We start from the raw sequence: 135510 nt of genomic DNA on the forward strand, positions 1-135510 counted from the left end.
AAAATTCAAACTCAATGTATATGTATTTGTGCACCACGTTTGTGTTGTGTGTTTACTTGTATGCTTGTGGCTTGTGCGTGTGTGTGTGTGTGTGTGTGTGCGTGTTTGTGAAGGCAGGAGGCGGACGGCAAGTTGTACGTGCACTACCAGGTGATTGGCCGTAACCACGTGGCCGTCCCCACCCACTTCTTCAAGGTGCTGATCCTGGAGAAGCCTCGCGGCGAGGTGGAGCTCCGACCCTACGTGATGCCCAACGTTCCCGTGGACGAGAACGTCCAGCTGGAACGCTTCCTGGTCCCCATCGAGAGCATCGAGAGGGCCTCCGGACTTCTGTTTGTCCCCAACATCATGAAGAGGACCAGCAGCCTCCTGGCCGTCACTGCAGGCCCGGGGAAGTGACCTTGTAGACTCGTCCAGTTGTTGTCCAGTTGGCGTGTCGTAACCAGAAAACGTAGTTCTGTTTCCTGGTCAGAGGTCGGACTAGTGAGACAATAACAGGGAAGGGAGGAAGGATTAGAGGGGGGTGTTCTGGAACAGCCTGGGCAACAGGAAGTCGTGTGGTTGGCTGTTGTGTGGAGGTCAGAGGTCACCTGGCCAGACAGAGACCTGAAGACAATCAGGGGCTAAACGCTGACTATGAAAAAACACTGTGACTTCACTTGTCAAAAACACTGAAAACAACAAGCACTGTTATCATTGTTTACTGTGTTGCTGCCCATCCAGATGGGTACCACAATGTTATCATGGATGTTGTCATGGAAATGATAAATACATTGAATGTGTGTCGTCGTGTCACTTTATCTGACTGTGGGTAACATTCCTCAGTACTTTGCCACGTCAGGGTATTCCTGTAGTCAGTGGATTTGTCCAGGCGTGTGTGAATATATGTATATATGTGTGTGAGTGTGTGTGTGTGTTTCTGTATCCATCCGTGAGGAAGAGACTGAAGTGTCTTTGTCAGTTGAGTTGGAATGTAGCAGAGAATCACGAGGACGAAGTTAGAGGTAATCAGTGGGGATGTTGTTCAGGATTTGTGTTTGTGGGAAGCAAAGCTGGCACTTCGGTAGAGGGGACAGCAGGCACGACAACACAACAGCTTGGTGGAATTACACGTCGACGTATGTTTGGTTTTATCTTTTTAGTTTAACTGTATTGTTGAGGCGTTCCCACAGAAGACACTAGACACAACTTGACGATAAGACGTCTTGGTCAAAGCTGTGGTGCATCGTCTCAAAGTCACAGCAGAAAAACCTCTGGAGACATGGTATGTTTGGTCATTCTCTTAATCTAGCTGGATTTAGCTTGATGACTTTCAGTGGAAGTTTATTTATTCAATTAAATGTATTTACGAGATTAGTTTGTAGCTAAGTAAGGAGAAAGACAGGATCCATACCACTGAACACATTAAAATTAAGACTACATTTGTACTATCTTGTCAGAACAACAAAGTAATAGAAATATAGAAGAGGAACTATTCAGAGTTGAATATACATGACTGTTCTACTGTGTTCATCAGTCCCTCTGTTGTCGTCTGACCTGCAGGTGATGGGTGATGCTCATGCAGAGGGTCTGGGCTCACGGTTCTGGTTCTAGACGGCACAGAACAGGCCTGGGCTCTCTAGGACTCCAGAACCAGTGTCTCCAGGATCTGGACTGGTGCTGACCTTCCAGAAAACTGAGAAAAGGGAGATTTCTCACACTTCCACCTGTTCAGATAAAAGTGGCGTGTCGAGACAAGAAACTAAACAAGTAGACTAGAATTGTTCAATTGTTTCCCCCCCCCGGATTAACCCCTAGTGTTTTAGTTTAATCTTTGGGCTTCCCTACTATGACCCAGCATCCAGACATGGATTATAGATCTGATCTTCAACAGTTTTAGATATACTAAGGTCCTCCTGCATTGTTTGCTCTTAGTCTGAAGGTGTGTGTGTGTGACAACGATGGGGTGTGTGATGTGTACACCTCTGGACGACCTGTGTAACATATCGCTACGGCGACGAAGGAGGCGTCCGGTGGAGCTGAGCGAGTTTCCTCAGGCAGCGTACGAGGGTTACCAGCGCTGCAGCAAGCTGGCCCATCTGACCCTCAGCAGAGACCACCTGCGGGGCCATTACTGGTACAGCGCCAGGTAATAATAACCTCCCCTGGTCCAGCTGCACTGACCTCCCCTGGTCCAGCTGCACTGACCTCACCTGGTCCAGCTGCACTGACCTCACCTGGTCCAGCTGCACTGACCTCACCTGGTCCAGCTGCACTGACCTCACCTGGTCCAGCTGCACTGACCTCCCCTGGTCCAGCTGTACTGACCTCACCTGGTCCAGCTGCACTGACCTCACCTGGTCCAGCTGCACTGACCTCACCTGGTCCAGCTGCACTGACCTCCCCTGGTCCAGCTGCACTGACCTCACCTGGTCCAGCTGTACTGACCTCACCTGGTCCAGCTGTACTGACCTCACCTGGTCCAGCTGTACTGACCTCACCTGGTCCAGCTGCACTGACCTCACCTGGTCCAGCTGCACTGACCTCACCTGGTCCAGCTGCACTTGCTCTACAGCAACACAAGGGGAAGAAGTTGTTTTTCTTCACAATCCACTAAAATCCCTTGTGTTTCCTTTCATATTTACTGATGAACTGTGAGAAGAAAATATGTCAGCATGGTGAAATAAAGCTTGCGTGTCTAAGTTATGTGTGTGTGTGTTTACAAAAGTGGTGTGCTGTTTTGGTGAGTCTTCACGACCCCTTTCCTCAGAGAACATGGTTTCAGGAGATCCGTTGCAAACGGATTGTTGTCTCAGGGCATCGTGTCTGGTAACCGTTGAGACGCTGGGTTGTCCAGAACGTTTGTCTTCCTTCAGCTCTCAAAGACGCCTCAACACACCCATAACACGCTCTTAAACATAAGGGCTGTTTATTAAAACAAAGCAAAATTGAAATCATTAAATATTGACCTATTTGAACATAATGTAAAACATATGTTCAATACAAGTTTACAGGTAACTTTAAACATTTAAAAACATAACATAACTTTATTACCATCACAGACCAGCTCCATATCTGACAGGGAAGAGGAGAGGAGAAAGGGAGGGTTGATGACTGAAGAGAAGAGGTTAAGGAATGATATACTGCTATTACACCAGTAGATAACCATCAGAACAGTTGTCTTGTAATTTTTAACAACATAACACATACGGAACTGTACAAATACTATCCCCCTCCCCACAAAACAATCCATAAAAATACTGTAAATGTTTTGTGTACATCTTTGTGGAGCCTCTATAAACTAATAAATGATGCACCAGGTAATGGGAATTAAAATCTTTACCATTCGGTTCAAACTAAGCCGACCGGAAGTCCAGTTGTAAATATGGTACATGCAAAATCCACTGTCTGCAGTAAGCTAACACGTAAAGTTACGGTAAACATGTTATACAGGTAAGGTCAACATATACAGGTAAAATACAGAAAGGTTGTATGATTATGCGTTCTGAAACCAAACAGATATAATACAGTTTAGTGTGTAGGTGATATACGGATGCTACTATATTCGTTCGAGTCAAACAGAGAGTGAAGAAAGTGGAAGTTGTTGTCACCAACAGCAAGTCAGAGGGTATAGCAGTTTCCTGTTTCCTGTCAGAGCAGCCCCTTCTGTATAGTAAGACAGGAAGTGACATCAACAGCCCCTCTCGGAGGTCAAGGCTGTGGGGTGAATTCTGAGGTCAGGGTATGGGGCTGGAGTCTCACGGAGTTTAGGATTGGGGGAAGGGGGGGGGGGGGGTGTGAGGTGAGGTAACTCCAGGTGGGTTGAGGGGGGGGTCAGAGCCTCCAGCCAGGGCTCGTTCACAGTTCTGCAAGTGAAGCACGTCCCCAGTGCTCCAGCGAGGTCCTGCCCGCCCCGTTTGTCCAGGGCCTGGGGTCAGACTGCAGACAGGGTCCAGAAGGCCACACAACACTGTTACTGGTCCTCACCTGATCACCATGGAGATCTGTCTCTCAGGTGAGCAGTACCGGCTCCTCCCTTCCTCCTTCCACAATCGTGTCCAATCAGGCTTCGCAGGGCCGACCTTTGCCCCCCTGTTGATCCTTCCCACCGTAGGCCACGCCCCTCCGACCTCGGAAGGCCCCGCCCGTCCCTTGACTCCCCTCCCCCCCCCACCCACGCCCCGCCCCTCCTCCAGCCTAGCAGTTGCTGCTGTTCCTGAACTCTCCATTCTCGGTGATCTGCAGCTTGCTGGGGTTGGTGGGGGAGAGGCCGTTCCTGCTCTGTGCGCTGTAGCGCTCCTTCAACTGGCTCAGGGCGCCCATCAGACGAGAGTTGGCGGCGTCCAGCGACGCAATCCGCTTCTCCTACACAGACAGGCAGACAAGCAGGTGGAGAGACAGACAGGCAGAGACAGGTAGAGAGACAGGTAGAGAGATAGGTAGAGAGACAGGTAGAGAGACAGTTAGAGGAACAGGTACGCTGAACCTTTTGTAGATGTTGTTCCTTCTTCCAAGCACAAGAGGGGGCTGTTTCCTTAGCTCTCACATAATGACGTCTGATCATTATCAAGCACTCGAAACCACATCAAACACATTCGCAGAGAGCCGAGTGGTACCTGAGCCTCGATGATCTTCTGTTTGGAGTCGACCACAGACTGCATGTCTGAGTGATCCTTCTTCAGCTCCTCCTCCACTGACATCAACCTGACAACACAAAAAAAAAAACATCAAAGAAGAAAACAAGCCAAGAGGCAGCGGGCCGCTCACGCAAACCGCGGGCGCGCTCGTTTCGTGTCGAGGCTCGGCCCAGCCACCTGCTGATGATGCTCTTCATCTGCAGGTCCTTGTCGTCCTGCGTGCGGCGTAGGCGTTCCTCCGTGTCCTCCAGCCGCGCCTGGTACTCCTGCAGCATGCGCTGGTTCTGCTCGTCCTGCACCGCCAGGCGGGTCTCATACTCCTCCAGGCGCTGGGACGTTCCCCGGAGACGCTCCTGGAGAACCAGGATCTCCTGCTGGTACTGAGGGACACACAGGAGGCGCAGGGGGGCCGCGGAGGAGCCAATGTTAGAAGCGGACACAGAGATCCACACAGGCAGCTAGTTTTCTCCTACTGGTTAGGGACAGACTGGGAGAGGAGATGGGAGGATATCTTATTGGCGCAAAATAAATTCCTGCTTGTGCAGAAGAGGAGAGAGGATAATAGAAGAGGGGAAAGGGGGATGGAGGAGAGGAGGGTGATAGAAGAGGGGAAAGGGGGATGGAGGAGAGGAGGGTGATAGAAGAGGGGAAAGGGGGATGGAGGAGAGGAGGATAATAGAAGAGGGGAAAGGGGGATGGAGGAGAGGAGGATAATAGAAGAGGGGAAAGGGGGATGGAGGAGAAGAGAGGAGGGTGATAGAAGAGGGGAAAGGGGGATGGAGGAGAAGAGAGGAGGGTGATAGAAGAGGGGAAAGGGGGATGGAGGAGAGGAGGATAATAGAAGAGGGGAAAGGGGGATGGAGGAGAGGAGGATAATAGAAGAGGGGAAAGGGGGATGGAGGAGAAGAGAGGAGGGTGATAGAAGAGGGGAAAGGGGGATGGAGGAGAAGAGAGGAGGGTGATAGAAGAGGGGAAAGGGGGATGGAGGAGAGGAAGGTTACCTTCTCGGTCTGCGTGATATCGTCTCTGTGCCTGCCGTCGCTCTCGGCCCCCTCCCTCCCCCCGCCCTCCTGCTCTGCGTACTGGACGTTCATGTTGAGCAGCCAGGCAGCCGTGCGGTCCAGAGCATTGGGGTTGACTGGGGAAGGTGCCTGCACACACACACAGTTCAGAAAGGGAGAGATGGGAGATGAGCGTTTTAATGAAGTCTGTGTTGTCTTCAAACAGGCAGTCTAGGGGTCAGAGGTCAGAGGAAGGTCACCTTGATGAGGGTGCGCTGCTTGCTCTCAGGACTGTCTCCTTTCGAGGAGGACGATTGCTGTCGGAGCCGCGTTCCCCCGCTAGGCCAATCAGGAGACGATGACATCATGCTGCCGGAGGCGGGCCTCTGCCCAGGATAGGCTCCGCCCAGCATGCTGGGAGGGGTGCGGCCTCTGCTGATGGTGGGTGGGGCCGGGGGCGTGGCCGGGGGAGGGGGCTGGTCGATTCTCCGCTGAGGCCCGGCGCTGTTCTGGCGAGGGACAATGACGCTTGGGGGCGGAGTCTCTGTTAGCGAGAGCTGCCGGCGAGAGAACTCTCCGGAACGTCGGGCGAACTCCTCGCTGCCTCCCCCTACGCCGAGAGGCATCTGAGTCAGGAAGGCGTGTTTTCCTCCCCCGCTGACCTCATCCGCGTTGCCGTGGGAACTGGCGGAGCTGTGTCCGTCGGAGCCAGAGTCGCGAGGGGGCGTGGTCAGGACGGGGGAGTCCTGCTGCCGCGGCGACACGGTCGTCATGGAGACCATCTGGTAGACGGGATTCTGAAAGGAGAGAGGGAGGAGGTGGGAACGGCCGGAGGCGGAGTCGGTGCTGGGGGTGTGGCCTGTCCTCCTGAGGGTAGGAGCCACCTGGGGGGTGCGGGTGGTCCAGCCAACAGGTGATTGGCTGTCGTTGCCGTCAGTCGGCGAGAGGGCGGGGCCTGCCGGGCTGTCTAGGCTGCGGTCCTGTAGATCCACAAGGGACAGGCTCTTACTGCCATTGGCTAGCGTCATGGAAACACCTCTACTCCCATTGGCCAGGGCGTCGGCCTCGGTGGCCTCGGAGTAGCTGGAGCTGCGGGCGGGAGACTGCTGGAGGCCGGATGGCAGCAGACCAGAGCTCTTAGTCACAAAGAACAGGTCCTTGTTCTCTGGGGTCGGAGACGGAAGCCTGGTGAAGTCCACCATCCTGGAAGACAGGAGAGACGAGGGGGGAGAGGAGGAGGGGGAGGAAGGGAGAGGAGGGGGAGAATGGGGAGGAAGGGGGAGAGAAGGTTGAAGAAGGACACAGCAACTGAGTCAGAAGAAGAATATAAATAGTTATAATAGTTATAAGAATATAAATAGAATATAAATAGTTATAATAGTTATAAGAATATAAATAGAATATAAATAGAATATAAATAGTTATAATAGTTATAAGAATATAAATAGAATATAAATAGTCTGCACGCTGTTCATCCGAGCCTGACCTACCCTGTGATTGGTCCGTCCAGACCCATGCTGTGGAGGCCAGTGGAGATGGAGGCAGCGGAGAGAGGTGGGGACAGAGGGGGCGTGGCCAAGCTTGACCTGGGGGAGGAGACCTGACCCCCTCCAGCCCCTGGATTGGTCAGTGCGGATGTAACCTCCCGTAGGATCCGGGTCAGGGGAGCCATCTTTGACACAGTTGACTGCATGACACAAACATTTCAAATTACCATGTGGTTTAGTTGACTAGCTAATGGAATGTCTAGCTAGCTAACGGAATGTCTAGCTAGCTAACGGAATGTTGAGCTAGCTAACATATGACAAGCCAGCTAACGGTATGACTTGCTAGCTAACACGTATAACCAGCAAGCTAGCGGTATGACGGGCTGGTGTACCTGGTCCAGCTGGCTGAGGGCCTCTGAGAGCAGGGCGTGGAGGGTGGAGAGCTCCCTGCCCAGGTCGATGTAGCCCTCGAAGCCCGCTGTGTTGGAGATGGTCTCCGGGTTGGAGATCTCTAGCAGGAAGCGTTGCATGTTGGTCCACTCGTGCTCCAGGAACTGGTTCATGAAGGACATGTACTCCTCCTTGTTGCCAAACTTGGTGAAGTTGGCCAGGTTCTGGGTGACCTTGGCGATGAGGGTGAGGGTGCGCGCCGTTCGGTCGTCGGGGTACTCCTGTGTGAGGTTGAAGAGGGACGGGGACATGACGGCGGGGCAGAGGAACCTCAGGAAGAGAGAGGCGCTGATCAGACGCTCGCTGATGTCGGGCCGACCCCGACTGCTGCACTCCTGACGCCACGACGCAAACACCTCCTTCAGCTCCCTGGGGAAGACCCTGGGGGGAGGGATGGTTCCCTGGTCAGCTTGTGGTCTGTGTTTGTGTGTGCGGCCTGTGAATGTGTGTGTGTGAGGCCTGTGTGTGTTTGTGTGTGTGTGTGTGTGAGGCCTGTAAGTGTGTGCGGCCTGTGAATGTGTGTGTGTGAGGCCTGTGTGTGTTTGTGTGTGTGTGTGTGTGAGGCCTGTAAGTGTGTGCGGCCTGTGAATGTGTGTGTGTGAGGCCTGTGTGTGTTTGTGTGTGTGTGTGTGTGTGTGTGAGGCCTGTAAGTGTGTGCGGACTATGAATGTGTGTGTGTGAGGCCTGTGTGTGTTTGTGTGTGAGGCCTGTGTGTGTTTGTGTGTGAGGCCTGTGAGTGTGTGTGTGTGCGGCCTGTGAATGTGTGTGTGTGTGCGGCCTGTGAATGTGTGTGTGTGTGCGGCCTGTGAGTGTGTGTATGTGAGGCCTGTGTGTGTTTGTGTGTGTGTGTGCGGCCTGTGGGTGTGTTTGTGTGTTTGTTACCGGTAGGAGTCGATGATCTTGCAGAAGGCCAGCTCACAGCACATCTTCAGGTTGCTCTGGTGTTCTGGCAGGTCATTGGACGAACACTTCCCAGGATCCACCTCGCAGTTCTCATCTGACTCGTACAGAGCCTTGATGAACTCACCTAGAGGGGGAGGGGGAAGCGGGGTGAAGGGTCAGAGAGCCCTCATTGGTTGGGCTCCCATAGCCTAGTCAACCAAACAATACTGCACTGAGTCTATTTCTGCACTCTACTGTACTCTATTTCAGGCTCTGTAAACCTTGGTCCTGACCTGGGGAATGCCTGCCCTGCACGTTTCCTTCTCCCAACACACCTGGTTCAAATGAACCAGCGTTATCGGGCTTCTGCTGGGCTTGAAAACGACCTGTTAATTTGAACCAGGTGTGTTGGAGCACGGAAACCTCTAGAATATGCAGGGCAGGTAGTTCCGAGGACCAGGGTTTCAGAAAAGGCTGCTGTGCTGTACTCTACTATACTTAAGACCCACCGGTTAAGTGTCCCTCTTTCCACACACTCCACTGTGCCGTAGTGTGTTGTCGGGTACCTACCCAGAGCGTCTTGCAGGTACTTCTGGCCCACCAGTTTGAGATACTCCTCTATGGCCTTGGTGGCCAGGGTGTTTTCTCTGAAGATCAGGTGGTCGTTGTCGCCGCAGCGATCCACCTCTGACATCATCAGATCCGTCAGGAAGTCCTGAGGAGCAGAGGGAACACTGGAGGTCAGAGGTCAGCTCTCCACTGTCATACAAACACACACATACAAGCGTGCACACGCACACACACACATACACATACGAGAGCTGAAGTACAAAGAGTCCCTGAAATAGAAAGGCTGACAGAGATGGAGGGAGAAAAATTTATGAGACATGAGAGGAGAAAGAGGGGGAGACGAGGAAGAAAGAGACCAACAGAGAGAGAGAGAGAGAGAGAGAGAGAGAGAGAGAGAGAGAGAGAGAGAGAGAGAGAGAGAGAGAGAGAGAGAGAGAGAGAGAGAGAGAGAGAGAGAGAGAGAGAGAGAGAGAGAGAGAGAGAGAGAGAGAGAGAGAGAGAGAGAGAGAGAGAGAGAGATGAGGCGGAGACAGAGACAGAGATGAGGCAGAGTCTAGACAGTAGTGATGATGAGTCATTCTTCCTTTATTGATCCCGGGCTAATGGATCTAGCATCTTCTCCCTCCTTTACTCGCCTCCCCCGCCCTCCCTCCCTCCTTCCACACTTCTTCCATGGGAGAGACCAGGGGGACAGGACAGGCCATGGGAGAGACCAGGGGAACAGGACAGGCCATGGGAGAGACCAGGGGGACAGGACATGGGAGAGACCAGGGGGACAGGACATGGGAGAGACCAGGGGGACAGGACAGGCCATGGGAGAAAACTCTGTCTGCTGCAAAATCTTAAACAGCTGTAGAGGACGTCCTTGTGCACACAGACATTTGCATACATGTACACGCACACACACAACCAGTCGTTGGTCTCGGTGCATTGTTTTATAGCAGGGGGACGGTAGGGAGAAGGTTTGATGAGATAATTAGCAAAAAGGTCTGACACGGCGATCTACACTAGACTGGTGCTGCATGGATAAGCTGGAAGCACTGTGCACTCTGCTGTATCCATGGTGATGGAGTAAGGACATGGTCACACTGGAACGCGTCTCTGAACAGTACTCTGTAGTAGGTAGTGTGTGTGTAGTGTGTAGTGGGTAGAGTGTAGTAGATAGTGTGTCGTGAGCAGCGGGTCTCACCTTGGCCTTGCCCGTGCTCTGCAGGATGTGCACCAGGGCACTGGCCACCTCCTCCTTGTTGCGGACGCTGATGCTGGGCTCCAGCAGGGAGCAGAGCAGCAGGTAGTGGTTGGAGATGAACTCTGCAAACTCCTTGTACTGTTCCATGGGCAGGATGTTGAGGCTCTGGTAGCGCGCCTTGATCCTCACCATGGGAACCGGGCTCTTGCCCTTGTTGGGGTTGGGCGTGGAGACCGAGTACCACTTCTCCACCACTTGCCGGCCGGTCACCGCGGCGACGGGGATGTTGACCAGTCCCACGTAGCTGTTTTTGTCCTTCTTCTTCTTGCGGTCGGTCTCCTTGTACACGTGCACGGTCAGGCTGTGCACGTCGGGCAGGCTGCTGAAGTGGAAGTGCTCGCCCCAGAAGATGTTGTCGGCGCGGAGCTTGCAGGTGGTGCGGGCGAACAGCGTGTCGTCCAGACAAAGCTCGCAGAAGTAGCGCTTCTTGGCAGGGAGGTCTTTGGCTTCCACAACCCACACGGTCAGCAGGTTCTCCACACGCCTGCTGTTGTCCTGGAGACACACACACGCACACACACACACACCGCAGACAAGACTGCTTAATCAAGAGGACATTACTCTTTTAATATTTGACTTTTGTCCTGAGGACAGAACCATCATCTGGAAATAATGACTGCATTCTATATTACCATACTTTGAAATACTTTTCTGTAATTCTATTCTGCTCTGCTCTATTTCACTCTACTATGTTCTAAAACGAATCTACTGTGCTCGGTTAAATGGTATTATATTGCATTGGATCATGGTACAGGAAGGTATTCACCTTGTTGGGGTGGACCGCCCTCCTCAGATTCTCCATCCATTTGTCTCTCTCTGCAGCCGAGCGACATGAGAAGCACTTGGTACCTGTGGACGTGGTCACCTACACACACACACACACACAGAGCGCACACACCCACACACACACACACCCACACACACACACACACAGAGCGCACACACCCACACACACGCACACACCCACACACACACACACACACACACCCACACACACACACACACGCCTTAGTCTGGAGCAGAGTGTGTGCACGGGTGTTAGTGGCGTGTATACGTGTGTGTGTGTGTGCGTGTGCTCTGTGTGTGTGTGGGGGTGAGGTCACCTCGAAGCAGTAGTCCTGGCCCAGGATGCTGGAGTGGACAGGCTTGATGAGGACCTGCTGGTCCATGCTGAGGTCCAGGGCCCTGACAGCAGCACCAGGGCTCAGCAACGACTCGTGGGAGCGAGACTCTCTCAGCCTCGGCATCAGATGAGACCTGGGAACACACACACACAGGCACACACACACACACACACACACAAATCAGCCTAATCCCTTTGCAGGTCCAAAGATCACATCATTGTGACGCTGAATACATTCATTACGACACAGGAGGCATGTGACACACACACACCACAGGTAATTCTTGTTGTTGAGTCCCTGAAGCTTGACATTGTGTAATCCCTCCCATCGCCATGGCGATCCCAATTAGTGACCCTTTTTATCCAATCAGCTTAGTCGTGTAATATGGTTGGTGGAATAGGCAAGGGGCAAAGGTGAAAGACCTACACTAAATCCCGGTATTACCTCTGAATGTGTCAGTGTGTTTGGGTGTGTGTCTGTGTTCCTGTGTGTTTAAGCGTGTATAAAGTAGGTGTTTGCGTAACATTTAATGACTGTATTCAGCTGGGGTGATGTCATGTGTGTGTTGTTAAGAGAGCAGCTGAGAGGAAGACTCAGCTCTGAGCTGTGACTGCAACACTGAGTGATGTCATGTTCTGGCCTACCCTGGCAACGGTTCCATCGCTAACGACAACGTGACAGACGTTCTTGGGAGCCGCCACCAGACGCCAGCTAAACACACACACACACACAAACACACACACACAAACACACACACTCGATCTTTCACTGCGCCAATGCACCGTTTCGTTAGCTGCACACTGCCACTGTGGACACACACACACACAAGTATACACACACACAAGCCTAAATACGAACACAGTGTAGACACACACACTAACCAAATCCACACATACTCTGGCCACACACGCACGCACACGCCAGAGTGGGGTTCGTATGTAGTGAATATTTCAGAGGCCTTGAGAACAGATATCTGACTGACTGCATCTTAGAAGTGAAAGATGATTCTGCATGCAGACTGTCTGCATGTCTGCCAGAGACCTCCTCATATCTCCCCACAGTCGACATCTAGCCTTCATCATCATCATCATCATCATCATCATGCTCATTACAGTAAAAACCATGACATTAGTCAAGCAGCACCTAGGCCCTAGGTGGGTCCTAGGGGCATACATATTCCATCTCTACAACCAACCACTAACCATCACACAACTTCAGGATGCCTTCTCAAACATGTATTATCTGGGTGGACGAATGGGAATCCACCCCCCCCCCCACACACACACACACCCACAGCCAAAAACCCAAGACACAACCAGCACACAACCACGGCCTGGTTCTAAACACCTCATCTCCCATGGGACACAGGCTCAGCGTCCTCATGTGCATACAGCCAGCCAATCAGACGCGCTGTGGAAATGTCTCAGCATACCAGAGGTGGCAGGCAAGTCCCCACGGAACGCCTCGCTCCGTCTTACACTGGAACACGCCTGAAGACTCCCAGCACACGCCATGAACACGGCCTACACACGCTTGACAAAAGAGGACAAGCGGAGCTGACGCTGTGTTCAGCGAATGCAGGAGCCTTCCCTTACACACACACACACACACACACACACACACGCTGCACGGCCAGTGATGGATGGCATGAGAGGCGGAATAGAATACTCACCAGACATTCCGTCAGAATGGAGGAGGGGAAGGAGGATCAAAGTTCCATGCACTAGGATGGAAGATGAAAGGCCCTATACAGCCTGGCTATTATAACACCTTCTGTTGCTAATGCTGCTAATGCTAATAATACTATTTGTCTTCCTCGATGATCTCTCTGTCTCTATCTCAGTCTCTCTCTCTATCTCAGTCTCTCTCTCTCTCCCTTTCTCTGTCTCTCTCTCTCCTTCTCTCTGTGTCTGTCTCTCTCCCTCTCTCTGTTTCTCTCTCTCTCTCCTTCTCTCTGTGTCTGTGTCTCTCTCCCTCTCTGTCTCTCTCTCTCTCTCCTTCTCTCTGTGTCTGTGTCTCTCTCCCTATCCCTCTCTCTCTCTCTTTCTCCGTCTCCAGCTCCTCCTCTGGCCTGCTTCTCCTCCCCTACAGTGAGACCCGGCCTGCCCTACTTCCTCCCCCTCTCTCCTCAGCTCATCCCCCTCTCCTCTCCTCTAACTGGGTTACACATCCCTTGCTCCCTCGATCTGACAGTGCTTCGGAGTGCGATCCCTCTCTGTTCCTCTCCTCTCTACCTCTCCCCTCTGCCCCTCCACCCCCTCCCTCCCTCCCTCTAGTGTGAGCACACAGAGCCCTGCCCCCTTTTGCCTAGTGCATATACAGTGTGTGTGCGTTTCTGCATGCATGCATGCTTGCGTTTGTGTGTCTGTGCGTGTGTGTCTGTGTGTGAGTGTACAGTATCTGTGTGTGTGAGGGTGCTTGTGTGTGTGTGTGGTCTTTGTCCTGGTGTCTTTGTGGTGATGTGCCTCAAGGGATAGAGCAGTCACTCACAGCAAATCACACTCTGCTAGAACCCCCTCCCTGCTAATCTCTCGCTATCCCTCTCACCCACCCACCCTCCCGACCTCCCCCCTCTCCCCCCCCCCACCTCCCCCCCCTCCCCCCTCTCCTCCCCCCTGCCCTCCCTCCCTCCTTCCCTTCCCCCCTACCTCCCTCCCTCCCCCTCCAGAGGTTTTTGGTAGTGTTCCATGATCCCAGGGGCTTGATGCTACAGCCCAAAGGGAGCCCATATGCCATGCTGGCTAACTGACTGACTGATTTGTTACTGACTGATTTGTTACTGTTGATGGATGGCTGGCTGACTGGCTGACTCACTGGCTGACTGGTTAACTGACTGGTTAACTGACTGGCTTACTGACTGACTAACTGACTGGCTGGCTTGGCCTCTATTTGGCTACAGCTGTGCTGTATATATTTCACCTTCCGTCTGTGTTTGCACACGCAGCATGTACAGACACTACAGACACATCTACAGTCGCTAGGACGACGGCAGGGAGAGGAAACAGTGCGGAGCTCCCGCACTCCGGGCCAAGACAGGAGGACTCCAACACAGGTTCTGTTGTTTCTATGACAACCATACGTTAGCGGAGTGATGTTTTCGCTGCCGGGGTAACGGATCAGCACTCGTCGCGGTAAGTGAGTGGTTAACGTCGTCGGCCCGTGAGCGAGCGCCTCGCGTCACCGCTCTGTTCAGAGAACCGGCGCCGGCGGCGCTGAGCGGCCGCGCGCCTCTTCCTGCCTGCGTGAATTGCTCAAGTGCTGCAAATGGTCAAGGATTGGGTTAAGCTCTCATTTAAACCCCAATAAATCCTTGATAACAAGATATGCTGGAGGCTTTGCGGCGATCAGCAGGATTCACCGGCGACAGCATCAGATTACCACTTTACAACATTACCAAGCCAGCATATAGACCTAGCCTTCCAGATCATTCTTCCATACTGTCCAGCTGGCCCACATCCTGGTTAGACAGTACATCATTCTGATACCAGAGAGTCACCAGGATATAGGCCCAGCCCTAGTAGTCATATTGTCATACACCAGCACACTACACATAAACAGTAGTCCATCACATCCACCAGCAGACTGTACATCTACAGCCTGACCTAAGCACAACTGACCCCGGCAGAGAAATCTGGCATACGGAACCTTCACCCTTCTCCATCCCAACCCAGGGAGGACAGATGGAAGGAGAGAGGGGAGGAGATTAAGAGGAGGGGAGGGGGCAGTCTACCCAGGAGACATGGACAGGCTGAGGAAGGGAGAGAGCGGAAGAGAGAAAGGAGGGAGAGAGAGAGAGAGAGGCCAGAGAACAGGCCCAGACTAGGGAGGTCCTAAAGGGGTTTAAAGACGACCAGGCTACAGGGGATTTAATGAGGCTAGTCCCTATTGGGCACCATGCCAGGAGCTGCACACACACACACACACACACACACACACTCACACACACACAGCAGTGGTTATTTATGTGTAGCTAGCTGGCTAGCAGAGCTGTGCGTGGCTAGCAGGTAGCATCTGGCTAGCTTCAGCTTCACCGGGCTGGCTGACTAAAAGACTGGTTGACCAGTTGACTGACTGGCTGGCTGACTAATGGACTGACTGACTGGCTGGCCGGCTGTTCGGCTGGCTGGTCGACTGGCTGGCTGACAGGTGCAGCAGAGAACATGGAGGATACCTCCTCTGGAGAGGTGGAGGTGATCACCAGGAAGTAACTATTAATCACACTGCTCAAGGGGGAAAACACAATCCTTCATTCACATTCAGAGATACACACACACACTCCTTCTTTCACATTCAGAAACACACACACACACACTCCTTCTTTCACATTCAGAAACACACACACACACACTCTTTCATTGACATTCAGAAACACACACACACTCCTTCATTGACATTCAGAAACACAGACACACACTCCTTCATTCATATTCCATCTGACGCGTCAACCTCATCATCCAGGAGAGGCTGTGTAATAGAGGCTGTGGTAGAGGCTGTGTAATAGAGGCTGTGGTATAGAGGCTGTGTAATAGAGGCTGTGTAATAGAGGCTGTGTTATAGAGGCTGTATCACCCTCACTGTGTTAGAGGCTGTGTAATAGAGGCTGTGTAATAGAGGCTGTGTTATAGAGGCTGTGTTATAGAGGCTGTGTTATAAAGGCTGTATCACCCTCACTGTGTTCGAGGCTGTGTCACCCTCACGCTGGTAGAGGCTGTGTGATGGCTGACACATCAGACAGCAGATCAGCTCGACAGAGTGTGTGTGTGTGTGTGTGTGTCTGGGCACATGCAGTGTGTGTGTGTGTGTATCATCCATGCACTGCCTGTGTCTCCAGAGAGTGTGATGGTAAATGTCTACATATAGCTTGTTGTACCTGTGTCTTCTGCATATCCTGTGTGTGTGTGTGTGTACACTCAATAACATCCTGTGTTTGTACATGTGCACCTGCATCTATTGTGTGTGTGCACAATTATTTATGTATGTACGTTGTGTAACATCCTGTGATTGTACACGTGTATCTGCGTCTATTGTGTGTGTACGCACAGTGGTGTATGTGAGTGTATGTACGTGTGTGCATGCATGGGTGTGTGTGCGTGTGTGTGTGTTCCTACCTGTCATGGTCGGCGGTGGTTCTGAAGGCAGGCAGGATGCTCCGCAGGCTGCTGTGTCGGTCCAGCTTGGGCTGGCTCTTAGTCTGCTTGATCGAGGACTTCAGCCGCCGCGTCAGGAAAGCCTGCAGGGGGAGGGGCCAGGAGGGGCCGTGGCCAATGAGAGATAGGGTGGGGGGAGGGGCCGGGGGAGGGGAGGAGCAGAGAGGAGAGGGAGAGGAATTCAGTCACTCTCCTCTCCTTTCATTTAAAAACCCCAACAACATGGATGTCAACACCAGAGCTGCTCTCTGTGTTTCTCCTTTTGTCCTCCCCCCTCCCTCTCTCTCTCTCCCTTCCCCCTCTCTCATCACCCCCCCTCTCTCTCTCTCCCTTCCCCCTCTCTCATCACCCCCCCCTCTCTCTCTCTCTCCCTCCCTCCCTCCCTCTCTCAGCACCCCCCCTCTCTCTCTCTCTCTCTCTCTCTCCCTCCCTCTCTCAGCACCCCCCCCCTCTCTCTCTCCCTCCCTCCCTCCCTCCCCCCACACTCTCATGGCCCCCCTCTTGTCTGATTGCTCCTCCCCTCTCTCATTCTCTCCCTTTCTGTCTGAAACCATCCGTGACTTGGAGTGGAGCATTGTTATGTGGATCTTTCGGACACATCTGCTCTTTATGCAAACACACACACACAAGCATGTGACCAAACACACTCTCTCAGGCTCGCACGCACGCACGCGCGCACACACACTAACAGGCAGCAGTGCTGTTGCGCGACTCCTCTAAGACCCCGTTGCCATGGAAACTGCAGGCTGGTATGAGCCGGTGTGTGTGTGTGACAGAGAGAGAGAGAGAGAGAGAGAGAGAGAGAGAGAGAGAGAGAGAGAGAGGGGTAGGGGGTGAGTGGACGCGGAGTGGGTGGAGCATGAATGGCTGGAATGTTGCTCAGATTAGAACCAGATTAACAAAGTATGGATTACCTCCTCGATGGACCCCAATCTGTGTGTGTGTGATGGGACGATGGCATGGTTTAAACACAAAAATATTCAGCATTATTTATTAAAAAAGAGACACATCAGGCCTGTCTGGCTCTGTGTGTGTGTGTGTGTGTGTGTGTGGCTCACCGTGATTTTACAGGGTGTGGAGGGCGTGTCCAGGGAGGGGCTGCTGGGCATGCTCTGTCTGCGTCTCTGTCTCTCAGCAGGAACATCTGGACGGACACACACACATCAAACTGAGAGCATTGTCCTTTCTCACAACCACAGCAATCCCTTCTTCACCCACCCGTCACCCCCCCCCAACAGAGCAACACAAGGACCAGCAACACCAGACCAACAGGCAATCAGAAAGCAGGTGAAGTATTCACCCTTGCTGGTTCTGGGTTTGCGACTGGTGCGACTGGCTCGTCTGCGCAGGCTCCGACTCGGCAGTCTGTAGTGGTACCACTTCCTGTCCTGGCCCCGCCCCTTCCTGTCCTGGCCCCGCCCCTTCCCAGCCTCTGACATCGCACCTCTCTTCAACGAGCACGACGGATAAGACCTTCCCAAACAGACCCCAACACCGCCGTCTGGCCGCCGTAAACACGCTCAGACTAGCTAGCTGACGTCTGGACTGGATAGCGGACACTCAGATCCCAACGGTGACCAACAGCAGCACACCGAGACACCGCCGTCCCTCCTGAACACTTCTCCTTTGAGACACAGCCAGTCAGGGGATCCACTCTCAGCCTTGGAGGGGGAGGACGGAGGGGGGGAGTCTCTGTAGCTGGGTCTGGGACAGGCCCAGTCTTGTCTGAGGCTGGCTGAAGTGAGGGAATGTTGTAGAGGTGATCACAACACCATCGCAGGAATGCTACTGTACCTGCCTTCACTTACAGTCAGACCAGAGGTGTGTGTCAACAGCTGACAGCAGCTGAGACAGAGGGACAGGGTCAAGAAGACACACACACTCACACACACACACACACACACTCAAACACACACCAACACTGGATGTAAACAAGACCATCATTATCTAAGGCCATGAGGGTAACGCATGTGGTGATGTCAATTGTGTGTGTGTCATAGCCCCTTCATACTGCTTTGCAGCATGTGGGGTGTGTGCACGAGTGATGGTGCTGTGTCAGAAGAACTTCTCGCAATCAAACTGTGAGTGTATAGCGCCCTCCTCTGGAGACACTGTGGAACTGCAGAGAGGGGACTCAGTGCACAGTGATCCTGTATGTGGGTCCAGACAGAAACATTGGCTTTTTTCTCTCTCTTGCTCTCTTAACTCTTTATAGACTCTCTACCCATCACCCGCTCTCTCAACCCTCTCAATATTTTTTTCGATGTTGAAGGATTGATTGGCTTTTCCAGTTATTCATCTGATTACAAGTATCACAATGCCCGGCAGGATTCCAATCTTTATCTGTCACGTTTTATTTTTGTAAACCTCATTTAAAAAAGAAATCCCAAACACCAAAAGTAATCTCTCGTTCTATGTTTGTATCTCTCTCCCTTTATCTCCCCCTGACTCCAAAGTTTGGGGTATTTTTTGGTAGAAACAGATAAAGGAAGAAAAATAAATGAATATAGAAAGAAAGAAAATACAGAAGAAAGAGATAAAAGAATAAACAAAGTGTATCCTTCTGACTAAGAGTGATCTGACCTCTGACCTAACCTCTGACCTGACCTATGACCTAACCTCGAACCTGACCTCTATTACTGCCGGTTCTGAGCCGAGTCATACACGGTTCTCCGTGTCCGGGGGGATGAGAACATGATTCCCTGGCACGGATTCTCCATAACACACAGCCTGGCCAGGTTTTCTCAATACAAACATAATCGTTTGTGAAATATAACTCACATTGTTTTTATCATAATAATAGTATCTTTGTGAAGTGTGGCTTGGTCATCATTTTGATGACTAATTAACCACTTAAACAATTTGCTCGTTTATAATACATAGATCTGATGTTGACAGGACAAACCTGTTTTTGTGGAGAGACACAGCAGTAAGGATCCAGCATATTTGTGCTAAGAGCCAACCGGGTGAGGGACTGTATACTGACCCCTACCTAAGGCTTCTCTTTGTCTCATTGAGGAAGAAGTTAAGCTGCTGTGAGGACCCAAGGATTCAGAACAGTGTTCATGTATGACACCCCCAGCACACACAAGCACACAAAGTGCACACGAAAATAACACACACCAACTCCAAAACAAATTGTCGATTCTGTACGAGATTAGAGCAGATTACTAGTATTCTGACATGTCATCACGATTACTTCATCCCAGCCTGCTTCTGAGCAGGCCTCGTCTGAACCAGCAGCTAATCTCTACTCAAAAGACTCAGGAAGACTCCTCTCTTCTTCTATGGTGTGAACTACGCACAAGTCACCCGACAATAATGGTCAGTAATAACTAGACTAGAGTCCACTGAGAGTGTCTGAGGTTCAGACTCTTACCACGGTGTTAACTAGGGTCTAGACTAAAGCCTGGTGTTTCAAGCATCTTGGTGCCTTTTCTTCTTGTTTATTCCCACTTTGTTGTACTAATCTGTCTAATGACACAGACAGCACTGTCAGCAGCACTAGATAGGAGTCCCACTGACAACAATATCTCTGATAGTCGAGTGCGAGGCCTCCAGTCTGAGTCACAGAATCAAAATACAGACGTTCATAAATTCACATTCACAGACATTCAGTCACCACTGGGAGTGGAGGAACAAAATAAATACAAAAACAATAAAATCACAGAAGTACAAATCAAAACTAAAATAATGTCCTTTTGCTAATCCGCCCCCTCTGCTCCCCTGCTCCCGTTGGCATGGAAACACGTACGTTTGCAGGTCTCTTACCATGGATGTTCTCCGCTTTGAAAAAGTCCACTGCAAACTCCATAACTCCACGGCTGCTCTGAGCCCAGCCAGCTGTGTGTGTGTGTGTGTGTTTGTGTGTGTATGGATTCCTGCTAGGGTTAGCAGAGTTAGCTGTTCCCGCAGGTTCCTGGGAACATCGACTGACAGACTGAAAGACTGAGAACACAGCTGACTGACTCACCGCTGTCTGTGGGCGGGGCCAAGGATTCCTTGGGGGCGTGGCTCTCGGGAGGAACTCTGAGGGTGTGTCTTAGCAACCAGAATGTGCATGTCTCCACCCTCTTCTCTTGGAGAAACAACGGATGAATCTGAGAGGAGGGGCAGAATTGTCAAGAATCCCAGATAAAGAAACACCTATATTATTGTTTCTTACTCTCACCCACATCATCATTCTCAGTCTGAGTCTCTCTCTCTTTATCTATCTCTCTCTCTCTCTCTCTCTGTTTACCACACACATTCCTCCAACCTCATGTTTGTCCAGCAGCAGCATCTGGTAGTCAGACAGAATGCAGAACTTTTGTCTCCAGACCAGGTTCTGGCTGAAAGACTGGCCACATGACATCCACTGGGACGAGTTCTTCATTTCTGGGTCAGATAAATCTCATATTAGAATTTACACACACACACACACACACACACACACACACACACACACACACACACACACACACACACACACACACACTGTCCTTCAGCACACCTTAAACATGCAGTAACAAGCATCAGACTTGAAACAAACAAGTTCATACAAGGAACTCACGCGTTTGATAATAATCTCTGTGTTATGACAATGATCTCTGTGTTAAAAGAACACAAACCTGTTACACGAGAATTCCCTCTTGAACTGTTAGGAAAAATACTGACACAAATACTGAGTAAATCCTCCTGTCACCCGCCCAAATCTGTGTCTGAGGTGACTTTGGATGCTAGGGGTGTTTACCGTAAATCAACCTACCTGTGGTGAACGTACTATGCAAACCTGTGTTGCATGGTCGGGTTATCTTTAAAAAGTCTGACAGACAAAAAGTAAAGTAGCTATCCTAAACTAAAGCTGACTAGAGTCATCTTACGGGCCTTAATTAAGTGAACGCACCTGTGACTCTCATCCATCCTTGATACTGACATCTTGTCCGATGGGTGACCAAATTCTCCATCATGGTTCAGTGTTCTCGCTAGCTTGCAGAAGGTGAGGGTGCTAGCTAGCGACACACCTGCTAGCAGGTTAAGTTGTTGGGACTTTAGTTGATGAATGTTGACAGCCTGGTAAATTCACCCCATGATGAACTCAGTACACAAGTCGTGGACGGTGATTGAACAGAAACCATGGAAACTACGTGAAGCCCCTGTTCTGTTGCACTCGACCTCGCCTCAACCGCTCGCGCTCCACAATGTCCCTCAAACTCTGTACCTGCAGGAGCGTGAGAGGTGCATGCCTGTAGTTTGGTCTCTTGAAATAGAGAGCGATGCATGACTCTGGTGCACGTCATGTAACACCTTAATTGCATTAAAAGCTTAACTGCCTTGTCTTGTAGGACAAATAAGAGTCTCACTTGTTTGACTGCCGTCATACTTTTGTTGATAATTTGCTAACGTCACTTGTTGCAATTGCAACAGTAGCAATTTGAATAAACGTAAATTATAACTGTCGCTGGTATACAAATAAATGACACAATACAATGTAAGACCTTTACAAAAGTGTACAATTTAATTTAATCTCGGTTACTGCTCTCTAGCAATCGTTCGTAACAATGAAACAAAGTTCTATATGCAAGCCCAGACGGTCCATTACGTAAATCGTTAGGTACGTAATCCCATATCGAACAATCTGAAGTGGATGAACCAACAAACGCACTGTACGTCAGATATGTTTTATTGCAGCTCAACGTAACGTACACAGAATCACATTATCATCCATCATTCAGTCAGGGCACAGCGTAAGGAGCCTCTGAGAGATGCACAGTAACAGTTCCAACAAGCGGAAATTGAAGGAGAGGGGAGAGAAAAGTTTGAAGAGAGATGGCAAGTAGATCGAGAGAGGTAAGAGAGGAGGGATATAGAAAAGAGAGGATTGGTACGTAAGGCTCTTTAGAGGGGTCTGAACAAGCTAACGTGATGAAACAGAACTATGTCACAGTCATTCGTCTTCAACCGCATGTATTTATAAATACAAGTAGAAGTCAACATTTTTAGGCTCCTCTCAGGCAATTGTGGTTACAACACTAGAATAAATTCACTGGAAACACAAACAAACATAGGTCATATAAGACACTATGACAGGCCTCAACTCCATGTCATTATGAAAGGTTATGAACTGTTTTTGAGACTATATACAGTCATACTGTAATAATTAACAAACAATATACTTCAAACACTACCGTTGTTAAGTGCTTACAGCCTGTGAGTTACAGGGAAGAAAACTGGGAAATATCCAACGTAGCCGAGAACTTTGTTTAACAAAAGGATATAAATCATAGCATGTGGCTACCAATTAATCAAAGGTCTAGTGTGGTTATCAAGATTTGTTTTACTCATTTCGATAATATTTGGTTATCAAGGTAACATCCGTACTTGCATAGTTATACAATATGTGTCGATAGTGCAACGGAGAGAGGGAGGAAAACTGTGCACAGAACAGGAGAGCAGAGAGTACTGTTGTAACATACCAGTTTACACACATCCCAAACTCAGGTTTGGAATCAAACGTCATCGAAAACTGCGACGAGGAACACAACGGCAACGATGTCTCCGACAGTTCCAGAACACTTCCTAACGGAACGTCCAAGAGGCTAGCGTTGCCTGGCAACAAAACAGTTAGGCGTATATTGCTTTGTTTGGGATTAGGTATAGAGGAAGGGTGATGGTGGAGGGGAGGACACAGATATGAAGGCTGATACTGAAAAGACACTACGTCACTAGTACTACTGCTGGGAGCGGAGCTGAATCTCAGATTGTGAGGTGGTTGGTGTACAGGTTTCAGTTAGAAACCGGGGTTTAAATCCAGGTGTTGTCATCTGATACGCTGGTCTCCCTTTTTTTTGTTGGTTAGTCTAACTGCGTGCCTAAAGTGAAAAATTGCAACAACAAAAAAATAAAACACATAAAACAAGAGGTGAACTTGCACTCTCCTGTCAAACACAACAACTACAGGAGAATCTAGCAGGGCTCTGATATGCTGCCACGAAACCCTGGGACTCCTCCCCCTCCAGCTCTCGTCTGCAGCCAAGAGCTAATCTCAAAGGTAGGGGTCAGCACGGGGCGTGGTGATTGGTCGACGGTGGGGTCAGTTGCCAGTTGGGATTTGGTCAGTGTGGTGAGCGGCGAGCTGTCAGTATGGTGTGGTCCCCTCCCACTCCACCAGGTACTGAACCGTTCCCTGGGGCGTGACCCGGCGGGCCAGAACCTGGTAGCGCTCCCCACATGTCAGCCTCCCGGCCGCGCCCCAGTAACTGCTGATGGACGACTTGAGGTTGGACAGGGAGGAGTCGTCCTCGCTGATGCTGTCGAAGGTGTGGCTGTCGATGGTCTGGTCCTCCAGCATCCCAGAAGCCTCCTCTCCAGGAAGCTCGCTTTCCACAACCTCTCTCCTGTTGGCCAGTTGGCTATAGCTGCAACTGGGCAACTTCCTCTTGCGGCTTCCCACCTTCTTCCTGTTGGCACAGATGTGGATTTTCACACACAAATAACAACGTTGTGTTGTAACATATGTGCAGTACAGAAACATGAGATAACGTTTGAGTGGGTGTGTGTGTGTGTGTGTGTGTATGTGTAAGTGTGTGTGTTACCTCAAGTCATAGGAGACACTGGTTGTGGCAGACCCAGAAGTGCTAGCAGCATCTGTAGAGTCCAGATCCAGGCTGAGAGTCCGTCCAGAGCTGGTGCTAGGGGTTAGATGGCATGGTTAGGGGTCAAAGGTCAACAGCAACACTGGGGGGTATTAGAACACAGCCAACCAATCAAACATGGAGATACTTTGAATCAGTCAAATGCTATGTTCATACCTATGTCAGAGCTATGTTGTCGTGTGCGGTTACATGTATGTTGTATGTTTTAGGCGTGTTGTACCTTTTCAGACTCTGCAGCTCATCCAAAGTGAAGTCAAAAATGTTGGCCATGTGATGGTTGGAACTCCATGAACTCAAATCATTCTGAAACAAACACACACACCATCATCCAGTGTACCAGTGGTTCTGTTAACACCTTGTAAGTGGAATGAGATATATTTGAATCAGAGAGGATTCTGGGTATTGAGACTCACGTTGGGAATAGCGTCTTCTAGCAGCCACTTAGACCTCTTCTTCTTCCTCTTCTCAGCAGGGGCGGAGCTACACAGAGCGATGTAGAGAGAGAGAGATAGACAAACAGAGAGAGCGAGAGAGATAGAGGGACAGAGAGAGAGTTATAAAAAGTCCAGTTATAAATAAAGGCAACAATGACTAATCACATTCTGCTGGCTCCACCCAGACACACACCTGTCCCTGGCTCCGCCCTTCTTCCTTCCTCTCCTGCCCTCGCTCTGAGCGCGCTCAGGGAAGAGCTTGGAGGGAGGGTTGGGGGGCACGCGGGTCCGCAGGCGGAAGATGCACTTCCTCTTCTTGATCTCTTTTCCACACAGGAACCTGGAGCACAGGACGCCCATATAAGGTCATAAAGGCTAGACGAGGAACACTTCCTTAAAGCATAACGTGGTCCACCTGTCATGCAGCCCTGTGCTGAGGGCAGGTGAGGGTGGCAGGGAGGGCTTTAGGGGCGGGGCCAGGTGAGGATCTTACTTGCTCTTGTAGTTGTTGAGGGCATCCAGGAGGTGCTGTCCTCGATCAGGGGACGGAGTGTTGGACAGCTGGAGAGAGAGAGAGAGAGAGAGAGAGAGAAGGGGAAGGAGATATAGATGGAATGGGCGAGAGAGAGGGCAGAGAGAGACAGAGAACAATGGAGAGAGATTGTGAGAGAAAGTGCGGAAGAGAGAGTGGGTGAGAGAAGAGAGAGAGAGTGTGAAACCTTCAGAACCCTGAACACCACAAACTGATCGGTGTGTTTTTTACGTAATCATATCCCGTGTTTGTGTTTGTAACCTGATCATAAGTGTGTGTATCTACAAGAACATGTGTGTGTGTTCTCACCTTGCCCAGTTGGAAGTGCTCCCAGTTGCTGCTGACGAAGGCCAGGATCTCCTCCAGTTCAAAGTACTTCTTCTTGCTCTGGACTCCAAGGTTATACAGGGCCAGGTGGACCACATCAACCCAGCGCAGCGCCACACGCTTTATATACTCCAACCCTCGGTTACACACCGCACAGATGAACAGGTAGAACCTGGGGGAGAGATGAACAGGAGAGAGGAGGAGAAGAGAGAAGGAAAGAGGAGAAGAGATGAGAAGAAGGAAGGAAAGAGGAGAGGGTGAAGGTTAGAGAGGAGGGGAGAGCGCAGAGAGTATCACAGGGGAGAGAGGAGAAGAGAGTTGGTGATACGGACAGAGAGGAACAGGACAGTATGACATGATGGAACCATCCACCCACACACCTGTCTCCAAACATCATGGACTCCTGCAGACACTGGACGCACGCCTCGTGGAACCACTGCTGGCACCTGAAGCACTGGATCATCTTTAGGTACCACCTTCAGGAGAGGCAGAGGGAACAAATAAACATGATAGCAATCTTTTGGGCTGACTCTCTTGCTGTCAATGACCGTAACTACGGTGACAGTAGCACAGTGACACTATTGCTGGTTAGTCATACTCTTTCCCTGCCACAGAAGCAATGACACAATTGCTGATTGGTCTAACTCACTCTCCCGGCCCGCCACAATAGCAGTAACACTGTTGCTGGTTGGTCCGATGTAGGGAGTCCCACTCCAGCTCATCAGGGCTGTAGGCCAGCACCTGTTTCATGGCCTGTAGGGCCTTGGCTATGGGACCCTTCTTCAGAGCGCCCCCTTTCTGTGGGAGGACAGAAACACAGGTTGGTGTGATTAGACAACCAGCTGGATCAGTCAGGAGCAGAACAGTGGAAGCTCTTGCCTTATAGTTGTATGTAATCAGGACTAACATGAGACAGGGCTCCTAACGTCTTGTTTAGGTCCTCATGACTGAACAGACTGAGTGAGTGTTATATCGCCGTGTAATGGGTGGACGATGACCAGTGCATGTGGTCCAGGTTCAGATGCTCACCCGCACGGCCAGAGCAAAGATACAGCGCCGGCAGAACCAGGGAGACTGCTCCACGCTGCCCTCTACTGGTGGGATATGGCACTGCTGGTGGTACCCTGGAGACATCGTGACAACCACATTACAACACACACAAACATAACAAATACCACATCCTATGACTGTCTGTCATCAGTACACAGCAGCCACACATATATGAATGGATTAAAGGACAGAATATATGAACAGATGATAAGGTAATAGCTGATTTGGATTAAAATAAGTACGTTGGACATCAAATTTTTCCCCAAACCACAACGCAAACACAGTGCTGCCTTAATGGCGCCGTCAAACTTTGACCCCTAGAGGGCGCCCTACTCCAGTCCTTCCACCAAGCTTCCAACAGCTCGACTCCATTGTTTAGTATAGGGGATATTAGCGGGAGCAGTTGCGTAAGTAACAGCTGGCTGAAAGTGACCCAGACTGATCTCAGATAGTAATCAGATCCATTATGACAGGACACCTCTCCCGATTGGTAGGATTTGTTTCCTGACTCATCCCACCGGGGGACGCCAGAGCATCCACGCCCTCCGTCTCCATGGAGACTCACCTATCCCGCACTTGCCGCAGATCAGGATCTCGTTGTCCGAGCCCAGCTCCGCCTCCGAGCACACGGAACACTTAGGTTCCTCCCCCGGGACACCAGCTGGACACGTGATTGGACAGAGAGGACAGGGTTACAGGAAATGCAGCGGGACGAAATCGTCATCCGTTCCTGTGATACGCTACGTGGGGCTACGTGGGGCAAACGCTTGACAACGCCTTCAGCCCTCTAGGGTCGCCAGAGCGTAGAAATGTCACCCTAGTCAAGTGGTCTTCAACCCTGGTCCTCAGGACCAACTGTCCTGCATGTTTTAGATGTTTCCCTGCTCAAACACATCTGATTCAAATAAATGGCTCGTTAATTAGTTCTGTAGAAGCCTGGTAATGAGCATGATTTGAATCAGGTGTGCTGGATCAGGGAAACAGGTGGTACTTGAGGACAGGGACTTGATACTTGAGGACAGGTTTGAGAACCACTGTTTTAGATGCTTCCCCGCTCCAACACACCTGATTCAAATGAACGAGTCGTTATCAAGCCCTGTAGAATACTTCCTAACGACCCGCTCATTTGAAGCAGGTGTGCTGGAGCAGGGAAACGTCTAAAACATGTGGGGCAGGGGGTCCCTGAGGACCACTGCCCTAGGCTGCTGGGGATGGTTGTGGTTAACAAACATGTCCGGCTCTGCCAAGGCCTTCATAGCTCCAGGGTTGTCAGGGCGACCGGCAGACTCACCATGCTGGATGTCCTTCCACAGGACCCAGAACTTAGAGTTGTCCTCAAACGTGACAAAACAGCTCTGCTTAGAGGTGCTCACCTGTCACACGGAGAAACACTTCGTCAGGCTACATAGGTACTACCTACAGTAAAAATGATGACAATACTAATGTGTTCATTCAGCAGACGATCCATAGCGAAGGTCAGAAGGGATTAGAACCTGCCAACTCGAAATGCTCTAACCACAGAGCTATACCTGTCCCTAAGCATCGACACTGGCCGAACCTAGGGTTAGGGAAGACCTCCAGGAATGGCGGACAGCCCTGCTATCGATACTACAGGAGGGACTGTGTACGTGCTATTCTGCACATGCGCTTTCAGACAGTGACAAACAGGAGGAGTGAGACCTGCGGTCAAAACCTCCAACCAGTGTCAGGGGAGTCAGGTGGCTGAGCGGTTAGGGAATCGGGCTAGTAATCTGAAGGTTGCCAGTTCGATTCCCGGCCGTGCAAAAATTATGTTGTGTCCTTGGGCAAGGCACTTCACCCTACTTGCCTCGGGGGAATGTCCCTGTACTTACTGTAAGTCGCTCTGGATAAGAGCGTCTGCTAAATGTAAATGTAAATAACCGAGCTCCATCCATCACACTTACTCTCTGTATCTTCCCTAGGTAGTAGAGCCCATCAGACCAGCGACAGAGGACGTACTGGCCCAGTGACAGGCTACTCTCCAGCTCCACACTGCCACGCCCCCTTTTCTGCGGCTGCAGCGCTGCAGGCTCCTCCGGGCTGCAGTACACGTCTCTGTAGGCTGGCTCCAACATGATGCTACTGACGATGGCTCACACCTGGAGAACAGCAGGACACACACACACACACAGACACACACACAGACACACACAGCCATTCCCACAGCTGATTATAAACATAATTAGACCTCCTAATTCAGATCTGTGTTACACTTTATGTGTGATTTGATTCAGTTTATTATTGCTTCTTTAACTTGATTCAACACAATTTGTGGCTACTATACTTAACACCTCCTGTGCATTATATCTGAAGACAGACACAACTGATTAAAAAGATTTAGCAGGCAGATGATGAGTCAATCTGAATCTTGAAACTACAGATGTGGAGACCCCTCGAGCTGATGTGAGCTGGCCCGCTTCCGCTCCATTTGACTCATCTGTCAATTTCGACAGGGAGTTTGACAGGTCAACGCATGCGCATAGACGCTCCCTCGGCATGAGGAGCCAGATATGACGAATCAATTTGCATCACTGGTCATGCAAACTTGATGAATTTTTCTATTTTCTGAAAAAAGTCTGTTTCGCATCCACAGAAATGTTATTAACTAGCTACGTCGCTCTTATAAAGTGTGATTACAGTGGCGATCTAGCGAGCTAGCTCGTACGTAAAAGCAAGTACAGGTTTTCCATGTGTTTTAGTAAAATAAAAGTTGTCGACGTAGCTAATCTATTGCTGTATTATACACATCTATATTACAAGTTTTATAACAAGTTATACGTGCACCGTTATGATGTCGACACATCCCTACTTTGCTAACGTAAACTAACTTTCACTATGACAATTCAATGAAAAACCTGTTGCGTCTGAACTTGTCTAGTAGCGGTTTGCAATCCATCCCATAACTTTAATCACATAACGTTGAAATCACAAAAAGGAGGACACTCTTCTTATTACCTTACTTCACAAACGTGATGATACAGCAAAGCAAACGTCAGCGAAAACAAGACAAATCCAACTAGACAAGAAGATGAAAAAAGGGACGCGTGCAGTAAAAAAGTTATAAGGGCAAATGTGCCTGATCAGAGCATAACTGTTCTTACCCCTTGAAAATCTTCCGCTACGGGCGAGAGGAAACTTGATATATTTTTCGCTACAGCAGAAAATTGTTCCATTCGCACTGAGCTGCACCTTTACTGCAAACGCTGTGGCTACAGTCAACTGTTTCAGAAGGCTACAGGCGCTAAAGTTCAAACTATGCAAGTCGCCATTTTTTACTGTTTCCCGCGAATCATGTACGTTTTTCCTTATGTAAATAACACAACCACCTCATCATATCCAGGAAGCCCAGCCCAATGAGACGAGGTACACTGTCTCCCGACTTTATTATTCAACATACACGTTTAAATACGTTTGGCACTTAGCCTACTTTATAACTTCATACAATGGACGAACAAAAAAAAGTCAATTTTTGTAGGAGTTGCATTTAATAAATATAATTACATTAATTTTAATAATTTTAAGATCAGTCAAAAGTGGTTATTGTCCTTGAGTTATTACTTAATATGAACTTCTCCTCTATGCATCATACTTCTACAGAATTCTAGTTATTAGATTATAGATTCTTAGAATTGTGTTTTGTTTCATCTGTGGATGCTATAGTGTCGGTTACTTGAGCTTGCGGTCTTCATAAATAACCATCATAAAACACATCTGTCGACATCTACTTTGAAGTACTTTCGAGACAAGAGTGGGGTAAAGTGTGTTAACAAATTAGTTTTTCTCTTATGTTTTTCTAGAAACATGTCTAAACGTTGCAAAATATCTGTTATCATTGCAACCATGAAGCCTGTTGAATTCATAACGTTAAAAAAATACAGTTGTTTTGAAATGAATCATTTCCCAAACGCCTCCCCACCCAAGGCTGCACGACAACACAGAGAAAAGAATGCCGGGTGAAGCTCAACCGTTGAGTGGCCCACAACCAAAACCACAACAGCGATTTTTTTTCATCCAGTCATCCAGAAGACTAATGCAGAGTCTGTCCTATCAGAACAACTCAGTCCACAGCTGTTAGAAAGCCTTCGGAGTTGTCTCTGTTGTCTTTGTGGATTAGGAACAAACACCAACAGCGCAAAGGATCATTTTGTCATGGAAAGATTACTAATAAATAGCGTTTGTGAAGCTCAGTAACTCTATCCGTTGCTGTCTGCTCCCAGAGAAGGTGGGGGCCATGGGGGCTGGAGGAAGTTGGATATAAATGGATGCATTTCAGGAAAGCAAAATTCCTGTCAACAGTCCATTTTTCCGACCAAATGTGACATTCGATGCGTTCTCTCTCCCTCTCTGCTCCCCCTCCATCTCTCAGACTGTCATGCTTCATCACAGTCCAAGCTTGATGCTCTCTCTCCCACTGTCTGTCTGTCTCTCTCTCCCTGTGAAGAAGACGGAAGCAGAGTCGTACTGCGTGGTCGTGGAGGAGTTGGACCTCTGTCATGTGATGCTGTCTGGTGTGTGTGCGTGGGAAGACACAAACACACACTCAACACACTCCTCAAAACACACACACACACATTCAAAACACCTGACACACACATACACACTTGACAAGCATTTACTACACATCAGGGACCACACTATATCAGTAAAAAAACGAAACAAAGGTGCATATTTATTGAGATTACATTAAAATTCACAAAAGGGATCGGGGAAGTTAGGGTTCAGCTCGGTTACAGATACATAATCATCAACATTTATGGATCTGGATGCATCAGGCATTCAGATCTGGGAGTTTGAATGTAATTGGTGACAAGGAAAGTCACCCATAAGCTTAACACACTCTGAAGTTGTACATAGTACGTATTCTCATTCAACTGCAAGGTTAGAGCAGGATATATTTCACGGCCCAGTCAAGGTGTGTGGTACACTGTAGGAGGGCTGGTGAAGCTTCACAGACACATGGTCTCTCTGCTCTGGTCATGAACCGAGATACATGGGGAGAGATGATGCACTCAGGAGATACAACAGCGAAGAGAGATGCTTGGTTGGCCTCGCTTCCTAGGGGGAGTGTGTCTTTCTATGTGTGTGTGTTTGTGTTTAGAGAAAGCGAGAGAAAGAATGTGTGTGTGTGTAAGTGTGTCTGTGTGTGTGTTTAGAGAAAGCAAGAGAAAGAATGTGTATGTGTAAGTGTGTCTGTGTGTGTGTGTTGAACATTCAGCTGGTGCTGCTGAAGGACAAGTCCTATGAAACGCCTCAGAGAGTCAGAGGACACAGGGTAACAAATGAGCCTGCAGGTGCTCAAGGCTCCGTTAGATGGTGCTGCGACCAAGGCGGTGTCTCAGTCGTCCAGTCATCTCTCCCCGTCTCTCCCCCTCTCTGAGAGCCCCCTCTTTCCCTCTCTCTCCCCCTCTCTCTTTCTCTCAACCGTAGACTCTGTCTTTAAACTAACTGATGTCGTCCGGATGAAGAGATCAGATACTTTGCATAACATTAAGAGATTAAAATCTAATGATTACTTAAGCTTTGTGTAATTTAGTTTTTTTAGGTTTTGCCATTGTGTCTTCGATTTAGTGTTTTAATACGCCTAATCAACCCTTCAACTCATTAATCGTTAACAACACAATACATGCTCAACACATTACACATCTGATATATAAAACATGTTTAAGTTCCTTTCAGAAACCATTCAGAGTAAGTTGTTTTGATGCCAACATTTCCGCTACTAAAGTGCTCATATCTTCAAACATCCGACTGGACATTTCTGCTTCCCTCCAGCAACATAACTCTTTCAGATTATCATCAGCAGACTAAACGGAACATAAATATTTCTAGTCAACATTAGAACCTCCCCTTTCGTGTGTGTGCGTGTGTGTGTGTGTGTGTGTGTGTGTGTGTGTGTGTGCGTGTGTGTGTGTGTGTGTGTGTGTGTGTGTGTGTGTGTGTGTGTGTGTGTGTGTGTGTGTGTGTGTGTGTGTGTGTGTGTGTGCAGAACTCTTCCAGCTGAAGGGGTTGAGGAGGAACAGAGATAAAGACTAATAACAACACTTAGATAATAATGCGTCACAACATATCAAATAATAAATATAGATTTGATATAACAAGTAGGGAAATAAACTGGAAATCCTTGTAAGTATTTTTGTATCTGTTTTTGATAGATCGTGCCTGGCACAATGAAACCGGTGCAATAGCCCCAAAACATGCAAAACCCAGACAACCTGACACTCCAAGGCAGACCAAAGCAAACAAGCTCCGAGAGATAAACTGATTTCATGAAAGTTCTAGAAGTAGATCTTGAGTTATATCTGCCACTTTGGACGGATGCCGAGGGGAGAATTCAGATTCTGCTTCTTTAAATAGAGAACATCCTTCACGCTTCCTCGGTTTCAGCTCTCCGCAGCCTGACTGAAGACTAGGAGGGGGAAAGAAAGAGAGGGAGAAAGTGGGAGAAAAAGAGGGAAAGAGATAAAGAGGTAGAAACAGAGAGAGGGAGAGAGAAAGAGGAAGAAAAAGATGGAGAAAGAGAGAGAGGAGGGAGAGCGATAGGGGCTTGAGGGGGGCAGAGTGCAGAGCAGGGTAGAGCAGTACAGGATATTTACTCTGACCTTCAGCTTTTACTAAGTAAAATGTTCAGGATTTCTATTTAGAAAAGTAATTTACCAGAACCACAAAATCTTGCTCAGTCCATACCGATACATTAGGTAACTTCCACATAGACATGAGAGGACGAGAACAAGTTTACATTAGCTAAAACTAACTTGAGTTTAAGAGAAAGGTTATTTACAACATACTGACTGTCTGACTTGTGCTTGTGTGGGGTAAAGGGGATGTTGTGTGGAGCTGTCTAAGGCTCTATCATCACAGATGATTCAAATATCAACAGCCGGGGGTGCCGATTGGTCACATTTATTTAGAGTCCTGAATCTCAGCAGTGATGCCCATGTGGGGTGTCCTACTCTCTCATGGGTCGGGAGATGGTCATGTGAAGAGTCACTCTGTCGTCTTATTGGTCAAGAGGTGGTGTCAAATTTCCAACTGCCATCTCATTGGTGTATGAGGCGGTCATGTTAGGAATCCTTCTGCCTTTTCATTGGTCTACAGCGTGGTCATGTGACTGCATCCCTGCCGTCTCATTGGCTTTCGTCACGGGTGGTGGACCGGATCTTCATTTCGGTGAACTTGAGGGAGTACTGCCAGCCGGTCCAGGATGACCACTCAATGCCGTCGGCGTAGGACGTGTGCTGCCCGCGCAGGTACTGCCCGTTCAGGTTGGAGGTGTGGCAGTTACGGTACCACCAGGCGCCGTGGTAGAACGAGGCACAGTTGTTCTCTGAGTGGTCGTTGTCCTGGTCCTTGGTGGTGAACTTCATACCATTGTGTTTCAGCAGGGAGTCTCCTGGAGAGAGGGGAGGGGAGGGGAGGGGAGGGGAGGGGAGGGGAGGGGAGGGGAGGGGAGGGGAGGGGAGGGGAGGGGAGGGGAGGGGAGGGGAGGGGAGGGGAGGGGAGGGGAGGGGAGGGGAGGGGAGGGGAGGGGGAACAATGATCAATAGTCACCAATCAAAACCCACACAACTTCTGTAGCCTTCTGTATAGACCAGATAGAACATAGACTACAATGGGGACTGAATTCAAATACAAGTGTTTGTGTGTGTGTGAGTGAGTGAGAGTACATGTGTGTTTGTGTGTGGGTCTGGCCTGTATAATATGTCTGCCAGCCTGGTTAGAGATGGCCTTGTTACGTAATTAGAGCACAGATGCAGAGACAGCAAGATGGAGCGAGATAAAAAGACATGGAGAAAGAAAAAGGGAGAGAGAGGGAAAAAGAGAGAGAGATAGACAGAGCGACAGTTAGAGAAAGAGAGAGAGCAGAGAGAAATAGAAACAAAAAGAGACAGAGAGAAAGGAAAAAGAGTGAGTGAAAAAGAGATACAGAGATAGACAGAGCGACAGAGAGAGAGTGAAAAAGAGATACAGAGATAGAGTGACAGAGTGACAGATTGAGAGAGAGAGAGAGAGAGAGAGAGAGAGAGAGAGGGAGAGAGAGAGAGAGAGAGAGAGAGAGAGAGAGAGAGAGAGAGAGAGAGAGAGAGAGAGAGAGGGGACCCGAGAGAGGACCCCGCTGCTGCTACATGCTCTTCAGACAGAGTGTTTACATCTCAGTAATGATAAGGCCATATTAACATAACAGGCCAGTTGACGTCCTGCTGGAGACGTCCTCCTGACTCATTACCCACAACCTTCCCAGCGTCTAACCTCAAGGTCACCGCTCTGGACAGGCCAGCAGCAAGAGAGTGTGGGCTTTAGTTTTCAGTCTTTGTGTCAGAGTGTGTGTCAGAGAGTGTGTGCGTGTGTGTGTGGAGGGAGCATAAATAGCCCGCATGGTGAGCTTAGACTGGTAATAAACAAGTGGTACAGCATTGGGAGTATCCTAAATTGACTGGGATGATGTCATAGTACATCAGGAGTCTAGTTCTACTACAGTGAGTAAACTACAAGTATTGTTCTAGTACAGTTAGTCTACCAGGAGTATTGTTCTAGTACAGTTAGTCCACCAGGAGCATAGTTCTAGTACAGTGAGTCCACTAGGAGTATGGTTCTAGTGTACTAAGAGCACAGTGTGCATGTGAGACCTGCGGTTCCGGAGTATTCCGAGATGGTGAGGGGGTAGCCGTCCTCGTCCGGGTCCACGGAGAACAGGCCGACTCCGAAGGTGGCGTACTGAGCGAACGCAGTCCCGTTCTCAAAGTCCTCCAGGTCGATACGCAGCTCGTAGTTTGACTGGCTGGTCAGGGCATGCATCCTTCTTAGGCCTGAGCAAACACACACAGATGCTCTGATCAGACCCAGCCAATCACACACATCTGGGGTCATCGTGTGAGTCTGGCAGTTAGTCAGTTGGTGCAGCGTGTGTGGTACTTCATTCATCCCGAGGGGAAATGATCAGTTTGTCAGTTAGTTAGTTAGTTATTCAGTCAATCAGTAATTCAGTCAGTCAGAAAGTAACTCAATTACTTAGTCAGTCATCTAGTTAGTCAGTCATTCAGTTAGTTAATTAGTAAGTTACTTGGTTTGTCAGTCAGTTATTGAGTTAGCTAATTAGTTACTTAGATTGTTAATTTTTCTCCTCCTTCTCATCCCTCCTAGTTGAATGTTCCTCGCCTCTGCTGCTAAGAGTTTGTTCACAGCGAGCTTTCTACGAATATCTCAAAGCTAAGACATTAGCATTAGAAAGCATCAAGCCGTAACCATGGAGACAGAGCAAGACTAGAAAACCTGGTAAAACCTGCATCTCCCTGTGAATTCACTTAACTGTTTAACTTTAATTGGTTCCCTTGAGAGTCTCCTGGTAAATTGCAACAGCAGGTTTTAAGAATCAGCTGCTAAACTGAAATACCCAGGCTGTTTTACTGTAAATAGGTTTAACTAAACACCTTTGTGAGTGCACATGCACACACACGAACACACATCCCTCTCCTCACCTTACCTTCTCTGTCGTTTTTTCTTCTCTCATGCGCTTTACTTTCTCCTCCTCTCTTCTTTTAATGACAGTTGCCTTTCTTTGTCTTTTTGGCTTGTGACATTTTATTACTTTCGCTATTCTGACAGTACAGCACTTTGGTGGCAGTTGTTGTTTTTAAATGTGCTTCATGAATAAACTTGACTTGACTCCTCACCTCTCCACTCCTCACAGCCCAACTGGCAGACGGTTAACAGAAGGTTATACAACGAAATACACCTGGCAGAACAATCAACCCTTTGAAAATATAAAATCCTTGAATTCCTAACAAATTCTTTCAATTAGTGTACAGAGGGTGAATCATTGTGGTACCACATGGGCTGAAACGAACCAACAGTCAGAACAGGCACCTAGTCAATGATGGACTCATAAAAAGGTGCAAAGGGTTTGGATATTTTTTGGATATAGATGTGTGCAGATGTGCTTGGTGGTAACTAAATGATTAAGAGGGTCTGATGGAGTTAGTTCACTTTGATGGAATCTTTGTTTTAATTGGTGTTTCCAATTCCAAGGAGGTAAGGAGAGGATGGATGAAGAGATAGGGGGGCACAGGGAGGGAGGGAAGGAAGAAAAGGAAGGAGAGAGAGGGGTGGAGGAGAGGAGGGGCGGAGGAGAGGAAGTGGAGCGAAGCCTGTAGATCCAATATAGATCAAGACCAACACACACACAAACACACACCTCCACAAGCATGTACTCACACACACACACACACACACCTCCACAAGCATGTACTCACACACACTCTCACAAACGCCCTGGATGTGCTTGGCTGTAGATTGTCTTCTAATGTTTAAACCACATCGGCATGCTGAGGGCAGATCACATTCTTTCCAAGAGAGCACAGCACAACTTCTTTTCCAAATTCAAATGACTGATTAGAAAATAACAGATAATAGAATGTACTTCGCAGTCGTCTTCTGGTAGGTCAGAATGAAAATGAATATGCTGATTAACTACAAAAGGAAAATATGGGGCTGCAAATGCAACCTCGCTCTTTGATGACTTAAAATACTCATATTAATATTCATATCTCCCCTCATATCGAAATAACACTGATATCCACAGATTCTCAGCTAATTCTAATGCAAACCTAGAAGATGAGAATTTCTTATTAATTTTGAATGTGAAATGAACAATTGTGTGCATGTATGTGTGGAGGCAATGCTTTTGGTATTTACGGTGATGATGTTCAAATTTCTAAATTGTGTGTGTGTGTGTGTGTGTGCAGTGTGTGTGTGCCTGCATATAGTGTGTGTAGTAGAAGTTGGTTTATTCATCCTCGAGGGGAAAATGTGTGTGTGTGATGTGTTTGCGCTTGCACTACATGTGTGTGTCTAAGTGTGTATATGTGTGTGTATATATATATATGTATGTGTGTGTGTGTGTGCTTACCTAGCCAGTGCTCCCCGGTGATCTTACCAAAGCCCTCCCGGTAAGCTGCCCAGTCCCGGAAGAAGTTCACGGCCCCGTCCTCGCGCCGCTGGATCACCTAGGAGACGACGACACGCGGTCAGCAACACGAGACGACACAGCACTCTGACCTGGACAGCCCGTCAGCTGACCCTGGACACACACCGCCACGCGGGTCCTGACCCTGGACACACACCGCCACCCCTGCGCTTCACACAGCGGCTGAGAGAGGCTCAGCATCGGGGCTGTATTAGTGGAGTGTCCTGCTCTCTGGTGACCATTACTGCCTGAAAGCCATCTGTCACACACTCAACTCCATTACCGCTTCTGTCCATCAGGCTTCATGGTCGCGTCTCTCTGTTTGTACGTAGGATTGCTTCTAAAACTACACACGCCCTGCGGCCAGGGATGAAGAGATGGAAGAGTCAGGATTTGTCCTTGGTGTTCAAACACCCACTGACCAAATGTGAACATGAAAGCCTCAGCCTTAGGACTCAGGCTGTGTGGTGCTTGACCAGAAGATACAGAAGCTCAATCGAAAGATCGTCTTTTAGAACATGCTCCAACAGAACACACCTCCACTAGAACGTAATGTGCTTCGATTAGAGCACACCTCCGCTAGAACATGTACTGTGCCTCTATTAGAAGTGACCTCCACCTTCAAACAAGGCAGGTGGAGGTTTGGAGATGTTTTTTCGAGGAACATTTACCCAGGTACGGGAGGTGCACAGTATAATTAATGTGGTTGCTTGTTTGTGTGTGTTTATGTGTTTGCGTATGTGAGTGTGTGTGGGTGTTTGTGTTCGTGTGTGTTTGGGGTGTGTGTTTATATGTGAGTGTTTGTGTGTGTGTGTGTGTTAGGGGAGTTTTGGTTGAGCTGCCCACCTCAGTCTGACCTTGGAGTGAACAGATCAGAAAGAAAAAAGATTCTGTCAATAAAACATAGCAGGTTTTTGAACAGAAACACCTGAATACACTATTCATGGAGAGGAGGCTTAAGACCAAGCAAAGAAATCTCTTACAGCCTGATAGGAGAGAGAGAGAGAGAGAGAGAGGGAGAGAGAGAGGGAGGGAGAGAGAGAGAGAGAGAGAGGAGAGAGAGAGAGAGAGAGAGAGAGAGAGAGAAAGAGAGAGAGAGAGATTGTGTAAGAGAGAAAGTAAGGGAGAGAGAATTGGGGGAGAAAATAGGAAGCCAAGAAGGTGAATTGTAGCTTGTCCCCTTGAGAGAGAGAGAGATAGAGCATAGCATAGAGATCCAAACAGAGAGAGAGAAAGAGAGAAGCATAGAGATCCAGACAGAGAGAGCGATGGTTGAGGGGGTGAGATTGATGTTGGAGGCCACGGGACACCTGTGATAACGCAGAAGCAGAAAGTGCTGACTCGGAGCTCTCGTGTGCAGGATACACATCCTTGAGATATATGTTACCGTGGGAGCCAAGCTAGGGACACACACACGGACACACCCACCACACACTCAAAACTGTTCACCTATTCAATAGGACACAAACACAACCCCCCCGCCCCCCCCCCCACCACCACCAAAGGACCCTGACATCCATCAGTGACCCAGACAGACAATAATACCAGTTATTTATGTGTCAGTGACACAGCAACTCAGAGATGGAGAGACATCCTGTTTTCCGGCTGCTGGTGCCCACTAATGGGGCACTAATGGCTCCTCGTTTATCCCATCCTGCTCTGCTCTTCACCATCGGAGGGTATCGTCTGGGGCTACGGAGGGGTGTTCCCTAAACTGGCCCCTGACCTGCCCTGGCGCCAGCTGACCTCTGACCCCAACTCTCCAGGTTAGGCTTCACAACATTAACTACAACATCAGTGTCAGAGAGAACCAACACCCCACGTCGCCAAACCTGGCGCCCCCGGCCGGTCCTGCCCTGCTCCACTGACCTGCCGTGATCTCCCATAAACTCGCATAATCTCCTAATCTAATCTGTCAGATCCCTGTCTCTCTGGAACCAGGAGGTGTCACCCCAAAGCGGCTTGCGGTGCCAGATCCCAGATTTGATTGGCTGATAGAGAGGAACTGTAATTACCAGGAGAGCCAGACACACCTGGGGACATCCTGCAGCCAAGACTAGTTAGGAGACTGGCTCTGAGGGGTAAAGCTGCAGGTCAATCTGTCATTAGATTGACAGGAGGTCGACTGTGTGTGTATGTGTGTGTAAGTGAGTTTATGAGAGTGTGTGTATGTGTGAGTATGAGTATGTGTTTGTATGTGTGTATATGAGTGTGTGTGTGTGTGTGTGTGCGTGTGTGTGTGTGTGTGTGTGAGGAGTGTTACGGTGGGCAGGTTTGGCTTCTTTACTCCTAACAGGAGCAGCCTCAGGAAGGTCTGGGCTCAGGAGGGATGTAGGGACCAGGGAGTTCAAGGCTCCTGGTAGAAGCAGATATGTACACACATGAAAAATACATCTATCCTCAGAAAAATACAACAAAATGGCTTGAATCGTACATCCGACTGACAACTCTACAATTCCATTGTCGGGTGGGGATAAATATTTCAGCTCCAGTTCTTTCTGGAGTCGTATTGAATAATGAATACCAGCTGTTTAGATCCCCTCTCTCCCATCTTATGCTCTTCAGTCTGATTGCCCGGGTAGTTGTCCTGGAGACGAGGGAGGTTTGAAATCTTGAGGATTAGATGTCTGGTCTTTCAGAGAAGTGAAGCACTGCTCGCCTCATAACGTATGTACGAGAGAGAGTAAGTGTGTGTGTGTGTGTGTGTTTACTTGTTGTGTATGTTTCGGTGCCTGTTTTAATGTGTGTGTGTATCAGTGTGTTTGATTAATACATATACATTTATAAGTTCATTCATATATATTGTATATTTCAAAATTGTTTAATTTTTAGATTGTTTAGTTCTTAGAATTAGACTATTATACTTTTATAATTTAAGATCCGTTTATGTTTATTGTTTGCACCTTCCTTGTCATGTCCCCGGTCAAGGCCAGACTCGGTTTTAGTCTGTTTCTTCCAGGTCCAGTCATCCATTCCACTTCTTCACTCCCTCCCGGTACTCACCTCACCTGTGGCTCATTCCCTCATCAACACCACAGCTCTTAAACCCCGGATTGTCATCCACTACTTACCAGTTTGTTGAATCACCGACCCCCACGTCTGTATTCCTGGCTTTCCGTGTTTTTGACTAGTCTACGCCTGTGTTTGTGCTGACCTTTGTTTCTGTTCTACCACCAGATCACCGCTTCCGGTCCTCCAGTCCTACCAGTACCCCGCTCCACCATCCACTAGCTACCCTCAACCATCCTCCCCATCTCTCTCAAATAAAGTCTGCGCACATCCAGAACCTTGTGCGCTTGGGTCCTCAGTACAGCCTTGACATTCCTGCCACAGTCAATTCTGTATTTGTGTAAACCTACATGGCGCAACCCAATTCTGATTCTGATTGGATGTGTGTGTGTGTGTGTGTGTGTGTGGGAGGAGCCTGTGTCCCTGTCTGAGGCTCACCGTCCAGCCCCCCCCTTCAGTGGTCATGTCACAGTACACCTGGAAGCCGGCAGGGTCGTGTGTGGGGAACACGGAATAGATGCCGTCTTCTCTCAGTCCGCTGGAGAACAGGTCACTGCAGTCACGAGGCCTGGAACCTGGAGGAGACACACACACACACACACACACAAACACACACACACACACACACACAAACATGTAGAAACATACTTGTTCAACACGTCTGTGTATGTTTGCATGTGTCTAGACGGGTTTCTATTGTGTGTGTGTGTACCGTTGGCGCAGCCCTTGGGTCTGGCACTGCGTACAGGAGCTCTCTGCAGGTCGGCCTTCAGACGGCTCCTCAGGTTCCCCGTCTCCTTCTGCATGGAGGTGAGGGCCTCGTTCACCGAGTTCACCATCTTCACCATGTTCACCTGGCTCTCTGACAGCAGCTGCATTAACACACACATTCACACACACACACACATTAAAACGTACACGTATCAACACACACATCAATACACACAAACAATTATATATACATATACTGCAACACATATATATACGAATACAAAGATAAAGCGCTATGCAAAACCTCTACTGTAGCACTCCCACACGCTCTGTTTCTCTCACTGGATGGCAGTGTGTGTGTGTGTGTGTGTGTGTGTGTGTGTGTGTGTGTGTGTGTGTGTGTGTGTGTGTGTGTGTGTGTGTGTGTGTGAGAGTCTCAGTTGGACACTGACAGTAGGCAGACAGAACACATCAGTTCATCCTGAGAGTGTGTCGGTGTGTGTGTGTGTGTCCTTAAGGACGTGTATCAGATCATGGATAATGAAAGGAGGGCTATAGGGTGTCTCCTGGTCTCATTAGCTTCCATGCTCCTCTGCACACACAGCTTCCTGGGGTCCAAAGGCACTCAAAGGACACACACACACACACACACACACACATATATAACACCCACACAACCACACACACACACATACACAACCACGCACACACATAGGGTGTATCGCTATTTCTATTCAGCGGGACATGAGAATCTGTATTATTGATTCAGGAGAGAGACATCCAGAGTTTGATGGATGCAAACTATGCAATCTCACACTGCTTCTACAGATTCAACCCCCCCCCCCCCCCATGCCCAAGTGTGTGCGTGTAGTGTTTGTATGTGTGTGTGAAAGTAAGCATGTGTATCCTTGTGTGTGAGCGAGTGCATCCTTATGTGTGTGTGTACGTGTGTGTGTGTGCGTGTGTGTGTGTGCGCGTGTGTGTGTGAGTGAGTGCGTGTGTGTACGTGCGCGCGCGCGCGTGTGTGTGTGTGTGTGAGTGAGTGCGTGTGTGTGCGTGTGTGTGCGTGTGTACGTGTGAGTGAGTGAGTGCGTGTGTGTACGTGCGCGTGTGTGTGTGTGTGTGTGAGTGAGTAAGTGTGTGTGTGCTCCACCTGTATGAGCCTCCCCTGCTCTCCCTGCAGGGTTCCCAGCTCCTGGCCCAGGCTGCCCTGCCCTCTCCTCAGCTCTTCGTTGTCCTGCCTCAGGGTGCTGGCGTGGGCCGCCAGCTTGGCCACCTCCTCCGCCAGCTTGACCAGCAGCGCGCGCTCCTGCCCCTTCCCCGAGCGCAGGTCCGAGTCGTGGTCGCTGAGCGAGCGCAGCAGCGACGTCTGCACGCCCTCCAGACGCAGGAAGTTGCCGTTGTAGTCGGGGCAGTTGGGGTCGATGAACACGTTGATGCGCGAGCCGTCGCCCCTGTCGACCGTCACCAGGGCGCTGCCCTCATCCTGATTGGTGGAGACGACGGGCGCGCCCCCGAGACTGAGGTTGGGGATCTGGTAGTGGTTCATGAGCAGGATGGCGCCGGTTACTGTGACAGCCAGTAGGACGACTACGAAGAGGAGAACCGTGCAGAGGAGGTAGCTACATCTCTGGAGGAGAGGGGGGGAACATTATTAGCTATGATGATGTGTGTGAAAGCGACTCTAAAGGTCTCTTTCTCTGTAAATAACAAGCCCATTACAGACTGTCTCAAGTGCATGGCTCTCTCTGCAAGTGGGTGGAATATGAACAGTCATATTCACACACACACAGGAGCACACGGACAAACACACACACAAACACACAGACACTAGCTTTCACCATTAAACGCAAGAGATGATTTTCTGTTTTCTTCTGACCCCTTCCATTTCCTCTGAGGCTCTCTGCTCTCCTTCCACCCCGTCCTCTTCCCTCATCTCGTCTCGTCTCCTCCCCTCCCTTTCCTTTCCCTACCAGTCGTCCCCTCTCCATTCCATTCCACTCCCCCCTCTCCTCTTTTCTCTTCTCCTCTCTGTACGTTTCTCCTCCCCCCAGTTCCCCATCTCCTCGTATCTAGTTTCCTGTAACCCAGACAGACAGACAGACAGACAGAGCGTCCGGAGACCAGGGGATGAGTAAGGGCAGGGTGGCTGACGAGATGCCTGGCCTCAGCCTGCCTGCCTCACTGTTCATCCGTCTGCATATCCATAACTCCTGCAGGAGAACACAACCCGGGGGAAATGCTTGGACACCAGAGCTCCTGCCTGTGAGGAGACACCTCCGGTGTCAGCGGCCCCGAGCTGCTCTCGGAGCCTCACGCCACGGCTCAGTCTGGCAGGAGAGCAGGTGCTGCAGATTACACTCCCCGCAATCTGGCTAACAGCCTGATTCAGACACCTTTCCTCCTGGCTAGCGACTGTCGCACGGACAGGTACACGCACAACTACAGATAGACAGACAGGAGAGATGTGTAGTTTGGTATGGATATGTAATTTTACAGAAACTGTGTGTGTGTGTGTGTGTGGTTGGGTAGTGAGACCAGCCTTTAAATGAGGACTAAAGATGTGATTAGTACCCAGAGGGAATTTTGGTGCCCGAGGATCACTAATCCTCCTAGAAGGCAGATTACAACACCCTCAACTGTGTGTGTGTGTGTGTGATCCTATTCCAATAGGCTAGTCCTCATGTCAGTGTCAACCCTGTTAGATCAGGCATCAGGCACCTTCTCAACAGGTCTCCTACCCACAGAAACACCACAGCAATGCAACAGAAACACCAAAGAAACAACAATACCAACACCAATACTGTAGAAACATCACAGAAACACCACAGAAGGTGTAAGCAGATAGGAGGAGACCGCTTAGGACGGGAGAGAGGCAAAAGAAAGGAAGGATATTGAACAGGGAGAGAAGAGAGGGGACAAATCATCAACACACACACACTGTACACACACACTGTACACACAAACACACACACACTGTACACACAACCACATACACAGACTCCTATTAAAAAGCACATTAAACCAGCCATTTGTAGTAGAATTAAAATCTTCCGGGCGCAGGTTCTGTTGTGGTTGGTGAACCTTGAAATGGACATCATTAGGCTGTATTTTAGGTTTGTCCACTGACAACAGTCTGCCAGTAAGAGAAATATACAAACGGCCATTAACTGCTATAGTCAACAGCTCTGAAGCAAGTCAACAGACACTAAACAGTCAGCTAACCCCAAAACCAGTCAGCAGTCAAGATACAATCAGCAGTACAACAACTCAAAGACTCAAACCAGTCAACTGACAGTCAGTTGGTCATCAGTTAATGTTGGGGCATGTTGCTTCTCTTTTCAGCTGCTGTAAATAGGCCAGACCAAGAACTGTTTTCCTCCGTGCAGTGGATTAACAGTAAAGCTTGGTCTCATTAAGCTGCTGTGTTATTCTTGTAGCAGCTAAATAATCTACCCTCACCTCTGCATGCTGCGACTGTTATCTCAGTATTGATCTAAAGTGTGTGTGTGTGTGTGTGCATGTGTGTGTGTGCGTGTGTGAGTGTGTGTGTGCAAGTGTGTGTGTCGCCTTGGTACACTGAACTGAATAACTCAATAGTGTTGCGCTTCCTTGGATGCATGCTGCTGTGGGCCCCATACTTAGCTGCATGTCCCTGTCACACACAGTAAACCAAACCAGCAAGAACAAGGGAAGGAATTACACAATCCATCCATCATATTGGGAACATGCAGCTGTGTGTGTGTGTGTGTGTGTGTGTGTGTGTGTGTGTGTGTGTGTGTGTGTGTGTGTGTGTGTGTGTGTGTGTGTGTGTGTGTGTGTGTGTGCGTGCGTGTGCCACAGCCTCCCAGCAGGACCTTTTTTTGTTATAAACAGAAAGAGCTGCAGACTGTAAATTTGACGACAGCAACTGACTGACTGGTCCTTTACAGAACAGATGAGTGACTGACAGGTCACTGAAGGACAAATTATTGACTGACTGGTACAACTGGACAGGATAATTAATTTTAATTAATGTTGAAATGTCACTGAAAATGTCAGTATTTACAGTGCTACTGATACTGATACTACAACAACAAGAACGAATGGTTGCTGAGAGGCTGGTTTTACTAACACTAAATTTATCATTTCGACTACAGATAACATTCGGGAAAGGGAGAAAAGAGAGGAGAGAGGAGAACTCTGCAGGAGATACCTACCGATTTATGCCGCGGTCCATCCTCGAGCTCCGAAGCGCTGTTCATGATTTTCCAACGTTCGTTTACCATTCTCTGAAAATCTTCAATCCGAGATTTGACATCATTGTTGACGTGAGGTGTAGTTTACGTGTCAATACAGACTGTGCAGGTTTAATTTAGTCCCACAAGAGAATATGTCAACACACAACGGGGAACTAAAATATTCCTCACCTGGCAGGTTGTTCTAGCCTAATACAGGCAGTCCACAAGGGTTAGTCTAGGCTACAACAGACATGTTGAAAGTATACATACATGTGGGACCTCCTGCAACGAATTAAAAAAAAACTCCTTTTCAATCCGCAACTGGGAGATGATATGTGTAGAGTAATCTCCTGTCTTGTTTCACTGTCCGACAGTCAGTCTGATGTCACAACTTCACACCGTCGTTTAATACTATTAAACCTAAATCCTAAACCTACCAACCGAACGAAGATATGAAAGATGAATGATTTTTACGAAAACGTAAAAATGTTCTTGAAGGAAAAGGAACTAGACCCGTGGCATCCAATCGAGGTTGGAAATGTACTCCCGAATTGAAAGTGCGATAGCTCTGTCTTTACTGTGCTCCCGCCCCCGGTTTATCTGATGTGAGAGAGTGAAACGGTCAGCGTGCGTCTTGAAGATTTTAGCTTGAGCTGTCTTGTAATGAATAGCACTGGTGTGTGTGTGTGTGGGTGTGGGTGTGTGTATGTGTGTGTGTGTGTGTGTGTGTGCGCGCGTGTGTCTGTGTGTTTGCATTTGTATGTTTAATGTGTGTTTACATCGAGGACAAGTGAAGTAAGTAAGAAGCCGTTACTCATGGATTGAGACCACCTGCCACGAGTTTCTATAGCAAGAACAAAACCTTGAAGGCAGCAGGTAGTCTGGTTTGTGTTCATGAATGGACGGTGTAGTGTTGCTGTTCCACACCATTACACCAACATGCCACAAAGTAACAAAGTTATTTTGAGACATCATTGCTGCAGTTTCTGCTTGACAAAAGAAAAAAAATCAATGCAATAGTTAATAAAAACGTTTAAAAAATCAATATAGAATCTAAATGTATTTTATGTTCCATATTTGCGAAAACAAGAAAATATCCAATGCAAACCATCCCCAACCTTTTTTAATTTATTCTTGGTCTAGTGTGTGGAGTGGAGTGGTCATCGCTGCTGGTTGAGGTGATCGTAGCCAGGTAAATACTCAGGTCTGGTGGGTCTGGTGTCAGACAGTGCTAGCTAGCCGCCAGGGACCATGGATAGACAGATGGAGCCCCAGATGGACTCCCTGGGTCAGCTGGACGTAACCGACCCATTGGCTGGACATTGAGTGGACACCGGCGGGTGGTGTGGCACAAGATGATTGGGGCGTTCTATTGGGAGTCATATGTGGTTTGGGTCTGGGTAAAGGGACAGGGACTTGGAGAGACAGTCAGTGGAGGCGAATCTGAGAATAACTCAGACTGTACCTGGCAGGATTACAGCTGACTTGCTGCGGGGGTCCAGCACCAAATTAGTCTGCTACACAAACATGCTCTGCATCTCATGCCTGCCTGCCTGCCTGCCTGCCTGCCTGCCTGCCTGCCTGCCTGCCTGCCTGCCTGCCTGCCTGCCTGCCTGCCTGCCTGCCTGCCTGCCTGCCTGCCTGCCTGCCTGCCTGCCTGCCTGCCTGCCTGCCTGCCTGCCTGCCTGCCTGCCTGCCTGCTTGCCTGCCTGCTTGCCTGCCTGCTTGCCTGCCTGCTTGCCTGCTTGCCTCAGTCTGTCTGTCTGTGATAGTATATGTATGCGAAGAGACAGACAGGCAGACTGACTTTTTTATCAACCCCACACACACACCCACACACACTAGCACACACACTAGCACGACTTTTACTGGGACTGCAGAGGTGCTTCACTAATATGAGATGACAGTCACACGGTGAATATAAAACTCTAGTGTCTGTCTGCGCTGACTGGGAAGTCACAGAAATCCTTATGGGATGAAAGGCATGAAGGCAGCAAACTTAAAATAGGAGGTGTAGAGGGGAGGAGGAGATAAGAGAGAAGGGGAGAGGAGAAGAGGAGATAAGAGGGGAGAGGAGAGGAGAGGAGGAGATGAGAGAGGAGTGGAGAGGAGAGGAGGAGATAAGAGAGGAGGGGAGAGGAGAAGAGGAGATAAGAGAGGAGGGGAGAGGAGAGGAGAGGAGGAGATGAGAGAGGAGGGGAGAGGGGAGGAGGAGATAAGAGAGGAGGGGAGAGGGGAGGAGGAGATAAGAGAGGAGGGGAGAGGAGAGGAGAGGAGAGGAGGAGATGAGAGAGGAGGGGAGAGGAGAAGAGGAGATAAGAGGGGAGAGGAGAGGAGGAGATAAGACAAGAGGGGAGGAGAGAGGAAGGGAAAAGGAGACAAGAGGAAAGGAAAGGAGAGGTGGAAGAGAGGAAAGGAGGAGAAAAAGGCCAAAGGATAGAAGAGAAAGATGGCAGAAACGTATGGTTTTCATCTAAACTTGTCAACATGTCAGAACTTAATTATATAACATGCGGTCCTGTGTACCACAGTTGGCAGGAAGCATTTCTGTGTCCATGACTCTGTGACCAAAACAACACCATATATTGCTCTATTATTGAAGCACTTAACTAGTCCATACTGTGATTGGACTTTATAATGTATTCATTTTGCAAACGCTTTCAGCCAAAGTGATGTGTAGGGGGGGATTTGAAGCTGCAACCACTTGATCTGTTATCAAATGCTCTACCAACGAACTATACCCGTCCTGAATTCAAGCCCAAGAATGTTGTGATAGTATCCACCATGCTGGGTCAAATCTCACACTGTCCTGGTCTAGGCTCTCTCTCCTCGTCCTTCTGCAGATGGATTCGACCTTCCGTACAGATGCAATCTGCTCCTCAATCACAACATGGTGTTGAGCAGATAATCTGGGAGTGATTAGAGACAGCCTGACCTGATATGGACCATCATATGTCACACCAAGACACAGACGGAGTGCCGTGTTTTAGAAGCATTCCGAACCATTCCATATAGAACCCTCTCCTGTTGGAACCCACGGCTGCAAAGTGCTCTCCGCTAGAAATCCCTTCACATTTACATTTAGTCATTTAGCAGACGCTCTTATCCAGAGCGACTTACAGTAAGTACAGGGACATTCCCCCCAAGGGAAGTAGGGTGAAGTGCCTTGCCCAAGGACATAACGTCATTTTTGCACGGCTGGGAATCGAACCGGCAACCTTCTGACTAATAGCTCGATTTGTCCGTCACGTCAGGTTAGTCCTTTCAACCCTTGTGCCGCCTTCGGATCACATGACCCAAAGGTTCACAACGAACCATCGTTGTGTTGACCCAATTTTACCAAATACAAAAACAAATAAAAAGCATTTTCTTTTGCGATGTGGGGGGGGGGGGGGGGGGTGGTCTGAGACAGCCCAACGGTTAAAAGAAAATGCTTCACTTTTGTATTCGGTAAAGTTGCTGCAATACGACGGTGGGTCACAATGACTGATGGGTCAGAATGACCCGAAGATAACACAGAGAAAGAGAGTCTCCATCTAGCCTGGCTTCCAGCCCAACTTAGCCCCGCCCACAACAAAAATGTATATATATTCTGACTAGAATTATGAGTATGACAATGTCAGGCTAGTCTCCATCCACACAGCTACTGAATGGGAGACGAAGAAGGCGGATGGTGACTCTGCAGAGTGGCCGTCAAACTCAGAGAGGCTGCGTCCTCTGTCAGATGATGTGACCTTTGACCCCTGAATGATCTGATCTCCAAGATGGCATGAAGCATTTCAAAAACACACAGAGGAACAGACTGGCTACTTGTGAGTGATTAGACAGGACCGTTCCCTGTGAATGGAGATTCGTTTTAGATTGGACAGTTGGATTGTGCGCCAGTAAAGTTGTCATCTCGTATTTTATCTCTAGATGTTTTGTAACTGTCAATCAGTTAAATTACATGACATGATTACCAGATTTTATCAGTTGAGAGTTCCAATTTATTTTTGATTGTGTGACTCCCAAGACAAGACAGATAAAATGTGGAGTCCCTTCTGACAGTGGTGGGAGTTGACCTGTGTGACCATGGTGATGGCAGAGGAGTGATTAACAGTGAGGGCTGACAGCTTGAGTTGGAAATCCTGGCTAAACCTTCAACTTTAATCACACTTGTCTTCTTCTCCTGACCCTATGCTTCTTCTTGCCACTGCTACTACCCCTCTCTCACTACTCCCCTCTCCGCTACTCTCTCTCTCCAAGTTCTTTCTCACACAGCCCCCCCCCCCCCCCCCATCCTCAGATCTTCAAGTATCTTTACAACCTGGCCTCTCCTCGCACATCTTTCCTACTTCCAGTCAATCGCTTCTGCTCATTTCTTCTTTCTCCTCCTCTTCTCTTCTCGTTCCATCTCAGAGTTTCTAACAACACGCCTCCTAGTTGCTGCTCTACTCCTCCCATTTCCTCTCCTCCTCAACAGTCTGTGTGGTGTTCCAGTGTGAGATGGTGTGTGTTTGAGTGTGTGTGTGTGTTCCTCCTATAAGCTATGGCGGTAGTGGTGTTTGGAAGCCAAGTGGATTAAGCAGGCAGCTCTGTGAGATCAGAGAGAGCATTAACACCCCAACAGACGCTACCCGCTAACATCTCTCTACTGTAAGGATTTAAGCCACGGATGGACACACACACACAAAACAACACACACACAAGCTGAAGAGATAAGCTTGAGAGTGCGTGTTCCATGTCAGTCTGTTGGTCAACTGCTTCTGGAACATGGAGACCAGGTCTGCATCACTGACCTTGCTGCTCTTGTCTCTCAAATTGGAGCTTGGTGGGGGGGCTGTGGGGGGCTTGGAACCCCCCCCCCCACCACCACCACCGTGAAACTTATAGGACCCCCCGTAGAAGAGAAAGTTTTAAACTTAGCAGTTACTGTTACCCACTAGGACCTCAACCTCCTCACTCACTGTCCAGACAGACTTCTGACCTTGAGCAGCTTGTGAGGTTATATTTCTTGTCTTCTTTGAGGGTTAAGGTTGGTTCAGGTGAAGCTCTCACACCTGAAGCCCTCTGTGACATCATGTCATTTTGCGCATACGATCCAAACACAGAAAAAGTATGCTTTCTGTATGCACGCAAAGATGTAATCAATACAGGGCTTATTCCAATTGTGTTTATATGTTTATATTTAGTGTAGTCAGCAATCACTCGATTGACTACACAATGTTTTCAGCTATCAGGAGCTTCAGGCTTACAATCAGATAATGGGGCCATCTGAATAATAAAAACATCTATTCAATGCACCGCTTGAATTTCTACCACATCTACAGCACCATCTAGTGGGTACACAAAGAACTGACAGGTGTTCCAATGGCACTAGCTCCAGTCATGTCTACAAACGTAACATATTAAACTGATTAATACTCAATACACTTTCATCTTTGAAAGAGATTATTTTTTTTCAAAAACTCAAACTCAAATACAGCAGCAAGCATTGGCTTATGTTTCAATCTTTTAATAAACAGAGAAAACATATTCAGTTTAATAACATTGCAAAATGAATCAATTGCAAGGCAAACGTTACAAAATGAAGGTTTTAAAAATTGTACCAACTGTACCATTATTACTGTATATCGCCTTGGTCGAGAGCCAAAGAAAAAGCAGGAAAGAAAAAGAGTTGTGAAAAAAAAAAGAGGATGATGGTCCCACCTCACACAATGTAGTATGCCTTTTTACAAGGCTAAACAGAACCCAATCAGACCACATCTTGACCGTTACTGATCAACATATGACTACAAATGCAACAATGAAGTGTGAGACCCATCAAGCCAGCAACTCCTCTCTTTAGCATATGAAAGGTGGGGGAAGTGGTCTCCTAGCCTAGAGACATAACCTATCGTCCATATCAAAGTGACCAGAGCCCTTTAAAATCACCCCAACACCCAATAAATATCAGTTATACCTCTTAGAATCAGAATTAGTTTTTACTGCCATGTAAATTTACACAAACGCAGAGTTTAATGTGGCAGGAAGAAGCGTACAATAAACATCCTGATCTTAATTTAAAAAAAAAGTAGAAAAAGTAGAAAGTATAAATAAGAATAAGTCCATGGGCTCATCACCGTGAATTTGTATTTATAAATATGAAATATTAAAGCTACTGAAGACTTTGATCAAGACTAGAGATTGTGCGTTCCCATATGCATGTGAAGACTGTATGCGTAAGGGAAGTTCTTTCCACAGTAAGAACAGAAATAGGGTCTCTCTCCTGTGTGGATTCTCATGTGTTTCGTCAGTACGTAGCGACGGTGGAAGCTAGCATCACACTCAGTACAGGAGAAGGGCTTCACTCCGGTGTGAATTTTCTTGTGAGACACTAGATCCTTTTTCCATTTAAACGTTGCCTCACACTCATCACAGCGATGAGGTCGCTGGTCTGAATGGCACATTTGGTGCTGTGAAACTCCCTGAAGTTTTGAAGGTTTGCCCACACGTGTCACACGCGTATGGCCTGACGCCACTGTGAATTCTCAGGTGTGTTTTTAGTCCGCATTTGGTGTAGAAAGCTGAGCCACATTCTGGACAGACGTAGGGCCTTTCTCCTCTGTGAGTTCTCAGGTGCTCATTGAGGCGAAACTTACGGATATAGCCTCTACCACAGATATGGCAAAGGTGCTCCTTTTCTCTATCTCCATCTTGGATTTTTGTGTGGTTCTTTTGAGATTTTTGGGGAACAATGTCACACCCTTCCTTTTCACAACAGTCTCTTGGCTCAGATGTTTCAGGGAGATTGTTAGCAGTGTCTGTATTTTCTTTATTTGAAACCTTACTGAGTTTGTACATTAAAGTCTGACAAAACTGGGCTCCCTTTCCTTCTGCACAGTTTGTTAAGCTTAAGACCTCAGCCACTGTCGTATTCAGCTGTTGTGGTTCCTCAGTCGTCCTTTGATTTATAAAGTTCTCCAAAAAGTCATCAAAGCATACAGTTGTATCAGTTTTAAATGTAGTTTGGTTGCTTTCTATTGCTTGCTTACCAAGGGGAAGCCTTTGAAGTTTTATACAACACCAGTTTTTTACACAGTCGGAAACTAATTTAGCCTCTAGATTAAGAGTCAAATCACTTGAATCAAGAGCTTTTTCAAAGTTTGAATCTAAATTGCTGCTTTTTATGCGATAATCCACTGTCAGGGCAATTTCTGCCTGCCCTGCCGCGGTCTTGATTTCTTTGAAACTGGACATTGTTTTATTTTAATTGACCTTCATTCAATGTCGCATTAATTTGTCATATCCATTTGTGCTTCCTACCATGCGTCCTCTTCATCAGAAAACTTGTTTCACATGATCCACACTGTCGCTGCAGACAGGCTTGGGTATAACCATTTGAAATCCAAAATTCTCCGGTGGGTTCGGTGCTCGCTGTTTCATCAACCGGCTTTGTCAACACGGAAATCCAAATACAGATCTAACATTGCCTACTTCTATAATATTTAAACATTGGTGATGCTAGAACACTAAGAAAGTCAAACCTGAAGGCATTCACAAATCAGTGAACGTTATTTTGCTGCTGCTCAAAAACAAAAACGGAGATTGCCAAAGAAGCTGAAAGTCGCCAGACTTGTTGCAGGTTACTAGATTATATTTTTAGTTGCTAGTGACTAAATCTAACAACATTGGAAACACTGGACTCGACCCTCGCCATGCTATTTACTCCGAGGCTAATAGAAAAGTGCATCCTCTTTGTCTGAGGCTCGTAAACGCTAGCAACCACCTTTACACGTCATACGTTGCGACACCAAGAACCACGTTTGTCGCAAACGTGCAAAAAAAGCAGTGTTGCGACTTTTTCACTGGATTTAGCACTTTGACAAAAAATATTAAATCTAAATTGCTGCTTTTTAGGCCTATGTGATAATCCACTGTCAGGGCAATTTCTGAGAACACTAAGAAAGGCAAACGTGAAGGCATTCACAAATCAGTGAACGTTATTTTGCTGCTGCTCAGAAACGAAGATTGCCAAAGAAACTGAAAGTCGCCAGAATAGTTGCAGGTTCTATTTTCCGTTGCTAGTGACTAAATCGAACAAAATTGGAAACACAGACTCGACTCTCAGCATGCTGTTTACTCAGAGCTAATATAAAATGTTTTCAAGTATCTTTGTCCGAGCCTCCTGAACGCTGGCACCAGCTTTACACGTCACAACAAACAAAGCAGTGTTGCGAATTTTTCGCTAGATTTCCCTATACTTCCCTATAGCGAGAAAAAAAACATTATTTCGCGATGTGTCATGTGTAGGTTACAGGTAAAGCTAGAGGCTTCTGCACTAGCCGGTTACATCCATTCCCTTTTTTTCTTTGAATACCTCAAATATTGCAGCAAACGTTGGCTTGTTACAAACTCAATCTTTTAATACACAGAGAAACTGCTATTTAGTGTGAAGGAATGCTATATAACTATACTGCTAAGGAATGCTATATAACTATACTGCTAATCAATGCCGCTATACCAATCACTACCTCAAGTACATCAAATGTGTAATGCTTAATACTAGTGCTGTCAAACGATTAAAATATTTAATCGCGATTAATCGCATTAATGTCATAGTTAACTCGCGATTAATCACAATTAATCGCACATTTTTATCTATTCTAAATGTCCCTGATTTCTTTTTTTCCCAATCTTTTTTCAAATTTTAATGCTCTTATCAACATAGAAAAGTGGTTCGGATTGCTTTGTGCAAATATTTTTTTTATTGAAAACAACATTGCAATCGCCTGGCTTTGACGAGGGGGCAGAGAATTTGCATCAGCTGTGTGCTTGGCCATCAAGTGGTATTTCAGCCTGGACCTGCTGTGATGATAGCTCAGTTTACAACGACAAAACACACAGATCACAGGTCTTGTCAATAGAACCATTTGGCAACTTTTTAAAAGCAAACTTTCCATTCAGAATCTTATTGGCATCCATTTCGGCATCTCGCGCTCGTCATCCACTCAACACGTAACGTTAGCCTACTACCAGAGAATGTCTAATATCCGTAAACGGGCTCTGCTACTACTCTTTAGCCAGCTCGCAAGCCAAACGAGTGTTTGGCGTGCCTGTTGTTTTGTTTCCGGTCTAGCTAGATCCGGTGTGGTGTTGTAGTTTTTCTAACGTCGGTAGTTGTTGCAACAGCATGTGAAAAAAACTACAAAGTTTGCTAGGCCAAAAAGAGCGTTAATCGCGCGATAAAATAATTGACGCCGTTAATTTGGGTTTGCGTTAACGTCGTTAATAACGCGTTAAACTGACAGCACTACTTAATACTAGTGCTGTTAAACGATTAAAATATTTAATCGCAATTAATCGCATTCATGTCATAGTTAACTTGCGATTAATCGCAATTAATCGCACATTTTTATCTATTCTAAATGTCCCTTGATTTCTTTTTGTCCCGTTATTTTTTCTCATTTTAATGCTCTTATCAACATGGAAAAGTGGATATGATTGCTTTGTGCAAATGTTTTTTTTATTGAAAACAACATCGCTGCGATGATAGCTCATTTCACAACAGCAAAACACACAGATCAGTTTGGTCTTGTCAATGGAACCACTATTTAAAACTATTTAAAAGTCAACTTTCCGCTCAGAATCTTATTGATATCCATTTTGGAGTCCCGTGCTCGCCTTCCACTCAAAACGTGGCTAATTTGGGTTTGCGTTAACGGCGTTAATAACGCGTTAAACTGACAGCACTATTTAATACAAAAACATATATATCCAATTGTGATCAATTGATTTATTAAAGAACAGATGGGATCAGGCATCAAGATGTTTCTGAGTAAGTGAGGTTATGCTGAAATGTTTATTTTCGAAGTTAAACTGTGATGTGCGTGCAGGATTGCTGAAGTCAAGCAAGCTGCATGGGAGTCATGGCTCTCTGGGACTGGTGTGAGCACAAAGGGCTACTCAGCTTTTGGGAGCGGAGTGTCAGAATGAGAGACAAGATGATGCTGGGACTGTCATTTTAATCTGCTTCAGGACTACCTTTGTACATACTACCTGGTTTGAGGTCACATTCCCTTGGAGACCCTGCCCTGCCCCACTGGATGATCTACCCCTTCCCCCTGGAGACCCTGCCCCACCTGCCCTTATACATCATCAACCCTGGCCTGGTCTGCCTCACCCCTTCTCCTGGAGACACAACCCCCCCCTTCCTTCCCTGGAGACACGCCTCCCATCTCCCTGCATGCCATCAGGGCCTTGGGGTGATCTACTCCGTTCCCTGGAGAACCCTGGAGAGAGGTTCTTCTCCGCCCCCTCCCTCTCTGTACATCACCAGATCCTTGGACTGCCCACCATGTGCCACCATGAAACGCCCTGAACATTTAATTGGACAACCACATTCCCGCCCCATGGTCTTCTGACCTATCAGAGTTCTCCCTGTCTTGGGGGTACAAGACCTGTCTCCCAAGGACAGGGAGACAGAACTTGGACTGGGCAGAACTCTCTCTGATCTCTGTCACGACCACTTTCTCAACAAAGGCCTTTGTTTGTTCTATTCTGAGACTCTGTTTCTGTGGAGCTACATTTGCATAATTGACTGATTCATTGTACTAGACTAAGAACATCCTGGTGTGTTGTTTTCATTGTGTATTCTTGTGATTGCATCATTACTTACATTAAACAACAAATAACTTGGTCCTGTATTCAACCTTGTATTATTATCCACTAAACAGTTTGACACACCTTGACATTAGTAATACCGTTTATTACTAAAGTCAGAATAATCATAATGGTGTGCACAACAGCAAACGTACAAACACAAAATTCACAGCATGTTAAACACATTTAAAAATGAGTTTTGAGAAAAAACACAAAAACAATATTTACACATTTACAAATGTATATGTACACAGCTGTTCTCATCCTTAACCTTCTTCTCTTCAGTCAGTCACGTGGACCTGTAGCAGTCCGCAGAATACTTTTGTCATAGAGACGCAACTGACCACCATAGGTCAGAGGTCATCGCTGATAGACAGGATTAGCTGACGGGGTCAATGGCCAGGTGTTTGGAGCTGATGTAGCCTAATATGGAGTTTCCTGTCCAGAGGCAGGCTCCAAGCAGTCCACAGTAAAGGTGGGTGGGGCTCCAGGACGATGACATCACCTGGAAGTGTAGCATGAAGACCAGTAGCAGCAAGCAGCCCTGAGGAAGTTAACAAATCTCTGGTCAGAGAGAAATCTACGTGGGTTAACTACAGGAGAACCCAGGTCAACTGAGGACAACCTGAAGAACAAAACAACCAACCAAAAAAAACAACAACTTCTGCTTCAGATCTGAATGACACTTACCGCTGTTCTTCCGACAAACACATAACATTTATCCTCATCAGCCTGGTGGTTCTGTTTAAAGTTCTCCTGTTTGAGGTTGCGTTTGAGGTTCGGTTTGAAGTTCTCCAGCTGGTGGTTCTGTTTGAAGTTCTCCTGCTGGTGGTTCTGTTTGAAGTTCTCCTGCTGGAGGTTCTGGGCGATCAGTGACACACAGCTGTCTCCCACCATCATGGCCCCGAGGGCCCGGGTCAGATGGAGGTGGAAAACATCCTGGGAACCTGCATTGTGGAGAACGTCTGGGGAACCAGGCGTCTGGGAAGACACAGGTCAACTGTCAAACACAGCACAACAATACATCAAGTGTAAAAATATGTTTAGCAGACGCTTTATCCAAAGTGACACACTGGGAAGGAGCACAGTAATCAACAGAGGGAGTTTCAGTACTATTCTCCACAACGTGTCAGTCTACCTGAGAACACAGCAGCCAATCAGGACAGGACAACCACAGGAGCCCAAAGACAAGAAGGGCAACAACATCCATCTGAAGGAAGAACTTCTGGGAACTGGACTGGTTCTGGTGTTGAATACGACTGGAGGTTGATCCATTCTGGGCCTTACAGTGTACAAATCTCTGGTTCAGGATCGCCTGCCACCCAGGCATATGGTTTTGAAGGAGACTGTGGTCAGGTGACTGGTTCTGGGTTCCACTTCTGGAGAACAACGTGTTCTGGTGTTGCGGGCTGAAGCCTGACGGAAGCCGGTTCATGTTCTGATAAAACTCGTTTGTGTTCCAGTTCGACCGGGCCATTTCTTGGTTCTTGCCCAGGTCCAGGGAGAAAAGCACCAAACTGCTGACCAGGAAGAAGGAGTACACCATCATGTCAAGTGTGGGAACCTGGGAAAACAGGAAGTTGTGGTTGGTTTTTACATAAAATAACATGACTGTGAAATACCCAAGTGGAAAAAGAGGACACCTAAATAACATTTGAAGGTCTTAATACATTGTGATCATTCATTTTCTTTATTGAAATTGTACCTAAAGTGGGCTGAATTAGTTTATTCGCATACTTATTGACAACTTACGTTCATAAAATTCACCTGGTTTGGATGCAAGCCGCGGGAACTTGCTCCATAAGAATGTTCCAATAGGAGCGCAAGAAATGCCTGTTAAGGGACATTAAAGGTCAACATCGGTCTTAACTTCCGACATCATCAAGCCCATTTGCTATTACAGCCATCATAATAGACTGTTATGAACAGCAGTTTATTTGGCAATAAAACGGTATGAGACTCACGATTAGTCGTGATGCTGAATGAGCGGAGAGCGACAATCGGTTGTCGCATTTGAAGAGAATAAACTTAATGTTGCTTGCAAGCCACACACACACTAGCGACCGCGTCAACTCAAGTTGCTGTGTGTTTGCTGGTCCCATTTCAGATCCATCCTTTGAAATGAAAAGAAAATGGCATAGCAAACATATAGGTTTACAGATTTACCACAGGAAATTAAAATACATGTTAATAGAAAAATTAACCAACAAAGTAAATATTTAAATTTCTGCAACCTACATGTTGATAGATTATCTTCGAAATAATACGATAAGCAGTAGAAAGAAGTAGTCCGAAGGCAATTTCGGCAGCGATAATTTGTCTGTACATTATGCTTTCTCCTTTGGTCTGAAGCATCTTGGTTGGATCAACGTTAACAGCAAGTTGTGTGTGGCGGCGAGGTTTTAAATGGTACATAATAGGCTTACACAACTCCGTTACCAAACGCAGTGGACGGGGGCGGAGCTGGTGGCGAGGTTGAATAAGGTTGAAGAAGCAGCCCGCTGCAAGTTTGGAAGTTGGAAAACTATTGTTTTTGGTGCACTGGCTTTTGGAAATGAGTGTCTCCGTGAAGGACTAGTATAGTGGCAGTGAAGGCCTATTAATAATAACTTTTATGTTTAGTGTGTGTAATGAAACTAAAGCAAACCTAGACTAGGCACGTCTGCATCAATGGGAGACGGAATAGTTGTAAAGCTTGGCCTATAGTATACATTCACTGTTTGATACAAAGGTGTCTACGGTAGGTCTGCTAAATTTCTCTTATCTAAGAAAACACACGGCACACATATAATCCATAGGCTTTTCCTCATTCCACAGTTCCTTTTGGTATCAAATCCATAAACCCAAATCAGCACATGACTTTCCATGCCGTCTTTGTGAGCTAACAGGATTATTTTAAAGACTTAGAGAATATCTACATCACACTGTAGATATAGTAGGCTACTGTATACATCTTCTACGTAACCGGTTATGGAAGCTGTGCGTGTATTATATAACATTTAAGGCAGATATAGGCCTCTTGAAGGCCGCAAAAGCCTGGGTGCCAGACAAATCTGGCAGCTCGTTCTTTGGCTAAGACAGCACGGCAGTAAATCGATAATCTGTCAACATACTGTCATTCAAAAAGCAGAAAATTAATTAGTTCTGATCTGGGACGACAAAGGTAAGCCATTCTGATGGGTTAAATTGAGCTTGCTATTTAATTAAGCAGACAGGCCACAGGGGACAGACTAATTGGACTCGCTTATTCAAATGAGCAGAGAGGAAGCTCGTGCTAAAGCACAGGTGTAAACAATTAGCAATTAAACTCTACTTATAAAAGGCATGGAGCAGCAAACAACCTTAACCTAAATCAATCAGTCAAGGTAAATAAAGTGTTGCAAATCGAAGCAAAGATAAACTCACAAAATACAGAAACACTAATTAATAAACCTTGGATTCAGATGGAGCGCATCGCCCCAGCAAGTCTTACTCATGATGGTGGCGGTAGTGGTGGTGAAATTATGCCGGAGGAGCAACGTGGAGATTCAGAGAAGACCTCCTGGGCACAGTGTGAGCCGGCAGCCTCTGCAGGCCCTCTCTGCTCTCTCAGCCTGGGACACAAGCCTGTCCCTACGACCCCATGGGAGGAGCACCAGAGGTAGGTTACCTTTCCACAACCTTCAGTTGTGGTAATGATCCGAGTGTTGCTTAGTAACGCGGTCCCCTGACCAGTATATGACCACAATCTTGCTGGTAAACGTGTCCTTGTTTTTACAGTATTGTTTGGTGTGGGTTTCAGTGAAGGCGATTTTAATGGTGGCTGTGAGGTGGAGGACAGGGATGATGAAGAGGAAGGTCTGAATGAACTGCAAAGGAGAATGAAGATGGAGTTTCGCATGGCCATGAATACCAACAAAGGCTGTGCTATAATGGAGAGAAACAGAAGGTTGAGGCCTCATGCCTTGGTTAAAAAAACAAGATTTTAAACGTCGTATTTATGAACTACCAAAGTAGGGCTGGCCTAGAAATATTACGTTTTAAGTTCCCAAATTCCATGTTGTACGAGGGTTGCTTTGTGTGACCTTTGACCCTGACTCACTGCGTGTTGTCATCGCAGGAGAAGGATCACATCGAGCTGCAGTAAACTGCGCAACTTGCTTCCTAAAATCCCCGGAAGCCGAGCTGACATGGTGACTGTTCTGGAGATGACCATCGCCTACCTGGAAACTGTCCAGGAGTTGGTCTGCTCTGGATGTCCGCCAGGAGTCAACCCACAGGTAAATGCTAATACACATGCAGGTGTGTGTGTGGGGGGGGGGATTCTAAGTGATGGCTGTCGGCTAACTTTTACTGTGTTAGATCCTGTGTCCACCAGAGAAAGTGCAACGTGGATGGATGATGGAATCGATGCTGCGCCGTCCGCAAGGTAAAGCTCGCGCTGGTCACTCTGGTCAACAGGAGCCTACATCCACTACCAGGTGCAGGAGCAGTACCGCTAAATCTGCTAGATAACTGAGGGTAAGAAGCTAAATGTGGTTGCTTAATAAAACTGCCGTTTATGTAGCAGGTCTTGTGTCTCCTTTTGACTAGAGGACTGTGTAAAAACCTTGCAGTTCAAAACCACCTCGGGGTAACCTTGGTGCCCTGACATGACCAGGCAGTTTACAGGAAAAGCCGTCTTACTGCAGTTTGTGGAAAAAGGTCTTTGAGGGAAGTAATTTTATTGTTCCAGCAAATTCTGAAACCAGGTTAGAGTCGTTTCCTCATGCGGAGCATGGCGTTTTGAATGTCTGCCAAAACAAAGTTGCACATCAGTTGACGCAATTGAGATTGCCTCCCAATGCAGTGGCTCAGTGCTATAGTATTTCTCAGAACTAAGACTTCTAAGAAGTGGAAAAGGCCAAATATGTTTTAAATGGCTTAAATGTAAGAACATTAAATCATGTATTAAACTTTATTAAACCTTTTTAAACACAAAATAAGTTACATGTGCTGTGCTGTGTAAATCTTTCTAGCTTTTTTCACTTGGTATCACACACGTGAGTTGAACAATGATCTGCTTGTTTTGGGCTGCTCTGGGCATGACTGTTTTGTTCTCGAATATTGTAGGTATGAAGACTGTATGAACTCTGTTCTGCTCACCGGGCCAAGATGGCTGGACAGTGTATGCATAATCCCTAAACACTGTAAATGTTATCAACATCTGCACAACAATAGTAAAAATACTTCATTAACATTTAAACCTGGGTGTGATTACTTGCATTGGGCGGTGTTGATGGTCTAGAAGATATTCATCTGTTCATGATAGGATATGGGTGTTTTGTTTCTTGCAATTTGAGGGGTCATGGGTAGGTACTGGGATTAAGTATAGGCAAAGTTTTCCATTGGGCAATTTTGATAATGCCTTTTGGACAGATGGGTTTGTACTAGATGGTCGCAAGTTAGATGAACAGGTCAGAGAATGTATGTGGCAATTACGTTCCTGATTCAATGCCAGTAACCTGGGATCACAGCTGGTCAGGGGTGTGGTCGGGTCAGCTGGTCTGTGGATGTGGTCAGGGGTGTGGTCAGGTCAACTGGTCTGCGGGTGTGGTCAGGTCAACTGGTCTGTGGATGTGGTCAGGGGTGTGGTCAGGTCAGCTGGTCTGCAGGTGTGGTCAGGTCAGGTCAGCCGTCATTAATGGTGAAGGTCCGTCCAGTCCGGAAGTAGTTCTCGATCTCCTCCAGCGAGCGATTTCTGGTTTCAGGAACGACCACAGCCGTGAACAGAATGTTGACGACGCAGACCACGCAGAAGAACAGGAAGGGAACGAACAAGCCGTAGCGATCCTGTCAAGGAAATCACCATAATTGGTGAGTCAACGTCAATCTGTGAGAGCGAACAGCTATGATCTCTTCATGGGAGTCTGTATAGTTGAATTTCATTTTTATACTATAACAATACTTGTATTAAAGCATGTGTTGATGTCTTATGAATTCACATTGGGTTGATGTTTTAACTGGATTGCTTAATCTCCTGTCTGAACAATACATTTACCCTTGGGTATTATTTTAAAAAAACTAAACGTTGAACCTAATGAAGCAGTGAGAAGGCGAGAGCTCACCACCACGTCGATGAAGCCATGCGTGAGTCCGTAGGCCGTCAACCAGCTGACCCCGACACACAGCCCTGAGGCCACGCCCCTCGCCCCCAGTGGGAGGATCTCTGACATCAGCAACCACGTGATTGGTCCCCAGCCCATGGCGTAACCTGGAGCAGGGGAATAAAGCAGGAAGTTGACTTGGACCTGTTAAATATTATTTAAAACTATACTTTCAAATATTGGTTGATTACAAAAATGATGGATAACTCCTTAAAAGCACATGAAATAAAGGCTTATTTACTGAAAGATTTTGCCCCTGAGGACACTCACCAAATATGAACAGCATGAAACTGATGAGGGGGATGAGAGTGATGGGGTTGAAGGCTGGTGCATTCTGGGATATGTAGTTGGTGGATATATACTCAGTTATATTGGAATTGGGGCAGGGGGTGGTGTGGGAGTACATGGTTATAGACAGAGTGGAAATGAACATCAGGAATCCTATAAAGGAAGAGGGAGAAGAGGATTACTTAATCTACTCAATCCAATAATAAAACAGGTTATTAGACTGTGTTGGATTTTGGAAGGCATTCTGCAAACAACTCACCAGAGGTGTAAAGCAAAATCTTGCGCCCAGCCTTGTCCATCAAACTCGCTGCCAAGGCAACAGACAGCAGACGGACACACCCCACCATCACAGCATCATACTTGGGTGCCTGTAGGAGCCAATCGGCAATCAGTATACTGATCCTGACCAATTAACAGCAATGTTGTGGTCTGGTGCAGGAGTGTGGTGTGTTTACAAGGGAGATGTTGGTCCTCTGGAAGATAGGCTCCAGATACACCAGGATGGGGGTGATGCCCATCAGCTGCTGCAGGAAACGCATCACCACGGAGATGAGGATCGGCTTATAGTAGAACGGAGTGGTCAGCTCTGCCCAGGTGACTTTACCCTGGAGGACGAAAACAAACGTACGCCGTTCTTCTTCAGACTTCCTAGACACACGCACGCACACAAGTAATTTGTTTTCAGAGATCCCACATGCACACACACACACTAACCTGTGTGGCAATGCCGGTCTCGATAGCCTGCAGCTCTCTCCTGTAGTCAGAGTCCGGTCCTCTCAGCCACTCCAGCGCACGTCTTGCCCGCTCCCGGTGCCCGTTGGTGACCAGGTAGCGGGGCGAGGAGGGCATGAAGCAGAGCAGGAACAGCATGAGGAGGGCGGGAATCTCCCCCACCACTGCCAGCCATCGCCACGGCAACACCAGGCCTGCGAGGGGAGGTGGACAACACGGTCACACATGAACACATACGGAGGGAACACGCGTGTCGCGCACAGGGGTTTAATCACGAGTGTAAAAATAGACACGTCTAGACACACACACATACACACAGACACACACACAGACACACACACATACACACATACACACACACACACACACACTCCTGGAGTATGAAAGGGGTTCTCACCCAGGGCGTAGAGAGCCAGAGATCCGAACACGGCGGTAATCTGAGGGCATGAGCCCAGAGTGCCCCTCACAGATGGGTGGGAGATCTCTGATATGTACACCTGCAGACACACACAGAGACAGCGCTGAGAGACAGCACTGGGAGACAGCACTGTGGGACACACTGAGAGACTGCACTGAAGGATACACTGAGAGACAGCACTAAGAGACAGCACTAAGAGACAGCACTGAGAGACAGCGCTGAGAGACAGCGCTGAGAGACAGCACTGAGGGACACACTGAGAGACAGCACTGAGGGACACACTGAGAGACCGCACTGAGAGACAGCACTGGGAGACAGCACTGAGGGACACACTGAGAGACAGCGCTGAGAGACAGCACTGAGAGACAGCACTGAGGGACACACTGAGAGACAGCGCTGAGAGACAGCACTGGGAGACAGCACTGAGGGACACACTGAGAGACAGCGCTGAGAGACAGCACTGAGGGACACACTGAGAGACAGCGCTGAGAGACAGCACTGAGAGACAGCACTGGGAGACGGCACTGAGAGACAGCACTGTGGGACACACTGAGAGACAGCACTGTGGGACACACTGAGAGACAGCACTGAGAGACAGCACTGTGGGACACACTGAGAAACAGCACTGAGAGACAGCACTGAGAGACGGCACTGAGGGACACACTGAGAGACAGCGCTGAGAGACAGCACTGAGGGACACACTGAGAGACAGCGCTGAGAGACAGCACTGAGAGACAGCACTGAGAGACAGCACTGTGGGACACACTGAGAGACAGCACTGAGAGACAGCACTGTGGGACACACTGAGAGACAGCACTGAGAGACAGCACTGTGGGACACACTGAGAAACAGCACTGAGAGACAGCACTGAGAGACAGTACTGAGGGACACACTGAGAGACAGCACTGAGAGACAGCACTGAGAGACAGCACTGAGAGACAGCACTGAGAGACAGTACTGTGGGACAGCACTGGTGTTAAAGCAGCGTAGCCCGGCTTACTGAAGAAGAGTTTCCAGAAAACACACACATCCACACGCGCCAACCTACCGGTATGGAGGCGGCCGTCATACCCCCTGCAATGCCGGTCAGGAACCTGCCCAGGTGCAGCATCCAAATGGCCTGGGCTGAGCCCATCAACAGGTACCTGGGAGGGGGAGACCACTTGTGCACGTTATTATAAAATGTGGTGAAGAGGACTGTGTTGTTGTGTGACAAGGAGAGACCCAGAGTTGCAATTACACCTACCCAACAGTAGATGGCACTGCTGAGGCCATGATGCTTATCTTCCGACCAATCAGGTCATTCAGCAACATGGCCCCTATACCCCCTGCAGCGGCTCCCAGCGTGAAGATAGACTGAGGGAGGGAGAGAGAGAGGAAGGGGAGAGAGGGAAAGAGGGAGAGGGGGAGAGGGTGGGAGCGGGAGGAAGAGTGAGGGAGATGGAGAAGGACAAGAAGATGGAGAGGGAAAGAGAGAGAGGGAAGGAGAAGTAGGGAGGAGAAAGAGGGAGGGAGGGAGAGAGAGATTTTATTACAAATATGTGACGAAATATACCAACCACTACCTATGTCTCAAAGCCCTCAATGTCTATACATACATTGTTTTTGTCATTTTTTTGTGACACAAGTCTTGGGAAATCCCCTTTCTCTCTGTCTTTTAGAAAAAGAGTCTGACACTTTCAGTGATGTGCAGATTTCCACGCATGTGAATACCGTTCAAGCTCTATTGATCATATAATTATTGTATATGTGGCACTTACATATACTAACTGGTTGTAAAATGTTGTTTCTAGCCTATTTGTAGTCTAAACTCTGACTTCTTTTCTCCTTTAAAAAGCTTTTTTTTCTTTATTTTTTAAGGAAACGTTTTTCAGTCGAAGGTCAACATGACCCGGTCTCTATACAACTGTTACTGTTACTCAGTCTCACTCACCCCAAACTGCGCGACCTGCTCCGTGTCTAATCTCAGCCGGGGGTCGTCGATGACCAGTAGTTGTGGGATGACCGGGGAAGGATACACCAGGGAAAAGCCGAAGTTAAAGTTCCCCAAAACAGCAGAAAAAACTGCGAGGTACAGCCTGCCATTTCTGCGATGACAGAAAGAGGAAAAAAAATTATGAGACAATTGTTGCACACACATTAAGTTAGGCTGGGGCCTGTATATTTTTCTAGTATCAGTACTTTACTTCACTAGTTATTTTTCTGACAACTTTTCACTTTAAAAAGTGAAAGTAAAAAACACAAAAGGTAAAAAAGTCTTATCACCCATGGTCATATATGAGGGAGATGATTGAAATTGCGTCAAAAAGGATTCCTGTTGAATGAGGTCCAGTTACCAGTGTGACACTAAAACAGGTAGCCTAGTAGTAATGGCTACTTTTTACTATAGGCCTATATGTCAGAGCCCATACTTCTTTACTTTAACTTGAGTGAGAAAGTGCTGTCAGTACTTAAACTTTTTAAATATAAATATCTGTAGTTTGCCGTCTCTGGCTGGAGCCTATTTATTTTAATTAAACAGTGGCATATATAGGCTATTACGCTGAAGTTTCAAGGCCTACCTTGTACGCGTCGGTCTCTCTAACAATCCTGTCCTTTCATCCATCTCTCGTCTGGTCAAGGAAACAGAGCTCTCCGGCGTCCCAACTCACAGCAGCAGATCTGAAAGGAAAATAAAAGTTTCGCAATTTAAGAATTTCTTCCGCTTTGAATAAAAAAGAAGAACTGATCTCCCCAAAGCTCTGACCTTTGTTTGGTGGTTGGGACATCATTTACCGTTTGTTTCACAAATTACTTATTTGGCCCATAGCCTGAACAACTGATTGATTCAAGTAGCATCAAAACGTTTTATTTACACATGATACGGGGATTCATTATCAACAGGAGACACTTTGTTTGGGGTACGCTGGGCCATCCGGACTGTCTTCGTCCATCAGATTCACATCACATTGCAATTCAATCAGTTTAACTGTTCTTTGTGTGCTCTGTAAATTGTCGTAGCCTTTGAGATAAGACGCTGCGCTGGATTGATTGAGCGTTTATGAGCGCCAAACCGAGCATGCGCTGTTGCGACTCATGAGCGCAACTTCAACTTGGTTTCTAAGCGCCATTCAAACCACAACATCCGACTCCGCAGCTCGGTGATCCACTGACTGAATGCTATGAGATGGACGAGTTTATGGTAAACGCCAATTTATATTGTGATACAACTGTACATCAAAACTATGGACTAATTTCTTCCTACAAGTTTAGTAAACATGTCAATTTAGTTTAGTTAGGAAGAGAATTGCCTATAGTTGAACTAAACATCAATGGTGTTAACAAACACTGGACAGCACAGAAGTGTTAGCGCGGTGCAACAGCCCAGCTGATAGCTTCAAGCAGTCTGCAGTTTATCTGTGTGTCTTGCAGGTTCAGGACGCCTTCAGTCCTGGTTGTTTTGGGACGGCAGTGTTGGTGACTGACAGGATATCTGGTGTGGAGCTGACTCTGAAGAAGGTGCAGTAGAGCCCTGGGGCAAGAGTTAAAAATATGACATTTAGAAAATATAAAATGTAGAAAATGTACAACAGTATCTGGTTGCCATGACAAAGGTGTGTTCTCTTCCTGATAGGTGGAGTGTCTGGATGAGGGACGAGCCAATCAGGCCTTGGATGAGGTCAGGGCCATGACCTCACTGGAACCCTGTTGATGCAGTTCATTTATCACATGATCGTGTGTGTGTGTTCATGAGTGTGTGTATTTATACATATGTTTGTGTGTTCACGTGTGTATCAGGCCCGGTGTATGCTGAACTTCAAACACCCTAACATTGTCAGATACAGGAAGCTGTTCATCACTTGGGACCAGACGGTCAGTGTGTGTGTCTCTCAGTGTGTGTATTGTATTCATGTGTGGGTGTGTGTGTACTAAATTAAAGGGGGCATGAGTTTGTATTCATGGTGTGTGCGTGTGTGTGTGTTTTTCTCCCAGATCTCATCAGTGTTCCTGTCTATGGTGATGAATTGTCCCTACAGGACCACCTTGGATGCCATTATCACCACTCACAGAGACAACAAAAAGAAGATCCGCAGACATGTAAGACACACACATTCCCGTCACTGTGACGCGATCAGCATGGTGTACCTACGCTCTTTCATGTGCCCTGTTTTCCTTCACTGTTGGAACAGATGATCAAGGCGTTCCTGGGGCAGATGACGTACGCGCTGGCCTACTTACACAAAGACAACATCGCTCACAGGTTCTCCTTGTCCTGGGTCCTCTCCTTCATTCACCTTCTCTGTCCTGAACTCGGGGGCAGCTCCTGGGCAGTACACTGTCAGCTTCTGCCCACCCTTGAAGCTGTGTCGAGATTCTAAAGCTGCAAGAAACTTTCAAACAGACCTTGCGTTTCAGACTAAACACCCTGGTAACAAGACGTTGGAACTTTATACGATTATCACCGTTCTTCCTGTGTGTTTCAGGAACATAAAACCATCCAACATCCAGTTGAGTGGTCAGTCTACGTTCGTCCTGTTTGACTTTGAACCTGCCACCATCACCAGAGACAGAGCCAGGGTGAATCAGAGAGTGAAGAAGAGTAAGTCTGTTTACAGCAACTATGGAGAGAGATTAAATAAACCGGTTACAGTTTGGACCTTTTATCTGACTGCAACCTATGTTGTGTTTCAGTGTATACATCATACCAAGTGTTTTGAATTTCACCATTTTGGCTGGGTCATTCAGTACATAACACGTTCCACCTGTGTCAGCCTGTATGTTGTCACTGTCCTAAACCATCTGTGTCGTGATCTGTAGACTTGAAGCGTTGGCTGGCTCCTGAGTGTTTGTCCCTGAACCAGTGGACAGAGATGTCAGACATCTGGTCTCTGGGCTGTGTTGTGCTGGACATGGTCACTTGTCATCTGCTTAATGTACGTATGGCTGGATGTCTCATCATAACATGGAAAAGATTTGTCAATCGACCAGCTCTTAAACCCGTATCCTAGCACCTCCTAGCTCCCAATCCTATAGCCTGAAATACACTGGGTCCTAACCCCATATCCTACCACCTCCTAGCTCCTAAACCCATATATTACCACCTCCTAGCTCCTAAACCCATATCCTACCACCTCCTAGCTCCTAAACCCATATATTACCACCTCCTAGCTCCTAAACCCATATATTACCACCTCCTAGCTCCTAAACCCATATCCTACCACCTCCTAGCTCCTAAACCCATATATTACCACCTCCTAGCTCCTAAACCCATATCCTACCACCTCCTAGCTCCTAAACCCATATATTACCACCTCCTAGCTCCTAAACCCATATCCTATCATCTTCTAGCTCCTAAACCCATATCCTACCACCTCCTAGCTCCTAAACCCATATATTACCACCTCCTAGCTCCTAAACCCATATATTACCACCTCCTAGCTCCTAAACCCAGTTCCTACCACCTCCTAACTCTCAAACCCATACGCTAGCACCTCCTTACCCATGTTCTCTGGCTTGTGCCTCGTAGACATTGAAAGATCATTCCCCCCTTGTGTTGTCGTTTCTCTCCAGATGGACTCGTCTGTGACTCAACTCCTGAGACTGCGCCAGGACCAGACACCGCTGAAGGTCATCGCACACAGCGGTCTCAATCAGGTCCTCACTAAGATGTTCCGCTGTCATCCGAACAAGAGGGCCAACATCTGGTGAGTGGCTCCCTGACCTGAGAGCTAACACACCGTCACTGAACCACCTCCTTTGCTGAGCGCACTCGATCACCGGAATGGGAACTGGTGTTAAGTGTAGAGTCTTCTGTGTGCCCTCCTGTGTATACTAGTGATGAAGTGTGTATTAGTGATGAAGTATGCACTTCTCTAGGGAATTAGTGGAGGAGAGCCTGGTGAAGAGCTGCCTGGTGCATTGTGGGATCTCTATCCGCACCATTGAGAGAATGGTGCCATCTGGTGTCTATGAGCCGCCATTACACCAAGGCTTGGACAACTCGTTGGGTAACTGTTCATGAAATTACGCCCATCAACACGCATGTTTTGCCGAATAGAAAATCAATGATAAAACCTTGAACGATTATGCTTGGACTCGAGAGGCAAGCAAAGCACTCACAAAACAAAAGAGGAGCCCTGAATCTAGCAGAAAACCAGTTTGTGCGTGAAAGGAGATGAAGCGTGTGAACGTGAGTGTTCTCTGTGTGTTTCAGAGTTCATGGAAAGATACGGGAATGTTGAGTCTGTCCAGATCTCTGTTCTGTCCTTTCTTCTGTCCGACCAAAACAACAGTACGACTGCTACACACACACACACACACACACACACTCACACACACACACACACTCACACACACACTCACACAAACACACACACACACTCACACTCACACACACACACACACACACACACACACTCACACACACACACACTCACACACACACACACACTCACACACACACACACACACTCACACACACACACACTCTCACACACACACACACACTCACACACACACACACTCAAACACAACCTTTTGTACAGAGGTGCCTTGTTTTGTCATCCTGTTATTGACTCAGCAGTGGCGCGTAGTGCTTTACAGGGTCAGTGATGTGGTACAGGCGGTCACCATGGCGATGCACAGACACCAGCGCTGCATTGGTGTTCAGCTGGAGGCCTGTCAGGTGCTGCAGAGAAGAATCGCTGCATGTAAGGTAGACAAACAGGCGCAACCAACACCTGGCAATGTGATGTAACTACACGACAACACAGCTGTGTGTCTGTGTGTATACGTGCGTCTGTGTGTGTGGGAGGGGTTACTCTGTGTGTGTGTGTGTGTGTGTGGCAGTGCTGGCAGAGTCAGGGGACATCTCCAGCCTGTGTTCCAGAACGCTGGTGAGAGAGATCCGCAGAACCATCCAGAACTTCCCCAGGCACACACAGCTGCTGGCTCGGGCCTTCCTGCTTCTGAGCTGCCTGGCACCACACGGTCAGAACAGCCCTCAGTCTGGATACTCATCACATTCTTTATTTATTACAATAAAAAGACTTTTTCTTGAGTAAGTAAGCCAGCTCTCCACTCTGAACAAGAGACATCAGCAGTTATGGTTCTTTATCTTTTGTATATTTAGTTTGGTGTGTTCACATCATGCAGTAACACTCCCTTTCCTGTCTATACTCATGACGTTTTTATGTGTGTGTGTGCATATGTGTGTGTGTGTGTGTGTGTATATGAGATCAGACCAGGCAGTGGTGGAGTTGATGGTGAGTCCGAAAGGGATGAAGGAAGTGGTAAGAACCATCACAACATTCCCAGGGGAGCGTGACGTCATCACTTCCTGCTGCAAATATCTCAGGAGCCTCACGGGGCTGGGTAAGAAAAATGTGCGTGTGTGTGTGTGTGTGTGAGCCAGGTGTGTGTGAGCAGTGTGTTGATGCGTTACAGGAGTGCGAGTGGACGGCGTTGCTTTAACGGGGGCTGTGGAGGGGCTGTGTGCGGCATCAGACACACACGCGCCGGACAGCGAGGTGATGGAGTGTGTGTGTGCAGCCCTGTGCTTCATCACTCTGCAAGGTGAGGTGTGTGTGAGGTGTGTGTGAGGTGTGTGTGAGGTGTGTGTGTGTGTGAGGTGTGTGTGTGAGGTGTTTGTGAACACACAGTGATGCTGACTGTCTAGGATTCTGGCCTGGAACTATGTCAGCCTCCAGGTGCTGAAAAATGCCTTCAACACCTTTAATGAAAGCAGTTTATTTTATTTTTTTACCTTAAAAAAAAAAAAAACGACAACTATAGTCTTGTACATGGAATAGGTGTTGTCATTGTCAACTGGTGGTATTGACTCATAGGGTTGATCAATGAATTTGCTGTTCGATAAACCGACAGGTGTGTCTGACGAAAAGGATGTGGAGGAAAGTGTCTTGCTGTTGATGCACACTCTGATTCGCCACAACACACACACCACCATGGTGAAGCACATCCTCCAAGCTCTAACCAACCTGCTCAACACCTCAGGTCTGCTCTCTCTCTCCCTCCCTCTCACACACACACAAACACACACGGATCAAATTCATTACAGAAGATAATTTATATATGAGCATCTCCAGACCTCCCACTCTGCATTCTCTTTCAGAGCTGGCTGCCTTCAGGCTCCTATTGGCTCCTGATGGGGGGAGGGGCTTGGGCCTGATTAAGGAAGTGAAGCTCCGTCACCATGACAACCCAGAGGTCATAGGCGGCGTGTGTGGTCTCCTTAGAGCCATGGCCCAGTACGGTTAGTAGACTGGTAAACACACAACCTCCAGTATGAACCAGTGTTGAGAGGGCCCCGGTGACTTGAACTAGTATTGCATTACAAGGGCGCTGTTACTGAACTGCTCCTTCAGAACTGATGTGTTGCTGCTGTCTGGCACGTTTAGACTCTGTCGTCTCCGAGATGGTGTCCGACCAGCTCCCAGAGGAGCTGGAGGAGATCGTGCTTCAGTTTGAAGCAAACGAGGTACGTCAGATGTGATGGTTCTCACGATGTTCTCCTGGAGTTTCTTGTTTTGTGGTCTCAGTCCTGTCATGTCAGGTGGTCGGAGGTTCTGTGTGACGCCTGTTCTGTGTGTGTGTGTTCCTTCAGGAGATGGTCCTGCTGGCCAGACAGGCCCTGGGCAAGCTCCAAGACTCACAGTGACCACCGTCCATGACTGTTACAGACAACAGCCCACACCTGCATTCTCTGTGTTTTACAGGCTGAGAAATAGGCAGTAAAGATAGACTGCTGGTTTACTCGCATGGCTGTCTCACTGTTAATTGCAACAATTTGACACACAGAGGAAGTACTCTGGAACGTATTTAAAATGGTTGCGGTGAACTAACTTAGTCACATATCATATCCATACATCACCATCTGGCGCTCGAGATCATCGAGACCAAGAGGCAGGGATTCCACGGTGAGGCGCGCGTCCGCGTTCTGTCATCGGGCTAGGCGTCGAGCGGGTGCTCCACATGTACTACAGCGTCCCTGACATCGACGTCTATTATGACAGAATGCGTCGGTGAAAAGGCTGCACAATTAACAGGGGGGGTGCGTGGAATATATTAACACTTGGAGCTAGGTTTGCTTTTGGACTGGACGCATGCAGACAAACCGCGGATCATTTGGAAGGAATTTCACTGAAACGATGAGTGGGAGCTGGGGTACGGAGCTGTGGGTAGGTACCGCCGCGGGATAACGACGGTGTGATTTCTGCACGGTTCTTCTCCCGCCGGAGATATGGCATCGCAGTCTTTAGATGTCGTGTTTTGATTTGTGGTCGCAAGGAAGCAGGTCATAGCAACAAGGTAGCAGCTTACAGACACCGCTTCCATCATGCTTCTCCACGCGCGCGCACGCAGCCTTTATTATCGAAGGTAGCGGCCCGTTAGCCGGGGCGGCCATAGAGACCGTCAGACCGAAATTGTGTTCCTTACTGCTGCGATTGATCACGAACGGACAGAAATATTATCTGCTACATCACTAGAATACGAGCTTTATCAATGCAATAATAAACAGCCATTAGTCTGTCGTGACTGCAATCGTTGCAGTATAAAAAAAACATAAACCCCCGTAGATTAAATGATAGGACTACCGCCACACACTGTAGGCGAGTAACGCTGTTCTATCATTTGCTACAACGTAACGATACGTGTCGACTTGGCTGCGATGTATCATAATGTTTGAACAGTATGATGTTTCACAGTTTTACCTAGATTCGTTGTAATTCATATGGAGTTGTAGTCAAACAACGAGCCTGTCCGCTTATATCTCTGCGCGTGCAGCCAGGTTGAACAGGTTTGCTTAACGTAGGCTCCAGTAGCCTATACGGTAGGATATATCTGCGCTTCGCTCCGGTAGGGGGCCAACGCCAGGACAGAATGAGACACCCGTTATCAGTAGCAGCCAATTAGCAGTCTTACACGATTTACACTTGAATTGTCTCGCAAAGAGTGCAGTGCAGTCGTCCAGACACACTAACACACTCACAATTGTTACAGAGGTGCAGAAATACACCCGGAGAAATCCGGTTCATTTCAGTTTTACAATTGGATATGGCTCATAGAATACCAGGCAAATTAGCCTATAAAACAATGGATTTGTACCTTGAGGTGTAGGCTACGCCTGATTCGTGAGTTATTAGTTATTTTGAGGTTTTACGTTAACGAACATCATTCTGATTATTTAAAAACCTAATCGGTCAAAAGCACCCAGGTTCAATGTTAAAATAAGGAGTTTCTATTCTCAGTTAGGCATCTTGTCACGCACAGCATGCCAAAAACTCCTGGATGAACAAAAAGATTGACCAGTCTGTGAATCTAAACACCAGTCAAGATGACATCACCCTGATTTTGTTATTGTTCTGGTTAGCAACGTGTAAATAACGTGTGGTCCTGGGTTTAATTCCACACTTTCTTTCCTTCCCACCTTCCAGGACCAGTTTGATAACCTGGAGAAGCACACCCACTGGGGCATTGAGTTTGTGGAACGCTACAGCAAGTTTGTGAAGGAGCGGTCTGAGATTGAGCTCAACTATGCCAAACAGATCAGGTACGTGTTCATCGCTCTCTTCACCTGTAGTGTGTCTAGGTCCGGGGGTCTCCTCTTCACCTGTAGTGTGTCTAGGTCCGGGGGTCTCCTCTTCACCTGTAGTGTGTCTAGGTCCGGGGGTCTCCAGCCCTGCTCCTGGACAGCTACCTGCCTGTGGGCTTCTGCTCCAACCACACTTATAACTAACCTGATTCAACACGAGTTACCTGATCCACCAGGTAATTATTAGAATCAGGTGGTCTAGATTAGTGCGTTGGAGTGAAAACCTAAAGGCAGGTAGTTCTCCAGGAACAGGGTAGGAGACTCCTGGTCGAGACTGTTGTGCATTTGGCAGACAGAGAGACTGACCTCCAGTCGAGCAGGCCTACCACCCCACCACTGGAAGTCTAAGATGGTAGACAGCTCGTTGCCGTAGTTACTAGTTCATCCCCACCCCTGACCTGCATTAGTGCTGCTCCAGTGGTCCTGGTGTAAACGGGAGAAGAAGTGTGTGTTTGTGTGTTATTTGCGGCGTGTTTGTGTATGTGTTTTTAATTGGGTGTGTGTTTGTGTGTGATTGAGATTGTGTGTGTGTGTGTGTTGGGGTGGTTGGGGATAAGTGTATGCGTGTGTGTGTGTGTGCAGAGAAAGATGGTGATTGTGTGTACCACACCAGTGAGCGCTTGGATCGGCGGTGTGTCAGTCTTCCCTCCTCTCCCACGAACACACCCCTAATCTGTACCGTATCATCACTGTACCTTCCAAAGGTCAATGATTACAGAGGATATCTCTACTGTGTGCAATATTAATACATAAACTCAGATTAAATCAGATTACAGTATTGACCAGACCAGACACTGGTTTAAAATGATTGTGGTTGTCGTTACTGTCAGACCTGCAGTGTGTGTGTGTGTGTCCACGCGAGGGTGTGTGTGTCCACGCGAGTGTGTGTGTGGGATGGTTAGTAGCAGCGTGTGTGGAGGAGGGGCGGGGCTATGCTGGTCATGTGACCAGGAGGAGGCTGAGGGTGAGTGTCGCAGTCTGCCTAGCAACACCACAACAAGACGGCTGCTAGCGACACCTAATCAGACTGTGAGCACAGGCTGAGGCTGGATAGGGGCTGCTTAGCTTCTGCAGGGGCTGGCTAGGGGGAAGATGGTCTCTAGACGCCAGCTGCTTGGATGCCATCTTCTTGAGACGCTAGCTGTGTGGATATTAGATTGTATAGAGGAGTAACTGGCTGGGTCTGGGAATCCTGACCGACAGTTATTTGGTACACTAGTGGTGTATGCCAGTGGTAACTTGGCTGGATGGGGTGGATTAACCAATGGGAGTGAACTGTTCTGATAAACTCTGGGAGTAGGCCCATTCTGGACCTAGATATTCTGAATACCAATGTTTTTGAGATGTGCTTAAATTTACCGTATTCAGTTGATTCCGTGTCCTAGTTGTCGGACTGGTTAGGCACTCTTGTCCCAGATGTAGAGAGCATTGTGTCCCAGATGTGGAGGAGGTAAACAGAGATAATCCAGCTGTTGACATCCTGCCCTTCAAAGAGCCGTCCCACTGCTAATGACCACAACAAAACACACACTCTCTTTTTCTCTTTCTTCCCTCTCCATCTCTGTTCAACATTTAATTCAACAAGCTTTTACTCTTGTTACCAGCATCTCTCTTTCTCCTTCTCTCTCTCTCTCTCTCTCTCTCTCTCTCTCTCTCTCTCTCTCTCTCTCTCTCTCTCTCTCTCTCTCTCTCTCTCTCTCTCTCTCTCTCTCTCTCTATATATCCCTCCCTCCCTCCCTCCCTCTCTCTACAGAACTACTCTATTCCTCTCTCTCATACATACAATGTTCTACTGAACCTACCAGTGTCTCTATATCAGTGGTTCTCTGCTCCAACACGCCTGATTCGAACTAAAGGGTCGTTATCAGGCTTCTGCTGAGCTTGATAAAGACCCGTTCATTTGAACCAGGTGTGCTGGAGCAGGGAAACATCTAGAACATGCAGGGCAGGTGGGCCCAAGGACCAGGATTGAGAACCACTGGTCTATTTAAACATCATTAACATTGTTCTCTATTCCTCGCAGGAATCTGTCAAAAAAGTACCAGCCCAAGAAAAACTCCAGAGAGGAAGAAGAGTACAAGTAAGTGAAGGCAACATGATCTTCATCAGTGCTTCCAACATCCTCACCACCATCATCATCACCTCTCGTCATCCCAGATGAGAACTTCTTAAGATCCCTATCATAATTCCAAACCGTTAAAACGCAAGTCACAGTTCTGCAGTGTTCCAGTGCCCTGATGTCACGCATGTACTTATACAGTGTCAAAACGCTCGTTCCAGCTGACAGGCCCACAGTGTTCTGCTGTTCTGCTCAGTTCAAGCTCCTCCACTGCCTACCCATCTCCCCTCCATATTGCCTGGTTACTGGCTGCCTGTGGGTAAAAATAGCAGTGCTGCACGGTAGCAGTGATCCAACACTCTGGATTGGCTATGACTCAAACACTAACTATTGTATGTGTGCGTATGTTTTGTGTGTGTGTGTGAGCCTGTGTGGGTATAGACGTGTGCGCGAACGTGTGTTTGAAAATGTTGCCAAGCGCGTCCAAAGGAGGTTTAAGCTTTCATCAGGATGTTTTGGTCACATGTGTCAACATCACCCTGATTGGTCAGAGCGCTGGCTGGATGATCTCTTCCTGTTCGTACAGGAAATGAAGCGCAGAAATCTGTTGACAAAGTGCCAGAGCAGACAGAGCCGTATTAGAACCAGGATGACCATCTGCCTGTCCGGCACACCACTCTGTAGAGGGCATACTACATCAACAGTACACACATACACACAGACACACACACACACAGATCTCGAAAGGGTCATTCCTCTCCATACTTCATTCCATAAACCTGTGTTGTTGATGTCATTATGAGGTCATTATGATGTCATTAGGAGACAGAGCTTCCTCTCCAGTCTCTCCGTGTGCCGACATTGTCGTGCGTTACCGTAACGACGCTTCCTGGTCACGTGACCTGTGCGCGCCAGCAGGTACACCTCCTGCCGGGCCTTCCTGATGACGCTGGGGGAGCTGAACGACTACGCGGGTCAACACGAGGTCATCGCGGAGAACCTGAGCACACACATCCTCAGCGAGCTCACGCGCTACATCCAGGAGCTGAAGGCAGAGAGGAAATCGGTAAAGGACTGTGTGTGTGAGTGTGTGTGTGTGTGGCTGGCCGTACCACAGCACTGATCCTCTGAAGCACGATGGTTCTACTTGATGGCAGCTCTGTCTGCAGCAACTCTGCATAAAAGATTGTATTTGTGTTGCGTGTGTGTGTGCATGGCATGGTGTGACTGTTTCTGTGCCGCCTGCTTCCCTCCCCTGATCATGCTTATCGCCGGCTCATCTGTTGAGCAGTCAGTCGGTGCAGAGATTATGATGATTTCAGCCAAACGCTCAAACCACTTAAATCTCTGGTGCGGCTCCACACACTCATACGCCTTCCCCTCCCCCATTCCTGACCCCCTCTCTCCCCCTTCCCTGGCTTGGGCTGCGTCCCAGGGCTTGGTTTGGGACAGGCCTTGACCAGGGTAAACCGACCTGTGGCTGTTTCAGATGTGATCACTGGGAAGCCTTGTAGCTCCGACTCCCAGCTGGAACTGGGTCACTAATCCAGGTCACTGGGGAGGGGGCAGGTTGGCCCCCTAACCTCCCCCCCATGCGTGCACGTCCAACGTATAAGCAGGTTCACACACATACACACATTTAAGTCTCAAGCATTTTGACCGAACACACACACACACTCACATGAATTAATGCACTTAATCACACACATGCACACGGACACACACACACACACACAGCCTCTACTGGGGTCATTGTCCTGGTAAGTGGATCAGGCCTCTGTCTGGAGCTGGTGGCTGGAAGTAATATGAGGGGCAGAATATGAAGGAGGAGGGGCGTGACTATTCGTGAGAAAAGCAGGGTAGTGTACAACAGCTCTCTCCTGCTCTCTCTCTCCCCCTCTCTCTTTCGCTCTGTCCCTCCGTCTCTCTCTGTCTCTCTCTGTCTGTCTCTCTCACTCTCTTTCTCTCTCCCCCCTGCTCTCTTGTGTCTCTCGCTGTCTTTGTTCGAATGTGTGTTTATAGTTTTATAGTCTTTGAGGAAAAGGAGGTTGGATCGAACGCGACAGTTTAACAAACAGTTTGTCCTCCCTTCACCCAGCATTCCTGTGTCCAGTGTGTGAGTGTATGTACACAAAGCATGTACCCAGTCAAGAATGTGCAATACATCAGCACGTCACATTGGTGATTGTGTGACTTCAGTATTCAATAGTTCCTAAAGCATGCATCATTCTGCAACAGACTTAAACATCACCCATCCTTACCAACACTAACTGACGCGTCATGTCTTGAATGCAGCACTTCCACGACGGCCGAAGGGCCCAGCAGCACATTGAGAACTCCTGGAAGCAGCTAGAATCGGTAAGTCTTTGCCACACTGCCGCGCTACGTTCACAGAAGCCACAGCCAAAAAAACACAGCAAAACAAAACGTCTGAAAAGGCTGCGTTCAAGAGAGTTTCCGAGTCATGGAGCCGTCCTGTTCTTGCAGAGTAAGCGGCGTTTCGAGCGAGACTGCAAGGAAGCAGACAGAGCCCAGCAGTACTTTGACAAGATAGACGCCGACATCAACGTCACCAAGGCTGATGTGGAGAAGGTAAGAGACCGATGGACACAGGCAAACACACACACACACACAAGCAATTATACACACAAGCACGGACACACACACAAGCACGGAGACACGCACATACAAGTGTCCACACACGCAAGTTCACATACGTTCAAGCATACACAGACAGACACACAAGTTCACACACATTCAGGCACGCACACACACATAAAATAATGTGTACACACACTCACCAACACAAGCAGAGACAAACGCATGCAAACCTCAGAATACACTCTAGGTGTGTGTTCGTCTGTCTGAGTGAGTTTGTACTATTAACACATGCATAGTCCTACCCTGGCCATGCCTTCCACTTCCTGCTTGCAGCAGTCTGTGTGCCTCTATCAGAATTACATAGTGAGTGACCAGGTCACAAGACTGCCAGGTCTTCCACACGTAAACCCCCTTGGAGACTCGACTTGAGAATCCCAAGATCCATCCCTCATCCTCCTGGTTGTCAGTGTCCGCCCGTACATTCATTCTGCCTCAAGTTCAGTTACTCAAGCCCAGTCCTCCATTCCTTGAAACGAATAACGAACGACGACACTACTAACCTAATGTTTCTGTTTCCCAATCATGTCTTAAAGCGCTGCTCTCTCAAGGTAGGTGTTTCAGTCGAAGGTGTGTCTGTCAGGACCACCCACATGTCCAGTCTCCTCCCATTCAACTCACCTGTCCCACCCCTCACCTGTCTCACCAGGAAACGCCCTTTCAAAATAAAAGTTGGGCAATGGAATATTCTTGCTGGCACGTTCTGTAAATTAGAGACACATTTCAGATTCTTTATTGTGTGCTATATTACTAATCCATATTCTTATTGATTTAGAGGAACAAACAAAGTAAATAGTATGATTATAAAAGATTCATTAGAATTTATAGTAGCTCAGTTGCAGGAAACCACATAAGACCCTCTATGGAACGGTTCCTCAGTTGTCCACATGGGAGAACCCTGTGAAGAACCTCGCAAGAACTAAGTTCTCTTCCAGGAAAAAGTTCCAACAGGAACCTGGCTGGGTTCTCAGAAGGTTCCCCCGGCGTGTCAACTGAGAAACGGTTTAATTGACGTCATCTTGAATGTGTTTTAAAAGGCCTGTTTCCAGTGTGACGTAATCTTGAATGTGTTTTAAAAGGCCTGTTTCCAGTGTGACGTCATCTTGAATGTGTTTTAAAAGGCCTGTTTCCAGTGTGACGTCATCTTGAATGTGTTTTAAAAGGCCTGTTTCCAGTGTGACGTCATCTTGAATGTGTTTTAAAAGGCCTGTTTCCAGTGTTAGAGGGCGCCAACAGGTTCCACCATGTCTCACCTGTGTCAACATCCACGCCAGTCTGGCCCACTCCGCCCTGGTGGTCTCTATCTATGCATGCACTGTGTCGGTGTTCTTGTGCCTCATGTGTGCTGTGTGTGTCCATGATGGGGGGGGGGGGGGGGGGGGGGGGGAGACCCCAGACAGTGATGATGATGATGATGATGAGGACCACCCAGGAAACACTGCGGGTTTTTTCTGTCTTTGTGTTTGCGTTTGTGTGCATGTGTGTGTGTGCGTGTGTGTTTGTGCATGTGTGTGTGTGTGTGTGTGTGTGTGTGTGTGTGTGTGTGTGTCCAGGCAAGGCAGCAAGCCCAGCTGAAGCACCAGGTGGCTGAGGACAGTAAGAATGAGTACCTGACATACTTGCAGAAGTTCAACAAGGAGCAGAATGAACACTACTACACCCTCATACCCCACATCTTCCAGGTACTGTGTGTATGTGTGTGAGGTGTGCATACATGTGTGTACAACGTGTGTGTGTGTGTGTTGTAACTCTCCTTCTGTTCTGGGTTGCAGCGGATCCAGGAGATGGAGGAGAGGAGGATAGAGAGGGTGGGAGAGTCCATGAGGACCTTCTCTGAGGTGGACCGGAAGGTTCTGCCCATCGTCAGCAAGTGTCTAGATGGCATGACCAAGGCTGCTGAGTCCATCGAACCCAAAACGGTGGGTGGCAAAAACAGGGGAACACTTTACACGACTACAACCTCCAGTCATCAACCTAACATTAAAGTTTAAACGTACCAAGTTCAATTATAAATAAATAAGAAGCAGCTAGCTTGTTCGGTTAGAGATTTAAAGTGCTGTTAGTTTCCTTACAGTTAATTTCCGTTCTACTGAACCACCTAAAGAAGAAAATGAGACCACCTTCATCCGTAACATTCTTAAAATGGAACAGTATTAATCCGTTCATTATAAGTACTGATAAATTATTAAGAGATCCAGAGAGCTGACGAAGCTTCTTCCTTCATGGCTGTCCCACTTCCATCCTCTACAGCCGACTCATTGCTGCAACAGAAGCAGGGATTTGTGGTAGTGTGGCCCCCAGATTACCACAGATGTGAGTTCTAATGGTTAGACATCATAGTTTGGCAACTTCCTGTCTGAACTGGCTTCTTGCTGAGCTGACAGGGCTGTGGGGGAGACACTGGTGTTGTCGTCAGGGTTTTGAACGAGGAAAAGGTGTTCTGGAATTATTTTTGCACCACCGTTGCTGCTGTGTTGGTTGTCTCTTAATGATCATGACACTGAAGAGAAGTCCACGTGGAATCCATTTATTGACCCTGCCTTACAGAGACCATGAAATATGCATAACAAGCATCAAGGTTGAGGGTTAAAGTGTCATGTCTTCTGTGTTCAGAAGGCTGAACGGTAAGGTATCCAGATCCCTTCCCCAAATCTCTAAGCTCATCCTTCGTCAAACACAATCAGACGGAGGGAAACATGCTCCTCTCACGTCAAGCTCAGATATTCCTCAGTGAGGGAGGATGGATGGATGGATGTGTTCGTTGAGCGTTTGATTAGGTCTGGTTGCTCAGCGATGTCATCACCCCGCGCCAGGGCAAGGTTCTATAATGCATCATCACTGACACGACTGCTGGCTCTTTTTAAGTACTAATTACTGAAGCATCAGCAGTTTGCTTTTAGTTTCAGTTCGTTGCCCTCCAGCTAAATAGCTTTGAGTGAATATTCATATCAGATGGATTATACATGAGCTACCTAATGCTAACTAACTAACCCAACAAGAGCAAACTTCTTCACTGCAGTAAAAGGAACAAAGTTAAGGCAGAAGTGACTGATATGAACTCAGCTACTGCAGCAGGAAATGATCTCAACTCTGTGACCCCCCCTTCTCCCCATCCGCTTCTCTTCTTCATTACTCCTCCCTCCTTCTTCAGGACACGCGCCAGGTGGTGGAGTCCTACAAGTCGGGGTTTGAGCCCCCGGGTGACGTGGAGGTGGAGGACTATGGGGTGGCCATGCGGAGGACAGTCTCAGAGTCCAGCTACCTCAACAGTCGGGGGGAGGGGGGCAAGCAGAGCCGCCGGAACAGCCGCGGGAAGCTCTGGCCCTTCATCAGGAGGAACAAGGTGAGGATGAGGAGGGTTCCCTCCTGTGATGCGAAAGATACACCCCCTCCACCCCTCCCTCCACCCTCCCTTCACCCCTCCCTCCACCCTCCCTTCACCCCTCCAGTGTTCCACAGCCACACACCCCCTGCCTACAGTAATACTGTACTGCGATCGCTATCTGCTGCTGTCTGTCTGTCGTGCTGCTGACTATCTCTCTGTTGTGCCCCTCCCCCTGTTTCCCCCCATCTGTCTGTTTGTCTGTCTGCCTGCCTGTCTGCCTGTCTGCCTGTCTGCCTGTCTGTCTGTCTGTCTGTCTGTCTGCCTGTCTGTCTGTCTGTCTGTCTGCCTGTTTGTTTGTCTGTCTGCCTGTCTGTTTGTCTGTCTGTCTGTCTGTCTGTCTGTCTGTCTGTCTGCCTGTCTGTCTGCCTGTTTGTTTGTCTGTCTGCCTGTCTGTTTGTCTGTCTGTCTGTCTGTCTGTCTGCCTGTCTGTTTTTTTTTGTTTACGTCTTGGACTCGTCGGATCGATTCACTTCTGTTTTTTAAATTATTTTTATTTGTGTGTTGTTTTTGTTCCTCACCGCGCCCCTCACCCGTAGCTCATGTCTCTGCTAGCCTCGCCCCGGCAGCCCCCTCCCCCCCCTCCGACCTCCCCCTCCCCAGGGGGCGTGGCCAACGGGCCCCCCTCCCCTCAACAGGCCAGGGAGCCCCTCCCCCTCTCCCACCGCCTCAACGAGTTCATGACCTCTGGATCCAAGCACAGGAGACAGTGTCTACGCAGCCTGAAGAGAGGGGTAAGTTGGGGGGAAGGAGACGGAGGAAACACGGAGACACAGGAAGTAGACAGGAAGTTGGTCAGGGAGGTGTGAGGGCAGGGTGCTAGCCTAGAGAGGTCAGGTATTTGCGGCTCTACTGAAGGGCGAGTTCTCACATATCCAGGCCAGGGCTGTGATTGGTCCAGTCAAGGACAGTAGGTGTGTGCGCTCAAGGATGTTGTGGATGTGCTAATAATGCGTGCACCGTTCTAATATCAGTTCTCTCTCTGTCTCTCTCTGTCTCTCTCTCTGTGTCTCTTTCTGTCTCTCTCTGTCTCTCTCTTTGTCTCTCTCTCTCTGTCTCTCTCTCTCTGTGTCTGTCTGTCTCTCTCTCGCTGTCTCTCTCTGTCTCTCTCTGCTGTCTCTCTCTCTGTCTCTCTCTCGCTGTCTCTTTCTCTCCTTGACCCTGTCCTTGTCTGCTCTGATATGGACAGCTGTCTCTGAAGCTGGTAAGTTGTCTGCTCACTTCCTACCAGGCCTCATGGTCCATATCACACATCAGTATACATGTTGCACTGCCGCCTCGCGGCAAGAAGGTTCTGGGTTTGATTCCCGGCCGGGGCCTGTCGCTGGTCTGGTGGGCTATCTCGCGGCCCTTTCTGCGTGGAGATGACATGTTCTCCCCGTGCTAGCATGGGTTCCCCAGAGAACCCTGATACAAAACCCTGCAGAGTAGGGCTCTCTCCTGCCCATGTCCCTGACCAGGACGTAGGGGGCGCTTGTAGGGCGCGCTGGGGCGGGGCCCCTGGGCGGAGCTGACGTGGCTGTCCACTGCTCCTCGCTGCCCTGGGAGGAGGGACGGCAGGATGGGACAAAAGGCAGAGACGGATGTCTTGGCTCGACACCCTGGCATGCTTGTGTGTGTTTGTGTTCTCCCATTCCCTGCACGTGTGTGTGCGTGTTGACATTGAGTGTGAGTGAATAAAGGATTTTTTTTATCTTTCGTGTTTTATCTTCACATGATTGCGTGTCTGTGTGGTGTACGTGTGTGTGTCTGTGTGGTGTGTGTACATCTGTTTGTGTGTGTGTGTGGTGTGTGTCTTGCAGGGTTCAGGACCAGAGGACTGCAGCCACCTGCCTCCGGAGCAGAGGAGGAAGAAGCTGCAGTCCAGGATCAACGACCTCAACAAGGACATCCAGAAGGAGCTGGACCAGAGGTGAGGAGGAGAGGAGAAGAGTGGAGGAGAGGAGAGGAAGAGGGGAGGAGAGGAGGAGGAGAGGAGAGGAGAGGGGGAAGAGAGTAGAGGAGGAGGGGAGGTGATATGAGGGGATGAGGGCAGGAATCAGAGAAAATGATAACACAAGCAGAGGAGGCGAGAAAAGAAGGAGAGGACAGGAGGAGAGATGGGGAGAGAACAGGAGGACGTTCTAACCCAGGAGGGCGACCGGGTGCTGAAGTGTCTGTGTTTGTCAGGGACGCGCTGACCAAGATGCGGGACGTGTATATGAAGAACCCTCACATGGGCGACCCCAGCAGTGTGGACTCCCGTCTGGAGGAGGTCACCCAGAACATCGACAAGCTGCAGCTGGACGCTCGCAAATACGAGGTAGCATGGCTCCCCCATTCACAGCACTGTGATCCATCTCTGACTGGACTTTCCATCACACCATTTAGATCCTCGATCTGGAAGAGGAATAAATAATTTGTGAATAACGTGTAAGACAGTCCACCTTTTGACACATGCACTGTAACCTGGCTGCATGCAGAGCTGGGAGCGTGTCTCATGCAGAGCCTGTGTGTGGTGTGCGGTGTGTGTGTGGTGTGTGTGTGGTGTGTGTGTGTGTGTGTGTGTGTGTTGTGTGGCCAGGGCTGGCTGGCGGAGGTGGAGAGCAGGCTGGCTGAGAAGGGGGATCCTCACAGGAGACAGAGTGGGCTGTATGACTCCCAGGCCACCACGCCTGTCACCAACAACCACGCCCCTGTCAACAGAGAGAGGTAAGTACACTACCATACCTACTTGTAGTACACAATACACCTGTCAACTGAGTCCCACCAGTATACTATACTACACCTGTAGTACAAGGTACACCTGTACCTAGCTGTAGCTAAGCTACAACTGTTACCCCTGGAGAGACCCAGTGGGCCGCCTAGAGATATCAGTAGCTAGACACACCCTGGCATCAGCCCAGCAAGGTAACCTTGAAGGTGACAGGAAGCTGTGGTGTCCTGTGACCTCTGACCTCCCCCCCCCCCCCGTCTGCCAGCCCTGACGGCAGCTACACGGAGGACCACAGCGCGGAGCGCCACTTCAAGTCCCGCAGCACCGAGTTCGATGACGACTTTGATGACGAAGACCCTCTGCCGACCATTGGCACCTGCAAGTCTCTCTACCCCTTCGAAGGTAGCCCCTCCCCCCTTACCCTCCCACACACACACACACACACTCCACCCTGCCCAGACCTTAAATCACACCTTATACACACCCCCAGCCATGAGGGTCTAGATGTACCTGTGTATACCGGTGTCAGGTGTTGGGTGTGGATAAAATGTGTTCCGTTTGTGTGTGTGTGCGTCCTATGTGTGTGTGCTTGTGTTCCGTGTGTGTGTGCGTCCGTGTGTGTGTACTTGTGTTCCGTGTTTGTGCTTGTGTTCCGTGTGTGTGTGTGCTCAGGTCAGAACGAGGGCACCATCTCTATGGTGGAGGGAGAGCTGCTGTACGTGATCGAAGAGGACAAGGGCGACGGCTGGACGCGCGTGCGCCGCAACGAGGAGGAGGAGGGCTACGTGCCAACGTCCTACATCAAGGTGTTCTTTGACACCAACGCCAAAGGTGCTATGACCTACATATGACCATTCATAAGACCTGACATACGGCCTACATAGAGGGACATGTGACGCAGTCATGTGGACAACATTAAACATAGACATATGAACCTCACAGGACTGACCGATGGACTACATTTATCAGACATATGGACTACATTTACCAGACATATGGACTACAAATACCAGACATATGAACTACAGATCCCAGACATATGAACTACAGATACAGTTTGGTGTGGCGGGACTGAATCCATGAGAATGACATCACCTGTCTCGGAGGTCTCATCACCTGTGAGAGGAGTCTCTCCCGACAACGGACGGCTCAATCTGCCTTCGTACCTGTGCTTTTTACGTTACTCCACCCCCTCACCCTTTACTACTCACCTTGGAGTGTCTGCGTGTGTGTGTGTTTGTATTATCCAAGTGTATGTATTACATGTGTAAGACGGTGTGTGTGTGTGTGTGGGGGGGTTATCTGAGTGTAAATACTGTATGTGTAACACAATGTGTGTGTGTTCATCATGGGGTGTGTGTTTTATGTCTCGCAAAGACCTCCTGTTCATATCAATATTATACATAGCCTTACCTAACAGCCCTCATGATGACGACCCTGTCTTTCTGTGTGTCAGAGTGGTGTGTGTGTGTGTGTGTGTGTACACGGTCTGGTGTTGCTACCTAAGAGCTATATACCTGATCACTTCCTGTCTGGAGCATCTTATTACCTGCATGGCTTAACACCTACCCATACCTTGACGCTGCAATGCATGTCTAGTAGGCTGTATATCTACGCTCCTCCTCAGCCCAGAGCCGCCCCAACCAGATAGGACCCTGCATGTGCAGCTCAACACTGCCCTCTTGAGGAGGATCCCTCTCTCTGCGAGGCAGCCTGCATGCCCGCCCGCGGTGTACCGTGTAGCCGGGCACCAGATCAGTGTGTGGGTGTGTCTGGCCCCGAGCACTGTGCGTGTGGACGTCTCCTTAAGACAGAAGTCTGTCTCCTGAATGTTACAGTGTCGCTCTACGTTTACAGGGGGGAGGGATGGGGGGGAGGGGTGATGGGAGGGGAGGGGGGGGGGGGCTGGAGGGGATTTTTTATTTATGTCACCCTAACGAATCCCCCCTTCCCTCCAGCCCCCTATTACTGCCCCATCTTCCTTCCATTCATTTATCCATATATTTATCCATATCAGTTTATTTAGCATGTTTTAGCGGTTAGTCAGTGAAACCAGAGCAGGCCGAGACCAAGAGGATGCTGGGTAATATGCTAATAACAACATGAACACGCTGTTAGGGAGCCAAAAAGCAGGAAGCAAGAGTAAACGGCTAACTTGGGTAAAACAACGTATTCATGTCATACAATCACATAACAGCATGTCATCATATCAAGTAATCTATAATGATTTCCCTTGAATTTAGGTTATTATTTTGAAAGGTTAGCAGGCTAGCTCATCGACAGTTTCCTTTGGAACACTTCTACCCTCTGATTGGCTGTTGAGTGACGATAGCCGCACCCTTTAACCTTTGACCCCTGATCTGTGTCAGACAGGCATCCTTTCTTTTAACTCTGTGCTTGATTGTTCTTGTCTGGTACATTTGAACTCATAACCAAGAATGAACCCCTCCTCCCCTCCTCTCCTCCCCTCCCCCTCCCTCCCTCCCTCCCTCCCCCAATTCTGGTGCTCAAATCCAATCCAAGCAGGAGGAGATTTTTCAAGGTTTTTCAAACCCCGTTTTGGACGCAGGTCTGCTTTGTATGCCACGATGACCTTTGACCCCCCAGGATGTTAGTGTCATGGAATGTCATGGAGACTCTCCCTGTCTTAACACCCCATCTCTAACACGTCTGGTCTGATGTCTTGTCTGTTTATTTGTTTTGTTCGTTTTGTTTTGTTTTGTTTTGTTACAGATCCCTAGCTGCTGGCATGGTGGAGACAGGGGAACAGCCTTCTGGGTAAACTCTAGTCAGGCAGACCAGAGAGAGAGGATGGGGGCAAGGCAGACCAATTCACACACACACACACACACACACACACACGAATGACCACGTCCGTCTCTAGCCACCCTCCTCCTCCAGTGTGCTGTGCTCCTCTTTGACTGGAGACGAGGTGTTGTGTTGTGTGTGTTGCCGTAGTGTGTCATGTGTGTGTGTGTGTGTCTTGATGGCTGCTCCCTCGTTGTTGTCCTGTACAAGACTCCCTCGGTGGCTTCTGCAGTCCAAGGGTAGTTTTAAACACGCACACACACACACTTTTGTTATAATCCACCATGGCAATCTCTATAAAAACTACAAATACCAGTGACATGCATAATGTCTATGTATTGTCGCTCACATATCCGTTTTGGTTTGAAACCGTCATTGCACATGTTTGTCCATGTTCAAGCACCAGTTTGACTACGTTGCCAGATAACTGTTGACCCAGCACTAACAGTCGATCACAGATCTTTCTCCTCACTCGTTTGCTCTGGTCTTTTGCCTAGCAACATGCCCGTAAGCGTCAGACAACTCCTCTCTCTGGCTCTACCCATCAAGGCAGTAACCCTGGTGATTGTTTCACAGCTCTCTCTCTCTCTCTCTCTCTCTCTGTCTCTCTCTGTTTGGTGTAGTGGTGGTTGCTGCTGTTGGGTTGGCAGTGATGTTTTTGGGCGTGCATGCAGGCCCTGTCTCTTACCTCCGCCTGAAGCTGTCTGTCTGTCGGTCTGTCTGTGTCTCTGTGTCACCATCCCCTGTCTGTCTGTCGGTCTGTCCACTCCTGACCTCTCTTGCGTTACAGTAACTCATCACCTGTGATCTTCTGTCTTTGGTTTCTCTACCGTACTGGCGCCTGACTGTGCTTTCTATGATTTGAACACTTCTCTTATTCTGTTCGGTTGGTTGGTGCATGTGCCCTCCTCTCTCCTCCTCCTCCTCCTCCTCTTCCTCATCCTCTCTGCCTGACAAGGAATAAACTGACGTGTTCTCAATATGTAAACAACGTTAGATTTGTGTTGAAATGTGGATCTACTCTTGAAGCTGCTTAGGAAAAGAGATGACCAGCCGTTTATAGTGACCAGAGAAGAATAACCTGTTATGTCCATTGATAAAGAAACACATATTACTACTGAACTCAAAGTCTCAGTGTATTCTGTGAGTATTTTGTGCTTTGAAATCACTGCGTACTATTTCCCAGACTGCTTCCTGTATGATGTAAATATCTGAGGTAAATGATAGGTCTGTCTCTTGACTATGGGTGGTAACCATGTAACTCTACTATTACTATGGTGTGTGATACGTGATACATATGCTCAAGCTAGGAAACCCTTAGTTTATTTAATTTTGTTGCTTTTTTTAAATAGTAAAATAATGCTTGTTTTTATTTATTTGGGGGAAGAGGATGCCTGGTTGATGTTGGTCAGGTTGGGACTGTTCTTCTGGGAAGGTGTGTGGGGGGCGGGTTGATCTGAAAACGAAAAAATGTTGGAGTTTTAAAAATAAACGAAAAAATTGAAGTGATGAAAAATAAGTGTGTGTGTGTCATGACCAACCCGAGGGAGGGAGGGAGGGAGGGAGGGAGGGAGGGAGGGAGGGAGGGAGGGAGGGAGGGAGGGAGGGAGGGAGGGAGGGAGGGAGGGAGGGAGGGAGGGAGGGAGGGAGGGAGGGAGGGAGGGAGGGAGGGAGGGAAAATGCTGCAGTAGGAGAGTTTGATGGGAATCCTTTAGCGTGAAATTTCAAACAAAGTGAATAACTTTCATTGTGCAAACATGAATCATGTTTCATCACGCATTACTTACACAATACAAACATTCTCTGAAGGTTTCTCTCACAGTGTGTTCCAGAATACACCTCAGAGACAACATCTGTGGGACATTAGGTCATGTGACAGGAAACGGTGACATAACACAACACAACCATCCAGCAGTATCGAGTATGGCCTTCTCTCAGGTAACAGATATAGTTCCCTGAAGATGAGCTTCCTGTTTATTCTTCTTCTGCACATTTGAACCCCAACCTCAGCTCCCCACCTGGCCAGCCAGCAGCTCCTGGACCAGCCTCGTTAGTGAGCCTAGCGGCTGTGAAGCAGAGCTGATGACCCCAGAAGCAGCACCAGCACCCAGGGCGAGGGACGGGGTCAGACCTGCCCTGTAGACCATACAGCTGCTGTGATGTTGCTGAGTCCTCATGGAGGACCCATGGGCTGTCTTGCACACTGTACTGTCCTGCTCCACAGCCGTAGATGCTGTGTGTGAGCAGTGTGTGAGTGTGTGTGCGTGTGTGTGTGCGTGTGTGTGTGTGTGTGCAAAAATTAAGAAAAATCTTGACTTAAATTCCCGTTCATCTCTCGAGGAAGTAAGGTGTGCCCCACAGTCTACACAGTCACAAGTCACACACATACAAGCAGTCGCACAGTTAGCTGTACACGTACACTCTAACAGCACCTACAAAGAAAAAAAACAATAGATTTTTGTTAGAGGCCAAACCAGACAGAGCTTTTAATATACTAGTTATTATAGGTCAGCATTAGGAATGTGCTTCCACCATTTGTCCTGTGTGTGAGTGTTTGAGTGTGTGTCTGAGTGTGTGTGTGAGTGAGTGTGTGTGTGAGTGTGTGTGTGCGTGTGTCAGAGGGTGTGTGTGTGTGTTAAGCTCTGTGATTTCTCCTGCCTCGGCCGTCTGTGAATGGCCATCGCAGAGGGCTGACGCAGGTCCGTTTCCTGTCCGATTGTTCGAACCCTCCTATCGCCATCCTGCAGACACTTCCTACATCCTGTCACACAGGAAACGCTGTGCTGCTGTTTTTCACGGGGCCTCCAGATTTAACCCGGCTCGCAATGGGGGGGGGCGGGGACTGCTCCGAGATGGGGGGAGGGAAGGGCTCTCCGAAGAATAACCACATTCCTCGGCGATGTCGATGGGTTTAATCATAAACACGCTCATAAGCACTTCATCATCATCATCAACTTGTTTTTGTGTGTTCTCAGTAATACTCATGGACGGCAGGTGACCCATATTGATGGGAGCTGTGTCAGGTGAGGTTTTCTCTTCCCCAGGTAGGCAGGAGGGTGACCCCCCCCCCGCCCCCGCCCCCGCCCTCAATCTACAGTAATCACTCCATCCCCCGAAATAGAGCAAAACCTTTGAATGGCACACCCTCTCCGCCTCCCCACTTAAGGTAGAAAGACAGCTGGATAGGTGAGAGCATTATCTGCATGGTTGTCGCTGGTTCAGCGGTGGGCTGCCACTGTAAAAGCAGTGATTTCTTCACAGGAAAAGGAAGGGAGGTTAGAAACAAACACTTTGTCCTCCATTTTTGAGTTCTTTCCTACTACTAAGCCTACGTTCCACTCTCCCCGCTCGATCTCTTCCTGTCTGTTGTTACTTAATGCCTGGAACACTTTCCCCCACATTTGATTTATCGCTTCATACACGTTTACTGCCTGATCTAGGGCTCACTCATAGCTAGGAGGTGTCTCGTAACCATGGGTAAGAAGTTACTGTTTGACTGTTTTTCACAAAGCTTACAGACTGGTTAAGGGTTGCAACGTTGACCTTTAGAGCTTGAACTAACTGTTTCAAACTGACTTGTACGAGTTTCAAACGGACTGGTATGAGGTGGTTAACCGCCTGTCTCAAGGGTTACCGCCTGGTACAAGGCTACCATCTGTCAGAACTCAAGCAAGAGCTCATCTCTGAAGATGTCACCCAGCAGGCATCCTGGTCCCTCCTCACGACCCTTTTATCAGTCGCTAACACACACAGGAAGACCTGTCAGAGAACGAGCGTCCACTTCCTGTTCCCCTGCCTCCACAGGAAGCTGCAGGATAAAAGGATACTTCCAGGGCGGGACGGAATGCAGCATTCCTCCTCCCCAGCCTGTAAGCAGGCAGAGCAGGGAGACCTCAGAACGGAGAACCTTCTCTGAGGGACACACGCGCTTCTAGAGTCCTGGGAGACTCTGCTGACCCATTCTAGAATCCTGGAAGAAGAACTTTCTGCAAACAGTGAGTTCTACAAGGGGATTGGACCCAGAAACAGAGCATTATCCTGTAAGTATGTAGGCTATGGGACCCATCAACAACGAGCTTTGATTCTTCCCTCAAGGATTCCTGATTATCACTTTGGAAGTTGGGATTTCACAGCCTGTACCTTCCTACATGTTGTTAACTTTGATTTGAAGTTGTTGACGTTTATGTCACTTTTTTTGATAACCAGTTTCTATAGGAAAAGATTTCATGAGATGTTACACTAAAACAATGGACATTTAGAAGAATGTGTAATTGATCTGGAAATGTGTAAGATGTGTATCTTTAACTGAATGTTCATCTTCTAAGATTCTAGCTCTCTCTTTATCTTACCCAGCATAGGATGATAAATGACCACTAATACAATCATATGCTCCAGCCGACCTGCCGGCAATTTAATCCAGGAGAAGCACCACCCTAGAACCTCTCATACAGCCGTCCTAATGCAGACAGCACCCTCTGCAGGTCAGCCAGGATGGTGCACATCTTTAGTGACTCAAACGACTCCTAATTCGTTTGTCTCCAGTGTAGAATTCTAAACTACCGCCAGTGTCTCTGGTTAACGTGAGAAGTAACTGTTCCTGTGACCTCATGCGGCTTTCTGGGGTTCCCTGCAGTGTAATCAGTACCAGCCAGTAACAGAAGTGAGTCTTCCTGCAAGCCTGCGTGCTAAGTCAGCCTCACGCTGAATCACAGCACAGGCTCTGAAACGCCTCCTTGCTTTCTGCCACAGTAAAATACTTGAGTTGAATATTCATTTTAATGATGCCTTAATTTTTTTAAATGGATGAAAATGTTTTACATTTGCATTTACCTGCATTTTTAGCTTTTTTATTTCATTCATGTAGCCTATTGGGAGGGAGGCCTGCCGGATGTTATAAGTCTACATAGGCAAGTTATGACTTCTTCTTACAACACCACTCCTGCAGTCTACCTTCCGTCTCTGCACATCCTCATGTGTGAGGAAGACGACAGCGCAAAGACAGGAGGAGAGCGTTGCCTGCTTCACGGTTCATTATTACTTTTGGTACGCGCTGGGACAGCGTCAAACTCGTACCGTGAGTAATAATGCTCTGTGGCTGGAGCCGTCTTCACTTGGGAGTCATCAAAGAGTCATCTGGGAATCGTTCACCAGGAGGCCCGTTGGATGAAACAGGAAGTCACTTGAGATTCTGAATACAAGTCCGAGTATGATTTAGTTTGAATGTTCATGTGTTGTTCCTGAGTTTGTAGAAATGTTATGAATTTTATCACACTGCAGAATACCGTGTTTTGTTTGCATCGTAACAAAATAATATGTTTGAGAGGTGCATGGTAATAAATGTTATTCCGATTATCTGTGTATACTATATAACAATAGCAAAATAAAACATGTTCATAAATTGTATGTGTCCGAGACTAATTTATTTCACATTTGAATGTCTAGTTTGCTGATGTGGCTGCAAAATCTATTATCTGAATGACGTCACGTCGTTGGTAACGGTAGTGTTTGTAGTAACCACATTCCATTGAACGCGACTGGCAGCTCGGTCAATTATTGTATTTGTGTTTTTTAAACGTCTTAAAATTATGGACACGCAGAACGACGTGGAAAGTCATCAGATTCCTTCTGAGGAAACTCGGAAAACCAGTGATTTTTACAGAGTTAACCCAAATCTTCCCACGCGGTTCAACAATCCTGACTGTTTTCATGGTTACAGGTGAGTCGGCGAGGTCTCAAACAATACCGGAAACGTTATCAACTTTCTTGCAAACTTTCGGAAAAAAACAGCCCATTACAGTAGGCCTGTGTGCGTGGACACAGTGTTTTTGCGTGATTGTGTGTGTGTGTGTGTGTGTGTGTATGTTTGTGTCTGTACGAAACTAAGAAAGTGTTCACATTTCCCACAAGATGGTCAAGTAGCCTAACGAGTCAACTACTGTTTCAGTAAGAAGACCATCCATCCGTTATATCAAACATCCAACCAAATCTACGGAAGCAAGAGGCCTACTGTCCACGAAATGCCGGTAAACTAATAGGCTAAGCTACTCAAGACGCTACTAATATAGTAACAAATGCATAGGTATAGCCTACATCATGTACAAAGTTGTATACACTTTTTGAAAACGGCAAATCTGTCCCTCACAGTTTAAATTAAGAAAATCATATTTATCGGCCGCATCCCATTAAAAAAGCTGTTTCTTTATCTTTTAAAGAATAAATACACCGATCAGCCATCACATTATTACCCCAGAATAATGTGCTCTGCCACAAACCATAAATGGTTCAGGAATGGTTTTAGCATCACAACGAGTTCAAGGTGTTGACTTGGCCTCCAAATTCCCCAGATCTCAATCCAGTTGAGCATCTATGGGATGTGCTGGACAAACAAGTCTGATCCATAGAGGCCCCACCTCACAACTTACAGGACTTAAAGGATCTGCTGCTAACGTCTCTTGGTGTCAGAGACCACAGCTTCAGAGGTCTAGTAGAGTCCATGCCTCGACTGGTCAGGGCTGTTTTGGCGGCAAAAGCAGGTGGTCATAATAGTATAGCTGATCGGTCTATACATACAGCGGTAAATCAGGAATGGAAAAATCACAAAAAATAAATAAAAATGGCTCCTTCTCCATCCAGACGAGGTTTCACGGGGCTTTCAGGAAGTTCTCGGATCACATGCAGAAGAGTGGAATGTTCCGGGACAACGGCTTCAACACCTCACCGGAGAAGAGTCGCGTGGTTGGCCCTGACAACGTCGCCATTTTCCACGACAGGCTGAACTTCCAGCACTGCTTCAAGACCCAGGCGACCGGACCCACTGTCTGAGGAGCCTGCAGCCTGTAGCCTGCAGCCTGCAGCCTGTAGCCTGCAGCCTGTAGCCTGCAGCCTGTAGTCTGTAGCCTGCCTGCTCTATGTCTAGAATCTCTTTTTGTATTTCAATGTGATTGACTGTTCCCATTTGATTAAAACATCTTCTGTAATCGGGCACTGTTGTTTCAGACCTTGTCATTCTCTGTGTTTAAACGCTTCATATAGAGGGTCCATGATTTTCATTAGGCTACTTTGTCATTCAATTGCAAATATGTTATAATTTCAGTGTTAACATACAGTGATTGTGAAACCTTGTGTAGTCTACCTTGTGACTATACTGGTATCTAAGCATGGCAGATTCTTAAGGTCCTGACTGGTGTTGGTCACCAGGTGGTGCTACAACAACAGATTTCAGAGCAGTGTGGCCTCAGTACTAGCAGAGACTGGAGAGATGCGGCTCTAGCAACAATCAAGAGCCTCTCTTTCTCTTTCCCTCCCTCTGTCCCTTTCTCACACTTTCTATTTCTCTCCTTCATCTCATTCTCACCCACTCACAGTCTCACACCTCTGTTTGTGCAACACAGGAAGATAATTTTGACGCTTTGGTATTCCATCAGACATCCCATCTTGGGTTCTCGCCGTCCTCAAGGTTCCAGTGAACCTCCACACGTTCCCTATGCAGGGTAACTAGGTCAGCTTGACAACACACACTTCTCCAAATATTGTCTTGCAGCGGTTGCGGTTGCTAGGAAACTGTTTAACCCAAGGCAGGAGTCCCTGATGCAAGGCTTCATATGATCTGGTTGTTAGAGGGATATGATATACTGTACATGGTGTGTGCGTGTGTGAGAGGAAGAGAGAGACAGTTCAGTACTGAGGTAGATGGACAGTTGGCTTGTCCCCCTCGCTGCGATGATCTGAAACGTCTCAGAGCCCACTCCCACCCCCTCACACACACCACCCCTCTGCCCCCCACTCCCACTAATACTCCCCTCCCCCCAGCTCTGGGAATTAGTGAAAACAACACACATGCCAATCTGTTCCACTAAAAACAAAACTGAACGATTTGTATTTATAGCCAGTGTTCATAAACAACTACAGAGGACTGTGTGATAGGTTTGGCAGGACTGCTCTGTGCGTACGGCCTCTTAAACCCACTCTTTCTAATATCACCTTTGAGTGAGAATGAGATGTATAGAATCTAGCCCCTGCTAGAACAGTCAATGCATCTGTGTTTTACATTTACAATTTGCAATGTATTAATTTAGCAGACGTTTTAATCCAAAGCAACATACAAATTACAAATAGTGCATATGAGGTATTTGTAGGTCGCTTTGGATTAAAACGTCTGCTAAATTATTATATATATATAATATAACTATTATATATAAAGTAGTACAGCAGAAGATCAATGATCATAAGTGCAGAGTTTTAACAGTATTCCAGTGGTCAGAGTCAAGGAGTGGTATGTTTTTACCAGCCACAGCGCACAGTGACCACATCTCAGCTACGAGGCTCTGTGAAACCTTTTTAACCCAGTGCTCATCTGCAGTGTTCTGAAGAGAACTTGAGAATCCTCAGAGTGTCTGTCTTCACTCAGTGTTCTGGAAGCTTCCCAGTTCCTCCTGAAAACCTGTTAAATATTCATGACCCTGGTTCCGCCCTACAGGCATTGCGAAGCCAAACGTGAATCTCAGAGGGAGAGGAATGCAGGGTAGGAAGACATGCTGGAGAGAAGTTTTAGGTTGTTATAAATGAGCAGTTTTATTCTGTTAATTTCTTGACAGTGTGGAAGAAATGGATCTGTATTAGTCGTACACGCACACAAACTCACACACACAGGCACACACACATATAGTCTCTCTCTCACACACAAACACTAACATCCTCAAACAAACCAAATCTCTGGAAATATTTGGTTTACATTAATATTTAACTTCTCATTATTCATAAGCTCTCCTTTGGGCTATGTGGCTGTATATTATCTTTCTTGTTGACATGGTTTATGTTCAGATGGTTGATGACTGTGATGAGGTCATTTCCTGCCCCCCCGCCAGGTCTACAGGCTGGACCCCGCAGGGCGCCAGGGGCCGAGGATGGACATATGGTGAGCAGGGAGCTATACACGACCCTCTCAGCGTCACGTTGGCATGGTGACAGACTTCCCAGTTCCTCTTCTGCCCCTCTGCCTCTCTCTCTAGTCTGGCTGAGCTGGTCTCTCCAAGTGTAGGTATCTTTCTAGGAAAGCAAAGCTGTTCTGTCCTATAGTATAGATATCGCTCTAGTAAGGATAAACTGGTCTCTATTTAAGTATAGATATCTACCATATCTACTAAGATGGTCTCTCCTCTTCAGTGTAGAGCTCTCAGGCAAAGATGGTCTCTCCTATCACATGGGTTTGTCTTTCCAACTGTGTAGATCAAGCAGATTATGCTGCTCTCCCAGGTAGCAGAGGATCAAACAGGACTTATTCTTTTCAGCTGTCACCTGCTTCCTCTAACACAGGAAATCAGTGTGACTCCGCACAGATGGGCTGCCCATTCAAACAGTACACCACGGCTTCAACAAGAGTGAATGTGTGTGTGAATGTGTGTGAGTGAATGTGTGTGTGAATGTGTGTGTGTGTGAATGTGTGTGTGTGAATGTGTGTGTGTGAATGTGTGTGAGTGACAAGCCCCAGGGTGGGTCTTCTAACTGCAGTCTGATCTTCTCCACAAGCGTGGAGGACTCCACACCCGCTGACGCAATGGCGATGGGAGTGATGAAGTAAGGAGGGGGTAAAGGGGCTGAAGGGAGGCACGGGGTGGATAGGGAGGGGAGGAGGTGAGGAATAGGAGGAGGGGAGGAGGTGAGGAATAGGAGGAGGGGAGGAGGTGAGGAATAGGAGGAGGGGAGGAGGTGAGGAATAGGAGGAGGGGAGGAGGGGATGAAAAGGCGATGAGGGGTGAGGTACAATGAGGAGGGGTGGGCGGGGAGAGGAGGTGTAAATAGCATCAGCAGCAGATGCTCTCTCTGTGAGACCCATTATCAGAGGTGTGGAAGATGCAGCTCAGAGGTCCCAGTCACAGAAACAGCCTCCCATATGTTGCCACGCCAACACGTGACCTGGTTACCTGCCATCAGGACCACGGCGAGGCAGAACTGGTCAGTACCGGTCAAAACAGGGCAGGACTCACCAACTCATCATCGGATACAGAAATAATCACCTGACTCCAAAAGTGTACTGAGCACTGGTGGACATCTATATCTTTATTTAAGACATGAGGCAAAAGGACATGGAATATTAAATAACCCCAAGCATACAGGCCACACGCTCGTAAAAGAAAGATTGTGTTTATTATTATGAATGTTATTGCAGATACAACACAGTTTGCAAGCAAGACAGAATAAAAATGTCTTTAGCCTCTCTCTGAAAGGCAGACAGACAGACAGACAGACTGTGGTGTCTGAACGAAGAGTATAAAACAGCCCATAGATACATCTCCACCTGTTGGGTACATTGTCAGGTACATTCTCTTTTGATTCACAGAGCTTTTCAGTCAGACTGACCTATATGGGCAAGAGAGAGAGAGAGAGACAGGTGTTTTGAGGAAAGTACAGTGCTCTCTACAGAGACACAGACAGGCTAAAAGCTATCAGCAGGCCAGCAGAGTAGCTGTCAAACACCAGGCCCGGGACAAAACGTACTTGAAATCCATTCCTGTGTCGCGCTCGCTTGAGCATGTCTGGGGAAATGAAGCCAACAAAATGAAGAAGCCAGGACATTTGGCGTTCCAGCTGGGAGCAAACGATCCAGGACGTGAAGGGATTTCAACTACTATTTGACGTGGCTCTGTTGAACACTAACTATAAAGACAGGGCAACCTAGACTAGACCATGACAAACTAGTAGACCCCACCCCCCACCCCCGGCTACACCCTCTACACTACACTAGTCCCCGACTAACCAGAACACACCCCGAGAAAATAAAAAAAGTTATTGAAAAAAGAACGCTCATGCAAAAAAACGAGTAGAAAAAAAGAAAGATTAACTCCACACGAGTACAATCACAGACGCAACTAGGCGGCGGCCAACAGTCTTCGCCTTGATCTCCTTATTAGCTGTTCCCAGATACAACGAACGTGTGAGTGCACTGCATGCATTTGTCTGCATTTGCTATGTGTGGCTATGTGTCTGTGTGTGTGCATGTGTATCTGTGTGTGTGTGTGTGTGTGTTACTAATACATAGTTGGACAGGAGATGTGACTCTGCAGTGCATCTCCCCCTCACCCTCCCCCTCTCCATCCCCTTCCCCCTCTCCTTCCCCCTCTCCCTCCCCCATCCCCCTCTCCTTTCCCCATCCCCTTTTCCCTCCCTAGCCTCGGTCCAGACGAAGACCAAAGACCACACCAAATGAGGAGGCCAGAACTTTTGTCTATTCCTAAAGTTAATCAATCCTAAACTAAAACACAGTAAGCTGCAAAAGTTCTCTGTCATGAAAAAAAAAGAGTCAGAGTAGGTAATTCCATAGAAACACAATCATTGAGAGACTCGTACTAAGTCATCTAAAACGAATAAATGCCTGCTCATACGCTCTGTTTAAGATATTCTCTATACGTGACATATCGATAGATACTTTATTACTGTTATCATGTAACATAGGCTGTTTGTTTATGTGGCTCCACTATCAGATGTCTGTGTGTCTTTGTGTGAGAGTGCGTGGGTGTGTATGTGTCTGTATTTGCGTGTGTAAGTGTGTGTGTGTGTAAGTGTGTGTGTGTGTGTCCAGCATGGAGCTTCCTTGGCCAGAGTAACTCACACCTGGAGGCAGAGCCAAAAGGGGTGGGTCTCAATTGTCAACAGACAGTCCTTCCCATCGTCTCCTTGTCCCCGCCCCTCCGGCCCGTGAGAGCCCGATGACCAAACCAGGAAGGAGACAGGAAGAGGAAGCATCAGCGACGGTATTGAAAAGAACCCACGGAGGCTCCGCCCCCTGGCGCGGGCGTGTCTCGGCGGACGGGGGAACGTAGAAAGACGGAACGCGTCGAGACGTCTGCGTTTTTTTCTCGCCACGTCGGCTTGCGGGCCTCCGTCGACCAATCGGACGCTTCCGTCTGTGGACGTTTCCCCGTCCCGGCAGTGAGGGCGTCGGTCTACTGTGCCTCGCCGCGTATGAGGTGGAAGAGCGTGACGTTGTAGAGCACCTGGTGCCCGTTGTTCCAGGCGTAGAGGGTGCGGTCGCGAGGGTTGTAGTCCAGCATTGATATGTGCGAGTACCTGTTCTGGAACGGAATGTCCATGTACTCGTAGGTGGAGGAGTTGGTGGAGTAGGCGTAGTACACCTTGGTGCCCCCGGAGTAACCGTTGGTGACGTACAGCGTCCCGCAGATCATGAAGGCCTCGCCGGCGCTCCTCTTCGGGTGGTTGGTGGTCCACGATTGGACGATCTGGAGCGAGTTGGGGTTCAGCTTGCTGATCACGATGTTCCCCGCGTTCTGATTGGTGGCATAGACGGCCCAGAGCCCTCCTTCGTCCACCATGAGGTCGATGTCCGAGTGACCGCCCCAGGAGTAGTGGTACATGTTGTTGTAGCCGGCGTAGTCCAGCTGGCGAGAACGGCTGATGACTGATGTCTTGAAGTCGAACTTGATGATGGTGTGGCTCTGGAACTTGTTGAAGTAGATGGAGCCGTTGTAGACCACCTGTCCGGTACCGGACCACGGGTGGGGCAGCCGGTGGGACGTGAAGTTGTCTGAGTTCATGAAGTCATACATGGAGCTGTACTCGCGTACAAAGCGGTTGTTGTGGTAACCGTCCATGTACCACACCTGTAGGTTTGTTTGTGTGCGGTAGACACAGACAGAGGAAGAGAGAGAGGGAGGTAGAGAGAGAGAGAAGTGGAGAGAGGTGGAGAGAGAGAGAGGTAGAGAGAGATGGAGAGAAAGAGAGAGAGAGGAAGAAAAATCAAAACGTGACCCTTGTCCATTTTGGTTAACAGACATGTGTGCAGATGTGTGTGTCTGTATGTGTGTGTGTGTGTGTGTGTGTGTGAGAGCATGCCCTACGTACCCTGGTGTCGTCTTCTGGGGCAAGAGGGTCCGTCATCCAGGAGCCGAACCGTGACCCTGACGTCTTGATGGTGATTGGCTCGCTAATCCCTGTCAGTTTTCCACATGCTGCAACAGCCAGAGACCAAATCTAACTCACCATTCATGACATATGTGTGGGTGTGCATGTGTGTGTGCGTGTGTGTGCATGTATGCGTGTGTGTGTGTCCCTGCGTGTCAAGTTGGAATCAGAGGTGTCCCAGTTGAAGGACTCCTAGCTACAGCATTCTCCTTTTAACCTCCTGAATAAATGATCGCAGGCATGAATAATACACAGAGCTCCTTCAACTTTTATATGAATGCTCTCCTTCTCTCGCATCCATCCTCCCATCCCCTCATCCCTCCATCCTCTCACCCTTTCAGCTCTTAATACCCTCATCCCTCCATCCTCTCACCCCTCCGTCCCTCCATTCTGTCACCCCTCCATCCTCTCACCCCTCTATCCTTTCATCCTCTCACTCCTCCATCCCCTCATCCCTCCATCCTCAATCCCTCCACACTCTAGAGTCCAGCCATTACATCCCACCTCCCAGACTGTACTGAGTGTTCGGCCAGTCTGCTGGAGGTCTGACCAACGTAACGTCTGCGGTCCCCGCGGACGTCTTGAAGACACACAGCCAAGCCACCGGGCGCCACGCCCCTGTGACCTGCTCAGCCTCCTGGGAGCTCTGAACGCCACAAGGACACAACGTCCCTTCTGCCATGTGACAGGAAATGCATCACAGACAGGTGGGGAATGAGCCTCACAGTAGCTGTCTGTGTGTGCATGTGTGTGTAGGGGTGTGTGTGAGAGAGTGAGTAGGTGTGTGTGTGAGAGTGGGGGGTGAATGTGTGAGAATGAATGTGGGATGTGTGGGTGAGTCAGTGAGTGAGTGAGTCAGTGAGTGAGTATCTGTGTGTGTGTGTGTGTTTGAGTGTGTGTGTCATGTAGAGTTGGCTTCCCTGTGGATAACTGTCAACAACCCCTTCATGAAACTCAGGGATTACAGCAGAGGGGCAATTCTGGGGGAAATCTGCGGGATGCCATAATCCTGTGGACTATTTTTAGTCATAAATTGAAGCTCCAGTTGTGGTTGCCAAACCTTTAATCTCAACGCTCATTTCTGAGAGGTCAATCAGAACGGACACATGGAGTATACATAATGAGATAACATTATCAGAACGTAATCCCAGTCAATTGATGATAAACTACAATCCCAGAGTGACAAGGTAGCCTTCGATTGCACCCAGCAATATCTAGCAGTTCATTCCTCTGTTAAATAAATCTGTGTATAGTAGGAGGTGTTCTTTGTCTTCCACACTGTATGTACGCCCTAAGATAAATTCATCAGATTTGTTGTTGTTGTTGCTAATAACAAAATAATATATAGTAAATATGTTGCTATTGTTTATTCTGTTGTGATAAGTATATCATAATTCAGCAATAATGTTGTGTTTAAGGTAAAGTAGCCTATTTAACCTACATAGTATGTTTTCAATTTGTTGGTTTTATAGTAATGTCTATAATTATTAACAGCGCATGTGCGTTAGTAATGGTAATAGAATATCGGTAAAAGGTTTTAGCGTTCAAGGAAGCTAACGTTGTTCCGTTGTTCCGTCGTGTATAATATTTTAAATGTAGGTAAATTTGGCTTAAACAATTTAGTTTTTTTCTGTGGTATAGTTGTGTAACCAAGAAAACGATTGATGTGACAAATTATGTTGGACGACAACTTGTATTTGACAAGATACCGAGTTGCTAATAAACTCACCGCTCACCTTGCGCCTTATGGTGAGTACCCTCTTAGTTGTTATGACTACAATGGCAACTCTGAGGATATGTACAAGCAACCGAAGTAACTGAGGAAAGGACAAGATTCCACAACATTTATGTGCAATTTTGTCTGCATTTCACAGTGTGCTCTGTTTACACTAAATTGTTATATTTTACTTAATAATTAAATTCCTTTCAGAGGTTTATGTTGAAATTATGTTGTTGCTGTCTGAGTTCCCAAACAAATATCGTTGTATCGTAGGCTATACAGTTACTATAAAGTATTTACCGATTGGTCACTATATCAAAAAAGCTCCGTTCAAAGTGCTATGGCTGGATCACTCAGCATGGCTGCAAGTCAACTGAATATAGAACAGGGAATATGCACACATTTCTCTTAAGTTTGCTCTTTTGTACTACAAGAGAAAGACTGTGTGGTCGACGTGTGTGTATATGTGTTCCATGAGTGTGTGTTCCACATGTGTGTGTGTGTGTATTCCCGGTGTATTCCACGTGTCATCTCTGAGCCTACCTAATTTTTGCATGCATGCCCTCAGTCTGTTCTCCAGACTAGTGACTCTGGAGTGTAGCTCGTCGTAGTCGTAGGTGCCGACCTCCTCCTGCAGGGCACCCAGAAGCCCCGTCACATTCTGGACCTCCTCCTTAAACTGCACAACCAACTGGGCATCCGCTTTGTACTCCTCCAGCACTGGGATCAACGGCCTAATCTCCTCCATTTTGGCTTTTATGGCCTGCAGGGTCAAAATAGGCTGGTTCAGTCATACTGTAGATATATAATATACATATATAAATATGTATATGCACGCAGGAGAGCAGAGTAGGTATGGTAGTTGAAGCACACCTGTCTGTCCCTACATTGATCCTGGCCTGTCTGTCTGCCTGTCTGCCTGTCTGCCTGTCTGCCTGTCGGTCGGTCGGTCTGTCTGTCTGTCTGTCTGTCTGTCTGTCTGTCTGTCTGTCTGTCTGTCTGTCTGTCTGTCTGTCTGTCTGTCTGTCTGCCTGGGTGGGTGGGTTTGTATGGAGTGAGCCTAGCGGCTTACAGAACCACAGACACAGAGGCCCCAGCACACCAGCACTTTAAAGCTTTTTATTTCAACCTTCAAGATGCAGGTTACATGCTTCATGTCACATACATCGTTTCCGTGGTCGTCAGGGTGTATATGCAGACGGGACTGATGGAGGCGGGGGTGAGAACAGAATCAGAGAAAGAGGAAAACTCTGGAGTGAAGTGACATGCAGACAGAGAGACAGAGAGAGAGGGAGAGAGAGAGGGAGGGAGAGAGAGGGAGAGACAGAGGGAGAGAGAGAGAGAGGGGAAGGGGGAAAGACAGAGAGAAAGAGAGAGAGAGAGAGAGAGAGGGAGGGAGAGGGAGAGAGAGGGGGAGAGAGAGAGAGGGAGAGGGAGAGGGAGAGAAGGTGTTTGTGGGGGTCTAAGGGTGAGAGAAGTGCTAAGGCAACTGAAGTGCGAGGTGTGATATTCAGGGTGTGGGGCATGATATTCAGGGTGCGGGGCGTGATATTCAGGGTGCGGGGCGTGACTGGGTAGCTGACCCTCTTCAGTCTGTGGCTTTGTTAACCCTTCCTAACGTTAGCCCTGCAAGCAAGAAGACGAGACACCGTTGAGCGTTACCTGACTCTCACCTGTCTACACACACACATGCAGGCACGCCACATACACACCCACCACACACATACACACCCACAACACGCACACATACACACCTACCACACACATACACACCGCACGCACACACACACACACCCAGCCACCACACACACATACACACCCACCACATACACACCACACGCACACATACACACCCACCACACACAAATACACATCACATGCACACACACACACCCACCCGCACACAGACACACACACACATGAAATGCTTGGATCACCATAATCATGTCTATAAATGGGTATACTGTATTACTGCATACTCATTCACTGACAATGCACATGGTTTTCTACTGAGTCAAGTCATTTCAACCTGTCACTGAAAATACTTCCTGTCAATTTGGTCGGTTTCCTTCTTGTGTTGCGGCTACACTGCGCCAAGCTCTAAGACACACTCTGACATTCCTACCATCTACAGACAGAGTGTGGTAAAACAGGCCAGCAGGATCCAGTAGAGGCCCTCACAGAGTGGAGGTGTCCAGCAGAGCTCCTACCTTGAACTGTCTGGCCACGTTCTGCTTGTGGTTCTCCTCCACCTGTCTGAACTTGGTCTCCAGCCCCTTGAGTTGCAGCTCCATCCTCTCCACGTACTGCAGGTCCCTCTGGGTCCTCTGGTCCAGGACCTGGATGGACTGGGTCATATTCTGGACCTGGGAGGGGCAGGGAAGAGGTTTTTTTTGTTTGGATGAGGACAGTTTGTTCGGTTGTTTCTCTGGGTTGTTTGTTGATTGGTTTGCCGTTAGCGATGGGCTCATGCTACAGACACTTCCTGTGCTCAAAAACACTGGGTATAGTGTGTATGAGTTATTGCCCTTGGATACGTTTTCTTCCCCAGATACTAGAAATACTATATATTACAGGTGCTTGAGGTTAAGGCTTCCATAGTTGTTGTAGAGGTTCTGGAACTAAGTCATGGAGATGTTTCTAGTGATGCTGGAGTTTGGTAGCTGGTTGGGTTTCCTATTGGTCGGTGGTGTTGGTATGGCGACGCGGTGAGCTCACCTTCTCCAGGAGCTGGCGGAGCTGTTTGGTGCGTGCATCCCGAGAGCACATGCTCTGCTGGGGCGCCACCACCGTGCACACGCACCGGCCCTCCGTGTCCTGGGCCGAGCTGTACACCTGCCACGACTCCTCCGGATTGGCCGGCAGCACCTGGAACAGGAAGAGAGACGGCACAAGTGTGAACGGACGGGGAGACGGGCGGAGAGACAGACGGGTAGGCTGGCGGAGAGACAGACGGGTAGGCTGGCGGAGAGACAGACGGGTAGGCTGGCGGGGAGACAGACGGGTAGGCTGGCGGAGAGACAGACGGGTAGGCTGGCGGAGAGACAGACGGGTAGGCTGGCGGAGAGACAGACGGGTAGGCTGGCGGAGAGACTAGGAGGTCTGCAGGCTGGCAGACAGACATGTACGAAGCCGGTATGGAGACCGGTCTTTTGGATAGACAGCTGACAGACAGACAGACAGACAGACAGACAGACAGAGAGGCGGGTAGGCAGACACACGTGGAGGATGAACCAGCTGACCGGATGTTGTTTCTGACAGTTGGATAGGTAGTGGGAGGTGGGTGTGTGAGATGGATACAAATCTAATGGTGAGTCTAACTGGGTACACGATTGATTATGTTTCTGATTGGGGGGGTTTGAATCTCTCAGGCTGTGATTGGGTAGTAGTTGACTGGGTGGTTGGTTCCCTGCCTGATTCTGATTGGATGGGTGGAGGTTTGAGCGAGCAGCCAGTTGGAGTCTGAATCCCTCTCCCAATGGGGGTTACGTAACATAAACCACTCCAAGATGACGAGCCCTGCTTACGTCACCACCCATCTGTGGTGGGCCCTCACTGTGCGCTCTCCCTAATCTAAAATAATCTGATCGTTTGAAACACGAATGAAAAGATCAAAAGACAATGCACATATTTGTATATTGCTTTAACGAGTAGTTACAGAATGTTGGGTGAACTCCTGATCTTGTTGTCCTGTAATCTTGGTTTTGATCCATCTGATCTTAGAGGATAAAGCACTACTATATAGCTGGCTATAGCTGTGTGTTGGAGTGTCAGACTGCAGGTCAAGAGGCTGAAGGTTCAGTTTCCCCCGTCTGTTGCTTTCGACAGAAGCGTCTTCTGTGTGACTGTGTTATGACCAGCACATTCACACAGAAGCGTCTTCTGTGTGACTGTGTTATGACCAGCACAGTCACACAGAAGCGTCTTCTGTGTGACTGTGTTATGACCAGCACAGTCAAACAGACTTCAGAGCTCAGGGCAGGAGTGTGTCAGGGAACCATAGGATTGAAACACAGCCAATCACACAGCTAGGATTTGTCCATTTTCTAGAGGTGGTTCTCCCTATTGTTCAATTAGTTCATTCAACAAATAATAGAGAGTAGAGAGGGAGAGTAGAGAGAGAGCAACTTTAATTATAGTAGTAGCCTAAGAAGAAGTGTATATTAATCTTGTATTCATACAATGATTACTCGTTTCATTCTCATAGGAAGAAGTAATACTACTTTAGTGATTTGTTTAGATGGGCAGGGATTCCACCTTCTAACCATCATGTGATCATTGAGAGTATGCTGTATTGGCTGTTAAATTCTGTTAAGATATTAATCACACTCTTAATTCTGATCTCTGATCATCTCCGTTTCACAAGCAGCAAACGAAACACTCAGATAATGGCATTCTTATTGATAACGTTATTAGCTGTCAGTCACTCACTCCGGTGATTCTATCCGGTATTCCCGGTGGCGCCACCGAGAGCTTTGTGATGTTGAGTCCCACCAGGCCCGGTAACGTTTGCGACATCCAGTTGGTTATCATAGCCATGGTGCTGAGCACCACTCCAATCTTCAACATAGGCACCGACATCTCTGCTCTCTTTACGCGTTAAAATCCTCATAGTACACTTAAGTGTGACGGGCAAACCGGGTGATTCGCAAAGCTGGTTATTTTGTGCACCGATGGGGCCGCGGCAGCGTGGAGATTTTGATTTGCCATATTCGGTAGCCCGGCGAAGGGTCTCCTAACCTTAAAGCCGAAGATGATGATCCAATGCGGCTGAAGACAGTGAACCACTGCGCTCTAAATTTCACTCGGGATCAAAATACGAGAAGATTCAATTGACTCTCATTCGCTGTGCTCCTCCGCCACGCCCCGCCCACCGGCGCACAGAGTGACAGAAAACACTACAGTGATGCGGCCACGGCAGAAGTGGCCAGTAAGCCTCGGTCGGTTACATTTGAAGTGTCATTCATGAAACTCCAATTGGTCATAATCTCTCACTATAATGGTCGTTTTACGCATGGATCCTGCTATACCTAAGACGGCGTTATAATTGGCCAGGTGACATGTTTCTCGAGAGTTTCAAATAGTAAAACAAGCTACCAGATGCTGCATGTCTCAATTGTCTAATTTCTACATTTTTTATTTTGCCAACCGATTGCAAAGTTTTGCTTTAGTTTCACAGTTTCAAGGTGTTTTACGCACGTTCCAACCTCTGTGGACCGCAGCAGGTAGGCTACAACCACCGAGTTAGTATTATCATGTATTAAGGGCAGTTGTGCCACCTAGCGTCTGAAACGGATATTACACGCCATGCGAGCTAATGTCTCTAGAACAAAAAACGGCCTATTTATAGTGTCTTTCCGTGAATAGAGAGACATTAGTTCTGTATGGCAAGGCATTTGAAGCAGTGCACTCTGCCGCTCCTAAGTGATGCATACCAGGACTTCCGCATAAATACACAACAGGCATACTGGTTCCATTATTGATGAACTGCTAAGAAAAAAAGATTTCACAGTTTCACTGTGGATGAATAAATAAAACGATCAAATTAAAGTTATGGATGGATCACTCATTAGGGTAACACAAAGTAGCCCACGATTCACTTCAAATCGTCCGTGTGTGAGAGAGTTTTATCAAAATACAGTAACCACTTACAATAAAATGAGGCTTCGCAGCAGTGCCCAGCAGAGGGCGCTATGTTACTGAGTGTGTGCAAGGTTACAATCTTGCAAAAGCACCAGTTAAAAGGTATCATGTAAATTAATAATTCATTTGAAAGAAAAGGGAACTGATGATTGGGAAAAGGGACACAAAGTTGAGGGCAGGTGGGTGTAGGGTCACAGGACATGAGTAGACTGAACTCAAGCCCTGACTACACAAACACAAAAAATTTGAAGACAAGAGGTGAATGACTTCATAATCAATTGCTGCCGATAACCAGCATGTTAAATAACATTCTCATTTGAGTTTTACCTGCGGGGGTTTTATACGTGTAAAAGTAAGACTATTGTGGTGGCCTTAAGGTTAACTTCCTTCAGAGAAATTATTAAACCATAGGCAATATGGGTTTATTTAGAAGACAAGCCTTTTTTCACTCTCAGCATTTGCCACACATAATGTAATCAGATGAGTAGCTGTGGATGGAAATATTGTATGGATTTAGTTATAAGCAAATGTCTGTTGCCTACTTACGGTAAGAAATTAATTCAACTAATTAATTTCAATCGTAGACACATACTGATAGGCACATAGCCTACGTAAAGGGATTCTTCTCCCTTTTGTCATGTAAAATAATCTAGCCAACAGTAAAAAACTAACTGACTTTGGGGTTTATCTACAGCCTATGTGGTCACTACAGTTGATACGCTGTGAGTTATCATTTCTGCCGGGAGGACGTCTGGCCGTAGGATATTATTGCCGCATCATAATCCGTAGCTGGCGCTGTAGTCTCACTCTTGTACTGATATGGCTAATCTGTGGGATAACACGCTACTCCGGGCTCTGAGTAGTGGAACTGGGGTAAAATGGCGTTTATTAAAAACCTACTTGGGTGAGTTCGGTGCCCATCAGGATGAGGAGGCTGAGAGTGAGGATCTTGCTGGTCGGTTGCATCTCGGTCCGGTGCTCTCACATGTAGATAGTCTGTTTCTCGCCACAGAATTCTCCTCTTCTTCGCGCCCTCTTCGTCCTGTAATCGTCCTCGCGGCGCTCAGCAGAAAAACATAAAAGGTAAATAATAAGGTGGTGTGTGAGGAACCGTCAGCGCATCTTTATCGCATCTTGGCTTGTGCTGAAGAACCTTCCCTCTCTCTGCCGCTCAGATTCAGCCGCCTCTGACGCGGGCGTGATCAGCGGTTAACATGAAGCAGTCCCGTACACCGACTCCAGCTATGGTCAGAAGTTGGCACCTTTCAACAAGGTCAGGGGTTGTGCGCGCGAGCGAGGTAAATTCGGGGAATTGGCGGAGCTGAGCTGTCCGTGGTGCTGAAACCGGATATTGAGCGTAGCGGGGCGAGAATCTGGAGGAATACGGGGCGGGGTTGGAAGCCAAGGGAGGATATAGTGGGCTCGGGGAAAAGGCGCGCGATGGGTGTTCTGTTACCAAACCATCTTGCTATTTAAGCAATGACTCGCCTAGTGGTTGGGAAGGACACAATAAGCTATCAAGATAGCTCCATATCAAACGGCTTTAAACTAATAACGTTCTTGATGTGGCGTATCTGTTAAGGACTGCTACACACACACTAACACACGGAAATGTTGTATTCCAGCTGCTTTCTCACATGATCAATAGCCAACAATCAGGTTGTTCTGCTGCTGTTTTCCTTCGGGATCGATACGGCTCTGAATGATCGGGCTGCCGGCACGGGATCAATGCCCTGGCCCGCAGCCGTTGGAGAATCACTCCGACTCTCCTGCTAATTCTGACTGCTCGAATACACACGCACACACACACACACTTATGCACATGCATGCACCCTTCACCAACACACACATACAGTACACACACACACACACACACACTCTTACACACGGACTTAAAATGTTATAGACGAGAACTGTTGCTGTAAGGATCAACAGGAGACAAGACGTGATGTCCGTGATCCCCACGTCGACAATATTGTCTGGCTCATCTGATATGCACTTTGATCAGGCTTCACTTTGTAGGATTTTTACTTTAGGTGGAAAACCATATGTCAGACTCCCCTAGTGTGAAATGAACAGGGGACTTTTCAAATGTTAATACTTCCTTTGCAAGGAAATCAAAGCCATGATGAGCATTTGATGGGGTCTTTTAATACATCTGGTCCCTCTAGTCTCCCTGCCAGTCTGCCCGTCTGAATAGCTTAATATTCACCATTACTGAGTGATTTACACCATTGTGTGCTTCTGTCAGGCTTCACCCAGGACTGCTGCAGTAAACTATCTCTCTCTCTCTCTCTCTCTCTCTCTCTCTCTCTCTCTCTCTCTCTCTCTCTCTCTCTCTCTCTCTCTCTCTCTCTCCCTCCCTCTCTCTCTCTCACACTCTCTCCCTCCCTCTCTCTCTCTCACACTCCTCCTCTGCTTTTCTCCCCCGCTCTCTCTTTCAGAAGAAGAATTAATTCACACAATCAAAACCCTTCTTCCAATCTATCTTCATGTCTGTGTCAGTGTGTCAGTGCCCTCTCCTCTGAGCTGTGTGGAGACGCAGTGCCCCCCCCCCCCCCCCCCCGGCTCCCTGCAGGTAAAGCACAGACACGAAAGGCCAAAGCTATACCCCGGTCTATAAATTATACAGCTGTTTATGACCCGCAGGCTTTAATGGGCCGGTGTGTTTCTGCAGAGTCATGATAAAAGACCACCTGGGCGACACATCATCCTGACAGCCACTCACGTGGTGATCTCACAGCTGCACAGGCCTCTGATTGGTGGTCTGGCGCTTTGGGCCGTGGCTGTGTGCTGTCAGTCACCTCCGAAGGAGGCGTCTGATTGATCCGCGTGCCTGTCCATCATTGTTCCATTTCTTTGGCTCCTCCCCCATTCTCATCACCTGCATTTAGAGGATGAGTGCTCAGGTACTTCCCTGGCTGCTCTGGGAAGACTGTTTAAAAAGGGATGTCGTTTTAATGAACACACACTGTAAAAAACACATCAGGGAGCTTCCTGCACTGTTTTAGCAGACCGGTCTCCTCCAGATTCTTCTTTATTTCTCACACACAGGTGGGCATGCATGCTTACACACACACACACACACACTCACACAGATACGTACACAAATTCTGCTTTATTGCTCTCACTAATGTTGAAGAACTTGATGTCTTTCAAAAGGATTATCAAAAATAGAGTCTGAGACAGAACATCTTTCAAAACCTCAGGATGGCTTGGTGGTTCATTCAACAACCCAGATGCAGCGAAGGTTCAAAAGGCACTCCCATTTCCTTGGACATCTCATTATATGGACAAATATGAGGATCAGACCCCAGCCTTGTCTGATACAATGAAGGCTTGAAGGCTTCCTCTTCTCTTTCACCAGTCCACTTTGGATGAGAACGCTGTGTTCTGAAGCATGCTGGGTGCAATGGGCAGCTCACGCACACACACACACACACACTCGCACATGACCACACACACACACAAACACATGACCACACACACACACACGCGGACATGAACGCAGACACACATGGACCCATACCCTCTCTCGCTCACACACACACACACAGATCCAATCCGGAGAGACAGGCTGTGTGAGCATGGAGTGTGTCCATGGTGTTCCTTCAGCTCTCCATGCCTCGCCTGACAGCAGCAGAACATTGTCCTCCTCTCCCCACAGCTGCTGCTAGACTATTTATAACATGATAGAGATGACGGCCCATTAAATTATGGATCCTCCTCCTGCCTTTTTCTTTGTCTTACCCGACAAAACCAGGAAATGAGAGGAACTCTCTAAAGGGAGTCTTCAGAGCTTCTGGAACAGGGGAGTCTGTTCAACATTCTCTCTGAGGCAATGTTAACAATTCCCTTTACAGTCAACATTAGATATTCTCTGTATCAACAGACAAATGGTGTTCTAGGTTTTAATGTGTGCTAGATGAAACAGGCAAGTTCACAGATGCCTTCTTCAAGGGTTTGGAGCCTACATTGTTCTGTAAAGTAATCGCCGAGTCCTCATTATGGGATTCAAACCCAAGTTCTTGGTGGAGGTAGCTGGTTCGTCCGAGCTTCCTTTTGAACTGGCAAGCTAAATACAACGTCGCCATGGTGACCGCGCAGGGTCTATTTCAGACACCAAACGAGAAATCTGGTTATTTATGGAAAATCTGCCACCACCCGCTGAGAGTAAGGTGAAGGTGCCACTGCCTGTGTGTGTGTGTGTGTGTGTGTGTGTGTGCTTGCGATGTGTGTGAGATTGTGTGAGAGTCGGCTTGTGTGTGTTGTGTGTGTGAGGGGGTGTGTGTTGTCCCATGTGGTCTGTATGGTTCCCGTGGTGGTGAATTAGGCAGATGGTTCTCAGTCAAGTCTTGGCAAGCAGAGATCGGGGGCAGCTCTATTCTCCACTGTTTGTACATCCTGTAACCTCCCACACACACAGACCCCCACACACACACAGACTGACAAGCACACACACACACACACACACAGACCCACAGCCCCCCCCTACACACACACACAGACCCCCCACACACACACACACACAGACCCCCCCACACACGCACACACACACACACACACAGAGACACCCACAGTGTTTCGGTCTGTTAGAATCTGTTTTCTGATTGGAGTGACGTCTTTGGAGCCAAGTGATCAAACTCCTTCTCTTGGCTGTCACTTGCAGGAGCTGCAGTTCTGTTTGTCCTCCCCCCAGATCTCACAACCAACCCCTCCTCAGCAGCCTGTCCTGGTTCAGGCGCTGCAGACTGAACCAGAGCAGCCGAGTGCTCCTAATGACAGAGCTGCAGATGGCCGACCACCGCACACAGCTCTGTCCTGGCAGCCATCTACACCACCAGGCAGGTAGAGAGGTGGGGTCTGACCTCAGGAGATTAGAGCAGGACAGGGGGAGAGGAATGTGGAGGGGTTCTTGTAGAGAGGCGTGCCGTTGGACGACAGAAGCACACAGAAACAGCACAGTAGCATAGGAGAGCAGTAGAGACAAGAGCCCTGTTCCTGGATCCTGCCCCTGTCACAGAGAGACAGTTCCTCAGATGTAAGGGCGTCTGTGAAGCGTATTTACTCTTGCTCCAACCTTTTGGTGTGGGCCTCGGCCAACTGTGTGACTGATTGAGAGAGTCACCGTCAGTACAGGACTTAAATCACGCCTTACTGTTCAGAGCCTCACTGCTTCTGCTGGTTCCTGGGCCACCCCGCCTCCCTCCAGGGTCCCTGGCTCAGACACGCCAGCTCTGCCCTCTCCTGGATGGAGGCGGTACTGCGGTGGCGGCTGTGAGCTCTCTGCTCGGCATCTCCAAGGTCATGTCATATTCATTCTAGAATATTCATGACAAAATATCCACTCCTGGAATATCATTTCTGGCATGGTCACTGCTGGGATATACATTCTCGAGCATTCATTCTAAAATACAAATTCTATAACATTCATCCTGGAATGTTCATTTTCAAGACGTTCGTTCCAAACCCCGGTTTCTCTTCCTTCTGCCCTGAGCTCCACGTCCACACCCCTGAGCCCCTCCTGCCCTGCGGAGCCATACTCTGGACGCTGCCAGGCCCACAAACACAACCAGACACACGCACACCACCAGACGTGCAGACAACCCTGGCATCATCGCCACGCAACCAGACCATCGTCCAGTAAGGATGCATGCCCTCTGGGGCCTCCTACCCCCTCCTCTACCCCCTCCTCTCCCCAGCTCCCTGCTTGGTCCCAGCTCGGTCAGACCTTCCAGCCTCCCTGCCTCTCCAGCAGCTGGACCTCAGCCCCACCATGGGTCCCTTCCCCGGGTCGACGCTCCTCCTCCGCACCCTGGTCCTGCTCTGCTCCCTGCTGCTCGCTCACGGTAAGGGGCCTCTGCGAGGCAGGATGGTTTGTGGCATCATGTTTGTATAATGTGTGTAGTAATGTGTGTGTAATGTGTGTGTTTGTTGTTTCTTTGTGTATGTGGGTATGGTGCAGTATATGAGAAGATAAAATGTATTTTATTATTGTGCGTTGACATCCTTTTTACGGCTGTGCTGTTCAGTGCTTGACGTAATTCGCTCCAGTTGTAACTTACAGTATTTTACAGTGTGGTTGTCCTGACTGCAGCCTAAATGTTAATGCTATTCATCTCTGGTGCTTATGTAAACTCTCACACTGACTGGCCCCACTCTCTGACCTTTCTAAAGGCCAGCACAAACCCTCCGACCCCCCCATCCACACACACACACACACGCTTAAACACAGACATGCATGCATCTTTCAAATCCTAGACGCTGCACTTGCATCTCGACTGAGGTACGTTTTCAGATGCTCTAACATAAGATCCTGCATCTATGTGTCGTGTGTGTGTATGTCTGTGCATGTGTGTTCCAGCCCAGGCGCTCCAGTGTTTGGGCTGCAACGTGGTCCAGGGAGGAAGGTACGTGGATGTGGGCTGTGCCAACCCTGTGGTCATCACCTGCTCTCAGTCACACCAGGGATTCAAACACCGCTTCTGCATACGCACACAGAGCAGTCAGTATCACCTTTCTTTCTTTCTTTCTTTCTTTCTTTCTTTCGCCTCCCTCCCTCCCTCCCTCCCTCCTCTTTCTCATTTTCTCTTTCTCAACCCCTCCCTTTCTAAGTCTCTGTGTGTGTGTGCGTGTGTGTGTGTCCAGTGGCCTTAGGCATGGTTTTGACCCGCGGCTGTGCTACGTCTCGTCACTGCCAGCAGAAGGAGCTCCCTGGCGTCGCCATCCACTGCTGCCCCTCCGACCTGTGTAACAGCGCCGCCTGCTGGAGGCCCGTGGGACTGCACTGGCTGGCAACTCTGGGGCTGCTGGGAGTTTACCAGCAGTGGTGATCGAAGGGGCTACTGGCAGACGTCCTTAGATGATGGTAGGAGATTCTGCAATCATGTTCCTCAGACGAAACGAAGAGCACAATTGGAGAATGACACTGAGACCCTTGACTGACCCAGAGGTCATACTCTTGTATATTTTGTGTATACGCACGCGCACACACACACACACACACACACACACACGGCTGTTCTGTGTTCCAGTTCTGAGAGCTGGTCAGGACATGTACACTACAGAGGGTATGCAGACAAGTTGTGGGACCGAAAGCTAAATTCTCTTTTCCCTCCTGTTATAAATTGTGCAACACACTACCAGAGAGACAATGTGATGTTCAAACAGAACAGGAATTTCATTCACAGGTCAAATAACAAAACAAACACCTTATTTGTACAACATGAAAAAAAAAAACCTGTAAGCTTTCTGCTTTTTTCTTCACAAATCCAGACTCTCCACCAATCACGACCTGGAAAAGGTAAATGACATAAAAAGGCATCCAGTAAGAAACCGAAGCTGAAAGAGCCTGTCTGATACAGAGGTTAAGTGGTAGCCGGATGACATCACTTCTGTGATGTCATCTCACAGAAGTGATGTCATCTCCAGAGCAGGAAGCTGGGGAGTGAAAATGTAAACCATCACAAACCTTTGAATGGGGAGTAGGGGGAGGATGAAGAGAGGGAGGGATGGAGGAAGGGGAGGTGGGGATGGAGGAAGGAAGGGATGGTTGGAGGAGGGAGTGACCTTGTTTTCAGGAGAGTTAGAGCTGGTTAGACAACATAACCTGGACCTATGGAAGGAGGGGTGAATCTCAGTTCCATCCCACAGGGTGGTAAGCCCTGTGCAGGAGTTAAGGCGCCAAACAATCGGGGTTATATTCAACTGTTTTAACATAAATAACACCTGGTGTTACTGTTGTGTTACTGTTTAAAACATTGTCAATGCAGGGCCTGATCACAAACTATTCATTAAAATTCTTTAAAGTTCCCAAAAGACAAACGTTTACTTCTATGAGTGAGAACTAAGGAGAACATTCCAGTGTTCCGCTGTGATTGGACGAGGAACCTGACAAAGATTGCGCAAGTGACGACGATGGCAGTGGTGTTGTTGGTTGGTTTGGCGGTAGTGGCTCTGCTCCGAGATGTGGCTGTCCACAAATGTCTTTCATAAACCATGAGCCCTCTTCACAGGAGGAGTCTGGGGGCAGGAGACGGGGCAAGGGGAGGAGCATGGAGCAGGATGGGGCGGGGCTAAGGGCTGGGGGGCGTGGTCTAGCAGTCACTCTTCCACAGTTTGATGGTCTTGTCGTTCTCCAGCGAGGCCGAGGCGATTAGGTTCTCTGTCGGATGGCAGGCGGTGGAGATCACCACATCTACACACACAAATAAGGATGAGCATTTGCCATAGCATCCAAGACAGACGAGCGTTACTATGGTTACAGTGGAACAGGGTTGCCATGGTTATTCTGATGGAACCCCAAGATGAGTTCATGCATCAGAGTAACTTCTCGGTACAGCAACTTTTAGCATGCCTGTGTGTGTGAAGAGTAAATTTCTGTTGGCCTTCCTCACGTCTGTGTTAAGACTCTCACCTGTGTGTCCCTGCAACTTCTGGACAATCTCTTTGGTCTGGAGGTTCCATATGTACACCATGCTGTCCTCTGAGCCTGAAACGATCCACTACACACACACACACACACACACACACACACACACGCGTAAATGGACCATGAATAGTCTGGACCGCAGTGATTATCAGATCTACAGACCACCCACCTTGCCTCCCGTGACAGAGAAGTTAGCGAAGACGCAGTACTTCTCATTCTTATGACCCGTGTAAGTCTTCAGGCACTGGAACAGGACATCTCAGTCATCACCCCGGGCAACATCAACATAGATGTGTGTGTGAGGGTGTGTGAACCCTCCTTACCTTCCCTTTACTGTAATCCCAAAGCTTTAGGGTGCTGAGAGGAAATCAGATCAAAGTTAGATAAAAGGGATCCACAGAGCACACTGTACATGTGCTACAGCGTAATGAGCCTGTCTTTGGTGTTCAGGGGAACTGACTTGTCCAGAGTCGCAGCCAGGATGTATTTGCCGTTGGGGGAGAATTTGACGAACGAGACCGGCGGGTTGTCATCGTCTGCAGGGAAAACAAACAGCGTGTTGATATGTACCTCAGGAGGGACAGCGGCGAGAGAAGGAGAGACACAACGAGAGGAGAGAGGAAGAGCTCCTGCCAGTCCAACTCACCGATCAGAGTTTTAAGACATTGTCCCGATGCTGTGTCCCAAATACGACTGTGGAACCAAACAAACACGTCATGAGTGGCGACGCAAAACGTTGGATACTCGTGTACATGCTGGTGTGAGTGAGTGGGGGGAGAGGGACTAACCACAGGCCGTCGTAGCTGCTGGACACAATGAGAGACCCGTCCCTGTTGAAGTGGACCTGGACACACACACACACACACAGGTAAGTCTTTCTGACAAACACGTTGAGTGAATACAGGCATGTGTGATGTTCTCTCCTCTGTCTCTGTGTGTGTGTGTGTGAGGTTGTGTGTGTGTGTGTGTGCGTGTCCTGGTCCTTACAGCCGATACTGGATCTGAGTGTGCTGGGAGGGTCTTCAGGCATTTCCCAGTCTTTACGTCCCAGATCCTCACGCTCTCGTCAAACTACAGGAGGAAGACAGAGAAATAAGCCCATGACATCATCACCTGTGGCCTGACTACGACCTCAGCAGCATTCCAGCTCATCAATACTGTCTGCTTCTTCAAATGTAACTGAACATCCAGTGAAATCCCACATCTGATTGGTTGGAACTCTGACACGATGGCGTCGAGGTACAGTTGACGATGTCACAGACAGAGACGCCACATAAACAGCCCTCGTCCGCTTTACGGTAGGTTTTTAAAGATATTTTTGGGGGCATTTTGTATGTTTTATTGGACCTAGAGAGAGAGAAAGAGAGAGAGAGAAGACATGCACCAAAAGGCCCAGATCGGATCGGATCTGGCTATTGATTGTGACTTACCGATCCAGAGACCACCAAGTTGGACTGAGGGTTGAAGTTACAACAGAAGACGTAGTTGCTGTGGCCTTTCAGAGTCTTAAGACATTTACCCTGCAGACACACAACAAATAAACACACAGTCACAACAGCAGAAGGCTGTTTGGTGATGATGATGAAGATAATCTGAATAACGAGGATGATACGATGGGGCCTAAGCTGTGGATGGTGATTAACAAGCTTTGCAGTCGATGACGCGAGCCGGGGCATCACGCCAGTCCTGCTGCAAGTGACAGAGGAGACGATGCGTGGTGATTTGGGATTAAAGCGATCATGGAGAATAACGATGACGCGTCCTTACCGAACTGTTGTCCCAGATCTTCAGGGTCTTGTCGTCCGACGCTGAGACCAGGAGGTTAGAGTCTGACGACCAAGACACATCGGAGATGCCCTGGAGGACACACACACACACACAGGCGTAACTTTAGAGGCAGACATTAAGGACATGTCCCAACCAATAATTAAAAAGATCACTGACACAGCCCCATCAATAATAACAGCAGAGCAGGGCTAGCAGGAGCATTTAGGGTTTTTGTTCCCCCTACACCCTTGCACACACCACTGACCACGCTGCCATCTCGTTTCAGGTCTGACTAGATGATCTGAGCTGTGTCGTTTCGGCGCACACTTACGAGCTTGTGACCTGCTATCGACTTCTCAAACTTCCCATCGTACGCTCCCCAGATCTTGATGAGTTTGTCGGCAGCTGAAAGGTTTCAGATCAGCGTGGTTGTTAGTTGGACATCATAGGGTAGGTAGGGTTTAGACCGGACATGTCAGAAAACGTGTCTTACATGAGCTGGCCAGCCACTCTCCGTTGGGGCTAAACTTGACTGAGGAGACTGCCTTAGTATGTCCTGCCAGGGTAAACTTGACAGTGTAGTTGGGCTTTGCTGGGTTCGACTGTAAAGGGAAACAAGTGTTTCACTCAAAGGGTGAACTGTTGAGTGTGCTGCCCTCAATAACAGTAGGGGGGTCAGATGGCTGAGCGGTTAGGGAGTTGGGCTATTAATCAGAAGGTTGTTGGTTCTATTCCCGGCTGTGCCAAAGTGACGTTGTGTCCTTGGGCAAGGCACTTCACCCTACTTGTCTCGGGGAGAATGTCCCTGTACTTACTGTAAGTCGCTCTGGATAAGAACGTCTGCTAAATGAGTACATGTAAACAGTACAATTGACAAAAGTAAAAACTTATCACTTGTCTTTGCGAGTCCAACATCAAGTTGTTTTTGCTGCATTAACCGAAAGGTATATTGACAAGTCTTCCGTCTAAACATGCATGAGTTATCTGAAGGAATCAATATGCTGACGCGGCTGAATTCACTCGAACACCTTGTCACGCTAGCAAGCTAGCTCCCTACCTACAACCTCACCTTGCTCCCAGACCCAGATGACGACTGTTTGATGTCTGCATCAGGCTTCTTGTCCTCCGTTGCCATGATGTCTTGTAACCTGGGAAACGATGGAAATTAACCATTCAATGCGACAACGACAACTAAAATGTCTGGTGAACATATAAAGATAGCTAATCACATACATAAAGTTGAACTAGGTAGCTCAACTAGCCAACTACCACGCTGGCTCGCTAACTTCGTGGTCACATAGTGTTTACTAGCTAACGTCGTTAGCAGTCTAGTTCTAGCTGTTCAATATCACCGCGTGATGATTGTCATGATGGTACTAGTATCAGTAAAATAGACTAGACATGTTTTTATCTGCACGTCTCATATTTACCGTTGTTATTCACAAGGTGCACGTTATTTTATTCAGAAATGGATGAAGGTAGACAGACAGAAAGCTACACCCGAGGAAAGCTAAGCTACACTGTCTGGCAGGTTAGCTAGAAATATGGTGACAAGTTCTATAATACTGCGCACGTGCGACAGTTAGTTTACATTACGGACGGCAACTGCACAGGGACAACTTTTGCAAACAATGATGAATGACATAACAGTAAACTTTTGAGAAAATCAACTGTTTGGTTTCATTTTTTTATTAACTTCGAAGACACACAGTGGAATTAATTGAAATTGAAAGGCACAGTGACTTTACAACCGGACTAATATTTCCCTAAAACAAAATAATATAAAAATGTATTAATATCATCTATTAAAGTCCATTGCAGATCATTTTGAACCAATCCTGCCTCTAAATCAAGAAAACTAACAAGTTATAGTGCATTTGGTAATCATCCAACGTTGTAACAAAACAATCCAAAACAATTATGTGTATATGTTGTATAGTAGAGTCCTCAAGAAGTAATCATCAATGATGCAAACTTCTTGGAATACACAGTACTTGTGGTATGTGTATAAAATGTAAGAAGTGAAAGTAAAAAGTTGCCAGAAAAATACATATTAAAGTCCTGATACTAGAAAAAAATACTCAAGTACAGTAACAAAGTATTGAACTAGACTGCCATCCCTTGTTCCCAATGTCCATGACATCATGTCCTGTTGTCATTTTAAGGGCTTGGGCCGGGTCCTCTGAAAGAGCTCCCTGTATCTCTCCGTCTGATAGATGTCAGACTCCACAGCCTCCCCTGAGTCATTCAGCGTGAGGTAAATATTCCCGTTGGCCTCGGTGACCTTGTGAACCCTCTGCTTGACCCCCTTGGAGCGCCAGGTGGGTTTGGGGGGCTTAACTGAGGGGTCGACAGCCTGGTACAACCCCTCCCCCTCCTCCAGAGTGATCTTGTACTTGTGCCACGGACACACGATGCACTTGCGTCCATTAAAATCCTGTCAAAGACAAACACAACGACAAACACAATCAAGCCGACCAGTATTAGTGAAGTAAGAGAGAACTCTTACTAGTGGTTGGGAGTGATTTAGATTGGGGCTAGATGAATATACAGTAGACCGTCCTTACCTCAATGTCTCCTCCTTGAAGTGGACCACCTGAATCTGGGCAAAGAAGGCAATCACAGTGACTGACTACACAGAACACTGCTCGTCCTACAGAAATGTACACATTCCTGGTACTCTTGTTTTGCTTTGATTCTTTTGGTCTCAACCACAATCTCTGTCTCACACACGTGTGTGCGCACAGACAGGTAGAGAAGGCGCACACACACACACACTCCTTACGGTAACATCGCACATCCATGGCATGAAACTCCCCTTGATAGTAGAGGACCAGCACATCCCTGCAGTCATTCACCCTCCTCACCACTCTCCCGGCCTGCATGATATCCTCTCTCCTCCCAATGAAGTGTGGGGAGGGAGGTGGAGAGGCAGAAGGTAGAGAGGCAGAGGAGGAGGGAGGTGGAGAGGCAGAAGAGGAGGGAGGTAGAAAGGCAGGGGAGGAGGGAGGTGGAGAGGTATTCTCTTCCTCAGAGGACATGTCAGTACTTTTCCACAGCAAGATGTCCTGATAATGGAGAGAGAGTGAGCGAGCGAGAGATTGAGAAAGAGTAATTCGGTGCATTGAATTGCGTGCGTGTATGTGCTGTCACAGCCAGTGTGAAACGTTATTTGCCAACCTACCTCTTGAAGTTCTTAAAACAGCCCCAAACTTGCCAAACTAAAGATGATCAAACAATCCTCTAAATGTCCCCGTGCCTTGGCTATAGAGTTTTGAGGCTTGTGCGGGGTTCATGCCGTTTTCTGGTTGGCGATGCTACAACAGCATGTGTCTGATTGAATGACTGACAGATGTCAAAAGCTAATGACTCACCGCTACACTCTTTGGGAGAGCTGAACATCGTAGCTATCTCAAAATAACATACTGCACGTGAATGTTCAAGAAGAATCTTATCTGTATCCTACATGTTAGGCGTATGAATTTGTGGCATGTATCTGCATACGAGCTCTCTCCTTGTGAGAAGGCATTTCTAGAGTACCGCTACTGTAGAATGCACCATACAGGGTTTGGTTCTTTTATTTTGTGTTACAGTTAGTATTGTCCCTAGTGAAACACATTTCGTCGCCACTCGCTGCCCCGCAGCTGTCTTCTGATAGGTCTGTGCGTTCAGCGGGAAGGAGTGCGGTCACTTAAACCGTTCGTCGTTATGGAGATGTCTGTGTACGGAAACATCAGAAGATTACCTGGGCTGTGTGTGACAAATGCAGACGCTTCTAGTAGATACATTACGATACAGCAATTAAAGTAGATTCTCCCAGAACTATGCTACATCGAGCAAAAAGGACGAAGGAAGACACTCTTATAGGTGAGTCCCCTTTTGTGAAAGTAATACATGTGGAATTACATTTACTAAAATTGCCATCCACATATTTCTCTCAAAGTACGAGTACAGTGGTCATCACATTCCACAAATTACAAACCAAGTATGAAGACAAGTGCGCCTTGACACTTGGTGCAAGCAAATGTCATAGCATCAGCTGTTAAGACTACTGTAGCTAGCTAGAGCTGGAACAACTGTTGCTTGGCTGGCTCTGCTATATTTATCATAGTTGGGCTGAGGCCTAGCCCAGCTATGTTTGACAGACAGTCAGCAAGGCTGTGCCCCGACTCTATCCGCACGCAGTCTCACGTTTCAACACTGACATCACACCGACCTCCTGCTGTCGGCTTACCAGCCTGTTCTGACTGAGCGCCCTTGCAATCACTCAGCAACACAACAGTATTCTAGGAAGCGAGTTGTGTGTTGAGAGCATAGAGTTGTCCTGCAACTATAGATAAAGTAGTGGGCTACTATGTCAAACGATAGTTTAGATTAGTTGAGCTGCTGTATGACTGTGGTGCGGACATGACAGCTTGGAGTGACCGCTAATCTGATGGAGAGACCACCACAAATCCTCTTACAGGGGTCAGGTGCACGAGCACATGTCAGAGGAGATAGAAGAGAGGAAGGAGGAGGAGGAGAAGAAGGAGGAGGTGGAGAGGAGATGACATCATGCCTGTACGAGTGTCTGTATGAAGTTGGTTTGCAGCGTCACTATCACAGGTGAGGTCACAACTCTACGGCCAAGACTCTGATTGGTTCATAATGTCAACATCCCGTCTTTATCTCTCCGTTTAATTGGCTAATTGGCAGAGCAAATCTGTCTGCAGTTGGACTGAAAACGCTTCCGTTGTGGACTATTAACCCCTTTGTAGTTTGTCTGTTTGGAAGCTTGGGTTTTAGAAGCTTGTAGAAGCTTCTGGAGGTTGTGGTTGGTGTTTGGTGGGAGTTCTACGTGCTACAGCTGTGTTTGTCCCTGCAGGTTTGCAGCTCTGGGTGTCCGCCGGGCTGCCCAGCTGTCCATGCTCACCATGGAGGATTACCCCCACCTGGGGGTCCTAAACATGGACGACCGAGCCCGGCTCTACCGCCTGGTGCAGCTGGTCAAGACCCTGGATGAGGACGATCACGGGGATGATGATGGTGTTGGTGGTGGTGGTGGAGTGGAGATCTTAAACTCCACCGGAAGGACTCCGACACGTAGACAGCTGGACTTCAGCGGCGGATCCTCCCGGTCTCAACCCAAACACGGCCGGGCGGGCAGGAGTGTCCGGCTCCGTGACAACCACACTGACCGGATCTCGCAGGTCATCGGAAGACCGACCAACCGCAGCTCTCAGACCACAGAGACAGCCAGACCGTTGTCCAATCACAAACCTTCGCTGAAATGCACCGCAGCGGCACGACACGGAGGCAGCAGGCTGACCAATCAGAGCGTCGACCTCTGGAATGAGGACACGCCTGTTCGTGCGGGGACGATGACACGCCAGAGGGGCAGAGGGGATCATGGGATGCCTCTGTCCACATGCGTGTCCGAGTCTCCTGGCTACAACTACGGTCTCCCGCTCAGCTCCCCAGTGACCCACAGGAAGTAAGTTCACCCTGTCGTCAGGTGCTGCATCGGCTGTTATTTGTTATTGTGTGAGTTGCAGTTCTGATGTGTGTGTGTGTGTGTGTGTGATGCAGGTCAGCGGGAGAGGAGAGGATCAGAGTGTGTGTGAGGAAGAGGCCGCTGAGGCCTGCGGAGGACAGGAGGGGGGAGGCGGACGTGGTGAGCGTCCAGGATGGAGAGTGTGTGACGGTCCACGAGAGCAGAGAGGCTGTGGACCTCACCCAGTACATCCTGCAGGTACTGCGCATTACACACACACACACACACAGTCGCTCAGAGCCAGGGCACTTTTTGAAAACGCCAAATCTGTTGTCGTCCATCTTCATTAACAGTGTGATTTTTTTCCTATAACAGTCCTCCCACACACATTTTATGACGAAATGTATATTTATCGCCCACATCCTCAGTTGTCGAATAAAGCTGTCCCACCCACATTTGAAAACAAACCCACGCTCCTGCTCGGAGCAGCAGGTTTATCTGTGTGTGTTGAGGCCTGTGTGGAGGGTGACAGCGTGCCTCTCCGGTCCTCTTGTCCCCTCAGCACAGGTTCTACTACGACCAGGTGTTTGGGGAGGAGAGCAGTAACGAGCAGGTGTACCAGAGCACTGCCTTTCCCCTGGTCCAGCACCTTCTTGCTGGGTAAGACACCTTCTGGAGCCTGCAGACTGCAGGACAGACACATCTCTTGTTTGACAGTATTTTATTTCATGTAAACCGACTGCTTTCAGATAGACAGGTGTGTCAAGTCCTTTAATTAGATCCAGTGGTAGTTGACAAACATTTGTGTGTGTGTGTGTGTGTGTGTGTGTGTGTGTGTGTAAAAAGCGGCAAAGCTACATGCTTTGCATACGGCCAGACAGGTGCAGGGAAGACCCACACCATGCTGGGCCCGTCTCCGGGGAGACCAGGGCTGTACGCTCTGGCTGCCCGAGACATCTTCAGACACCTCCACTCCTCCTCCACCTCCTCCTCTCTCCTGGTCTACGTCAGCTTCTTTGAGATCTACTGTGGCCAGCTCTATGACCTTCTGGATCGCAGGAAAAAGTATGTGTGCAAGAGAAAAAGAATCAAAGAGGTGTCAGTTTCTTTATTTTCTGGTCTCTCTTTCCTATCTTTCCCGTCCTCTCTTTGCCCTTGTCTCGTCTCTCTCTGATTCCCTCTCTGGCTCTCCCTCCCAGGTTGTTTGCGAGGGAGGATGGCCAGAAGGTGGTGCAGATCACAGGCCTCAGGCAGGTCAGGGTGGAGTCAGTCAGCTCACTGCTGGAGGTCAGACACTTTCTCACCCCTCCGAGGGTTCCATACTACCCCCTACTATATGAACTACCCCCTACTATATGAACTACCCCCCTACTATATGAACTACCCCCTACTATATGAACTACCCCCCTACTATATGAACTACCCCCTACTATATGAACTACCCCCTACTATATGAACTACCCCCTACTATATGAACTACCCCCTACTATATGAACTACCCCCCTACTATATGAACTACCCCCTACTATATGAACTACCCCCTACTATATGAACTACCCCCTACTATATGAACTACCCCCCTACTATATGAACTACCCCCTACTATATGAACTACCCCCTACTATATGAACTACCCCCCTACTTTCCTTATCACCCCAAACTCATTATGTATCCTCCTTCTCAATATTGAATTAATAAAGTGAATTGAGTGTTGATCACATAGCTAGTACATAGGTAACACAGTCCCTTCCTCCCTCTCCTCCATTCCCCCCCCCCCTCTCCTGCGTGTTCCTGTGAGAATGTGTGCAGGTGGTGGGGAGGGGTACAGCAGAGCGCACCCAGGGAGTGAGTGGGGTGAACCCCTCTTCGTCCCGCTCTCACGCCCTCCTGCAGATCCAGCTGAGAGACTCCGCCCAGCGCGCCACTGGCAGGCTAGTAGTTCCGTCACCAGGCACCACCTACATATATCACAACACCACCTCACCTCAGACAGCACTACACCACCTCACTTCATACAACACTACACCACCTCACCTCATACAACACTACACCACCTCCTTCAACACTACACCACCTCACCTCCTTCAACACTACACCACCTCACCTCATACAACACTACACCACCTCACCTCATACAGCACTACACCCCCCCCCCCCCGGCCTGACAGGAGTGTCTGTGGTGCAGGATGTGGTTTGTGGACCTGGCGGGGAGCGAGAGAGCAGCTGACAGCAGGGAGCCAGACAGGCTGAGCCGCATGGAGGCAGCTGAGATCAACCAGAGTCTCCTGGCTGTAGGTTTAACACACACACACATATACATACTGTACACACACACATACACACTGTATACACACGCACCCACTCACGTACAGACACATGCACACCTACAACAATGAAAGCTTCACGTGTTTTGTGATTGTGTGTGTTTGCGTGTCTTTCAGCTGAAGGAGTGTATCCGTTCCCTGGACCAGGAGAAGTCACACACACCTTTCAGACAGAGCAAGCTCACACAGGTGACACAACACACGCCAACCCCCTCTCTCCCCAAGAACTCTCATTAGCTACGGTGGTTTCATAGATTACTGTATGGACGTCATTGTACAATCAATAAAGTTTCCTCTGTTGTTCCCAGGTTCTGAGAGACTCCTTTGTTGGTGATTCAAAGACGTGCATGATTGCTAACATCTCACCCAGTCACCTAGCAACTGAACACACCCTCAACACACTCAGATATGCAGACCGGTGAGTGAAGCGTGTGTTACCATGGTAATGTTACAGTACACTATGGTCCTCCATAACTACTAAACCCCTTAAAAAAACAGTGAATGAAGGAGTTTGTTGTCTGTAACTGTCAAAACTAGTTGTCTGTTGTTACCTGACATTGAGTGCTTCTGTCTGTGTAGGGTGAAAGAGCTGAAGGGAAAAGGAAGTGAAAGAGGAGGAAGAGGAGGGGTGAAAAAAGGGGGTGGAGGAGGGAGGGCTGTAGGTGTAACCCCCACCCCAAAACACATCCAGACCACCAGCAGCAGCAGCAGTAGTGGAAGCTTCACCCAGGGCCCCAAAAGCCCCCTGAAGAGGCTCCGACTGGGGCAGAGGAGGGAGTCTGGTGACCCTGCTGGTGACCCTGCTCTGAGGCTGGCGACGGGCGGAGCTTTGCTCTGCTCCACTCCCAAGCGTGGGGGCGCCGGGCAGGGGAGAGGGCGGGTGAGGGAAGAGGCCCTGGTCCTGGAGCACATCAGCCCCGTCGGAAGGACCCTGGAACAGTGGGGGGCCGGGAGAGAGAGAGCGAAGGTTGAGAGGGAGAGGAGGAACGACAGAGAACGCAGAGAGGGGAAGGAGAGGCATCCGAATGGAGGTGCACAACATGGGGACGTGGTCCCAGAGGAAGGGGCGTGTCTGTCGACGAGACAGCGAACAAGAGAGGAGATGGACCTCTTGGGCACGCCAAGAGAGGGAGGGGCCAGTGGAGGTCAGAGGTCAGGGAGAGAGAGGGTTGGAGGGGTGGAGAGAACGAGAGCTAAGCTGAGAGGAGAAGAAAAGGGCAGGAGGTGGATGGAGCTGGGAGATGTTGTGAGAAGGAGAGAGGAAAGCGCTGGAGGAGGAAGAGAGAGCCACGTGGACGGAGGACGGGCGAGAGAAGCCGCGGGGCCGAGGAACGGAGGGAGCAGCGGCGAAAGAGTGAGAAGGAAAGAGGAGAGCCAGAGTGAAAGAGTGATGCACCTCCGAAGATACCACGAGCGGCTACAGCAGTTCCACCCTCTGTCTCTCCCCCCTTCTGTCTCTCCTCCGCCTCTCTCTGTCTCTCCGCCTCTCTCTGTCTCGCCACCTCTCTCTGTCTCTCCGCCTCTCTCTGTCTCTCCACCTCTCTCTGTCTCTCCACCTCTCTCTGTCTCTCCACCTCTCTCTGTCTCTCCGTCCATTCGTCCTCCTCTCCATCCTGTCTCCTCTGGCCTGCAGGAGCTGCTGGCTTTGTATGGGGCTGGGGCTAGAGTCAGGATCCAAACAGAGGGCAGTGTGAGGGCAGAGAGCATGCTGGGTAGCGGGCAGGAGCAGGCATCCTATAGGTCCGGGGAGCGATGGGCGTGGTCAGACAGAGGTGAGGGAGGGGTGTGGCCGGAGAGGCAGGACCTGGGGGAGGAGGATGATATCCTATTGGAGGAGGAGTGGAACACAGAGGAGGAAGATGAGGGGGACAGCTTTACTATGAGATCGACGGGTAGCAACAGCGACAATAATCTCCACCCCCAGCCAGCCCTCGCCCACCACCTCCGTGCCCCAGCCGAGAGACCCCTCTCCCCAGCTGACCTCACTGACACCTCCCCTTCTCCGGGGAAACTCAACGACCTCTCCCTGGAGTTCAAACTCGACAACCACCCATCCAACAGCCAGGCTCTAGAATCCCAAAACATGAGCCCTGGACTCAGCCCTGGGGAGACAACATTTAACCGCAGAGAGGGGGCACCAGGGGCCTCGGGGCTGCCCAGGCACCCAAACCAAGCAACCCATCCACTGGAAAGTCAACCCCCTGAGACACGTATGCATCCTGGGACTGGAGCCCAGACCTCCACGCCTCAGTCCAGTGGTGACGGGTCCCTCTGCTCCATGGAGCCCCTCAGCCTGTCCCAGCTCCAGGTAGAGCAGCTGGTCGCCACCACCTCCTTCCTCAGCCTCCCCACCGACACCCCCTGGCCTGTGGACACACAGACCGGGGAGAGGGCCGGGGTGGAGACACGGAAAGCACCAGGTGTGGAGGAGGGGGGAGAGAGAATGAGGATGGAGAGGTGGAGTTGTCTCTGGCAGAGCTCATTGGAATCAAGACTATGAGTCAAGTCTCTCTTTCTACAATCCACCCCCCTGGAAACCTTGAAAAGAGCTATACACGCACTGTGCCTTTAACACATACTACAGCACAGCACACACAGACACGTTCTGTCATCACAACAGACACACTTCAGAGCACAAGACCTGAACAGAATGCTTCTGATTGGCCCCGTCCAGCAAGGCCTTCCAATCTGATTGGCTGTCCAACACAGACTCTTGAAACCTTGGAGCATGTCCAGTAAGTGCCAGTTGCTGTAAACATACTTATTTGTCTTTTTTATGATATCTCATTTAGATTCAACATCTCTCTCTGTTCCTCCTCTTCATCTACAATCTTATCTTTCTTTCCTTCGCTTTCTCTCACATTCACTAATCTGTGTATCTGTTTATATTATATCTTAATAACTCTTCTTTCTTTCTCTCCTTTTCTCTCTGACTTTCTCTCTCTTTCCCTCTATCTGTCTTTCTCTCTGTCTCAATTTCTCTCTCTCTGTCTCAATTTTTCTCCTTCTCCCTCCCTCCCTCTCTCTCTCTCTCTCTCTCTCCTTCACCCTCCCTCTCTCTCTCTCTCTCTCTCTCTCTCTCTCCCTCCCTCTCCTTCTTTGTCCCTCTGTCTCCTTCTCCCTCCCTCCCTCTCAGATGGAATGTGCTGCAGGCTCACATGGACCAGCTGGAGGAGATGGAGCGTCTGTGTTTGAGAGAGGAGACTCTGCTGAGTGGGCATCCCGTCATGGTGAGCCTCGTACGGGTGGAAGCACAGCCTTTTACCCTGGATCGATGTGTTGATTATTATTATGTTAGTGACGCCCCTTGGATATCAGTAAAATACCTACCCTGTCTACTTAAATTAACTCTGAATTAGAGATGGGTGGATGGGTGGATGTGATCCTTGATGACCCGGTTAAGGATCTTATCTTAGTGTATATTGTGTTAGTGACCCCCCTTGGAGATCAGTGAAGTACCTACCCTGCCTACTTAAATGAACTCTGAATTAGAGATGGGTGGATGTGAATCATGTCGTCCTAAAAGCTGTTTTCTTTCCCCCGTCGCTCCCTCGCTGTGCCTCTCCATCTCTCCCTGGTTCAGGGCTTTGTGGAGTACGTTGAGAAACTGGAGGAGATCATGGAGGAGAAGAACCAGTGTGTTGACAAGCTGAGGGCTCAGCTGAAACCCTACCTTCTGAGAGAGAGAGGGGACTCCTGAGAGAGAGAAGAGAGAGAGTCTGATCGCTGATACCTTATCTCCTGAGAGAGGACTCCTGAGAGAGAGAGGGGGGGGGAGGGAGAGGGAGAGGAACTGATCGCTGAAACCCTACCTCCTGTGAGAGAGGGGAGAGAGGCTGATAGCTGAGGGGTCAGCTACAAGTGATCTCAGTGGTGTGGGCCCAGTTAGTAGAACAGCCGTTATCCCGGAAGAAAAACAGGCACATAGAAGATGGCTGCCAGTTGTACAACAGATGGGAGTGTTTTTTTTGCCTTTGCTACTCTATAAGAGCGCTGCTGCAGTAGGCACGCGTAAAGGCAAGAATCAGGAAAGGCCTTTTATGGATTTGAAATTATTGTGTCATAATAAATTATTATTATTTGTGCTCTACGTTTTGTCTCTATTTATGGAAGTAATATAAGGGGAGAGGAAGAGTTCTATCTCGATACGACTGAAGGGATTTCATCTCATGTTGTTTGCACCGTCCGTCTAGTCTGTACTCATTTACAAACATAAGTTTTTATTTTAACATGGGTTTGATTTGAAAGCAGTAGTATTGCTGTAGTGTAGTCCCTCTTTGCACCTGGTCACTAAATGAATTGGTAACTTGATTCCTATAGAGGTATTTATTCAGCCAGGAGAATATGGTTTAGCTTGTTGGAACTCTTCCTGCTACTGACGCATTTGTGAAAGAAGAAAGAAGTGCGAAAGAAGTGTAGAGATATATAATGCATCATCAGATGACTGTGACTTCCCGGATCGAACCATTATGCCAGGTTCATTACCAATGCGTAAGAGGAAGCGCGTGCCCGATTAATCAACGGGACCGAGTAAGACTGAAGGAGAACCAGGTGGTATGCGAGGCGCGCTCTGACTGGCTGCTTCAGCACCTCAGAGTTGAACAACGGCGCGTTGGGTCACGTGACGGCATCTGCTGCTGGCTGAGCGAAGCGTGTTAGCAGGTAACGAAATAAAAGGTTTGTGTATTTATCTGTAAATACGCAACCGTTTTACTCTCCTGATTTACAGCGGTATTCGTTAAGAAGACGGGGACCGAGCTGTTGCTGAATTGATGTCCGTTAAAAGCTAATTTAACATTGCTAGCATGGTGGTTAATCGCCTAGCCTAGCCGTAGCTTGCTGTTTAGCTAAGTGACGAGGTATGGATACCACTCGCTAGCGCATTGTTGTGCGGACTCTTTTCCATGGCATGCCACTAGCGAGCTAGCTGGCTAGCATGGTATCTTGCCTTCCGCACGGTTGAAGAAATGCACACATGCCCAGTTAGCTAGTACTACTACCTGGCGTTAGACCGCCGATTAAATAAAAACTTGATTATAACTTGTTTTGTTAATACTTTGTCATGTGACATACGCAGTCAACACGAATAGATAGAAGTTTACAAACTCAACATTCGCACATTCTTGGCTGGGAAGGCGAGCTTAAGCGTTAGCATATTTTACGGATTGCTAGGCTAGCGGCCGACTAGCTTGGTTAGCCAGTTACACAAAGACCTTCGTGAACAATGTTTATTTTTGCCTTATGACACAACGGACGTAGCTAATAACGTTTGCCGATATTTTAACTAGTTAGATGTAATGCTGTTAAATCATTGCGGGTACATTACGTGTATGTGAACCAGTTTGTCAATTAATGCTATGTGATACGACGTTGGGGGTATTTTGGTGATTTTAGAGGTTCTCCGTCGAAGACGACACGGGAACAAAGGCTTGTCTGTTAGCTACTATACATGTCGACAAAGCTTGTTAGACATTATTAACATTCAGTGCTCATTAAAACGTGTTTAAAGTACCAACTGGCCAGCTACTTGGCGTTGTTAGGCGCCGTCGTTTATTAACCCAATTAGCTTAACATTTTCCCGGGAATTTCTTCTCGCCACCATCATGCAGCGAGCTGGGTAGCTTAGCTTCCGTCCTGATTTCACTTTTGGTATACAGCGATGTTGTTCTTACTGGCCTGATACGGCACAGTTTGTGGCTGTTAACTTTACAACCATAGCAATAAACTGTGATTGTGGCTTATACTCGATGTGCTGTGTTGTTGATAAACATATCACTGCCTGGTTGGTTTAACCCGTAGCCTGAAGCTGTTTTGTATCCTGTCTAATGCCTTTGCCGGTTCGTGTTTTTATCAACTGCGCCATGTAGCAACTAGTATAGTGAGTTATGCTGTTGAACCTCAAGCCACACGAACACACCTAGCAACGTAATCACAGCTGGCAGTGCTTTGAACACGCAGATTCTAGTTCCACCAGTATACATGTACTCTTCGTATTTTAAACACGATCATTTGTGACATGTATGTGCCAATCCACCCTGTTTTCAGTGCGTGAGAAAGACAGAGACTATATGAGAGAGGGATGTAAGCTGACACCGACACAGGCCCCTCTTGGGTGTCTAAATTTAAACTTGAGGGGCGATACATGGGGTTATAGTCTTACATGGCACAGACAAACTTGATACAAGCTAGGCTGTGGATACACCCCATACCTTGAATACCCTTGTAGACATTGACATCCCACTAACCCCACGTGTCCTCTTGTTTTCCAGATTTTTCTATTTTGTACATACATTGTTTTGTATATACTGTATATGATGACTTCAGTGGTCAGCAACCCAACCCGGGGCCCCCGGGACAGAGCGCTGCCCACCACCACACAAACCACACAGCCACAGAAACAGATACAGGTAAAGACCCTGGAACCAGTCTGTTTGACAGCCGCATTTGAATATCTATGAGCTGCCTACACTTGTTTGACTGTCTCTTGATTGGCCTTTGTACACGGGTAGAATCTGGGTAACCTCGTTCACGCTAATGACGAACCCTGGTTGTGTCCCTGTTGTTGTGACTGTGTGGAAGGGTTATAAGGCTGTGTGTGTGTGTGAGAAAATGCTAACCAGGCTCTCTTTAAATCCAGGCCACAGCAGAACAGATTCGGCTTGCTCAGATGATCTACGACAAAAACGACGCCGATTTTGAAGACAAGGTCAAACAGGTACGCAGGTGCACGCGTGTCTCGACCTGTTATGTCATTACGTGCTATTTATACCCAGGGAATGTTTGTGGTAGCCTACTCATCTCCTTGTGTTTACCTCAGCTGATCGAAGTGAGTGGGAAGACCCAGGATGAGTGCATGGTTGCCCTACACGACTGCAACGAGGACGTCAACAGAGCCATCAACTTCCTGTTGGAGAGCCCCTCCGACGCAGTGAGGGTAACTCACCTACGCATCACACTGCAGACAGGCGCGGGAACCATGGAGACGAGCACACTCGCACACGACCACGCCGACACAGGCAGAACTAACTTGTGTTGCATCTCTCTCTACCTCTCCGTTTCTCCTCCCCTCTCTCGATCTCTCTCTGTTTCTCCTCCCCTCTCTCGATCTCTCTCTACCTCTCCGTTCTCCTCCCTTCTCTCGATCTCTCTCTACCTTTCCCTGTTTCTCCTCCCCTCTCTCGATCTCTCTGTACCTCTCCCTGTTTCTCCTCTCTCGATCTCTCTCTACCTCTCCCTGTTTCTCCTCCCCTCTCTCGATCTCTCTACCTCTCCCTGTTTCTCCTCCCCTCTCTCGATCTCTCTCTGCCTCTCCTTGTTTCTCCTCCCCTCTCTCGATCTCTATACCTCTCCCTGTCTCTTTTCTCTCTTTCTCTTTCTCTCTCCTTCCCCCCTTCTCTCAGAGCTCATGGGAGACTGTGGGGAAGAAGCGAGGCCTGGTAAAGGAGGGAGGCCCACCTGAGATAAAGGAGAGCAGGGAGAAGAGGGGAGGAGACAGGGATGCCAGCCGCGGCCGCGGGGGCTCCAACAGGAGGGGCAGAGGAGCCAGCCGCACCAGAGAAGGTGTGTGTGTGTGGCTGGTGGGGGTTTTGGTAAAGCCCTGTACGGTGTTGAATGAATTGAAGCGTCTAACACAGATTGTTGTGTCTGTTTGGTCAGGCTGGGCTGAGAAATGTTAAGAATGTCATGTTGGCATTGAGTTAGCAGTCTCTGCTTTTATGATGCTGGGATTCTGTGAGGCTGATTCGTGTTTGCCCCCACAGTGCGGGCGGAGGAGAACGGCTTTGAGATGGGTCTGGGAGAGAGAGGGGGCGACCGCGGACGCAGGGGGAGAGGCAGAGGTAAAACAGCCCTGGACTTAACTCACTTCTCCAGCAACAACACCAGGAAGTAACCTACCAGGACATAGACCAGACAGGGCTCCTAGACCAGGGCATAGCTCAGACAGGCCCCCTAGACATAGCCCAGACATGCCCCCTAGACTAGGGCATAGCCCAGATAGGGCTCATAGACCAGGGAATAGCCCAAATAGGGCCCATAGACCAGGACATAGCCCAGATAGGGCCCTTAGACCAGGGCGTAGCCCAGATAGGGCTCTTAGACCAGGGCATAGCCCAGATAGGGCTCTTAGACCAGGGCATAGCCCAGATAGGGCTCTTAGACCAGGGCATAGCCCAGATAGGGCTCTTAGACTAGGGCATAGCCCAGATAGGGCTCTTAGACCAGTGCATAGCCCAGATAGGGCTCATAGACCAGTGCATAGCCCAGATAGGGCTCTTAGACCAGGGCATAGCCCAGATAGGGCTCTTAGTCATTCTTAGGCTGTAGTTGACAGTGGGTCTATTTGTGTCAGGCACGGGTGAGGACAGGAGGTTCGAGAAGGGTGGGGGGGAGTAAGGGGGTGGGGGGGGCATAGCAGGCTGACAGGAAAACAGCCCCCCCCCCCCCCCCCCCCCATTCACTGTGAATTGAGCAATGGGCACATGTTTTTAAGTGGGGGGTTGGAAATCCTCATCAGTGTTGTGGCAAGCCTGCCGTTCCTGCTGCTTTAGCCCTGGGACTGCACAGGTCACATGACTGTGGAGAGGAGGGCAGCCAACGTCAGCTGTGTGTCAGAGAGCAGTGGTCAGAGTAGGGGTCTTTTTAGTGTGACATCAGGTGACAGGTGTGTGTGTGTGCAGGATCAGGAGGGCGTGGCAGGGGAAGAGCTGCTGGTGGCACCAGGTTCTCCACCCAGGGGATGGGGTAAGTGTTTGTGTGTGGCTGTGTTTAGTGACTGAAGAGATAATGATGGTTACAAGCACATATCTGAAATTATCTGTGGAACAACTAATTTCTGAATCTCTTATTAAAACAAACATGGCCATTTGATCACCGATAGTGATTTCAAACTTTGCAGTCTTAACATGGTCTCTCTCTCACTTTCTCTGCCCCTCTCTCCTCTCCTCTTCTTCTTCTCTTCTCCTCCTCCTCCTCCCAGGATCTTCAACCCAGCTGAATACTCTGGAGGATCTCGCCAGGACACCTGGGACACGGACGGCAACGAGGCTGCAGAAGGTGTGTGTGTGTGTGTGTGTGTGTGTGGGATTGGCTGTCTAGCCTATTCTCTGGTATGGTGTATGTGCCCAAGCTGTTTTTGTGTATGTGTGGGCTGACTAAGTGTTTCTCTTGCTGCAGGAACATGGAGAGGTAACCTGGAGGACTGGGCTGCTGAAGACTGGAACGAGGACGTGAGTCCCCCGGACCTCCGACACACACACTCCTCAAATCACCCTGATAGACACACATTCCTGACGTGACCCCAACACACGCCCACCTGTCATCACCCCCAAACACAGACGCACTGATACGACTCAACATGTACCCTCTCGAGAAGGCCTGTTACTAAGGTAACACTGTTGTTGCTCTCCAGCTTTCAGAGACCAAAGTGTTCACCGCCT

General features: G+C 48.4%; 16 protein-coding genes across 27 annotated transcripts in view; 8 read left to right on the forward strand and 8 right to left on the reverse strand.

Moving 5' to 3' along the window:
* endog (endonuclease G) overlaps window positions 1-782 on the forward strand; it is a 1790-nt gene extending 1008 nt beyond the window's left edge. For both annotated transcript variants that reach the window (XM_084690264.1, XM_084690265.1), the window contains one exon: window positions 114-782. In XM_084690264.1, the coding sequence (XP_084546390.1) occupies window positions 114-399 (286 nt within the window). In that variant the 3' untranslated portion in view covers window positions 400-782. The remainder of the gene's footprint in view (window positions 1-113) is intronic.
* A 2109-nt stretch (window positions 783-2891) lies between these two features.
* On the reverse strand, window positions 2892-21744 carry dab2ipa (DAB2 interacting protein a). The gene is made up of 17 exons (XM_084690552.1): window positions 21412-21744; window positions 20785-20903; window positions 20500-20626; window positions 17585-17670; window positions 16488-16609; window positions 11359-11512; window positions 11022-11120; window positions 10196-10750; window positions 9007-9151; window positions 8437-8581; window positions 7497-7935; window positions 7108-7304; window positions 5878-6820; window positions 5618-5767; window positions 4794-4996; window positions 4596-4683; window positions 2892-4344 (listed from the first exon to the last, which is right to left on the reverse strand). The coding sequence occupies exons 1-17, from the start codon at window positions 21473-21475 to the stop codon at window positions 4177-4179; spliced, it is 3804 nt and encodes a 1267-aa protein (XP_084546678.1). The 5' UTR covers window positions 21476-21744; the 3' UTR covers window positions 2892-4176.
* Window positions 21745-22172: 428 nt separating this feature from the next.
* On the reverse strand, window positions 22173-29860 carry phf19 (PHD finger protein 19). 2 transcript variants are annotated; one of them, XM_084690866.1, is made up of 14 exons: window positions 29626-29860; window positions 28429-28623; window positions 27795-27876; window positions 27069-27164; window positions 26483-26577; window positions 26103-26251; window positions 25834-25929; window positions 25436-25625; window positions 25088-25155; window positions 24788-24934; window positions 24574-24640; window positions 24381-24463; window positions 24101-24196; window positions 22173-23965 (listed from the first exon to the last, which is right to left on the reverse strand). In XM_084690866.1, exons 2-14 carry the CDS (start codon window positions 28597-28599, stop codon window positions 23644-23646), a joined length of 1662 nt encoding a protein of 553 aa, XP_084546992.1. In that variant the 5' UTR covers window positions 28600-28623; window positions 29626-29860; the 3' UTR covers window positions 22173-23643. The 2 variants fall into 2 exon arrangements, with proteins under 2 accessions (XP_084546992.1, XP_084546993.1); XM_084690867.1 differs by lacking the exon at window positions 29626-29860 and adding an exon at window positions 29480-29611.
* Window positions 29861-33129: 3269 nt separating this feature from the next.
* Window positions 33130-45472, reverse strand: fibcd1a (fibrinogen C domain containing 1a). Of its 2 annotated transcripts, XM_084690418.1 has the most exons (8): window positions 45404-45472; window positions 43084-43097; window positions 42358-42832; window positions 41206-41365; window positions 40932-41068; window positions 37428-37524; window positions 35149-35328; window positions 33130-33914 (listed from the first exon to the last, which is right to left on the reverse strand). In XM_084690418.1, the coding sequence occupies exons 1-8, from the start codon at window positions 45470-45472 to the stop codon at window positions 33649-33651; spliced, it is 1398 nt and encodes a 465-aa protein (XP_084546544.1). In that variant the 3' UTR covers window positions 33130-33648. The 2 variants fall into 2 exon arrangements, with proteins under 2 accessions (XP_084546544.1, XP_084546543.1); XM_084690417.1 differs by lacking the exon at window positions 43084-43097 and having other exon boundaries at window positions 42358-42834.
* A 10678-nt stretch (window positions 45473-56150) lies between these two features.
* Window positions 56151-57596, reverse strand: LOC146233101 (uncharacterized). Its single transcript, XM_084690776.1, has 3 exons — window positions 57183-57596; window positions 56735-57025; window positions 56151-56588 (listed from the first exon to the last, which is right to left on the reverse strand). Exons 1-3 carry the CDS (start codon window positions 57591-57593, stop codon window positions 56424-56426), a joined length of 867 nt encoding a protein of 288 aa, XP_084546902.1. The 5' UTR covers window positions 57594-57596; the 3' UTR covers window positions 56151-56423.
* A 1809-nt stretch (window positions 57597-59405) lies between these two features.
* On the forward strand, window positions 59406-61256 carry LOC146233102 (uncharacterized). Its single transcript, XM_084690390.1, has 5 exons — window positions 59406-59684; window positions 59826-59972; window positions 60144-60303; window positions 60386-60544; window positions 61136-61256. Exons 1-4 carry the CDS (start codon window positions 59488-59490, stop codon window positions 60536-60538), a joined length of 657 nt encoding a protein of 218 aa, XP_084546516.1. The 5' UTR covers window positions 59406-59487; the 3' UTR covers window positions 60539-60544; window positions 61136-61256.
* Window positions 60967-66531, reverse strand: slc2a6 (solute carrier family 2 member 6). The gene is made up of 12 exons (XM_084690389.1): window positions 66354-66531; window positions 66169-66268; window positions 65541-65694; window positions 64854-64963; window positions 64656-64752; window positions 63587-63686; window positions 63172-63383; window positions 62913-63062; window positions 62717-62825; window positions 62440-62610; window positions 62131-62276; window positions 60967-61855 (listed from the first exon to the last, which is right to left on the reverse strand). The coding sequence occupies exons 2-12, from the start codon at window positions 66210-66212 to the stop codon at window positions 61694-61696; spliced, it is 1455 nt and encodes a 484-aa protein (XP_084546515.1). The 5' UTR covers window positions 66213-66268; window positions 66354-66531; the 3' UTR covers window positions 60967-61693.
* Window positions 66532-66687: 156 nt separating this feature from the next.
* Window positions 66688-72364, forward strand: LOC146233104 (serine/threonine kinase-like domain-containing protein STKLD1). 2 transcript variants are annotated; one of them, XM_084690387.1, is made up of 19 exons: window positions 66688-66788; window positions 67019-67105; window positions 67221-67265; window positions 67385-67459; window positions 67580-67684; window positions 67777-67847; window positions 68071-68186; window positions 68405-68520; window positions 69158-69291; window positions 69464-69594; window positions 69801-69878; window positions 70180-70296; window positions 70436-70576; window positions 70829-70960; window positions 71033-71161; window positions 71471-71599; window positions 71718-71858; window positions 72004-72083; window positions 72210-72364. In XM_084690387.1, the coding sequence occupies exons 1-19, from the start codon at window positions 66774-66776 to the stop codon at window positions 72261-72263; spliced, it is 1896 nt and encodes a 631-aa protein (XP_084546513.1). In that variant the 5' UTR covers window positions 66688-66773; the 3' UTR covers window positions 72264-72364. The 2 variants fall into 2 exon arrangements, with proteins under 2 accessions (XP_084546513.1, XP_084546514.1); XM_084690388.1 differs by lacking the exon at window positions 72210-72364 and having other exon boundaries at window positions 71718-71870; window positions 72004-72074.
* A 258-nt stretch (window positions 72365-72622) lies between these two features.
* fnbp1a (formin binding protein 1a) lies at window positions 72623-86834 on the forward strand. Its single transcript, XM_084690391.1, has 16 exons — window positions 72623-72783; window positions 74041-74156; window positions 76222-76278; window positions 77176-77323; window positions 78553-78615; window positions 78745-78849; window positions 80469-80597; window positions 80688-80834; window positions 82067-82258; window positions 82837-83031; window positions 83487-83501; window positions 84100-84209; window positions 84467-84599; window positions 84861-84988; window positions 85258-85394; window positions 85665-86834. Exons 1-16 carry the CDS (start codon window positions 72709-72711, stop codon window positions 85841-85843), a joined length of 1929 nt encoding a protein of 642 aa, XP_084546517.1. The 5' UTR covers window positions 72623-72708; the 3' UTR covers window positions 85844-86834.
* Window positions 86835-93286: 6452 nt separating this feature from the next.
* pierce1 (piercer of microtubule wall 1) lies at window positions 93287-94777 on the forward strand. Its single transcript, XM_084690619.1, has 3 exons — window positions 93287-93516; window positions 93745-93823; window positions 94434-94777. Exons 1-3 carry the CDS (start codon window positions 93386-93388, stop codon window positions 94620-94622), a joined length of 399 nt encoding a protein of 132 aa, XP_084546745.1. The 5' UTR covers window positions 93287-93385; the 3' UTR covers window positions 94623-94777.
* Window positions 94778-98970: 4193 nt separating this feature from the next.
* On the reverse strand, window positions 98971-109375 carry LOC146233107 (noelin-like). 2 transcript variants are annotated; one of them, XM_084690302.1, is made up of 6 exons: window positions 108979-109375; window positions 105154-105303; window positions 104646-104801; window positions 102979-103198; window positions 100656-100762; window positions 98971-100414 (listed from the first exon to the last, which is right to left on the reverse strand). In XM_084690302.1, the coding sequence occupies exons 1-6, from the start codon at window positions 109042-109044 to the stop codon at window positions 99740-99742; spliced, it is 1374 nt and encodes a 457-aa protein (XP_084546428.1). In that variant the 5' UTR covers window positions 109045-109375; the 3' UTR covers window positions 98971-99739. The 2 variants fall into 2 exon arrangements, with proteins under 2 accessions (XP_084546428.1, XP_084546427.1); XM_084690301.1 differs by lacking the exon at window positions 108979-109375 and adding an exon at window positions 106867-107204.
* A 3398-nt stretch (window positions 109376-112773) lies between these two features.
* On the forward strand, window positions 112774-115210 carry LOC146233108 (uncharacterized). Its single transcript, XM_084690309.1, has 3 exons — window positions 112774-113927; window positions 114443-114583; window positions 114727-115210. Exons 1-3 carry the CDS (start codon window positions 113732-113734, stop codon window positions 114909-114911), a joined length of 522 nt encoding a protein of 173 aa, XP_084546435.1. The 5' UTR covers window positions 112774-113731; the 3' UTR covers window positions 114912-115210.
* A 24-nt stretch (window positions 115211-115234) lies between these two features.
* Window positions 115235-119853, reverse strand: LOC146233109 (WD repeat-containing protein 5-like). Of its 2 annotated transcripts, XR_014742254.1 has the most exons (15): window positions 119707-119853; window positions 119346-119424; window positions 118770-118878; window positions 118608-118681; window positions 118277-118366; window positions 117940-118029; window positions 117497-117580; window positions 117298-117353; window positions 117156-117202; window positions 116970-117045; window positions 116833-116866; window positions 116679-116753; window positions 116495-116582; window positions 115550-116275; window positions 115235-115372 (listed from the first exon to the last, which is right to left on the reverse strand). XR_014742254.1 is itself a non-coding variant. In XM_084690307.1 (14 exons), exons 2-14 carry the CDS (start codon window positions 119409-119411, stop codon window positions 116175-116177), a joined length of 990 nt encoding a protein of 329 aa, XP_084546433.1. In that variant the 5' UTR covers window positions 119412-119424; window positions 119707-119853; the 3' UTR covers window positions 115235-116174. The 2 variants fall into 2 exon arrangements, 1 of the variants encoding a protein (XP_084546433.1); XM_084690307.1 differs by having other exon boundaries at window positions 115235-116275.
* Window positions 119854-119949: 96 nt separating this feature from the next.
* LOC146233110 (Rieske domain-containing protein-like) lies at window positions 119950-121884 on the reverse strand. Its single transcript, XM_084690308.1, has 4 exons — window positions 121461-121884; window positions 121062-121344; window positions 120844-120878; window positions 119950-120713 (listed from the first exon to the last, which is right to left on the reverse strand). Exons 2-4 carry the CDS (start codon window positions 121315-121317, stop codon window positions 120432-120434), a joined length of 573 nt encoding a protein of 190 aa, XP_084546434.1. The 5' UTR covers window positions 121318-121344; window positions 121461-121884; the 3' UTR covers window positions 119950-120431.
* A 687-nt stretch (window positions 121885-122571) lies between these two features.
* On the forward strand, window positions 122572-130158 carry LOC146233111 (uncharacterized). The gene is given in 14 exon segments (XM_084690311.1): window positions 122572-122881; window positions 123141-123749; window positions 123845-124007; window positions 124312-124409; window positions 124596-124814; window positions 124949-125036; window positions 125559-125680; window positions 125935-126040; window positions 126191-126262; window positions 126382-126491; window positions 126653-128569; window positions 128572-128808; window positions 129210-129303; window positions 129657-130158. Coding segments are annotated over 14 exon segments (4011 nt in total). The 5' UTR covers window positions 122572-122822; the 3' UTR covers window positions 129774-130158.
* A 445-nt stretch (window positions 130159-130603) lies between these two features.
* The window catches only part of LOC146233112 (ubiquitin-associated protein 2-like), a 12298-nt gene continuing 7391 nt past the window's right edge, over window positions 130604-135510 (forward strand). For 5 of the 6 annotated variants that reach the window (XR_014742249.1, XR_014742251.1, XR_014742253.1 and 2 more), the window contains exons 1-10: window positions 130604-130735; window positions 132343-132480; window positions 132711-132788; window positions 132891-133007; window positions 133474-133633; window positions 133834-133911; window positions 134752-134815; window positions 135051-135127; window positions 135248-135300; window positions 135483-135510. The exon at window positions 135483-135510 is cut by the window's right edge and continues 37 nt beyond it. Coding sequence is in view for 1 of the 6 variants with exons in the window: in XM_084690306.1 (XP_084546432.1) it covers window positions 132385-132480; window positions 132711-132788; window positions 132891-133007; window positions 133474-133633; window positions 133834-133911; window positions 134752-134815; window positions 135051-135127; window positions 135248-135300; window positions 135483-135510 (751 nt within the window). In the remaining 5 variants the exon portion in view is untranslated. Of the gene's footprint in view, window positions 130751-132342; window positions 132481-132710; window positions 132789-132890; window positions 133008-133473; window positions 133634-133833; window positions 133912-134751; window positions 134816-135050; window positions 135128-135247; window positions 135301-135482 lie in introns of all 6 variants that reach the window. The other variant, XR_014742250.1, reaches the window with a different exon arrangement.

This window comes from Hypomesus nipponensis, chromosome 24 (assembly GCF_054491055.1).
Source record: "Hypomesus nipponensis isolate SF chromosome 24, ASM5449105v1, whole genome shotgun sequence".
In the NCBI taxonomy this organism is placed as follows: Eukaryota; Metazoa; Chordata; class Actinopteri; order Osmeriformes; family Osmeridae; genus Hypomesus; species Hypomesus nipponensis.

Bases quoted from the DNA above. Each gene is read 5' to 3' on its own strand.
- LOC146233104 (XM_084690387.1), top strand. The intron at 67,106-67,220 runs GTGCAGTAGAGC...TCTTCCTGATAG, and splicing joins TGGAGCTGACTCTGAAGAAG to GTGGAGTGTCTGGATGAGGG. The intron at 72,084-72,209 runs GTACGTCAGATG...GTGTTCCTTCAG, and splicing joins TTCAGTTTGAAGCAAACGAG to GAGATGGTCCTGCTGGCCAG.
- LOC146233110 (XM_084690308.1), bottom strand. From the start codon at position 121,317: ATGTCCTCTGAGGAAGAGAATACCTCTCCACCTCCCTCCTCCCCTGCC. The intron at 120,879-121,061 runs GTAAGGAGTGTG...TTCTTTGCCCAG, and splicing joins CATGGATGTGCGATGTTACC to ATTCAGGTGGTCCACTTCAA. The intron at 120,714-120,843 runs GTAAGGACGGTC...TGTCTTTGACAG, and splicing joins TTCAAGGAGGAGACATTGAG to GATTTTAATGGACGCAAGTG.
- phf19 (XM_084690866.1), bottom strand. From the start codon at position 28,599: ATGTTGGAGCCAGCCTACAGAGACGTGTACTGCAGCCCGGAGGAGCCT. The intron at 25,626-25,833 runs GTGTGTGGGTGG...TCTCTCCCCCAG, and splicing joins TCCATGATGTTTGGAGACAG to GTTCTACCTGTTCATCTGTG. The intron at 23,966-24,100 runs GTAACACACACA...CTGTGCCAACAG, and splicing joins AGTGTCTCCTATGACTTGAG to GAAGAAGGTGGGAAGCCGCA.
- LOC146233109 (XM_084690307.1), bottom strand. From the start codon at position 119,411: ATGGCAACGGAGGACAAGAAGCCTGATGCAGACATCAAACAGTCGTCA. The intron at 117,046-117,155 runs GTGAGTTGGACT...TTTTCCCTGCAG, and splicing joins ATGTCTTAAAACTCTGATCG to ACGATGACAACCCGCCGGTC. The intron at 116,276-116,494 runs GTGAGAGTCTTA...TTGTGTGTGTAG, and splicing joins GAAGTTGCAGGGACACACAG to ATGTGGTGATCTCCACCGCC.
- slc2a6 (XM_084690389.1), bottom strand. From the start codon at position 66,212: ATGGATGAAAGGACAGGATTGTTAGAGAGACCGACGCGTACAAG. The intron at 62,826-62,912 runs GTAAACACACCA...TGGCTCCTACAG, and splicing joins AGAGGACCAACATCTCCCTT to GCACCCAAGTATGATGCTGT. The intron at 61,856-62,130 runs GTGAGCTCTCGC...TTTCCTTGACAG, and splicing joins ATGGCTTCATCGACGTGGTG to GATCGCTACGGCTTGTTCGT.
- fibcd1a (XM_084690418.1), bottom strand. From the start codon at position 45,472: ATGGTAAACGAACGTTGGAAAATCATGAACAGCGCTTCGGAGCTCGAG. The intron at 37,525-40,931 runs GTGAGCCTCAGA...GTCGTCTCCTAG, and splicing joins CTGAAGGGGGGGGCTGGACG to GTGATCCAGCGGCGCGAGGA. The intron at 35,329-37,427 runs GTAAGCACACAC...GTGTTTGCTCAG, and splicing joins CACCGGGGAGCACTGGCTAG to GCCTAAGAAGGATGCATGCC.
- LOC146233107 (XM_084690301.1), bottom strand. From the start codon at position 107,016: ATGTCGGTGCCTATGTTGAAGATTGGAGTGGTGCTCAGCACCATGGCT. The intron at 105,304-106,866 runs GTGAGTGACTGA...TTCCTGTTCCAG, and splicing joins TACCGGATAGAATCACCGGA to GTGCTGCCGGCCAATCCGGA. The intron at 104,802-105,153 runs GTGAGCTCACCG...TGCCCCTCCCAG, and splicing joins TCCGCCAGCTCCTGGAGAAG to GTCCAGAATATGACCCAGTC.
- fnbp1a (XM_084690391.1), top strand. From the start codon at position 72,709: ATGCAGACAAACCGCGGATCATTTGGAAGGAATTTCACTGAAACGATG. The intron at 76,279-77,175 runs GTAAGTGAAGGC...GCGCGCCAGCAG, and splicing joins AGAGAGGAAGAAGAGTACAA to GTACACCTCCTGCCGGGCCT. The intron at 80,598-80,687 runs GTACTGTGTGTA...TCTGGGTTGCAG, and splicing joins TCATACCCCACATCTTCCAG to CGGATCCAGGAGATGGAGGA.
- LOC146233108 (XM_084690309.1), top strand. From the start codon at position 113,732: ATGCCCTCTGGGGCCTCCTACCCCCTCCTCTACCCCCTCCTCTCCCCA. The intron at 113,928-114,442 runs GTAAGGGGCCTC...TGTGTGTTCCAG, and splicing joins CTCCCTGCTGCTCGCTCACG to CCCAGGCGCTCCAGTGTTTG. The intron at 114,584-114,726 runs GTCAGTATCACC...GTGTGTGTCCAG, and splicing joins CTGCATACGCACACAGAGCA to TGGCCTTAGGCATGGTTTTG.
- LOC146233101 (XM_084690776.1), bottom strand. From the start codon at position 57,593: ATGATGGTGTACTCCTTCTTCCTGGTCAGCAGTTTGGTGCTTTTCTCC. The intron at 57,026-57,182 runs GTAGACTGACAC...GTGTCTTCCCAG, and splicing joins ATTGGCTGCTGTGTTCTCAG to ACGCCTGGTTCCCCAGACGT. The intron at 56,589-56,734 runs GTAAGTGTCATT...TAACTTCCTCAG, and splicing joins TGTTTGTCGGAAGAACAGCG to GGCTGCTTGCTGCTACTGGT.
- pierce1 (XM_084690619.1), top strand. From the start codon at position 93,386: ATGGACACGCAGAACGACGTGGAAAGTCATCAGATTCCTTCTGAGGAA. The intron at 93,517-93,744 runs GTGAGTCGGCGA...CTACTGTTTCAG, and splicing joins GACTGTTTTCATGGTTACAG to TAAGAAGACCATCCATCCGT. The intron at 93,824-94,433 runs GTAAACTAATAG...TTCTCCATCCAG, and splicing joins CTACTGTCCACGAAATGCCG to ACGAGGTTTCACGGGGCTTT.
- dab2ipa (XM_084690552.1), bottom strand. From the start codon at position 21,475: ATGATGGAGAATTTGGTCACCCATCGGACAAGATGTCAGTATCAAGGA. The intron at 20,627-20,784 runs GTTGGAGGAATG...CCCTCCTCTCAG, and splicing joins TGCTGCTGGACAAACATGAG to ATTCATCCGTTGTTTCTCCA. The intron at 7,936-8,436 runs GTAACAAACACA...CCCTCCCCCCAG, and splicing joins AAGATCATCGACTCCTACCG to GGTCTTCCCCAGGGAGCTGA.
- LOC146233102 (XM_084690390.1), top strand. From the start codon at position 59,488: ATGGAGCGCATCGCCCCAGCAAGTCTTACTCATGATGGTGGCGGTAGT. The intron at 59,973-60,143 runs GTTGAGGCCTCA...TTGTCATCGCAG, and splicing joins ATAATGGAGAGAAACAGAAG to GAGAAGGATCACATCGAGCT. The intron at 60,304-60,385 runs GTAAATGCTAAT...TTACTGTGTTAG, and splicing joins CGCCAGGAGTCAACCCACAG to ATCCTGTGTCCACCAGAGAA.